Source organism: Triturus cristatus, chromosome 2_2, assembly GCF_964204655.1.
Source record: "Triturus cristatus chromosome 2_2, aTriCri1.1, whole genome shotgun sequence".
NCBI lineage: Eukaryota > Metazoa > Chordata > Amphibia > Caudata > Salamandridae > Triturus > Triturus cristatus.
Genome location: NC_140582.1, coordinates 993,406,657 through 993,550,835, shown reverse-complemented (window position 1 = coordinate 993,550,835; position 144,179 = coordinate 993,406,657).

Genomic DNA, 144,179 nt, shown 5'->3' with positions numbered 1-144,179 from the left:
ATCTATCTATCTATCTATCTATCTATCTATCTGTCTATCTATCTATCTATCTATCTGTCTATCTATCTATCTATCTATCCATATATTCACTGAAAAAACCATAGGTTTCAGGGACGTTATAGTTAGAAATTAGCATTTAAAAAACCTTAAAAATTAACTGAAAAAAACACAGGTTTCAGGAATGTTATAGTTAGTTGGACATTTCACTTGTACAAAACCAGAGAAATTCGGCCGTTATAGTTAGTTCAGCTAACTATAACTCGCGCTCCCGCAATGCACTGCTGATGACGTCACATATTACATCATTCATGACACGGTCAGTGACATCACTGATGACATCACTGATGCCATCTCAAATTACATCACTGATGACCTCACTGATGACATCATCCAGTGACTGTGTGTTTCTATAAAGTTTAAATATGTTTTATATATATATGCCAAGGTGTATTGAAGAATGAGTGGGTGTATAAGTGTCTGGATGGATGATTTAGTAGGTGTGTGAATGACAGTATAAGTGAGTGATTAAATGTGTCTTACTGAATGCATGGGTTAGTGACTGATGCAGACATTCACACAGTTTAGTTTGTGAGCTGGTGTGTAAGTGGTTGCATTGGTTGGTGAGTAGCTAAATGAGGATCTGTATGGGTTATTGATTGGTTGTCTGAGTATCTGCATAGGCAGTACCAGGGAGATTACTGGACTGCATAGGTTGTCCACAAGGGATTGCAGCAGTGCATGTGTTAGTGACTGAGTCATTGCATGAGTACATGGTTTAGTGACTGGATGATTAGAGTGCGGCAAGGAGAGTGCATGGTGAATTTATAAGTGCTTGGGTTTTGGCAGAGTGATTGGATAAGTACACACATATCACATCAGACCCGCCCCCTCCCTTCACCACTGTGCAAATGCACCCCCTGGCGGGTTTTAAGTTGGGGGATTAATTCCCCTTGAATCCTGAGGGTGCCTGGGGGCCAACTAGCCAACCAGGTACCTCCAGTAAGCGCCACAGAGCTGCATTGCAGAGAGGTATAAAAAGGGAAGGGGCCTTGGACCACCTCTCTGCAAGCAGCTCTGTGGCGCTTACTGGAGGTACCTGGTGGGCTATTTGGCCCCTAGGGACCCTCAGGATTCAAGGGGAATTAATCCCCCAATTTACAACACACCAGAGGGCCCATTTGCGCAGTGGTGAAGGGAGGGGGTGGGACCTGGTGTGACAAGCGTGCAAACGCTCCCCGTTGCGTGTTTTAAATTGGGGGATTAAGTGCCCTTGAATCCTGAGGGTCCCTGGGGGCCAACTAGCCCACCAGGTACCTCCAGTAAGTGCCACAGAGCTGCCTTGCAGAGAGGTGGTCCAAGGCCATGCCCCTTTTTATACCTCTCTGCAACGCAACTCTGTGGCGCTTACTGAAGGTACCTGATGGGCTAGTTGGCCACCAGGCACCCTCAGGATACAAGGGGACTTAATCTCCAACTTAAAACATGCCACGGAGCGTGTTTTCACACTTGTTACATCAGGCCCAGCCCCCTGCCTTCACCACTGTGCAAACGGGCCGCATGGCTCGTTTTAAGTTGGGGGATGAAGTCCCCTTAAGTCCTGAGGCTCCCCGGGGTCCAACTAGCCCAGCAGGTATTTCCAGTAAGCTCCACAGAGCTGCGTTGCAGAGAGGTGTAAAAAGGGGCATGGCCTCGGACCACCTCTCTGCAACACAGCCCTGTGGTGCTTACTGGAGGTACCTGGCTGGCTAGTTGGCTCCCAGGGACCCTCAGGATTGAAGAGGAATTAGTACCCCAATTTAAAATGCGCCACAGGGCGTGTTTGCACAGTGGTGCAGGGAGGGGGCGGGGCCTGATGTGACAAGTATGCAAACAAGCCCTATGGCACGTTTTAAGTTAGGGGATTAAGTCCCCTTGAATCCTGAGGGCCCCTGGGAGCCAACTAGCCCACCAGGAACTTCCAATAAGCGCCACAGGACTGAGTTGCAGAGAGGTGGTCCAGGGCCACGCCCCTTTTTACACCTCTCTGCAACGCAACTTTGTGGCGCTTACTGGAGATGCTTGGTGGGTTAGTTGGCCCCCAGGGACCCACAGAATTCAAGGGGACTTAATCCCCCGTCTTAAAATGTGCCACAGAGCGCATTTGCACACTTGTCACATGAGGTCCAGCCCGCTGCCTTCACCACTGTGCAAACGCGCCACGTGGCTCGTTTTAAAATGGGGGATTAAGTCCCCTTCAATCCTGAGGGTCCAGGGGAGCCAACTAGCCCACCAGGTACCTCCAGTAAGCACCACAGGGCTGTGTTGCAGAAAAGTGATCTGAGGCCACGCCCCTTTTTACACCTTTCAGCAACGCACCTCTGTGGTGCTTACTGGAGGTACCTGGTGGGCAGGTTGGCCCCTAGAGACCCCCAGGATTCAAGGGGAATTAATCCCCCAACTTAAAATGCGCTACGGGAGACCACTCTTCGTTTTTTAAATTTTTCGGATGCATTCGCGCACCGGCGCTTTTGTTGGACCTGGGGGTCTCTATGGGACCCCCTGTGCAGACCTGGGGGGACAGGGTGTTTTTTACCGTTGATGAATACAGGCCCCAGCTAGGCCCGCAAGGCACAAGGGTTCGCTCTCCTGTAACGGAATCTATAAGGAAGTTGGCACGGAAACTGCAAAGTACAAAAACAGCATTTATTAACCCTTAAGGGTGGTCCTACAATCCACACAACACTCTTCAGTATTGCATGGAGTAGCATAAAGAACATTCGTACACAGTCCCCTTTTATACACAACAGAGGGGCTCATAGTGGGTGGATACAACGTAAGGCCGAAGAACATTACCATTTATGGTCATTCTCGATACTGAATCAATACATGGGCGGAGCCAACACACTCCTTGAGCCCGCGAAACACATGGTCAAGCAAGGCTAATTATAACAGATGTGGTCAAGTCTGGGCATGCGCCAGATGGACAAGAGGGAGCTATTTATAAACTGTTGCTAGGCAGATTACAAGAGCAACTAACACAGAGGTCGGACTCTCCTCGTGGTGAACACATGGCAGCATGTCAATACAAAATGGAGTCCGGACTTCGGTCAACATAACGAAGAAAACATGATCTAAAGGGAAAGCATTAATGTTTTCAGTAAATGCTTAATCACATTCTGCCTTAATTTACAACAGACGACCCTTTCAGCATTTACTGAAGACATCCGGTTTCCAAGAATAATCATCATATATATCAATTATCATCATTCCCTTAACCTCTTTAGCTAGACCCTTCTGTCGAGCAACATCGGCAATAGCTTTCTTATCTGGAATGCAGAATGAAATGCATACGGAACAGCACAATGGTCCACATTGAATACACATACAGAAAAGGAACAGAACTGCTATAATAATGCAGAGACCAGTTAAGACCTTCCATCCCCAGGCAGTAACCAACGCCCAAAACCATTCAGAAAAGGACCAAGTGCCGTTTTCTGTGTGGATTTCAGCTGCTATTTTATGCAGCTTGTTAATGGCGTTATAAACGGATGGCGTATGATCAGGGATGAACACACAGCAGCTACTTCCAATAATTTTACAGGCTCCACCTCGATCAGCTAGCATTACATCTAATACCATACGATTCTGCAATGCAACAATCCTAGTTATTTGTAATTCTTCCGTAAGATTCCCAAGAGCAGCGGCAGTCTGATTGGTCACAGCTTCTACCACTCTTGTTAATCTTCGGATCTTCCTACTATTCAAAGCGGCTCCAACAAAGAAAAACAGTCCTAAGTTAAAATCAATATACTGTTGCAAGCTGGTATCGGTTTGATCCACATCATCAATTGATAGAGTACGTTTGTATCTATTTACAGTCACATTATTCAAAAGTTTCAAATCCTTATGATATGACGCGGGTGCTAGGAATACAGGAGGTAATAGGAATGATACATAGCATACCCCAGACCACCCAGCCGGCAAACGGTAATAACCTTTATTTCCACACACAAAGTAGGTATTATGGGACGCTAGGAAGGTACTGTCATTCAACCCGTCAATGTTCAATACGGTTATGCAATCACTGACACCAACAGGGATAAAACCCACACTCTGGACACACAGGTCCGCTTGAGCTTGTGCTACTTGGATTACGAATTTGTCCTTCCCCACAGTGTCTCTTGTGTTCGTGAAGATATAGGGAATGGATTCATTGTCCGGTCGGTACTCTTCCCATTCCCAAATTGTCCCATTCGCTTGTGGATACCCATTCTTGTCTTGATGGCATTCTCTATTAAGTCTAAAAAGCAATCGTCCCACTGTCGGTTTCCGAGTGGCAAACAGCAAAGTGTACCATGCTCTACAAGAGCCATTATGAGAGAAAGGAAGTGGTATGAATGGCGTACCTCCTTTCTTCTGATGGGCTGGCATCATCCCACATATCCAACAGTTCGTAGCGTTCGTAGCAACGTGGGTGTGATGCAGCATCTGAATGAAAGTGTTATTCAAATAGGATTGTCGATGCTTCAACTCTTGATATGGCAGTGTATAAAAGTAGTGCTCCGCAGGCACTGGAGTCGTCAACACAAGTGTCTTTCGAGCAGGAGTTGCCTCCTCCACAAACCATGTGGTTATCCCAACAATAGCTACTGTTAGCATGAACCCCAACGCACAAAGGATTTTCTTCTTCTCCATGTCAAAAGAAACAATACCCTGATATCTTCCTGAAACTAAAAAGTCTGTCAGAACTCTTCCCCTTGGGCAGCGGTTGATTTCTTCACCAGCGGGCCAAGACGGGTGTCGCTACACTAATGCAGGGCTGATCCCCCCCCTTGCCTCATCGGCTCTCCGTTTCACTAACCCAAGGGCCGTTCTGACAGTATGTCCCGGTACTGGAAACCTCACTTCCTTGGTCGCAGATGATATCGCCTTCCTCCAGAAGTCGTGTGGTCCGGAAAGAGCTCCTCAGTGTCGTTTGGCTCCGCAGCACGGCCTGTCTCTGCTGCTAGGATTTCTCGTTGATCGGTCAGCACGGCAGACTCCACCAATCCGGGCGGTACCTTTCGACAGTGTAAGGAATGGATCCAATTCTTCCTGTTCGAGACTCGCACTGCCGTCCTTGTTGCAAGGAGAACTTGCTCAGGTCCGACCCATCTCGGCTCCAAACTGTTCGTTCTGTCGAAGACCTTCACCATGACATGATCCCCAGGCCGGAGACCATGTCCTTCGCCGGTAGACCGATCAGGGAGCGCTTCTCGGACCTGTTGATGAATAGAAACCAAGTTATCCGTTAACTGTGCCAGATAATCGCTCATCATTACACAAGGTACATCATACACAGCCTTAGGCCTTGGTGGACCCCAAATGTTTATTGGGCGTCCGAATACTATTTCGTATGGCGTAAGGCCGGTTCGAGAATGTGGCACTGACCTAATTGACAATAACGCCAGCGGCAGGGCGTCTGGCCAAGTCAAAGACGTTGAAGCTTGGATTTTGGCGATCTTAAGCTTCAGTGTACCATTATATTTCTCGACTAGTCCTGCAGACTGGGGGTGGAATACGGCGTGGAACTTCTGGGTGATGCCTAGGCCCTTCAAGACATACTTTATAACATCCGCTACAAAGTGAGGGCCATTATCACTCCACAGAAGTCTACAGACGCCGTATCGAGGGAAAAACTCTTTTAGCAGTAGCTTCGCCGTGGTCATTGCAGTATTGTCTTTCGTAGGGTACGCCTCAACCCATTTACTGAAGGCGCAGACCACTACTAGAACATACTTCAAATTGTTACAGCGCTCAAGCTGGATGTAATCCATCTGCAGAACCTCAAAGGGTGCAGTGGGTGTCGCAAATCCTCCTGCTGGAGTTCGAGTGCCTTTCCCTGGATTATACTTCAGACAGATCATACAGGTCTGCACCACCCTCTTTGCTGTGCTAGCAATCTCTGGATGCTCCCAGACTTGGGTAAGCAATTTCACAATTGCGGAAGCTCCAACATGTGCTAGCCCATGTGCCATCTGAACCATAGGTTGTACAAAAGCCGTGGGTAACTTCCATCTATCCATCTGCTTATTTCTCCAACAACCCTCATCATCCAACTCTCCCTCGCTAGCCCATTTCTCCCGCTCTTTATCAGAAGCGGTCCTTTGCATTTCTCGCACTTCCTCCTTCGCATCACGCCATCTTTCCACCTGTGACTTTACTACATACATGGCAGTAGCGCCGGGCTGCATCGCAGTCTCCCGTGCTACCCGGTCTGCTAACGCATTCCCTTCTCCAACTTTATCAACTACTTTCCTATGGGCGCTACACTTAACGATAGAAATTTTCTTTGGGTATGTCAATGCAGTTAAAAGATTATGAACTAACTCTCCATGCATTATCTGTACTCCATGTGACGTTAAAAACCCTCTCTCCTTCCAGAGTAGGCCGAAGTCATGCGCTACTCCGAAGGCATAGCGGCTATCTGTATAAACATTCACACATAATCCTGTACTGAGCTCACATGCTCGTGTTAATGCTATCAGTTCCGCTGCTTGAGCTGATTTCTGTGGTATGCGTGCTGTCTCCACTATCGTGTGTAATGTGGTAATTGCATACGCTGCTGAAGTCGTACCATCTGGTAGCTTCAGGCATGATCCGTCTACCCACAATTCTCCATCTACATCTGAAAAGGGCGTATCCTGGAGATCAATACGACCCTTTGTTTGTTCCTCAGTCACAAGAATACAATCATGCGCTTTCTGCGCCTCAGGCTGGGTCTCGGGGTATGGCAACAATGTGGCCGGGTTTAACGTTACGCACCTTTTCAGCGTAATATGAGGAGCCAAAAGCGTCAGCTCATATCCCGTTAGACGGGCACTGGTCAAATGCTGCGTCTTTGTTTGATTAAGCAGGGCATCCACAGCATGGGGAACTAACACCAACAATTTATGGGACAACACAATTCCTTCACTTTGGCGTATTGACACAGCTGTCGCCGCTACCGAGCGAAAACACCCTGGTAATGCTCGGGCGACAGGATCAAGCACAGCCGAAAAGTATGCACAAGGGCGCTGCTTGTCGCCGTGCATCTGTACTAAGACTGACAATGCACATCCATCTTTCTCATGCACATACAACGAAAAGGGTTTTGTATAATCAGGGGTCCCTAACACTGGTGCTGAACAAAGGGCCTGTCGCAGTTGCTGAAAAGAAGCATCACACTCATCTGACCAAGGGATTGGGATAGGCGTGTCTTTTGTCAAAAGAGCTAGTAATGGCTTAGCTATGTGTGAAAACCCCAATATCCACTGTCTACAAAAAGAAACAAGGCCCAAAAATGCACGCACATCCTTCTGCGTGGATGGTCTCGGTGTGTCCAAAATTACTTGGATACGATCTGGTGTGAGTGCACGCCCCTCCTTAGACAAAAGGTGACCTAAATAAGTCACCTTTGGTCTACAGAATTGCAATTTCTTCCTAGACACTTTATGATTGTGGGATGCTAAAAAGGAAAGGAGGGATAACGTGCTCTTTTCACACAACTCCAGGGTGTCAGCCGCCAACAAGATGTCGTCGACATATTGAATGAGGGCGACCCCCTCGAGTAAAACAAAGGAATCCAACTGTCGTTTCAAAGCCTGACTGTAAATACTAGGGCTTTCTGTATAGCCTTGGGGAATTCTACAAAAACGATAAGATCTATTGTTTAATGTGAACCCAAAAAGAAATCGGCTATCAGGGTGAATGGGAATGGAAAAGAAGGCATTTTTCAAATCAATCACTGAGAACATGGTTGCCGTAGGCGGGACCAAGGTAAGCAACGTCGTGATATCAGAAACCACCGGGTACTGAGGTATCACGATCTTGTTTACCTCCCTCAAATCAATTATGAACCGATAGACCTTCGCATCCGTGTCCTTTTTCAAAATTGGGAGAATCGGACTGTTACAGATATTATAGGGAACTTCTTCCACTACCCCTACTGCTATCAAGTCTTGCACAATCTGTATGAGAGCCTCCTCGCCCTCCTGGGAAATACGATACTGCGGGAGGCGTGGTAGCACCGCCCCCTCCTGGACACTAATGTGGACCGGAGGAATCACCATTTGTCCCACATCTGTGTCCGAAGTCGCCCATAAAGCTCGGGGGAGGGTAGCCAACAACGCATCCTCTGATATCGTACACATCCGCCCAGACCGGGGGTAGTTGTCATTCAAGATCACCCTCACACCCTCAGGGGAGCAGCGGATTGTAGCCCTAAAGTACTTTAACATATCAAGGCCCATAATGTTATCCGGTGTATACGGAGCAAGCAGAAACGGACAGGGCGCAGAAAAACAATCAACTTTAAATGCAAGGGGCTGTGAAAGAGGGCTTCGGGAGAGTGTACCGTCAAACCCTACCGATGTAACTATTGAGCCGGATGGGGGAGCCCCCGGAACCAAGTACCTAGACAATGCACTACGTGTCGCTCCTGTATCCACTAGGAACTGATCAGTAGAACCTAAAACCTCAGCCGATACATAAGGACCCGTCTGATCGACCGGCACCTCAACTGATTCGGACCCCCATCCAACGCATTCCTATGCATGCTGAGAATCATGATATCCCGATTGATCGATGTCCGATACATGATACTGGTGCTGGCGATCAAAAACATTTGAGCCATCTCGGTGCCGCCCGGCAGTATCGAAACGGACATTATCGTTAGAATTCCCTCTAAAGTTCGAGAAGCCCCCTCTACCTCTCGGGCCACCCGGAGTGTGCCCCTGACGCGAAGCACGCAACGCTGGGCAATCCCTGGCCCAATGGCCCAACTGCTTGCAGTACGCACACTGGTTCCTATTCAAATCAGATCGGCCCGAAGGGGGACCATAAGATCCGCCCCTTCCTCTATTATTATTACCCCGTCGGGGCGGGCCATATACTTGTGCTAACATCACCTTGGTTTTGAGATCTTTCGATTTCTTCTCCTCCTGGCCCTTCGCCTCGTGCTCCTGACGCTCATAATACTGAGCGATAGTCAGAAGGGCCGTCGGTGTCGCGGAGGACCAAGAACTTTCACTCGCTTTTAACCGGGCCGCAACTGCCGGTAGCAGATTAGCCACATATTTGTCCGCGAAAAGGTGGCGGCCCGTGTCGTCAGTAAGCGACTGGCCACTAAAATCATGAAACGTCTCCTCAAAGCGCGTAAAGAAGTCCGCAACTGACTCGTCAACTTTCTGCTTACATGCAGCTAACATATTCCAGTCAATCTTTTTAGGGGGGATAATCGTCTTCAACTTAGCCACAATAGCCGCAGGGAGATCTAAAATATTCTGGGGTGGTTTCTGTGCAGGCTTCCGTTCCCTATCCTCATCCTCAAGGTCAGACCACCGGGCCTTAAAGGCAACCGCATCATCTACCTTTCGGACAGAGCGCCACGTATCCGGCGGTAGGATAAGGCCAAAGAACAGGTCTATATCCGCTAAAGTCATAATGCAAGAATTCAAGGCCCCCTCGACTTCTTCATAGAAGGCCGCTGGATTCTTGCGGGGGTCAGGCAACGCATTCTTTAGTGCCATAACATCGGCCCTATGCCATGGAGTGTAAACCCAATTATATACGAAATATCCCCTTGCATCGGCGGAGTTAATATCCGAGCTAGTCCCTGCTCCCTTAGGAGGAACATACAAAGGCGCCGCCTCTCGCATTGGTTTAGCATGCACTATGTCATCCTTATCTGACTGGGAGGCGGATGGGTGGCCCCCTGCTGCAGACGAATCCGACTGCTTCTCCTCCTCCGTTTGTTGACGTGCTTTCTCTCTAAGGGCCAGCACCTCGTCCCGCAAAGCGAACAGCCGCCGAGCCGCCTCAGGAGCCCGAAGCCGGGCCAGAATCTTGCGGCCGCGGAGCGGATGCGCCAACATAAGGGGGCGGAGAGCGATCTAGTAAATAAAAATCATCATCAGGATTATTAAGGACAGGATAAAGTGGCTGGCGAACAACATATTGACCCGAAACCTGTAGCCTACGCTCTTTCTCTTGTCTGTCCGTTTGCTCTTTGTCCTCCCGACGCTTCGCTTCCTGCGCTCGCACATGATCATTCTTCCGTTGTTCTTTATCAAACAGCGCTTTCTCACGCTTCTCTCGCTCACGCACTTCCTTCGCCCATAATCGCACACACTCAAACATATCCTGACGAGCACGCCGCTTACACATACACTGTTCCACATACTCAATCTTACGTATATCAAACGATCCATACAAAGGCCATCGCAACTCAGGATCCTTCCTCGTGTATTTCCTCCATAACGTGCTGTACATTATGGAAGAAAGACCATGCTTCACATACATATCCCTATTAGGAGTCCCCTCTGGGGGAGCTGGAGCAGATTCCTCGAGGTTCAACCGATTTCCAAAACAGCAGCACCACTTACGGAGTGCGCTAAAAGCAGGCATGCTAGAAATAATGCAAAATATGCAATATTATAAGGAAAAATGGCACTTAATCGTTGCGCCGTTCAAAGTTTACACAGCTCCTGGAGAAATCTCTCCACATTACCTGCCTATATGTGTTGCAACGCATATATTTTCACAAAGACAAATTCAAAATATGACTAGTCATCATCAATCAAACTCAAATAGCCAACCCAGGCTTCAAAAACTCGGAGCAAGTACCGTACAACGGTTCTTACCAATCAAGAGTCCAGGTTCCAACTGCCAAGCTCCACAATCGCCCAAACGGCTCTCACGGCAAGACCGACAGAAGAGGTCTCAGTCGATGACCGGCGCCACCCAGACGGTCAGCTCGGAAGGGAAGGAAGAAAAACCTCGGGATGCCAGGGCTAAGACGCCGCTGGCAGTGATCACGTCCCCGGCCAAACTCCTCACCTTCGTCGCGACCAGTCCTTCGAGCATCCGAGTCGCCGATGAGCCCCACGTGACGGGCGCCAATTGATGAATACAGGCCCCAGCTAGGCCCGCAAGGCACAAGGGTTCGCTCTCCTGTAACGGAATCTATAAGGAAGTTGGCACGGAAACTGCAAAGTACAAAAACAGCATTTATTAACCCTTAAGGGTGGTCCTACAATCCACACAACACTCTTCAGTATTGCATGGAGTAGCACAAAGAACATTCGTACACAGTCCCCTTTTATAACTACCTACTGGCGACCGCCAGTAGGTAATATATATATATATATATATATATATAAATATATATATATATATATATATATATAATCTACTGGCAGTCGCCAGTAGTTGGTTATAGTTAGGACCGTGTTTCCATAGGAAATCCGCAACATTCTATTTGGAATAACTTTGGCGCCGGTTGACGAATCCTCGCGAATTTTTCAAAACTAATGGGGCGCTACGCTCCGCTCCTACCTTGAAAGTCTCGGGGGGATTCGTCAAGCGGGGGCTGAGAAAAAAGGGGGGTCCCAAAACGCGTTTTCCCCATGCATTTTCCCATAGGACCTTTAGTCCGAGCTACAGCCCGAACGGCTGAACAGAATTACTTGAAATTGGGCAGAGAGGTAGTCCTCAGGTCAGGGATGTGCCTTTTGCAGGTCTGGTGTAAATCTGTTCAGTAGGTCCTGAGAAAATAGCATTTAAATCAATATATATATCTGTAAGCGCGCTCCGTGAGCTTACGGTAAGCTTACCGTATGCGTACGGTGCCGTCGCGAGCTCAATTCTGATTGGTGGTTACATGACTGTAAACATTCGAATCGGTCGAAATCAGAAAGTATCGGCCGCCATTTTCTGTCTCTCGCACTGAAAAACAAAGGTTGATAACATGAAAAGGGGGCAACGAAGAGAGTTGCAGACCCCCTAGCGTTCGTCAGGGGGTTCACGAAGGACCAAAAAGTATGAAAAATAAATTTAATAATTTAAAAAAAAAATCGCGGAGTGCGCGTACGTTAAGCTTAAAAAAAAAAAGAAGAAATTAACAATCACATTTAATATATAAATCTAAGGACCACCAAGGGAGAAAAAAACAATTGATATTTTGTAAAAAATGGCGAGGCGTGCACGGCACGAAATGCGCAACGTGAGCGCTCGGTGCGCGAAGCGCACCGAGTGCCCACAGCGTGCGCACGGTGCGCGAAGCACACCGTGCGCGCATAAATTAAAAATAAATACATAACTTAGCATTTAAAAAAACGTACAAATTCACTGAAAAAACCATAGGTTTCAAACACGTTATAGTTAGGAATTAGCATTTAAAAAACCTTGCAAATTCACTTAAAAAACCATAGGTTTCACACAAGTTATAGTTAGCTGTACATTTCACTCGTAAAAAAACAATGAAATTCCATGTTATAGTTAGATCAGGTAACTATAACTTGCGCGACCGCAATGCACAATGTGTCATTTCACATGTCATCATTGATGTCATGAGTGATGTCACTGACCATGTCATAAGTGATGTAATATGTGACGTCATCAGCAGTTTATTGTGGGCGCGCAAGTTATAGTTACCTGATCTAACTATAACGTGGAATATATATATATATATGTATATATATATATATATATATATGTGTATATATATAGCAGAACGACCTGTACAATTTAAAAGCGGATTGGCAGCAATAACTCTGTTGCAAGCATTTGATAAAGACATTCATGTCGAAACGCGCCATGCCATATTCTGCTGCAAAAAAACACCTTTCCTGGAAACCCCGCTGTCTCCCTCCGGTTCTTCATTATAGGAATCCTGTTCTTCATATATTGTGCGCTAGCTCCGGGCGCGCTGGAGGAGACCCGCCTTTCAAGTGGCCAGAGGCACAAGGGCAGCTTTGTCACGTAAAACAGGATCCAAGGTATTGGAAGCACTCTGGCCCACTGCATCCTCATACAGCAAGACACCACTGCAACCCAGCAGTCTGTGACTTCACTGAGGAGCCAGGATCGCTGCATTCATGGCTTCAGGGCATGCGGGAAGAGTCACTTGCGGTTTGGGCATCTTGTGGTCCCGGGAAGGGAACTTGTTCCAGAAGCAACATAACCATTTGTCTACCTGCGTTTGTATCAATCCAGCACTCAAGATGAGATACAGTGGAGCCAGGGGGAGCAACTTACCCGACTTTCCAGGAGTGGTGCTTGTTGGGAGTTGTAGTTTGCCTACGCAGCTGCAGCGAGGTTCCTCACACTAACCCGGCCCCCCTGGATTGCCACCAATGGCAGAACGACTTGTACAATTTAAAAGCGGATTGGCAGCAACAACTCTGTTACAGGCATTTGATAAAGACATTCATGTCTGTTAGAAGGCGACCTCAGAGGAGACAGGGAGGGTACCTGAACACCCTGAGACCTACCCTCGGGGTATCGTAGCCGGGCACCGGCGGGAGACTCCTCAGGGGAAGAGTCTTGTGTCTAGGATCGTACACGCTGCACCACACGACAAAGAGACACCACACTGTATGTTCTTGGGAACAGATCTTTATCTAATCAGCTTCGTAGGATCTTTATGATCAACAAGGTGGATATGTACAAAGTAGAGCACGGGCTCAAAGAGTCTCGGTAGGGATAGGGGTAGCGGGACAGTCTTTGGGGATCCAGATCAATGCAGGGACGTACCCGGCACACAGCTCACAATCCTCGAGCTGGGGGATACGCGGTGGTCATTGGGGTCCAGCCGGACCGAGGGAGTCTTTAGGAGCCGCGAGTCACTCAGGAGGGCTCGAGCACAAGGTCGGAGGTTTTACGATCTTCAGGGGAGCCGCGAGTCACTCAGCAAGGCTCAAGCACAAGGTCAGAGGTCTTACGATCTTCAGGGGAGCCGCGAGTCACTCAGCAGGGCTCAAGCACAAGGTCGGAGGTCGTACGATCTTCAGGGGAGCCGCGAGTCACTCAGCAGGGCTCAAGCACAAGGTCGGAGGTCTTACGATCTTCAGGGGATCCGCGAGTCACTCAGCAGGGCTCAGGTGTTCCAAGGTTGCAAGGGAGCCGCGACCACGTCAGCAGGGCTCTCGTTGTTCCAGAGTCGAATCTGCCAGATAGTCCCAGAGCACCCCTTGTTATAGGTCAACTCCTCTTTGATGTCCGGAGTCTGTGTAGGCAGGGGTCTTAGCACCTGGGGGCCGCTTGTTGGAGCTTCCTGCCATGTCGTCCTTTGATCCTTTCAGGGCCGGGTCGGGAGGAGTCCCAGACACCCAGCAGGCATGGAGCCAGCCCTCAGGGAGGCCGGAGGGCTGATCGAAACCCATCTCCCAAGGGGAGGTGCGATGGAAACTGCTCCTCCCTCTCTCACTCTGTGGGAGCGCAAAGTCCTCCAGCCGGGGCGGCGCCTCTAGGCCTGGGTTGCGCTGGAGCCGGGCGGCCATCGTAGGTGCATGAAGTGGGCACGCGGGCCCTGTGGTGCTGGGAAGATGGAGGGCACGGACGGGGAAGTCCGGGTCGGGTGTGTGTGGGTCCTGGCGGGAAGGACCGGCTAGGCTGTGTACTCGGGGGCTGAATGAGGTGCATGGGTCAGGGGGTGTGGCTAGGGGTCAGGGATGGCCATGCCACGAGGCCGGGTCTAACACGCGTCCCCCCCAGCTGAAAGCCGGAGAGAACTACCCATCCTCTTGGGGTTTCTCTTCGCTGAGGCAGAAGAACCGGGAGAGGCCGTCAGCGTTGGCGTGGTCAGTACCAGGGCGATGTTCTACGGTGAAATCTATCCCGTGGAGGGAGATTGACCACCGCAGTAGTTTGGGATTTTCCCCTCGCATCTGCATGAGCCATCGCAAGGGGTGATGGTCGGTTTGGACTTTGAAATGGGTGCCGAACAGATAGGGTCGTAATTTCTTGAGGGCCCAGACTACGGCAAATGCCTCGCGCTCAATGGTGCTCCATTTCTGTTCTCTGGGTAACAGCCTTCGGCTGAGGAAGGCTACGGGCTGGTGTAGGCCTTGGTCATTCACCTGTGACAGGACTGCCCCACTGCCATGCTCGGAGGCATCAGTTTGTACCACAAACTCCTTGGAGTAGTCGGGGGCCTGGAGCACGGGGGCAGTACACATGGCCGCTTTCAGGGCATCGAACGCCTCCTGGCAGGCAGAGGCCCACTGCACTTTCTTGGGCTGTTTCTTGGACGTGAGTTCCGTGAGAGACCGACAAGGCTGCCGTACCCCCGGATGAATCTCCGGTAGTAGCCGGTGAGGCCCAGAAAGGCTCGGACCTCCGTTTGGGTAGTGGGTGGTTCCCAGGCTAGGATGGCGTTGATCTTAGGCTGCAGAGGGGTGACCTGCCCGCTCCCGACCCGGTGCCCTAGGTAGACCACCGAACCTTGCCCAATCTGACACTTGCTGGCTTTTACTGTGAGGCCTGCCTGGCGCAGGGCCGTTAGCACCCTCCGGAGGTGCTGGAGATGCTCACTCCGTTCGGAACTGAAAACCGCGATATCGTCTAGATATGCGGCGCTAAACTTTTCCAGCCCGTCCAGGACTCTATTTACCAGTCGCTGGAAGGTAGCCGGGGCATTTTTCATCCCGAAGGGCATCACGCAAAAGCGATAGTGCTCCTGGAGAAGGCGGACCGCTCCTTGGCTCCTTCTGTGAGCGCAATTTGCCAGTACCCGCAGGTCAGATCGAATGTGCTGAGGAAATGAGCAGACCCGAGACGGTCAATGAGCTCGTCTGATCGGGGAATGGGGTGAGCGTCGGCTCGGGTGACTTCATTGAGTCCCCGGTAGTCCACACAGAATCGGAGTTCTGGGGCGACACCGGGGGCAACTGCTTTCGGGACCAGTACCACGGGGCTGGCCCAGGGGCTGTCTGAGGGTTCGATCACCCCCAAGGTCAACATCTTCGAGACCTCGGCCAGAATGCAGGACCGGACTCGATCAGGGACTCGGTAGGCTCGTTGCTTCACCGGCGGGCTGTCTCCGGTGTCCACGTCATGGACACACCAGTCGGTGACTTGGGGGACAAGAGAGAATAAGTCGGGGAACTGCCCTAAGAGCTGGCGGCAGTCCTCGCGTTGCTGGGAAGTGAGGATGGAGAGAGGTTCACTCCTTCCACGGAGCCATCCTTCTCCTTGGTACACAGGAGGTCAGGGAGGGGATCTGACTCCTCTTCGGCCCCGTCATCGGTGGCCAGCAGCAGATTCAGCTCCGTCTGCACGAAGTGAGGATTGAGGCGGTTCACGTGAAGGACCCGAAGTGGGTCTCGAGGTGACTGGACGTCCACCAAGTACGTGACCTGGCTCTTCCGCTCAACGACCTTGAAGGGCCCGGTCCATTTATCCTGGAGGGCGCAAGGTTTCACTGGGGCCATGACCCATACCTGCTGGCCCGGCTGGAACTCGACCAGAGTGGCATTCTGGTCGTACCAGCGCCTCATTTCTTCCTGGCTTGCCTCCAGGTTGGCCTCGGCCAGTTCTCGAAACTTCCTAGTCTGGTTTCAGAGGGTCAGAACGTATCGGAACACATCCCGGGGGGGCCTCGGGGCACCGCCTCCCACCCTTCCTTGACCAGGCTGAGGGGCCCCCGGACGGGATGCCCGTAGAGTAACGCGAACGGGCTGAACCCCAAGGATTTCTGGGGAACTTCCCGGTAGGCGAACAAAAGGCAGGGGAGCAGGACGTCCCACTTGCGCCGGAGGGGCTCTTCCAGGCCCGCGATCATCCCCTTCAGAGTCCGGTTAAACCGCTCTACTAGGCCATTTCCTTGGGGATGGTACGTGGTGGTGAACTTATAGGACACTCCACATTGTTGCCACAGGGACGTCATGTATTTGGAGATAAATTTCGTCCCGCGGTCGCTCACGACCTCGTGGGGAAAACCCAAACGGGAAAAGATCCCCATCAACGCCTGGCCCACCACGGGGGCAGTGATGGTGCGTAGGGGAATGGCCTCAGGATATCGGGTGGCATGGTCCACTAGGACGAGGATGAAGCGGTGACCTTGTGAGGTTGGGGGGTCGAGGGGCCCCACGATTTCGATCCCGACCCGTTCAAAAGGGGTACTGATGACAGGGAAGGGTTGGAGGGGGGCCTTGTGCTTTCCTCCACTCTTCCCACTAGCCTGGCACGTGGGACAGGACTTGCAGTGGGTTTCTATGTCTGCTTTCATTTTAGGCCAGTAAAAGTGAGTCACTAGGCGGCTGTAGGTTTTGTCTTGGCCCAAGTGGCCTGCGAGGGGGACATCGTGGGCCAAGCCCAGGAGGAAGTCTCGGAAGCGTAGGGATACCACCAGCACCCGGGCTGATCCTAGCTCCACCGACTTCTGCTCGCTGTACAAAAGGTAGTTTTCCCAATATAACCGGTGTGTTCCAGATTGGTCGCCCGCAGCTTGGGCCTCTGCTTGCTGCCGGGGTCCGACCAGGGAAGGACAGGTAGCTTGCTCCTGGCAGAACTCCTCTCGAGAGGGGCCGCCCTCGTGGCGCCACTGGGCTAACTCGGGCAGATCGCCTAACTCTGCAATCTGTGCGGGGTCAGAAGGTAGGGGCTCGTCGCTGGCGACAGATTCTCCTCGTGGGGAGATGTGGGGGACCTCGGCCGGGACAATCCTGTCCTCATTGGCAGGTGCGTTCTCGACTTCCCCAAGGGGGGGGCAGTCGGGCCGCCATAGATCGGGTGGTGGCGCACACCCACTCGGGGAGACCCATCATCCCTAGGTGGGTCTTGCGCTCAACTTGCTTCCAGGGGGAACTTTCCAGGTCGTTCCCCAGGAGGCAGTCGACCGGCTGGGAGGTTCTTACTGCTACTTTCAATTTACCGACCACTCCTCCCCATTCAAAAGGCACCAGGGCTACCTTACAGAGGCTCTCAGTGTTGTCGGCTGCAATTACAGGGCAAAATATATTGGGGAGGATCTGGTCTTCGTGGGCCAAGTGGCTGAGGACACCGGTGATGCTCGCCCCGGTGTCACGAAGGGCCTCTACCTGTTGGCCATTGATCGTCACTAGCTGCCCGTATTTCTTCGTGTTGGAGGGCAGGAGGCTCCCAGGGACCATTTCTCTGTCTCCTAATGATACTAAGGCCATGGCGGCGGGTTCCCACTCTACGGTCTCCTCAATCTCCTCCCCTAGGGCTACATTGGCTATCTGTCTGGCTGGGGGGGCTGTAGCGGGGATGCGCAGGGCCATGGGGCATTCGGGGTCATTGGCGTAATGCCTGGCCTTCTGGCAACGGAAACAAGTGATGGTCACCCGGTGCCCCCGTCTCACGGGTGGACCGGATACAGCTGGTGGGGGTGCCGGGAAGTGCAGAGGTTGGTTTTTCGGAGGACCAGACTGGGGTTCTTTCTGCCCTCCCTGGTTCCCCCCCCTCTCTGGCGGGGTGGTCCCTGACTGGCTCGGGGGTATTCTCCTACAGGGCCCCGGGAGACCCGGGTGTTGGTCCAGCGATCCGCCTCGACATCCAGCTTCCTCGGATCCGTGAGCTTGCTGTCGAGCAGATGCTGGCGTAGTTCCACAAAGCAGTTCGCGGCCAGGTGTTCCCATAACATGAGGTCTGTTAGTTCATCCAGGGTGGTTACTTTGCTGCCCTTAATCCACCTGTCGAATGCACGGCTGAAAAAGTTCCATACTCCACCCACGTGGTGCCAGGGATCTTCGTGCAGTCCCGGAACCGCTGGCAGTACATCTCCGGGGTGAGGCCGTACCTTGTGAGGAGGGCCTCCTTCATGTGGCTGTAGGAGGTCTGCATGGAGGATGGTAGGTCGAGCAGGGTGTCGCACCCCTCGCTCAAAAATCGGCCCCACAACCCAGCCCCCCAATCCTTCTGCGGGACTCGGTGGGAGGTCATGGCGACCTCGTAGGCCTTGAACCATTGTTGGATGTCGTCATTTATGTAATATTCCTTGACCACATCTTTGGGGATGTGGACCTTCTGTACCGCCGGGGGGGGCGCCCCTCGGTTCTCCGGGGGTCGAGCTTCTTCGCTCCTGGCTTTGAGCTCGATTTCTTTCAAGCTGCGTTCGTGCTCCAGTTGAAGTCTTCTTCCTTCGTGCTCCCGTTGGAGTTTCTTCTCTTCTAGTTCGCCTTGTACTCGCATCTGTTCCACTGCTAGCTTCTTTTCAGCTAATTTCAACTCGCCCTCGATTTTCAGTTTGGCCAGTTCGAGTTCGTGATTACGACTTCTCTCTCTGTCTGCGAGTTCTTCCGGGGATAGACCCCCGTCTGGTGCGAAGCTTCGTACCTGGTTGCTGCTGCTTTCTCTTTGGGAGAGTCCAGCTTCGTCGTGGAGCTCCACCGCTCCTTCTGGGCGGGGGGCTCCGGATTCCACCCAAGCTTTCAGTGCCTTCTGCATATCTTCTTTGGTGTTGAGACCAGTGGTAGCGATTTTTAGTTCTTTGCAGAATTGCTTCAGTTCTTTGTGCGTGTACTCTTCCAGTTGTTCCGCCTGGAACACAGTACTCGCGTTGGTTTCTGTGAGACTCATGGCGTTTTCTTCTGCCGTCTTTGCCGGTAGTGCGCCAGCCGTTTACGGTACGATCTCTAGATTATGGGCCCGAATCCCGTCGATTGCCACCAATGTTAGAAGGCGACCTCAGAGGAGACAGGGAGGGTACCCGAACACCCTGAGACCTACCTTCGGGGTATCGTAGCCGGGCACTGGCGGGAGACTCCTCAGGGGAAGAGTCTTGTGTCTAGGATTGTACAAGCTGCACCACACGACAAAGAGACACCACACTGTATGTTCATGGGAACATATCTTTATCTAATCAGCTTCGTAGGATCTTTATGATCAACAAGGTGGATATGTACAAAGTAGAGCACGGGCTCAAAGAGTCTCGGTAGGGATAGGGGGTAGCTGGACAGTCTTTGGGGATCCGGATCAATGCAGGGACGTACCCGGCGCACAGCTCACAATCCTCGCGCTGGGGGATACGCGGTGGTCATTGGGGTCCAGCCGGACCGAGGGAGTCTTTTGGAGCCGCGAGTCACTCAGCAGGGCTCAAGCACAAGGTCGGAGGTTTTACGATCTTCAGGGGAGCCGCAAGTCACTCAGCAGGGCTCAAGCACAAGGTCGGAGGTCTTACGATCTTCAGGGGAGCCGCGAGTCACTCAGCAGGGCTCAAGCACAAGGTCGGAGGTCGTACGATCTTCAGGGGAGCCGCGAGTCACTCAGCAGGGCTCAAGCACAAGGTCGGAGGTCTTACGATCTTCAGGGGAGCCGCGAGTCACTCAGCAGGGCTCAGGTGTTCCAAGGTTGCAAGGGAGCCGCGACCACGTCAGCAGGGCTCTCGTCGTTCCAGAGTCGAATCTGCCAGATAGTCCCAGAGCACCCCTTGTTATAGGTCAACTCCTCTTTGATGTCCGGAGTCTGTGTAGGCAGGGGTCTTAGCACCTGGGGGCCGCTTGTTGGAGTTTCCTGCCATGTCGTCCTTTGATCCATTCAGGGCCGGGTCGGGAGGAGTCCCAGACACCCAGCAGGCGTGGAGCCAGCCCTCAGGGAAACCCATCTCCCAAGGGGAGGTCAGAGGTGCGATGGAAACTGCTCCTCCCTCTCTCACTCTGTGGGAGCGCGAAGTCCTCCAGCCGGGGCGGCGCCTCTAGGCCTGGGTTGCGCTGGAGCCGGGCGGCCATCGTAGGTGCATGAAGTGGGCACACGGGCCCTGTGGTGCTGGGAAGATGGAGGGCACAGACGGGGAAGTCCGGGTCGGGTGTGTGTGAGTCCTGGCGGGAAGGACCGGCTAGGCCGTGTACTCGGGGGCTGAATGAGGTGCACGGGTCAGGGGGTGTGGCTAGGGGTCAGGGATGGCCATGCCACGAGGCCGGGTCTAACAATGTCGAAACGCGTCATGCCATATTCTGCTGCAATAAATGCCTGTCCTGGAAACCCCGCTGTGTCTCTCCGGTTCTTCATTGTAGGAATCGTGTTCTTCATATATTGCGCGTTAGTCCCAGGCGCGCTGGAGGAAACCCGCCTTTCAAGTAGTCAGAGGCACAAGGGCAGCTATGGCATGTAAAACAGGATCCAAGGTATTGGAAGCACTCAGGCCCACCGCATCCTCGTACAGCAAGGCACCGCATCACTGCATTCATGGCTTCAGGGCATGCTGGAAGAGTCACTTGCTGTTTGGGCGTCATTGTAAGGATCGTGTTCTTCATATATATATATAGCAGCAGCCTTCCTCAATCTAACAAGCGCCATTCTGGTGTCGGCCTAAGTACCTTATTGTGATCATTGCGATAGAAGAGTTCATGTTGTCTAAAATAGTTAGTCCTTTGAAAACTATGGACAAATACATATACACTTCCATTTCATATATACTATGCACATAGTGGACATCGCTATCCTCACCAATAAAAAGCAAAATGCATCCCACTGTTGTCAATAAATGCGCAGTGCAAAGAACAAACCACTTATAGCACATAGAATAAAGAATGAATAGTACTTAAGCACTGAAAATAAAGTACCTTCATAATGTTATGAACAAAGTAATCACCATATATATATATTTATATATACATATATACACAGGTAACTCCTCCGAGGCGAAGAAGCAGAGGCCACGCAGGGATTTCCATGGAAGCTAATACTTTATTGGCGATGACACGGCATAATGCATTTCGGCCCGAATGGCCTTCCTCAGATGCCCAAATACTTAGAAATGTTGCCACATCCGCGTTTAAATACATCCTGCTTCTTTCTCAGTGGTGAAAAAGCACTCCACCCCCGGTCATATGGCCGTACACCCCTTGCCGATCATTGGAACTGCAAGTCCCAGAGTTCTATTGTCCAGGTAGGTATTACGTGGGGGATTCGTTGGTTAAAGTGCACAGTGCACTAACGGAGGGCAGGGCAACACGCGTTGTGGAAAGGAATCCATCTGATTCATTTTAACATTCCAGGGCTTCCTTGGATCCCTAAACGTTCAAGCCCCCAGGTTTACAAATCACGCGCCGGGCAGGGACAGGAAAAACAGTGCATCCTTTCCTTCATGAAGTCATGAACTGCACGGCAGCCGCCCTTGCTGTGTCTGCATCTGGAGGCGGGCCTGGGCCATTCCAACACCTTGGAAGACAAACGAAGAAACTGCCGGAGCAGACACCAGTGAAGCCCAGGCCAACTTGCTGAACGGGGCCTCTGAAGCGTGTCTCTGGTTGACACGAAAATATACACAGGTAACTCCTCCGAGGCGAAGAAGCAGAGGCCACGCAGGGATTTCCATGGAAGCTAATACTTTATTGGTGATGACACGGCATAATGCATTTCGGCCCGAATGGCCTTCCTCAGATGCCCCAATACTTAGAAATGTTGCCACATCCGTGTTTAAATACATCCTGCTTCTTTCTCATTGGTGAAAAAGCACTCCACCCCCGGTCATGTGGCCGTACACCGCTTGCCGATCATTGGAACTGCAAGTCCCAGAGTTCTATTGTCCAGGTAGGTATTACGTGGGGAATTCGTTGGTTAAAGTGCACAGTGCACTAACGGAGGGCAGGGCAACACGCGTTGTGGAAAGGAATCCATCTGATTCATTTTAACATATATATATATATTCACTGAAAAAACCAAAGGTTTCAGGGGCGTTATAGTTAGGAATTGGCATTTAAAAAACCTTTGAAATTCACTGAAAAAAACATAGGTTTCATGCATGTTACAGTTAGGAATTGGCATTTAAAAAACCTTAGAAATTCACTGAAAAAACCATAAGTTTCAGGGGCGTTATAGTTAGCTGGACATTTCCCTCATACAAAACCCTAGAAATTCCCCTGTTATAGTTAGTTCAGCTAACTATAACTCGCGCCCCCACAATGCACTGCTGATGATGTCACAAATGACATCACTCATGACATGGTCAGTGACATCACTGATGACATCACTGATGACATCTCAAATGACATCACTGATGACATCACTGATGACATAATCTATGTGATACATTAGTACACCTTCTCACACCCTAATATAACTTTTGATACACCAACTCAAAATTTCAGATGGCCATTTTGAAGACCATAGATACTCCAATACCAATAACTACATACCCACTAATTGCCTCTTAGGACTACATGCACCTCCACTCACTCACCTGTACAGTCACTCATACTTACAGTCACTCCGTACAAGACTATCATATGCATTTATACAGATATATAGACAATCACACACTGCCAATCATCCATGGAGGTACTGACACACCTAGTCAGTTGTGCAAATAATTAAACACAGTCCAATTGACTCACCTATACAGTTAACACACTCAAGTTCACTTACTCATAAAAATACTAAAAATCTTTGACACTCTTATTCAATTACTAGTACAAGCACACACTCATACATACAGCCAGTCCCGCAATCACACACTCTCACATATAGATAGTTATTTACTCTTTTACACATATACACTGTGTTTCACATATGTAGTTACTGTCACATGTACAACTGAGATATACATTCAATCACTAACACACCCTGACATACACTCACCCAACCATACAGTCCATCACAGTTGCACTCTTAAAACCATGCACCCATAGAATCACCCACTCACACATCTATGCACAGAGTCACACACACCCCACCCACACATACACTCAGGCACCCATACAGATACTCAGACAACCAATCAATAACCCATAGAGATGCTCATATTGCTATTCACAAAACCATGCAGCCGTTTATACACCAACAGATAGACAGATACAGACATTCACACAGTTTAGTCACTAGTCTGCAGTAAGATACATTTAATGACTCACTTATAGAGTCAGTTATGCACCTAGAAAATCACCCATTCACACACTTGCACACCCACTTATTCTTCAACAGGCCTTTCCCTATATATATTAAACATATTAAAACTGTTCAGAAACACATACTCAATGGATGACGTCATCAGTGATGTCATCAGTGATGTCATTTGAGATGTCATCAGTGATGTCACTGACCATGTCATGAGTGATGTAATATGTGACGTCATCAGCAGTGCATTGCGGGGGCACGAGTTATAGTTAGCTGAACTAACTATAACAGGGGAATTTCTAGGGTTTTGTACGAGGGAAATGTCCAGCTAACTATAACGCCCCTGAAACCTATGGTTCTTTCCAGTGAATTTCTAAGGTTTTTTAAATGCCAATTCCTAACTATAACATGCATGAAACCTATGGTTTTTTCAGTGAATTTCAAAGGTTTTTTAAATGCCAATTCCTAACTATAACGCCCCTGAAACCTTTGGTTTTTTCAGTGAATTTCAAAGGTTTTTTAAATGCCAATTCCTAACTATAACGTGCATGAAACCTATGGTTTTTTCAGTGAATTTCAAAGGTTTTTTAAATGCTAATTCCTATCTATAACTTATCTCTAAAGATATCATGTTTAATGATTTTGATTGGATTTCTATATTTTTCAAATTCAGTGTGTCAATTTCATAATTTTTTTTTTTTTTAAAATACTTTTTCATCACCATATTTAAAAAAATATTATTTGAACTTAATGGGTTTTTCAAACATATTTTTTTATATTTTTCAAAATATTTTTTTAACTATAAGTGCAAAACTTTATTTTAGATATTTTTTTTTTCAATGTGTTTGGATCCGCGCACCCTAAGCGCACCGTTCACGATCCATACGCGATAGCATCCGCGCATGGTATGCGTTGGGTACGTGTTTAGTGCGCGATCGCTATGCGACCGGTACGCGACTCCCAGCCTATATGCGATAAGTTCGATGTACGTAACGCGATGTCTACGCGCTTCTGCGATGCGTCATATGCGTCCGAGACGCGGTAGGTCCGCGGATCCCGCGAAGTATTTAACATCTAAAAAAACATATTTATGTATTGCATGTGAATATTAATTGAAGACAAACTCTAAACTAGTCTTAAAACTAATATATTTCGACATCTAATCCTATATTTCTTTTTAATTCAATTTCGCGGATGCGCTCTGGGTGTGTGCTTCGTAAGCGCAAGGTGCGCGGATCCCATGTGACCTGCAAAAAAAGAGATTTGATTGGTTCATTACACTTCCTCTTCTAACTATTGAAAGACCCCACCCATTTCAATCCTTCTTCTTTGAGCTTCTTTGGAGAACCATCTCTTTGGAGAGAAGAAGATTTTTTTAGACTAAGTATACACTTAGTTCTAACTTTTTGCAACCAAAAATTGCTTCGGGGCAGCAGGCATCACCTGCATCAACTCAAACCTCTGAGGATGAATTTTAGCCGGAGGAACCACAGAAAAAACTTTTTGCTTCAGTGGTGTGGACATTTTTTACTTTTCCCGAAGGACAGAATAAGACCAATGCCACCTTGGTCACAAGTAAGATTTGCAAAAGAGTCTTATCGAGAGGGGATCCTACCAAGAAATACTCTTGCGGCACGGCAAGTATGATGAAGCACATGAGGAGCCTTCATCCAAACAATCTTGCACGTGAAGAGTGCCGACGGATGAGAGACACTCCTGCTCCTGCGCCATCCACCTCATCGCAGCCGAGCACGTCAAGAGTGCATCCCTCAGACCAAACCTTGGACATCCGTCCTCAATTTCAGCGAGCGAGCAGTCAATCAACCTCATCTGCCGCCGGCAGGAAAGTCATATTTGCTATTTTTTTTACTGTTCCCTGAAGTTGATTGTTTGGTTTCTCCTGTTTTTTTTTTGTTTGTTTTTTTCAGAAAAACCAAAAAAATCACAAAATTGTTCAGAAACCCCCACAAAAAACATAAAAGAAGAAAGAAGAAAAAAAAAAGTTCTTGTAAGAACTAACTTTCCTGGTTTGAAAAAAGAGCTAAATTTCTTTGTTAGTGTGTGAAAGTTTAGATGAATGTATGTGTAGTATGTAATTGACTGAATGAATGCATTAGTAGCGTATGGTGAATGTATAAGTGCAGAACTATAAGGAAGTGCTGCAGCATCACACAGTAACCTCTTTAATTGTAGTGTGCTGTAGTACTTCCGAAGCACAGGGATGCAACATATGTACATAAATATGTTGCAAATCTATGCTTCTCTCTGCACGGCTGCTTAAACTGCAGCCATGTGGTGACACAGGCACCCTTGCACAATAGTGCAAGGATATCTGTGTCATGTGCTGTTTGTTTTTCTACAGGAAGACACACCTTCCTGTACAAAAACAATGAGAAAATGCATTTTTCTCCTTCAATGTATGCTGAACATTTCAGCATGCATTGAAGATATAAAAAATGGGGAGAAATTAAAACAACTCTCTTTGTTGTGCTTTCCTACACCAATTGTAGAATGGTGCACCATTCACACACATATCGAGATTTACAATTTCTAATAAATCTAGACATGTGTCTTGTTCTATGAGTATTAAGTGCAATGCAATCATGCACAACAACACTTATAGAACACCCTTTCAACCGAAAGTGGTCTGCATGATGAGGTTATATTTTCATGGAGTATAAAAGGTGCACAGAGTGCCTTTTCCTCTCTTTGAAAATATGAAAGAGTATCTTACACAATAACTATGTTACAAAAAGTGACATATTTCCGTTTTTAAATTTCCTTGTGAATGATAGAAGGTAAGCACAGAATTTTGACTGCAAAGATGTTCAAAGAAGAATGATTGAAATGATTGCGGTCCTTCAACAGCTAAAAAGATGAAATATTATGAACCCCCCAAATCTCTTTTTTTGCAGGTCACCTGATATCTGATTATGGTCAGATTTCAAAACTACATAAACAGAGTGTTTTAAGAAACGTGTTTCAACTTTGTAGATTCTTGCAGGCCTCTTCATTCTGCATATTGAGACTTGGTTAAACTTACCTTCACAGTAATAGGAATAAAAAATGTTATTCATTTTTGCCTATTTTTCATTAAAATATAAATTCTTAAAAATTGCTCATTTTAAAATTTGGATCTGTGAAAGAAAATAAAATAAAAATTATAACATATAATAATACATGTTTTACAACACAACATCATTTCCACAAAGTAATTTTTTTGCCTTTTTTGCTGTTCTCAGAATATATTGAATTTCACTCGAAATAGTGATTTCAATGGTACTCATCACTTAACAGTGGGCAAAAAAAACCAATCAGAAAGATTGTTAAAAAAACAGCAACATACTATTCTCAGTAAAATACCAGAAAATACAAATCATACATATATGAAATGCTTACAGATTACAAAATTTTATAACTTTCATTTATAAAAACGGTAAATGTTGCCACATTAAAATAATCACAGAATAATTGACAACAAAAAGTCCATAATTCAAAAAAATACCTTTCCTTGAGGCCAATTGGTAATTTTGCACTTCTTCTTTATGTGAACTGTCCAATGGTAGTTCTGTTAAATTATAATAATAAATTCCTCAGAGAGTGAATTAGCTTCCTAAAACTTTGGCTTCAAAAATATTAGGTAGGAATTTTGTAATTCCCTAGGCAAACGTTGTTTGAAAACCAACCGGGCATCATTACAAAGTGTCCAGCCTTTGTCACATTTTAGATAGGCAGTGTAATGTCCAGATGTGGTGGAAGGACCATCATGGAAAATTATTGCAATTGCTACAAAAGTCCTTCCTGATATTGATATTTGTGCTGCTACAAATTGTTTTATTAAAGTATCCAATTTTCTTCCATCAGCTGTACAACGTTGCATCATTAAAAGTATGTATTTTCCATATTTTGTTAACAATAATGTGGATAACATTGACCACTACATTAGCATAGCAGTTGACACCAGAACTATTTTCAAACTGATAACCAACAATCTCTTCAACAGTGTCCAATTTCTTTTTACCTGCAATCACAACATTATCTTGTTCTTTTCTTTTCTTGATACCTTCAGAACAGATATTCTCTAACCTTCTTTTTCGACCAACCACACACTTTTCAAGTACAGGATATTGACCTAAATTTGGAGCATACACCCTTCTTAACCTATCATACTCTTTTACACAGTTTGCATCTGCAGTAACCTTTGTCTCATCAAAATCAATTAAAAACAAACCAGATAATGTTCTGACTCGCGACAAAGCAACATATGCCATACCCTCTTTAAATACAGTAGATCCAATGTTCACCAATGCACTGTCTACACTTAATCCTTGAGATTTATGAATAGTCACTGCATATGCCAGAGAAAATGGAAATTGTTTCCTACGGACATATAAATCTTTAACAAGCAAAAAACAAACTGAACAATGACCAATTTATTTAACTTCATCAATCTGATCAAATTTAATTTTTAAAAATGCAATTCCTTCTTTTTTCTGATAATTCACAAAATCCACCACTTTGCCCATTGCACCATTAACTGAACCTTTCTCTACATCCAAATTACACCTTAAAATTACCCGACAGTTTACACACACATACAGTGTCTTTTCCAAACCAGCAGTTTTAGATATTTTTTTTTCTAAACAATCTAGTTTGATCTCAACTTACCCGTTAAAATAATAGTGATTCCTTCATGTAGTATGTTATCGATGGCTTCCATTTTGACAATTTCTTCATTTTCCAATTTTAATAATTCTTCGTTGAATATTGAACACTCACGCAGTGTTGGCATTAAGCAAATCACTGACTTATTTTTAGCAATTTCCACGTACACTTTTGCAGCAACTGCATTTTCATTTGGAAAGACATTGCAAAGTAATCGACTCTCCAAAGCTTGTTTGCCTTGTTTTGAAAGAATTCCAATTCTTATATCTTGAAGAATACTTCCATATTCAGCATCATTTGCCTGTCGAATATTTGTTGTCAGTTCTTTGTATTCAAAATTACTCCAAATGTTCACATTACCAACACTGCCAAGAGACTTTCTAGTATCTTCATGGGCAAGTGTTTTAAATACCGGTTGTCCTTTTACCGGTGTCAGTTGCAGTAGAACTCCAAAAACGATGACGTGTTTTCCTCCAAATAACACGTCATACTCTGTTTTAAGAATTTGCTGCATTCTTAAATGCACAAAGGCAAGCATCAAGTTTGAAACCATGCTCACCTCATCAATAATGAGAAGTTTCATTTTCTTCAGCACTCTTGAAACTTCACAACAAGCTTCTCCAGATAGCTTGTGGTATTCTAATTTGTTTTCATGCTCTACTGGCAGCATTAGTAAACGATGTAAAGTAATTCCTTTAATGTTATGTGCTGCCAACCCAGTTGGAGCAGTGACAACACAATACAAATGCGACTCAGTTGTTGTCTGCAGATAACTTGTAATTACTTTAATTAAGAAACTCTTTCCTGTTCCAGCTTGACCACTCACATACATTCGGATAGGTTGAAATGATGTACATGAGCAGTCTTTCTTTTCATGAAGTCATCCATGGTCAATCTGCTCTTTCACTTGCTGATATATTTGTTTCTGTTCAACATTTAGTTGCTCTTCCAAGTTTCCTAACTGTATTGCATCTTCTTGTGCTTGATACATTGCTGTTTCCACCTCATTCATGGCAATCGCTGCTTCATTTTCAACAATTGGTTGTCCAAGTGAATCTTGACTCAGTGCAGCAGAACTTTGACTGTCTTGAGAACTGTCTCTAGTAATCTCAGCTGCAATTGTAGCTTCTTGATCAATTTCATCATTCAACATTTTCACATAATTTGCGAAAGCACTGCATTGTATGCCATCTTTACAAGCATTAAATGAATCTTCATAGCTGGGAAAATCTCCAAGTAATTCCAGTTCAGAACGCCATGGTTTGAACATTTGCAAAAGGGCTAAATAGTAAAATTCCCTTTTGTCAGCAGTGTCGCAACTCAGTTTTCTGTGATTAATTAAATTTCCTTTCCTTTGTTTCACCAGACATCCTTCAGAACCAATCACTCCATATTTTCCATCGTTGATGTTCTCTGTAATATTCCGTTTAAAAGTGTAGTTTTGCAACACTTCATAGAGACACATGTTCTCAAGATGATGACTTCTCTTTGGATAGTATGTGTCCAACATATTGGTTTTCAAAATATCTGTACTTTCAGGGTCATTTTCTGCTAAATATTCAATTTCTTGAACAGATTTCAATACTCGATTTCGCATTCCTGCAAGACCTAGACTCACCCAAATGATTCTTCTATTTTTGGAATATAGACTTGCAGATGATAACCGATCTGAACATTCATATGCTCCAATTTCACGATGCGATAACATTTTCAAACTGAAACTGTATAATTTCTTACTTAGACTCTTCTCATGAGAAATCTCTTCCCACATTTCTTTCAATTCAGTCTTTTCTGATTTAGTAATATAAGACGTTACATATCGAGCAACAGCAATAGAATTGGATGCAGGCTCATTAATCGCATTAGCTTCATCGCATCATGATCCTATAGGGTCTGAAAGTCCACTCGAAGTACAAGTACAAGAGGATATCACAACTGCAACTACGTCTCCCGAGTCTACTGTGTCTCAGCTTAAGTCCATCATAAACTTGGAGAAAGGGGAGACAAGTGACATAAGGCAATTAGACATCAAGGACCTTCTCAATCTTATTTTGGATGAAATTCGTGAGATGAAGAGGGCCCAGAAAATCGAAACTGCTATATTGTTTCAACGTTTGGGGAAAATTGAAGAGGTGATGCATGGCTTTCCTATTGGACTCCAGGAGGTAGAAGCCAGAGCCTCGCTCCTGGAGGATCAGATGTTTACTGTGTCTAAAGACATGAAAGCAGTCACAATTAAAGAGAGACATCTTGAAAGCAAGATTGAGGATCTTGAGAATCACTCACGGAGATCCAATCTACGGATAGTCGGAGTTCCCGAGGGAATTTAAAAGTCCCAGCCACTGCAATGGGTGGAATCCTTTATTAAACAGACTGTTCTTCCCGAGTTCGAAGGAGACTTCACAATTGCAAGGGCACATCGTGTACCAGCACAACCTTTTCCGAACTCTCCAATGCCACGAACAATTTTGGTAAATTTTATGGACTTCCGAATTAAAGAAAGAATAATTACAAGAGCAATACAGCAGAGGCAGTTTTCAGTAAATACAACCACCAAATGTCGTATCTATTCTGACATGAGCGCCTCTGCTGCGCGCAAAAGAAAATAATTTGTTAAACTCTTGCAACTCTTTAAAACTCATGGCGCCCATGCATCAATTGCACAACAGTCTAAACTTAAAGTTCTAGTTAAGGGCAAGTTTTTCTTGTTTTCAGATCCGGATGAAGCCCAGGCATTATTAAAAGAAATTTCAAAGGGGGACTAAGTTTAACAGGAGTTTTTCATGAAAAAGCTGCGGCCTAGTTTGATTTTCACAAATAACTCTTAATTTTCTAGGTTTTTAGTTAATTCACAAAAGCAGGGGTGGGGTGGGGTCGAGGGTCAAGAAGGGTTTAAAGCCAAGACACCCTAGGGTGTTGTAGGGTGGGGAGTAATGTGGTTAGCATGGCTGGTAGGGGATATACCACATTCTAGGGTGGGGGGCTTTTTTTCTAGGGGTTGGAGGGGTTGGGGGGGGCTGTGGGTTCACTTATGGCAAAGGGGGAAAAAATAGAACAAGAGGTTTTTGGAATAAGGTTATTATTAGAATTTATATTAAAAGGCAAGGCAGAAAATTTATTGCGAATAGATGATAGATGGTTAGGGAATTGAATAGATGCAAGATTCTATCAGCCAACGTAAATGGTATACTGAATAAAAAGAAGTATGGCGCTTTAATTAGATGGTTAACTTCATTAAACCCACAAATCCTTTTCCTTCAAGAAACTCATCTTAAGTCTAACTCCCCCAGGCTATTTATACCCAGAATTTTCTCGAAAGTCTTTTTTGCATCCTCAGGTTCAGCAACGAGGGGTGTTGCAATCTATGTTTCAAATAAGCTTCCTTGGGAGGTTTTAGAAGTTCATAGGGATTTGCAGGGGAGATGGATATGGGTAGCAGTTAAGCTATAAGGGAAAAGGCTTAATTTAATTAATTACTATGGCCCGATAATTGATGATGAGGCCCCGTTAATACAAATATATACTTTATTATCTGGTGCCGCGGGCAGATGATACTTGGAGGAGATTTTAATTTTATATTGGATCCAAGAAAAGATACGTCAAATAAACAGAGGAGACAATTAAAACCAAGTACTAAAAAAGCTTTGGAAGCTATTATTAAGGGATTTCAATTGGTAGATGGCTGGAGGGAAAGGAATGCGGAGAAGGAATTTTTTACTTTTTATTCACATCGCTTTCAAACCGCATCAAGAATTGATTTTTTCCTTAGCTCCAGGTCCATTCAGATTTTAGAAGTAGGTATAGGATGTAACCCCTTTTCAGATCATGCCTCTGTTAAACTGGAGATTAAAATCAAGGGAGAGAATAAGGAACGGCCCAGGTGGCAGCTGGACCGTCTCCTATTGCAGAACGAGGAATGGGTAAAGGATTTTAGGGTCTGGATTGGGGAATACTTTCGGATCAACGAAAATACCGCTACCCCCTTTTCTGTTTGGGGAGGGTTTAAAACGACAGCTCGGGGTCTAATAATAGCTTTTACAACTGCTCAGCATAAGGTTCGAAGGGATAAGATAGCTCAATTACAGATAGAACTGGAGCAGGAGTATGCCCTTCAACTTCAGTTTCTACCTAATAAATATAACCAGCCAAAAATGGCATTGAAAGATTTCTTTACCATTGAAGAGGTTTGCAACTCTCAATTATTCCAACAGATGGTTTACGAGGAGAGCCAATTAATCGGCAAACTCCTGGCAAATTCTACGAGGAAGAAACAGGAATCTGCCTCCATAACAAAAATATTGGATCCCTCCACCGGTTTCGAAGTAGTTGATAGCTGCAGAATTTCCCAACTCTTCTTGGATCATTATGCCCGGCTATACTCCACCGAATATAAAATACAGGAAAATTCGATCAAAGAGTATTTTTCAAGTTTGAATCTCCCTCAACTATCCTTGGAGCCGGTCCATAATTTAGAAAGACAAGTTGAGGTAGGTGAAATTTTAGCAGCTATCAAATCAACTGTGGGTTCCAAAGCTTGTGGGCAAGATGGCTTCCCAATTGAGTTTTTTGAAGTTTTTTCTGAGGAATTACTTGTTCCTCTGAGAATTTTTTTACATTTTATTAGAGAAGGGGGCCTGGTCCCGAGCGAATTTAAAGAGGCGATTATTGTTTCATTCGTTAAAAAAGATAAGAATCCGGATGACATGAATTCGTACCGACCCATAAGTCTTTTAAATTCCGATTATAAACTATTAATGAAGGTCAGGGCTGAGCGTTTGTTACCAGCTGCTCAGGAAGTAATTCATAAGGATCAAACTGGTTTTATTGCGGGTAGATCAATGGCTGCCAATACTCAATTTTTAATACAGGCTTTAGACTATATTAATATAAATTGTATCCCTGCAAGCATTGTAATGGTCGATGCAGAAAAAGCATTCGACCTTGTAAATTGGAAAACTCTATTTATTACTTTGGCTCAATTTGGTTTTCCGTTGAATGTTGTAGGGATGCTAAATAATATTTATCAGGACGCTACAGCAAAGCTTGTAATAAATGCCAGCTGCGCAGGAACAATAAAAATTAGGCGTGGAACGAGACAAGGCTGTCCACTCTATCCTCTACTTTTTACTTTTTTTATCGAACCCTTGGTTTTAAGAATTCGAAACAATGCTGCTATTCACCCCCCTATTTCCGATATGCCTAAACTTTAATTATTTGCCGACGATATTATTCCATACCTGGCTCAATTTCGAGGAGGTCTTGGGAGAATTTTCTCAGTTCGAGAGAATAGGCGGCTATAAAATTAATGCAAATAAAACAGAAGTTCTCGCCATGAATGCTGATATTGACGCATTTCCCTGTTCTTTAAAATTACAGGCATTAAGAACTAACCCTATAAGATACCTTGGGATTTTTGTCTCCTCACTGTTTTCTCAATTATTTGAGTTAAATTATTTAAGGATGAAGACAAAAATAAGTAAACTATTGGAGCAATGGTCATTCCTTCCATTATCAATAGTAGGGCGAGTATCATTAATTAAAATGTCTATATTACCCCTATTGATTTTTTTATTTTCCAATGTTCCCATTAAAATTAATCAGGTATTTTTCAGGGAAATTGATACACTTCTCAGACAATTTATTTGGGAGAAGAAAGCCCCCAGAGTTAAATTGAATACTTTACAACTATCAATAGACCAGGGGGGGCTTGCGCTCCCACATGTAAGATCATATTACGAAGCCGCTCTTCTTGATTTAGTATCCGGGCTGTTAGGATCTAGCTCTTGTAGAGATACTTTTTTTATCGATAGAATGCTGCTAGAAATTGGTTCATCCACTCCAGTGTTTTTAAAAACTGCTAAGCTTCCCAAGAAAACTCGATATAAAATTTTAAAAGACTTCCTTTTCAGACTTCAAGCTGTCTCTAGGGAAATGAATCTGATGGGTTTTCAATATCTCAATATAAGAGAATGTGCCAGCCTCAGTTTCCGGATACAAGTCAGCCATATTAATGTTTGGGAGAATTCTGGATTAACCGAACTGAGACATTTTATAGTACAGAATAGGCTGATTTCCTGGCAGGAAATATTGGCCAGGACAGGGACTCATCGGAAACCGGCCTTTTTTGAATATCTGCGGTTAGTCTCCTGGTTGAGAAGTACCGGTGGCATAACTGAACCCCCCAATCATTTGAAAGCTGCCCTCTATGGGGCCAAACTACGAGGAATAGGCAACTGGTATAAGCTGCTACATAAAACAAAATATTCTTCGGTGATCCAGAACCATTTGGAAAAAATAAATCGGGAGACCGACTGCAGATTATCCGAAAGGGAGTGGGAGTGGATCAGCCATTCAGGAGGCAGAGCATTGCGTGCTGCCAATTATAAGAGGATGGCCTTTTTTTCAAGGTGGCTGGCTTATTTAACACCCTCTACTTTAAGTAAAAAGTTTTCAGATGTAGAAGATAAGTGCTTTCGGTGTTCTAAACCCGGGGAAGGTGGTTGGCACCATATGTTTTTTGTTTGTCCCGGTTTGAGGTCTTTCTGGGAAGCCATTTTTTTAGACATCGAGCGCGCAATCGGAAATAGAATCCTGATCGAAGCTGAGGCTGTGCTATTTGGCTACTGCAAGGGAAGTTCACAATTGTCCAAACCAGAAAGAGTTTTTATTTTTATTGCTAGTGCGGTAGCACGCTCATTAATCTTGCAAAATTGGAGATCTACAGAAGCCCCCTCTCATCTGAAATGGATTAATAAAATGAAAAGGGTAAAAAAATTTGAGGAGGCCTATGCTAGGAGGGTAGGAGCTGTAAAAAAGTTTGAGCAAAACTGGAAGTTTTTCGAAATATTGGAGAAGACTTAATAGAAAATCCAATATTGGAAGTGATATACCCAGAAGTCTTCTCCCAACGTGGTCTCTTTATGGAAGTGAACCTCCTTTTTGATTATTTTTTGTCAGAATGCATCAGCACTTTATAGCTATTACATTTTAAATACTGGAAGTGGTGAATTGTGTCGAAGTATGTTTTTTATTGATGTTTTTATGCTAATGAATTCCGTTTATCGTAACATTACCGCAATTAGTATGTCTTGCACTTGCACTTGCACTTTAGTGGTTTCGAGTATTTGTATTTTTGCTGTTTTGCATATGGCATATTGCACTTTCGATTAGTGCTTTTTCTTACACTTTTGCACTTTAATGTTATATTATCAATGATATGGTTCTGGAAGTGAACTTCCTTTTTGATTGTTTTTCGTTAAGAATGCATTAGCACCTTATAGATATTATATTTTAAATACTGAAGTGTTGAATTGTTCTGATGTATGCTTTTTATCGATGTTTATATGCTAATGAATTCCCTTTATTGCAACATTATTGCAATTATTCAAGTCTTACACTTGCACTTTAGTGGTTTTTGAGTATTTGTATTTCTGCTGTTTTGCACAAGGCACATTGCACTTTCGATTAGTGCTCTTTTTTCTTCATACTATTCTACTTTAATGCCATATTATCTATGATATGAATGTTAAATTTATTTTGTAATGTATTTTTGGAACCTCTTGCTCTGAATAAAAAAAATAAAAATAAAAAAAAAGCAATAGAATTGTCCGCAACATACTGAATATCCATATTAGCGTTACACATGGATAAAATAACTGGGTTGTAGTCATTTATGTATTTTGATTCTTCGCTTCTTCTTAAGTTGTAGGTGTTTTTCGGAGACTTTCTTGTGATGGTATGTCGTACAGCTGACATGAAACTGTTCACTCTTCCTTTGGCTAATACAGGACGTGGAAATCCAAAACGACATTTGGTATAGAACTTATCCTTTGACTTGTACTTTCGTCGACAGTATTTTCCACACCTATGGCTTTGAAATCGTCAGACTTGTTCTTTTAAGTTTTTTTCTTCTCTGCTATTTGGTACAGCACATGTAGCATAATCTTCAATGAAAGACAAAACACATTCATCTGAATCTGTTCCAAATTTGGGGGCATCCTTGACCCATAACAACATATGTTTGTGAGGAGCACCTCTTGCTTGATACTCCTTTCTCCAAAAGAAATCCACAACTTCTCCAAGAGGAGGATTCTTTTTATTGCAGATGAAAAACATCATAGCTTCAAATCTATGATTGAAATATCTGCATACATTGACAGGATCCAAAGAGCACAATTCTCCAGGTGTCTTGTATTCAATATTATTTATATTGGAATTTGCCTCTCGAAGAAATTCAAGTAAATCATCCCAAGCATACTCAGCACAGCTTAGTGTAACAAACCATGTAGGAGTTCCCAAGTTCCGAAGCATGCATTTCAGTTCTTCATGTCGACGGTACCAATATTCATTAGTCCCACGCTGACATGCCATCAGATTAATCAACTGAGATTCTAAATGATCATCTCTCTGATGCACTTTATCCATAAAATCCTTTGCAGTTACATTTTGCAGATGCATTCCAGTTTTTAAAATGTGATTTACTGCATATGAAAGTCCAGACAAGTCACTTTCAAACAGAAGATGAAACATATAAGGGATACATTGTCGAAATCTTGGATCATCTGCATATAATCTTGTTGTCCGATATTCAGATGCAGGAATCTGCACAGGACGTTCATCATATCGTCCACCTTTTCCTGTTGGAAACAACTGCAGGAAACAACGAGCTTCCAAACTCTCTTCCCATACACTCATGGGACTTCCTGTTGCTTTTTTCATTTGAAACAACTCAATTGTATTCCCCATCACCTCTTTGGAATGAAGTGGATGTACACTGTAATGTTCATAGATCTCTTCACATCTGGACATGTCCACTTTTTCAATTAGTCCACTTAATGTTTCACTATCTTCTGCTAAATATATTTCTTCTTCTCCAACAAACACATTTCTATAGTACTCGTTATTTTTTATCAGATACAATGATGCCTTTTGCACTTTTCTAACATCCACTAACTCTTGCCAGATTTTCTTATTCTTAGTAGGGACACCATTAACTAGAATGACTAGTGGCTCATTTTCTGCATGATCTACACCAATAGTTTCAACATTTTTCCTTAAGTCTAATGGTAAATACACAACTCTTCCTTTCAATCCTCTTTGCAACTCTGATGGAGGTAATTTACTTGTTTTGGGCTCCATACGAACCATAGCCTGAAATGGGTGAACACATTGTATCAGAATAGACTCATACGTATTTAAATCTATCAGCTCTGGAGGAATAGCAACCAACTCTAGATTATTATGAACAGCTCTAGCAGGCATTTTATTCTCATCTAATTTATTATAACAATATTTACAAATACGCTGCTCACATCCCAAATCAAAACAATCCTCTACCAACAAATAAGTTGCAAATTCCATCCACTTATCATTATCTTCTATTTCACTTTTTAAATACAGATTGACACCCCTAGTCTGATTTTTATAGTGACTTCGCGGACAACAAATACAAGAAACATTTGGTCTTTCACCTGAAATTACCTTAAACTTTGTCATTTCATCCTCAAATTTTTCTGTAATTACAGGTTCTACATTGACTTCAACATTTTGTTCTACTAATGTGTCAGTTTCTTCACTCTCTTGCTGAGGCCCACAGTAACAAAACTCAATATCCTCACAGACCTGCTTCACATCTGAAACTGACCCACACAAAAGAGCACTGTTCAACTCACTTAACTTTAGTGCTGGACTTTTTGCATAATACAACCTTCTCACTAACTTCCGCATTTGAGTATGATGTACTGCCAGCATTCTGAAATGGTGAAAAACACTTTCACAAACTTTCCTAGAAAGACAAGCCAGAGAATGACCTTGCAAACCAGTATGTTTTCTCACTCTGCAAGGGTCTAGTCCTTGCAACAGCTTAATCTTTTGTTTTACACTTTTTTTAGTATAGACTCGTAAAAAACTACATAATTTTTCAATAAATTCCTGTCGTACACTACAAACACTACTGCAATCCCAAGTGTACACAGGGTTTTTAGCACATCTTCCTAAAACTTCATCAGCTTTCACTTCTTCTGCATTTCTTTCAGCCATTTTCTCTTTCTCCATTGGACAACCATCACTAACCTCATAATCTCTACCACTGGTGTCAACTGCGTACAATAATTTTTCATTTAGTGAATAACTCTCTTCATTAAAACAAGGCTCTGAACTAGAACTGTGTTTCATTCTCCCAAAAAAACATCACAATTTTTTTTTTTATTAATAACTCTTTTCCTCCTACTTTTGGCCTTCATTACATATATTGATTTATCTAGTGATCGAATTCTGTTCAACACTAAAATAAACAGTTTCCTTTTTACTTCAAAAGCCTTTTCCACAATGCTTTCAATATGCTTCTTCTTTTTATAAAATAAAGCTCTCTTTTTATATTTCTTTACATCTTTCAGCAAATTATGCACTACTCTCTTGTAAAATATTTTTTTGCGTAATTCCTTATACTGATTTTGTCTTCTTTTACGATACTTTATCTCCTTTGACTGAACATTTGCTTTTTTATTTTTCCTCTTATTTTGATTTTTTTCTTACTTAAAAAATTATTTGAAGTTGCAGCATTCTCTACATTCTGTTTGCTCCTACAAACATTTTTAATAAATTGCTTCGTGATCTTACCAGAAGATTTTTTCCTTTTAGCCACATTATCTTTTTCATTCAATACTTGTGGTTGATGTTTCTTCAAATAATCCTCCTGTCTCTGTTCTTTTCTTATTCTTTTTTTTTCTGCCATACTTTCTCGATTTTAACGTTGAAAAACAGTATCTGCAAAAAAGAGTCACAAATAAATGTGTATTAATAACTTTCAAATTTACAATATTCCATTACTGTACAAACACATTTTATGTAAACACAGACTACAAAACTATAGCCCTGAACCACAAGTGTGACGATGATTAAAACACTACATACATAATGCATACTAATTTGAAGCAGTTCATGCCCTAAAGCCTACCTCACTAAATGACTTCATGCTAACTAACTGAATGATTACAGTACTAAAAAGAGACACACTGGGTGAGTAACAGGGTGTTTGCTAGAAGTGTATGAATACTAACTGGGGAATTGAAGCTGCGAAAGACAACTGTGTAGCTCATTAGAGAACCGAATGCATACTGGAAAGGCATTTAAAGCAGTCCATGTGCTAAGGCCCGGCTCACTGCATGAGTACTTGGGTACTGACTAAATGATTAGACTACAGCAAGGAGACTGCCTGGATGAATTTATAACTGGTAGACTTTTCGCACAGGGAATGAATTAGTACTTGGTACTAAAAAGGTCACTAAAAGACTGCAAAGGGAGTGACAAGATGTTTGCTGGACTATATGGATATTGACTAGGGAATTGAAAGTATAAAAGACAGATCTCTAGGTGGTTAAAAGACTGCATGCATAGTGCATAGGGGTTTGAAGCAGTCCATGTGCTAAGTCCTGGCTCAGTGCATGAATACTTAGACAGTAACTGAATCATTAGAGTACTGGAAAGAGAGTGTCTTGGTGAATTTATAAATGTTTGGGTTTTGGCACAGTGAATGAATTACTACATGGTGCTGAATGGGTCACTAGAAAACTACAAAGAGAGTGATAGGGTGTTTCCTGGAAGTGTATGGAAACTGTCTAGATAATTGAAGGTGTGAAAAACAACTATGTAGGTGGTTAGAGAACTACATGCATACTGCATGGACATTTGAAGCAGTCTATTTGGTAATGAATGGTTCACAACGTAAGTACTTAGAAACTGACTAAATCATCAGACTACTTCTAGGACAGTGCCTGGGTAAAAATATTAAATTTTCAGTTATGGGGCAGTAAAGACAATACTACATGGTACTGTACTTTAGTGTCAAAGCATGACTCATTTTATCAACGCAAAAGCAAAGACTGGTTTCTAATGCTACTAAAACTTGACAACATGACAGGTTTCAAAACAGTTTTCTGTCAGCAAATGCACGATGTTACCAAACGTTTCTCTGACAGTGGTTCCCAAATGCACACAGACTCACAGTGTGATTCTAGACAAGCACCACTATCCCTAGGAGTTTACCAAAACTCATTCACTACAGTGGAAGAGGTAAGGGAACTGCACACAATCTACATATTTCACGACTACACTTTAGTGACAATGCCTGACTCATTTAATCAACACATAAGCAAAGACTGGCTTGTAATACTACTAAAACTTGACAACATGACAGGTTTCAAAAGAGTTTTCTGTCAGCAAATGCACAATGTTACCAAACGCTTCTCTGACAGTGGTTCCCAAATGCACACAGACTCACAGTGTGATTCTAGACAAGCACCACTATCCCTAGGAGTTTACCAAAACTCATTCACTACAGTGGAAGAGGTAAGGGAACTGCACACAATCTACATATTTCACGACTACCCTTTAGTGTCAATGCCTGACTCATTTAATCAACACATAAGCAAAGATTGGCTTCTAATGCTACTAAAACTTGACAACATGACAGGTTTCAAAACAGTTTTCTATCAGCAAATGCACGATGTTACCAAACGCTTCTCTGACAGTGGTTCCCAAATGCACACAGACTCAAAATGTGATTCTAGACAAGCACCACTATCCCTAGGAGTTTACCAAAACTCATTCACTACAGTGGAAGAGGTAAGGGAACTGCACACAATCTACATATTTCACGACTACCCTTTAGTGTCAATGCCTGACTCATTTAATCAACACATAAGCAAATACTAACTTCTAATGCTACTAAAACTTGACAACATGACAGGTTTCAAAACAGTTTTCTGTCAGCAAATGCACGATGTTACCAAACGCTTCTCTGACAGTGGTTCCCAAATGCACACAGACTCACAGTGTGATTCTAGACGAACACCACTATCCATAGGAGTTTACCAAAACTCATTCACTACAGTGGAAGAGGTAAGAGAACTGCACACAATCTACATATTTCACGACTACACTTTAGTGTCAATGCCTGACTCATTTAATCAACACATAAGCAAAGACTGGCTTCTAATGCTACTAAAACTTGACAACATGACAAGTTTTAAAACAGTTATCTGTCAGTAAATAAACAATGTTACCAAATGCTTCTCTCACAATCCTTACCCAAATGCAAACAGACCCACAGTGTGATTTTAGACAATCAACACTATCCTAGGACTTTACCAAAACTCATTCACTACTGTGGAAGGGGTAAGGGGACTGCACACAATCTACATATTTAAGTACAGCACATCAGTGTCAAGGCATGACTCATTTAATCAACATATAAGCAAAGACTGGCTTCTAATGCTACTAAAACTTCACAACATGACAGATTTCAAAACAGTTTTCTGTCAGCAAAAGCACGATGTTACCAAACGCTTCTCTGACAGTGGTTCCCAAATGCACCCAGACTCACAGTGTGATTCTAGACAAGCACCACTATCCCTAGGAGTTTACTAAAACTCATTCACTACACTGGAACTGGTAAAGGAACAGCACACAATCTACATATTTCATGACTACACTTTAGTGTCAATGCCTGACTCATTTAATCAACACATAAGCAAAGACTGGCTTCTAATGCTACTAAAACTTGACAACATGACAAGTTTTAAAACATTAAAACAGTTATCTGTCAGTAAATAAACGATGTTACAAAATGCTTCTCTCACAATCCTTACCCAAATGCACACAGACTCACAGTGTGATTTTAGACAAGCAACATTATCCTAGGAGTTTACCAAAACTCATTCACTACACTGGAGGTGATAAGGGAACTGCACACAATCTACATATTTCACGACTGCACTTTAGTGTCAATGCCTGACTCATTTAGTCAACACATAAGCAAAGACTGGCTTCTAATGCTACTAAAACTTGACAACATGACATGTTTTAAAACAGTTATCTGCCAGCAAATGCACGATGTTACCAAACGCTTCTCTCACAGTGGTTCCCAAATGTACACAGACTCACAGTGTAATTCTAGACAAGCACCAGTATTTCTAGGAGTTTACCAAAACTCATTCGCTACACTGGAAGTGATAAGGGAACTGCACACAATCTACATATTTCACAATTGCTCTTTAGTGTCAATGCCTGACTCATTTAATCAACACATAAGCAAAGACAGGCTCTCTGTGTGATTCTAGACAAACAACACAATCCCTTGCACTATACCAAAACACATTTCTTCATCTACAAGGAGTACTACATTTTACTGCAGAAACATAACTAATTTCACAAATTCATAAACAATAGGGTGCCGATTAGGATCCTGGAGAAACCGGGTACGAACCGTCGGTCGGAGCGTATTCTCCGTCCGACTCGTACCCGGTTGCAAAACTTTACAAACATGCAAGTACGATTCGCACGGAAACACTATTTCCGTATGAATCGTACAAAACACCAACCGAGGAAAATAAACACACAAATGACATCCGGAAAAGCGCCGACGTGACATCGGGACGCATGCAGCCTGCATTCCATGAACCAGGAAGTACGATTCGCACTGACGTCATCCCGCGCGGAGAATATTTTCCGGCAGGGGCAGGACACAAAACCCCCACCCAAGTCACACAGCACACATGCCCTGGACATACCTGACCTCCAGGCCCTGGTCACTTCGAAGGGGTGGGGGCGTGTCCAGCAACGCCAGCGTCCGCCACAACGGAAGTGGGCGACGACACGAACCGGCAACACAACAATACAGGTACGTACCGTACCCACGCCTTAAGAGCGTGGGTACGAGTCGTACCACGCCCACACCCACGTCACCCCAACAATGACGGTATGGCCCGTACCCATGTGCCAAAGGCCTGGGTACGGGCCGCACAAGCACTCCACAGCATGGGCACGGGTACGTACGGACCGTACCCCCACCCGCATATGTATGGAGCGTACCCCCACCCCAACAGTGTATGTACGGACCGTACCCCCACCCGTGTATGTACGGACCGTACCCACGCCCGCGTATGTATGGAGCGTACCCCCACCCCAACAGTGTATGTATGGAGCGTACATGGCCAGACGCAGGAGGGGTGGGTGCAGAGTCCTCCCAGCAGTGCCCAGACACAGGAGGGGTGGGTGCAGAGTCCTCCCAGCAGTGCCCAGACACAGGAGGGGTGGGGGCCTATCACTCCCAGCAGTGCCCAGACACAGGAGGGGTGGGTGCAGAGTCCTCCTAGCAGTGCACAGACACAGGAGGGGTGGGTGCAGAGTCCTCCCAGCAGTGCACAGACACAGGAGGGGTGGGTGCAGAGTCCTCCCAGCAGTGCCCAGACACAGGAGGGGTGGGTGCAGAGTCCTCCCAGCAGTGCCCAGACACAGGAGGGGTGGGTGCAGAGTCCTCCCAGCAGTGCCCAGACACAGGAGGGGTGGGGGCCTATCACTCCCAGCAGTGCCCAGACACAGGAGGGGTGGGTGCAGAGTCCTCCCAGCAGTGCCCAGATACAGTAGGGGTGGGTGCAGAGTCCTCCCAGCAGTGCCCAGACACAGGAGGGGTGGGTGCAGAGTCCTCCCAGCAGTGCCCAGACACAGGAGGGGTGGGTGCAGAGTCCTCCCAGCAGTGCACAGACACAGGAGGGGTGGGTGCAGAGTCCTCCCAGCAGTGCACAGACGCAGGAGGGGTGGGTGTAGAGTCCTCCCAGCAGTGCCCATGGAACGCAAAGGGTAGAGTGCCCACAGATACAATGCCCACAAATGTCAGTCAGGTGCACAAAGACCCTGCAGTACATGTACCACATGTGTGCGAGGCTGGGAGTACACACATGCATAGCGCCTAAAAGAGAACATATCCACATGAAGTCTTGTCAACAGTCTACATACACAAGTACAGTGACCACCAAGGATGCCACGAATGATGCAGGTGGAGACATCGCTCAGCAAGCATGTGCAAAGTTGAAGGAGTCCGTCACACCCCCAGCTGATGTAGACACAGCTCAGCACCACATAGTGGAAACACCCTGCAGGGAAGATGTCAGGTTACACAGAGGAAGGAACACACCTTGGGACGATGTCACCATGCAGTAACTGCTTACATGAACAAAGTAATTTAGCCAACAGCTTGTGATGGCACACAGATACCAGGGTCCACCCTATGACCAGCACAAGACTACATTTCCCACACACCCAACACATTATCACCACCCAAAATCCTGGAGCAGGTCCACCAACAGCAACACCAGATAAACAGTAGTGTTCAAAGGAAAAAACTAATTGCTTTATTCAGCAGGATGTAAGTAAAAATCATCATAAATGTAAATATATACAAGGCCCATAGGGCAGTCCATGACTCCAATCCGGATGGGGGACACAGTGGTACGTATGTCCCCTAGCTTGCCTGCACAGTCAGACTCCTTTGTCTTCCACAGGGGGGGAGCATCAAGTTGGGGGGAAGGACCAGGCACCGCAGGGACAGGAGGGGCAAGGGGAGGTGTTGTGGGTGCAGGGACGGACGACTCCAACACAGGGGGTGGGGCAGCGCCAAAGGTGGATTCGAGCATGGAGCTGCACACTACTGCCAGGTCGCTCAGCGTCTCCCCTGCACCCGAAGGAACCACAGGCCCCAAGGAGGGGGGGGTCACAGGGATGGGTCACAGCGCTACTGGGGAGGGACAGGGGGGGACTCAACTCCCCTGCCGGTGTCCTGCCTCCACCGCTTGTGGGGTGGTGCCACACTGGGGCTGATGGACAGACTGGGCAGGACTGACCCTGTTTCCGACTCTTGGCCAGGAGAGCTGAGGGGAGTGGATTTGGAGGGTGGTGGTCGTGAGGAATGTGGACTCCCACTCTGGCTGCGTTTTCCCCCCGACCCAGTGGGTGTGCCTACTTCACCCTGTGTGTGCGTGCCAGGAGGTGTGCGCTTTGCCTTCCCTGCTGGTGTGGTGCCTGTGTCTGGTGGGGTGTGTGCATGCTGACGTCTGGGTGTACGTGGGACAGGCATGGGAGTGGGAAGTGTAGATGGGGCATGGGTAGGGGGTGGGACGAAGTGCTGCAGGAGACCCACTGCTGCAGACAGTGTCGAGTCAATAGACCGCAGCAAGTTGCGTTGGTCAGCCTGCGATGCTGAAATGCCCTCCAAGTATGCCTCCATGTTGGTGAGCACTTGGCTGTGGCCATGGAGGACATTAAGCATCGCAGCCTGACCAACCTGCAACTGCCGCAGGATGTCCACAGACTCGGCATTGGTGGCAGCAGTGGAGACAGGGGCAGGGGGTGCGGTGCCTGGCAGGAAGGAGACACGTGGTGACCTAGCACGCCAGGAAGGGACACGAGCAAGTGGGAGGCCGGTGATGGCAATGGAGGGGGCGGGGAGAGATGTTGTGCTGCTGTCAGCTGTTGGAGCAGCCTCCGCCCCCTCGGAGTGCTCAGCCTCGGACCCGTCAGCTTCATAATCTGTGGTGGCAGTGGACAGGTCCTCCGGCTCACTCCCCTCGGCCTCAGTTCCACTCGATGTGCCAGCTAAGGTGTCACTGCTGGCACTGGTGCCCGGTCCCTCCGCACGGTCCGTGCCGGTGTCTCCATCCGTGTCCCCCGACGATGCTGTGGGCAAGGTGAATAAACAGGAATTAATCAGACACCTGTATACATATGTCACATGAGTCAAATCAACATAGGTTACAGTGCATAGCCTGAAATGAAAGATGAGTAACATCTACAATACAAGGTACATATATAGGCCCTGCAACACACAGTTGGTTCACCCATCATGCCACTGAGAAACTATGGAGAGCATGACACATTTGCAAATGACATGATATGGAATTGGACAGAGGAGCCAGGCTCTGGGGCCAATCCAGCACTGCATCTGCACCACACAGCATAGCCCTAACTAGGGATGAGCAGGGACCATCTCCATGAACTTGAGGCACATGCTGCAAAGGTAATACTTAAAGACATGCCCAACATGAATGGGACATTGCACCTTGAGTGTATGTCCAGACAAACATCACACACTGGCCAGACCGAGCAATGAGATTTCAGGTGTCGACATGTAGGCCTTGCCCGCACCAACCACCCCCTACATGAGACAATGTGATGAGACACAGGAAGCACTTGCATCTCTTAGTCTGGGAGAAATACACATGGGCTGCCAGAAAACCATATTGGACCCAAAATACCCCATGTGCGCCTGTACAACGATCACATTTACAAATGGCCATCATCAGTAATTGTAACAAGACACACAGGCACTGGCCACCATGAGTATGAACGAGGAAAATTAGGTCAGGCTGTACAGTGGACACTTGTAGAACACGTTACGTAAATATACATGGTGCCAGGGCACAATGGCACAGAGCACATCCTATGCTGTAGACACTGAGAGTGTCCACATATTGTGATGACACACATGATACCTAGCAAAGTATGCCCCAGGGGACAGTAGTGGCCACAATATTCCATGGTCCTGAATGGTAATGACTGCAACACAGGCCACCATCCCTGCACTCTGCGTATCGCACACTCATGCACATCATGTCACAGGCCAAAACATAGGACATGCTTGCTGTAAGGCATTACACTTCAGAGACATACTCTATGTCTGGACTCAGCATCAGTGCCAATTGACATGGACCCCACAAGTACTGTACTGGACAGGGCACAGTCAAGGTGCCAAAACCTGTTACACATCACCCCCACACATGATGCTGCAAGCATTGGTCACGTGGATTAACTGCCAGCCCAGATGACCTTGTGAAAGAGTGACTACACACAGACCAGGGAACACATGGCAAGGAGGGGAAGGGAGGAAGGACAGCACCGCTATACTGTGGGTGACAGGACCTGCACCGCACATTTAAACACTGGCAGTGTATCCATGCAACTGCGCACTTGCAAATGCTGGTGACACACAACAAACACACATGTACCTACCCCCTTCCTGCTGCTGATTCTCCCGTAAGCGCCTGTCCATGTCTGGAAAGACCACCGCCAGCACACGCTTGTGGATGTGGGTCAGACGGCGACGCCCATGGTTCTTAGGGCCCACAGGTGAATCCCCCAGCAGGACCCGTGCGATCCTCTGCGTCCAGCACCGGATATCCTGCCAGCGTTTTCTCACCTGGGCCAGGCGCCGCTTGCGACCCTCCGTCCTCCTCACGGCACTGACGGCATCCCTCCACATCTGCTCCTTGGCAGAGGCGCCTACCTGTGGGGTTGAAAAAGTGAGACTAAATCAATACACCTGCCACATGTCACAGAGACACACATTAGAACAATTTTGCTGGTTTCAACAAGGCATGGTATGCAGCCAAAGCATTGCACCTTTGTCATTGGGACTTTTTTCTCTGTGTAAGGGCAAATGCACCACGTGCCATAGAAAGTACACAGGTGGCATGAGGGGTACGACACAATAAATGATCCAGACTCACACTGTGCATCAGAAGGTACACCAGGATTATGTGCAGCACCTCAAAGCAGTCACATGCCACAGGCCACTGACGCTACCTCAGCAGAGTACACAGACACACACAGGCACAGGACATACACCTGCCATTGCCAAATGCAGTTACAAACCTCACTCTTCACATGTGCCACTAGACTGGGGGGGGGCTCACAGGTGTGGGGCTGGCTCTGGACGTCAGACACACAGCACTGCTCCCTGCTCGCATCAGATGGGCAGGGTATATCCATCCCTCATGCAGCTGGGGTGCTACACTCCACATATGCACCCACCCACATGACAGGGGACTTACACACACACCGATGTCCAGGGTACCCCACATCATGTGGACACTCTCAGCACAGGTACACTGAACAAACACACATCTGCGGGGGCAAGCACCTGTCACACTGGGGTGACCACAGAATCACATGAGGACTGTAGAAGCAACATTCCCAGGAGGATTAGACAGGCAGAATGTGGCATGCACCAGGCAGTGAATGTCACAGTAAACACAATGCAAGTGAGGACGGCAGACATGCACCACAGCATGCTCTTGCTGGGAGACATCCGGCATTCCCCCCCCTGGGACCCACTCTACAGTACAATGCATTTGTGTCACACCTGGACACAATGCCAGAACTCCCAGTCACTAAAAAGGGACACAGTCTGTGCTAGTGGACTCTCCACTCACCTGAAACCCTGGTCGCCCATACAGCATGGGGTACTGTGGGAGGATCACATCCAGCAATGCCAGATTCTCCTCCAGTGTGAAAGGCTGGGCCCTCTCCACAGACCTTGACATGGTGCCAGGGAATCACGAGCAGCAGCAGTGTTGTAAAATCAAAAGATGTGCAGGCAAGTGCTCTCTCATGGGACCTGGCTGCCTTATATCTACCTTGCTGCCCTGTTTCATGCACAGGAGTGCAGAGTGATTGGTCACTCACATTTGCATCCTATGTTTCCTCCAATCCCTTTAAACCTAGCACAGTCAGTGGCTTAGCTCTTTTTTTTTCTTGAGCATGATGTCAACTCCACAACCACTTTGCAACAAAGTAGATTATTCCAAACCGACATTTGCTGGGCACCTGATGAAAAAAATTCAAACTTTAAACTTGGTCTCCATGACAACCAGCATGCATGTAGGGCTTTATACTTGTCCCTCATGTGTCCCCTATGTAATTTGGAGCTTCACACACAGGTACGGTACGTTCTGGGGCCCTAGGGCACCCCATTTGCGTAACAGTGTGCCATGTCCATCTACACACAGACGCATGTTGGTTGCAGCAACAGCAGATGCTTTTGAGGGAACACCAACATCAAGCTAATGTGAACACACCACACATACATGACATAGTCACATCGTGCACCGTGGGTAGTCACATGTCTGGTGTGGTAACCCCTGTAGCGGGAATCAGGGGACACTTGCGTGTGTTGTTGACTGTGCCATGCCAGTGATGTTCATCTCAAGTGTGCTGTACGACATGCACACATGTCAAAGTAGTGAAGGGCATGTCTGGCACATATAGCACCGTCACACATAACATCTGTACACATCTCATCATACATCTATTGCCTTCACAACTCAGGAGTAATGTGCCACCTCACAGCCTTTCACACCTGTGCCCCACACATGTAGTACTGGCCAGACAATGCCTTGATGTCCATCCATGGACAAGTATGTCAGCTCTATTCCTTTCTGTGTGCTGCCTGTCACCACTGTTATGTGTGAAAGGCACCGTACATTGGCTCTGAGTGCGTGTGTACGTTCCCTATCACTATGGGAGTGCTGCTGTAGGCCTACCCATAGTTATAGTGAGCGTACAGGCTTGTGTACGGTCCGTATCACTATGGGTACGCATACGCGAGCACACCCATAGTGATAGTGAGCGTACAGGCGTGTGTACGGTCTGTATCACTATGGGTGTTCTCGTGTATGCGTACCCATAGCGATACGGACCGTACACAAGCCTGCACGCTCACTATCACTATGGGTGTGCTCGCGTATGCGTACCCATAGTGATACGGACCGTACACAAGCCTGTACGCTCACTATAACTATGGGTAGGCCTACAGCACCACTCCCATAGTGATAGGGAACGTACACACGCACTCAGAGCCAATGTACGGTGCCTTTCACACATAACAGTGGTGACAGGCAGCACACAGAAAGGAATAGAGCTGACATACTTGTCCATGGATGGACATCAAGGCATTGTCTGGCCAGTACTACATGTGTGGGGCACAGGTGTGAAAGGCTGTGAGGTGGCACATTACTCCTGAGTTGTGAAGGCAATAGATGTATGATGAGATGTGTACAGATGTTATGTGTGACGGTGCTATATGTGCCAGACATGCCCTTCACTACTTTGACATGTGTGCATGTCGTACAGCACACTTGAGATGAACATCACTGGCATGGCACAGTCAACAACACACGCAAGTGTCCCCTGATTCCCGCTACAGGGGTTACCACACCAGACATGTGACTACCCACGGTGCACGATGTGACTATGTCATGTATGTGTGGTGTGTTCACATTAGCTTGATGTTGGTGTTCCCTCAAAAGCACCTGCTGTTGCTGCAACCAACATGTGTCTGTGTGTAGATGGACATGGCACACTGTTACGCACACCAGGCCACATGTGGTATCGGATGTAAGGTGTGTATGTATGCATGGGACACAGAGTAGCGTAACAAGGACCTGTCTGCATCCTCTCAATGTATGTGTGGTCAGTCATGACATGTACACCTTCATGGCAAGGTGTGTGGGCTGTCCTAGTGTGATGGCATGTGACCTGTGGCTCTAGTGTTCCGCTACCTGTCTCTGCAATCAACATCCTACTTCTGCTGATATGTTGATGTATGTCACTCCTGTATTGCGTCTGGCTGTTCACTTACACTGGGACACAGCGAGTCCCATGCCATGGGATGTGGAGGTTCACAATCTCCGTGTGTAGCTGGGTCTTGGTAGGAGTGTCACCTGGCAGCCATACGTGTCCAGGGCATGTAGCACATACCTGACTCCCTATGTAGCATATGTGTATTGACAGATTAACATGTGCTCAGTACATATAAATTGTTGTTGTAGTGCACTCGCTCTTCCTTGTCACTTCCAAATTACTGCAGAGCGCTGCCTCTTCCCTGACCAATTCCGGACTTGGCTGACATGCGGGAGAATGACTGTATATGCTGCTACCGCTTCCCCCAACCGTTGATTGAGGAGTTGACGGCAAGGCTGGCACCACACCTGCAACCGCTGCACAGGTATCCTACGGCACTGACACCCAAGCTGAAGGTAATGGCAGCCCTACATTTTCTTGCCATGGGTACCTTTCAATATACCATAGCTCATGTTGGTGGCATGTCCCAGAGCATGTTCAGCCGTGTGCTGCATGATTTTTTAGAGGCCATGTTGCTACACCTGGATGAGTTCATCCATTTCCCAACTCCTGAACAGTTGACTGGTGTCAAGCGTGGATTCTATGCCCTGGGAGGGATGCCCCATGTCATTGGGTCCATAGATGGGACACATGTGGCTTTGGTACCACCACAGGCACAGGAGGTAGCGTACAGGAATCGCAAGCACTACCACTCCATCAATGCCCTTGTGGTGTGTCTGTCCAGCATGGTGATTTCACATGTCTGTGCTCGTTTTCCAGGATCAGCACACGATGCCTACATAATGAGGCGTAGCAGGGTGCCTGAAATGATGACGCAGCTGCGCAACGAACGAGCATGTGTTGTTGGTGGGTACACTCTGTCTGTCCTGTATTTTGCGTAGACTTCCAGCACGACCGCTTCTCCTGTCCTACTTATGTCCATGTGGTTTCCATGTAGGGGACGCTGGCTATCCCAACATGCCATGGCTGATCACACCTCTCCGCAACCCCAGCACGCCGGCCCAGCTCCGCTACAACACCGCCCATGGCCGGACAAGGCGAGTGATAGAGAGGACATTTGGCCTCCTGAAGAGCCGATTCAGGTGCCTACACAAGACCGGCGCCGCCCTCCCATATGCCCCGTTGAAGGTCTGCAAAATCTTCATGGTCTGCTGCATGCTGCACAACATGGCAGTTGAGAAAGCTGTGCCACTCATCCTGGATCAAGATGATCAGGACCATCCACCCGTGGAGGACGAAGGGCTTGGCAATGGGGCTAGTGATGTGGAGGATGTGGTTCCGCAAGAGGACATCCGGAGTCGGCTCATACACGACTTCTTTGCTTAGTGGTGAGTACCAGTGTCTGAGTGTGCACGCATTGGTCCCCGTGTGGCATGTGTTGCGATGTGTGTGTCCATCTGCATGTATGCCACCTGAGTCAGAGGTGTGTGTGGATGTGTCACTCGAGTGATGGTGCCAGTGATGAGTGTATTTCCCCAGTCATAATTGTGACCTAGCATGTTGTCATCCTTACATGTGTCGAGTACATGCACATGCAAGTGGCTGTGCTTTTTGTGGCTGACTTCTTGTGTGTCTCTCATCCCCAGGTACTTGCGCATGCCGTCTGCTGGTTGCATTGTTGTGGCACTGCTATTCCTCATGGACACGTCATCGTGTGCTGACTCAGCGTTACACGCACGGACAAGTTTGGAAGTCTCCTTAGGGTAAGGGACGCATGAGGGGTATATTGGGTGTGGCAGTTGTTTACGATGTGTGCACACTGCCCCTGTCGATGTTTGGTTCCTCTGCAGACATGTCGCATCACCATGGGACACATTACATGTAGCTGGATACACCTGAATAGATGGTCAGACTTGTTGACAGTCATCTGTAATGGGATAGTGGATTGTGATGATGGCATCAATGTGTGTAACACTGCCCTCGGACACATACAGTTTGCATTGGCTTGACATATTGTGGGACTTCCACATCAGAGGATCAATGGTGTATGGCAGCCTCTCCGTGAGCAGCAGGGGGTGTTTAGCTGTTACCGACACTTGTGTGCCAGTTCCATGGATATCACGCATTTGTGGTGCAGAAGGGGGTTGCCAGTGTTGGACCCACATGTTAATCCACATGACCTGTGTATGTGCACTCCGAGTTGCCTCTGCATTCCGGAATACATGACTAATAAAGGTGTCCCTATGCCTCCAAGGTGCCTCTTCTCAGTCAATGCTGGTGTGTTGCCACGGTGCATACGGCATGTCTGGCATGGTTTTCAGTGATAGTGGCTATGTGTCTATGTGTAGAGTAGCAAGATGCAAGCTGTTTGTGTGGGATTAGACTCTGTATTGTGCATGATGTCCATGACTGTGTGGGTATTGTGACATGTGCCATCCCCATGCATCCAACGTTGGCCAGGCCACCATTCTCTGCATCCACCTGACTCAAGCTTGCAGGACATGGTTCTGCCACCTGTCTACACTTACCTGGGTGCCCCCCAGGACACTCCACATGATCCCTGACCTCTGCGCATGACTGTTGCTGTACTCAATATGTCTGTCGGCACGGTTGTGCGGCCACCCCCTCAGCTGGTTGGGCCCATCACGGGTGTGTATGGTGCTCCATGTCTGTCTTGCCTAATACATTGTGACCCATGTGTGTCCTGTGCCAGACTCAGGCCCCAGGGTATGGATGGTTGAAGTCATATGAGAACTCATGCATGGTTAGACTTTACAAGACACATGTAAGGTAATAATGCAAAATGTAGGCATCATCTCTTTATCGTGTAAGTTTTTATTTGTGTTGGGGTACGTGTTGGGGGGGTATGACAAGAGGGGCTTTCCAGGTGTGTGGAATCCAAAGTTCACTGGGGGAGTTGGTGTCCCTGCCATTGGAAATCATCAGAGTCCATGCCACAGTCTTTGTCAACATTGGTCAGACAGTGACCAGCAAGTCCATGTGGCAGAGAATGTCATTTGCTGATGTGCTGCTGTTGGTCCAGTGGGCCAGGTGCCAGGCCAGGTGTCCTGGGAGATGGTGCTGTTGCGCCGACCCTCACGGTCTTTTCCGTGGATGACCCGCCCTCCTGCGGGAACCCTCAGAAGCAGGCCGTGACGATGTTTGGGATGCTCCGTCGGATGTATCCTCCTCCTCCTGTCCCTCCCTGTGGGTGGTGATGTTCTTCGCCTGGTGGCACAGGGAGGGTTGCCCATGTTGTCGGCTATCCGACGGAGTGAACGGTTAATTCCCGTGAGCACCTTCACGAGCTCAGCCTGTCTGTCCTCCATCCGCCCTTGGTGTCGCAGTTGACAGGCATGTTGCTCCGCATGTTGCTGGGCCTGCTGGGTCTTGATCTCCTCGAGGGTCCCCTTCATCTCGTTGAGGGTGGACACAACCTGGCTCATGCCCGTGGTGTCCTGCCGGTATGTGTCCAGGATGTTTCTGACATGGGAATATACCGGTTCCGCATCCAACTGGTCAGGCTCGTGCCTCCGCCGTCCTCCACTCCCACCACCCCTGCCCACTTGCACCTGGCCTGCCCTTGTGGGCACATCGGGTCTCCGGGACCACTGAGGGGTGGCATTTGCGTTGTCGCCTGCCTCCTCCTGGGTGCCCGGTACACCGTGTTCCTCCTGGTCAGCCTGGCTGCATTGTGGTGGTGGGGCAGGGATCCTGGGTGTCTCCTGGGATGTGGCAGGAGTGGGGGTGGTGGTTGGCCCAGTTGTACCTGACGCAGGTGCTGCAGGTGTTTGGACACCAGAGGGGCCAGGTTGGTCGGGGTCGTCCACAGAGTGGTGAGAGTTGTCGCTGGCGGTGGGATCGTCATCCCGCAGAGCCGGGTCCTGTGAGTCTTCCCCCCCAGTGTTGGGGGGTGATCCACGACGTTGACCTGTGTGTGTGAGAGACAATGTTATTATTGTTCCATGCAACATCCATGTTTCATTAGTTTCAAAGTTGGCACATTTCCTCTGGGTATTTGGATATGTCTTGCATTCCACTAACAGTGCACTTGTGCATGAGTATGTCCCTTGGCCACAGCTTTTGAGACTTTACCTATGTGTGACACAGTCTTACTTGCTGCGTCAATTGTGACTGCAGTCAGCAGTGGAGTGAGCAGGTGTGGCGAGCCATGCATTGGCGCCTTCAATGTTGCACTGTACGTGGGCACATGGAGTTGTTCCACACACTTATATAATGCAGGTAGCTGTCGTTGTGCTCGTGCACAGGTTGAGACATGGCCCAGTGTTTTGCCATGGAGAAGAGAGGGGGATTCAGGCACTGGCCACCCTTGTCTACATGCACGCAGTCCACCTGCTGATGAGCAGACATTCCTACACCACCCAAGGCTGAATTGGTCTCCCTGTGTATCCCTTTCTCATTCCCTCTCTGTCCCCCTCTCCCTCCCTCCCTGTGTCAGCCTCTTCCCTCTGTCCGTCTCCCTGTGTCTCCCTCCCTCTCTCTCCCCCTCTCCCTCCCTCTGTGTGTCACCCTCTGTCACCTCAGCCCAGCTTCCTAGGCACACACTTTTTGCAGATCTTTGAATGGCCCTTGGCTTGTTCATGTGAGTTTGTTTCTGATCTCCAGGCACCCATTGGGTGTAGTGTCTGTGTCTGCGCTGCTGCTGTGATGGTGTGTGCTGCCACTCTTTCACAGTGTTGGCTGTTCATTGGCTGCTGTCATGTGCAAAAAGGTGCCTTCACCCCCATGTCTTCATGCAAGGTGTCCGCCATTTGCAGGCAAGTCTTTCCTGTGTGGGGACACACTGTTTGTCTGGCTGTGACCTAGGCCATATGGGCAGAGGGCATTGTTGTCTGCTTCTGAGTTGCACTATGTGATTTTTGAGGCCCACACTCCCGCCATCCGGGTTACCGTGTCTTGTGTTGGTGTTTTCTGTGGCCTGTGACTTGGCATTGTCCAGCTGGGTGCATGGGGCATGGTGGCGCTAGTGGCATGTGTGTTTTTATGGAGTGTGGTTGAGTCATGCGATAGCTTGGGGTGGTTGCGTGCATGATTGTGAGTTTGGTTGTGGATGACGTTCCCCCATGTGAGGTGAGTTGTTTGTGTACTCACCAGGCTCTCGGAGTCCTTCTACTCCGTCCTCTGCCACCACCGGCAGTATGGCCATCACCTTCTCCTCCCAGGGATGGTATTGTACGTGTCTGCGGGCCGGCCCTCCTCCAGTGATGTTGGCCTGGTTGTGGTCGTCGGTCATTTTGCGGTGGACCGTCCTCCGCAGATCGTACCACCTGGCTTGGCATTCATGCCTGGTCCTTCTGGTGGACGCAACAGCATTCACAGCATTGACAATCGTCTGCCACATGGCTGTTTTTTCGGAAATGCTTGTCTGTCTGACCAATGTTCCAAAGAGGTGTTGCTCGACTCTGAGGATTTCGTCGACAAGGACCTCCAACTCTTGGCTAGTGAACTTTGGATTCTTGTTAGTGGGCATGGTGAGGGGTGTGGGTGTGGATGGTTGTGGGGGGTGTGGGTGTGGATGGTTGTGGGTGTGTGGGTGTGGTTGTGCAGGTGTGTGAATGTGATGAGGGGGTGTTTGTGAAGGTGGTTGTGTGAAGGTGTGCAGGTGTAAGGTGTAGTGGAGGTTGTAGTATGGTGCAGTTGTTTCTCGGTGTGGTCTGGAACCAGTGGGTCTGTTGCAAAGGATGATGGTCTGTGTGTGTTGGGCCTTTTTATTGGTCCATTGGTGGGTGTGGCTGTGTTTGAACTTTGGGTGGGTGTGTTATAATGAGTGGTTGTGTTTTGGGCCTCTGTTTGGGAGTTTGGCAGTTGCAGGTCAGTGAATGTGTTGTATTTGTGCTTGTTGGACATGTTTTGTGGCTTTGTGCGATTCGAATGGAGTCTTCTTGTGTTGTTTTGCTTTGTCCTGGTTGTGTATGTGTGTTTTTAGCGTCTGTACGGTGTGTACATCGGCCATTTTGTTGTACAGTGCTGTCCTTGTCTCTGGCTTGGTACGACTCGTACATGCGCGATGTTGGGTGAGGGTGCTGGTGTTGGGGCCTGGGGTGCGCTCCGTACTTAGACTGTTGGGGTGGGGGTACGCTCCATACATACGTGGGTGAGGGTACAGTCCGTACATACACTGTTGGGGTGGGGGTACGCTTCATACATACGCGGGTGTGGGTATGGTCCATTCATACACGGGTGGGGGTACGGTCTGTACATACACTGTTGGGGTGGGGGTATGCTCCATACATATGCGGGTGAGGGTACGGTCCGTACATACACTGTTGGGGCGGGGGTACGCTCCATACATACACGGGTGAGGGTACGGTCCGTACATACACTGTTGGGGCGGGGGTACGCTCCATACATACACGGGTGGGGGTTCGACTCGTACATACGAGGGCTGGGGGGGTGGTTGGGCGCGTACATACGGGGGCTGGGGGGGTGTTGGGCACGTATGCGGGCACATGTCTCCATGGTTGCTATAGGAGTTCAGTGCGGACGGTGTTTTTTCCATCCGGTTGTAACATCTGGCGCACGGGATGGATCGTACTTGCGCGGTCGTAATTCACTTTTCACATTTGTACGGTAAATCGTCCGGGGACGTGTCGGACACATTTTCCGACCCGAGGACGTGTGGGGAATTATTCCCAATGCGATTCGTATGGACTTTTTCCCATGCGAATCGTAGTTGGCAGTTTGTACGGCACTTGTACGATTCGTACGGTAAAAAGACCGGATACGAGTCGTACGGGGAATTTTTTTCCAGGATCCTAATCGGCACCTAAGTGGTTTCTAAATCTACCAAAATATAAGAACTGCATAGTTATATGTCTACAAACACATGAAAAAACACAAATCCTTATCACAAAAAAAATACTCCCTACACGTTAGCAGAAAAAATACATTAGTCTGATTGAAATAAAAATAGTCTACATACATCCCCTCACAATTAAATAACTCACCTTTCAAGATGTTTTGTAGATTAAGAAGTATATCAGTCACACACCAGATATCAGTCACACACCAGATTTTCTTATACAGAATCTCTGCACTGTGCACCTGTCAGCAGAACCAAAGAATGGCAAAGTTTCCCTCTCATTTTCCACACATGTACATGTAAACATCAAATCACATTCCTTCCCACATAAATTCAAAAGCAAACACACATTTCTGTTGGTTAAACATTCCAACCCTTTCCAAATGACATAAACTTCAACCCTTCCCCCAATCTGCCTTCTGCCCGTTACCATAGAAACAGGTCATGGAACACTGTACTGAGCACACAGGTCACAGGTTCAGCACACACAATGTTGCTAATGAAAACAGCAAGTGTGCTTGACTTCTCAACATATCAGCTTATCATATATAATGTTCCTTTCACGCACTTTTTGTTAACCAATATGAATCATGCGTTTAAAAAACAGAAATATGCACCCTACCTTTCAGTGTAGAAGGTTGTCAAACAACCAATGATTTCTTGTCTTTTTTCAAAATTGCATCTTAGCCACCATTTTAGAAACATCTTACTTTCCAAACTGCCATTTCATTTACAGAGACCATCTGAGTGCACCCAGACCTCCTTACAAGATGCTTACAGTGTGGATTGTGGGACACAGCTACATTTTCTGGAGCCAAAGGTATGCAGAAAACAAAGGCATTCACAAAGACCTAGGTTTGCCAAATGTAGACATTAAATGGATTGGACAGAGAGGGTTAAAGTGGCATCAATTGATGCCATTGGTGAAATCCTTCATGCAAATCCAAAACCCTGACCTCATAATAGTGCACTGTGGTGGCAATGACCTAGGCACTTTGACTGGGGTAGGTCTGGAAATGCTTATGAAGGACACCTTTGCACAACTGATTTCACTTTTCCCTAAAACTGCCTTTGTGTATTCTAACATATGCCAAAGGCAGAAATGGAACTGGTCCGATCATTTTTGTCCACAGATTGAGAAAGCTAGGAAACATGTGAATAAATCTATTTCTGCTTTTCTCCGAGACTACAGAATGGGGTCCATTTACAATAACAATCTGCGCATTCATATGCAAGAGATGTATAGGAGAGATGGAGTACACTTTACTGATGAAGGAAACAGAGTCTTCCTCAACAACTTTAGACTCTGTATAGGTACTTACTTATAAGTACCAAAAACTCTCAATGAACACAACAGCTCTTTTTAGAGCCACTCAAGAACAAAACACTTAAGCTTAATCTTTATCTCCCAACAATTTCATTCTTTTTTTCCTTGGATTCGCAAACCCACCGCAAGAGAATCCGTGCATCCAACGCGATAGAATGCGTGAGTGCAGCGTGTTTTCTTTTGGAAACGTGAGCGTGAATTTAAATGTGGACCCACTTCCACAGAGTTGCACCCGTCAGAAAGAGTGCACATATTGCCTGCAAGTGGACTTTGGAGCTGTGATATATGAAGGCAAGTTGCACCACCAATAGGGATTACTGGGCACCGCCGCCGACTACTGTCGACAGTCATCATTACTGGTGGGGCTATGACCATTTGACCTGCTCCTGCGCCGAGTGCTTCGGAACCCTGGGGTATGACGAGGGGCCCCCCCGAGGAGACTTTGAAAACAGCGCGACACATTATGATTCTTGGAAACTGAACTGTGCATCAGAGCGGGATGGTAAATATGTACCCAGAACTGTGAAACATCGTTCTCGTGGGGGACATGTCTATGTGGAGACCGGTGGGAACGCGATGATCAACTCTCCCCCCCCCACCCGAACACCCTTGGACTTCCAATCCCACAATGCATCTCAGGGGGAGGGAACGTTTTTTCCGAGGAAATGAGTCCCTCTTTGATGCCTAGCAGCAAGGACCAATGAAATAACTTCTACCTGTTCAAATGACCAGCAGGACAGGTTGCGCTGTCTTTAAACAAGCAGATGAAGGCAGAACGCCGAAACGCATCCTTGTAATTAAAGAATCTTCCAAGTGTCCCGTGAGTGCAGCGTGTTTTCTTTTGGAAACGTGAGCGTGAATTTAAATGTGGACCCACTTTCACAGAGTTGCACCCTTCAGAAAGAGTGCACATATTGCCTGCAAGTGGACTTTGGAGCTGTGATATATATATATATATATATATATATATATATATATATATATATATATATATATATATATATATATATATATATATATATATATATATATATATAAAGTCGAGGCACTGGTAGCATGTGACAGGCATTTATAATACCATTGGGCGGCAACATAGTGATTGTTCTGACGCGTTTCAGCTGGAATAGCCTTAATCATAGAACACTGATGCAGCTTGCCAACAGGTCTCATAGTCCCACAATCCATCACTTTGGTAAGTACCAGTTCAGGCAAAGTGCTTGTGATTTAAAATACATTGCTGCTACATGATGTTGCCGCTATGCCGCAGTAAATGTCTCATAACATGTTTACAAGGGGTGATGAAATACCCCCCCTGCATCCCTTGCTCCTTATCTTTATGTCGAGTGACTTGCGGGAAATCCTGAAGTCGGAGCGGGTCAGTCTCCCCACATTAACATCCACACACGAGTCTTCGTACGTAGGAGCTCATGACCCTGCAGGGCAGCCTCTGACAACGACGGAAACAAAGCATTCCGCTCAATTGCATCCAGCAAAGTAACAAAGAAAAGTCGAGGCACTGGTAGCATGTGACAGGCATTTATAATACGTACGAAGAATCGTGTGTGGATGTTAATGTGGGGAGACTGACCCGCTCCGACTTCAGGATTTCCCGCAAGTCACTCGACATAAAGATAAGGAGCAAGGGATGCAGGGGGGGTATTTCATCGCCCCTTGTAAACATGTTATGAGACATTTACTGCGGCATAGCGGCAACATCATGTAGCAGCAATGTATTTTAAATCACAAGCACTTTGCCTGAACTGGTACTTACCAAAGTGATGGATTGTGGGACTATGAGACCTGCTGGCAAGCTGCATCAGTCTTCTATGATTAAGGCTATTCCAGCTGAAACGCGTCAGAACAATCACTATGTTGCCGCCCAATGGTATTATAAATGCCTGTCACATGCTACCAGTGCCTCGACTTTTCTTTGTTACTTTGCTGGATGCAATTGAGCGGAATGCTTCGTTTCCGTCGTTGTCAGAGGCTGCCCTGCAGGGTCATGAGCTCCTACGTACGAAGACTCGTGTGTGGATATATATATATATATATATATATATATATATATCAGCACTACCAACAAAGTCCACACTTTCGGACAAAGTACAGCACTCCGGGGAGATTCCGTATGTTTGTTTATTCAGCAACAAGCAATAAGACATTGTTTGTTGCTGAATAAACAAACATACGGAATCTCCCCGGAGTGCTGTACTTTGTCCGAAAGTGTGGACTTTGTTGGTAGCGCTGATTCTGAACGCGGGGCACCTCCGCGTCACAGCACCCGCCTACGAGTGCCTTGGTTCTTGGTGCAATTTGGTAGCGGTATATATATATATATATATATATATATATTCACAGAAAAAACCATAGGTTTCAGGCACGTTATAGTTAGGAATTAACATTTAAAAAACCTCAGAAATTCACTGAAAAAACCATAGGTTTCAGGGGTGTTATAGTTAGCTGGACTTTTCACTTGTACAAAACCATTGAAATGCCCCCGTTATAGTTAGTTCAGCTAACTATAACTCGCGCGCCCGCAATGCACTGCTGATGATGTCACATATTACATCAATCATGACATGGTCAGTGACATCACTCATGACATCACTGATGACATCTCAAATGCTTTTCCCACAGAGGTTTGGAAGGTGATCTATAAGATAAACTGAGAGCTTATTTTCTGTAAATTCCCATTATCTTTCTCAGTCATGTGAGACTGAAGTATGACATTCTCAGTAAAACATGTACATCCAACAAGGGCAGAGACTGTCAGTTGATTCCTTTGTGTTCTACTGCAGCTTCCCAGAGTGTTCCAAAGAACAGAGCGCTAACAGTCCTACTTATGATAAACATATGGCACACCTGAAGCCATCTTGCTTGGATTAAAGTGGTAACTCTTAAAACATTTAATTTAAAAAGGAACAAAATGAGGGAGTTCATTTTTCCATAAAAAGTATGATTAGTGCTGCAGAAAGAAAAATTAGGGCACATTTTGAGTGACTCTCAAATCCTCTTCTATTTCATTAAAAAATTCTGACATGCAGACTGAAACATGCACTTTCAATACCAGCAGCAGTTTTCCCTGGTGAGCAGTAGCTTTACTACAGTGATCTAATCAGCAAAAAGAGTGCTAACATTCTGAATTTATGGCAAATGTGTGACACATCTCAATGCCTTCTTGATGGAATCAAAGTAAAAAACTGAAAGTATTTCCTACTGAGGAGACTGCAGTAAATGAGGAAATTAGGAAACTTCATAACAAATAAGTCTCCCAAGATGGCCACCAGAGACAAAAGAGCCCAAATGTAGCCCAAATATCACCCAGATGTAGCCCAAGTATAGCCCAATGACAAAATGTCCCAGAGTGTTCTTAAAAACAACTAGAGCGCTTACTGTCTTCATTATGACAAAAGTATGGCACACCTGAAGCCATCTTGATTGGAATAAACTGGTAACACTTAAAACATTTAATTTAAAAAGGAACACAATGAGGGGGTTCATTTTGCCATAGAAATTATGATTAATGCTGAAGAAAGAAAATGAGGGCACATTTTGAGTGACTTCTCAAATCCTCTTCTATTTCATTAAAAAATTCTGACATGCAGACTGAAACATGCACTTTTAATACCAGGAGCAGACTTCCATGGTGAACAGTAGTTTTACTACAGTGATCTAATGAGCAACTAGAGTGCTAACATTCAGAATTTATGGCAAATGTGTGACATATCTGAATACTTTCATGATGGAATCAAAGTAAAAAACTGAAAGCATTTCCTACTGAGGAGACTGCAGTACATGTGGAAATTAGGAAACTTCTCCCAAAATGGCCACCGGAGACAAAAGAGCCCAAATGTAGCCCAAAATCACCCAGATGTAGCCCAAATATAGCCCAATGACAGAAGTGTGCAAAACACTTATTATTTTGTGTTTTTGCATTGTTATATAGTGCAGGCTTGTCAGGTATTGGAGTGCTTTACATGAGCATTGGTTACATCACACAACAACAAATTCATTTTGGTTGTAGACATGGGGAGACTAAGTGATTTGACCAGAATCACAGAATGTCGAGCTGAAGCAGAAACTCCAACCTGGTTCCCCAGTTGCAAAGTCTGCAGTTCTGGAAGCAACACCACATCCTCTCCCCTAAGTGCAACATTTAATCAAGTGGTCAACTGGATAAAAAAACATAAAGATAACAAATAATTTAAAAGTGCTTTGTCGCTATTTGAAAACTTAGAAAATATGTCCTTATTTTAGTCTTTTAGAGCACTAACCATAATTTTGATGCCAATAAGACCCTCTCATATATGTAATTTCTAAAGGAAATGCTCTAGGTATTACAGTTTTGATTACATCAAGATGACGTCAGGCGTTCCACAATTTTGTAATAAATATAGAATGTTAGCTATCTAGTTGTTCATTAGGATACTGTTGAGAGGCAGAGGCCAGGGGCACGGACTTTGAAAATTGAAGGCAGGTAGGAGGGTGCAAAGGCAACAATTCAACCACACTGAGCAGGCAGGAAGGGCCGTGGCAGCACAACAGACTATGGAGGGCAGTGGAAAGGGGGGCAGGGGCAACAAACCAACAATACAGGACTTGCAAGAGAGGCTGTGGCAATGTAATAGACCATTGTGGGCAGAAGGAAGAGGCAATGGTAGTACAACCATACATGCCAACAGACCCGATTCAGCCAGGAAACGTCCAATGTTTTTAAGCTCAAATGGGCTTTATTTGATCTGTCTCCTGTCTACAATCTCCTCTTTTTCAATGTAACTCAAAGGGGAAAATCAATACCCCAGTTTTTTTTCAAAATCTCCCTCTTACCAAGATCTGTGGGATCAATCATGATATCCCTGCAGAAGGCTTTTTCACATGGTGAAATCACCTTAGAACATACCACAATTCCTAAAATGAGTATGGTACCATCAACAAATGATTTATAATGTAACTAAAGTCTTAAAACCTTCTATTAACTGCAATGCTTTTTAATGAGGTGCTATCATGTATATTGGTCCCAAGATGGCTGCCAACACTTCTTGGATGAAGTGCTGACAGCCAATCAGATCTCAGGATGAGATGTGTGGTTAGGCTCCGCCCACATATGTATATGATTTTACTTTTGATTTTCCCAGGAACTACTGAACAGATTGACCACAGACCTGCAAAAGGCACTTCCCTGACCTGAGGACTACCTCTCTGCCAAATTTCAAGTAATTCTGTTCAGCCGTTCGGGCTGTACCTTGGACTAAAGGTCCCTATGGAAAATTGCATGGGGAAAACGCGTTTTGGGACCCCCCTTTTTTCTCAGCCCCCGCTTTACGAATCCCCCCGAGACTTTCAGGGTAGGAGCGGAGCGCCCCACCTATTTTGAAAATTTCGCGAGGATTCGTCAACCAGCGCCAAAGTTGTTCCAAATAGAATGTTGCGGATTTCCTATGGAAACACGGTCCTAACTATAACTATCTACTGGCGACCGCCAGTAGATAATATATATATATATCTCGAGTCCAATACCACTTCCAAAGAAACGGGTCCGACACATGCTCAGTGGAGAAAATTGATTTATTGCAGAAGGTTTCCCAGTGCAAAGTCCTGTTAAAATGGTGAAACGCTGGGCATACGCGTTTCAGCCTTGCAGCTGTCCTCAGTGCCCGCTTCACTTAGTGTTCTGCCTGGGGGCTTGCGTTTAAAGGTAGGTAGAACTTCCCTCATTGGAGCATACTGCTCTTGGCCCCGCCTCACTCAGCCTTTGACTCCGCCACTCCTGCTATGATCCGTTTCGGGTTTTCATGTCCCGCGCTGTGATTGCAGATACAGTGATCTGCTTTTTCATACACCAAGTGGCGTCCCATTGCTGGCTGCATGTTGCAATCATCCTCCGGCAGTCAAGGCAGGGTGCAGTGATGTCATCTCCATTTTGAACCACCTTAAAGCAGCACACTGCTGCTTCTTCTCTCCCCATACGATCTCAACCTCAGGTGAGTGTCTGAAACCAACTGGGGGGCAACGCGCTTGTGTCTTCCAAACACCTAACCAAACTGATGCAAGCCGAGCGCGGGCTCCTGACCGAGAAGGCGTGTCGGTAAAACGGTGCCTGCTACCGATACAACATCGAGTCCAATCCCACTTCCAAAGAAACGGGTCTGACACATGCTCAGTGGAGAAAATGGATTTATTGCAGAAGGTTTCCCTGTTGAAAGTCCTGTTAAAATGGTGAAACGTTGGGCAGACGTATTTCAGCCTTGTGGCTTTCCTGAGTGCCCGCTTCACTTAGATAGTGTTCTGCCTAGGGGGTTGCATTTAAAGGTAGGTAGAACTTCCTTCATTGGAGCATATATATAACCCCAAACACTATGCAGAAAAGAAATATGGGAACCTGGATAGTTACCAAGATTTAGTTGGAGCACAGCTTCTTTATATGGCTCCTTCTACAACAAAAGAGACAAAAGTACTTCTACAAGACCTACTAGTATCACCAGAGGCAGATGAAAGCTCTGTCCTCCTGCCAAGCCCTGTTGTCATCAGGCAGTTTACTTTCGAGGAAGTATGATGAGGGACTCAGTGAATGCATAGAAAAGTGCCTTGGAGAAGCAAAAAATCTTAAAAGTGATTGATTGGATTACTCACATTTCAATATAATTCAAAACTTTCAATTGAAGTTAATTAGTTTGGATTCATTTCTCTAGGAGGGTATCACACTAGAACCTACCCAAACCTCTCAGTACGTGGCTATATTTGGTTCCTTGTCCAGAGGATGACTCTCGGGTAGTTGTTGGATTGAAACATTGTTTACTAACATGACAATGAAACTAGTTAATATATGTTTAGATTAAACAACTGGAAAACAATTTAATTTAACCATTCCATTTGGTTATTTGGTCCTATGTAACTTGCATTGTACATATAGAAACCTTTTTGAGTTTCACTTATGTCATCATGTGAACACTATGAGATTATAAGACGTTTACAGCATCCTGTTAAAAACTTTGACAGTTAATTCTTCCATATATGTTGTTCATGTATCGCTATAAACAATGGAGTACAAGATACATATTTATACATCATTTTTTAACATTAAATTCATTTACATTTACCATTAGTCCACATGAGCTTTTATTTTACATACCTGACTGCATTATTTTGTATGGGAGGGTGTTGCCGTACCAATGGTTGGCCATGTATGGTGCTAGACGCACTACTGGTGTGAGCTAGAGTACATTTTCAACTAGTTTGGATCCTTTTTGGCTGTAGTAACAATTGAAGTGCATTTTGTGAATAGCATTAGGTTTCCTTTTTTGAAGTTGAGTGCATGTCTCTCCTTACACCCCTCCCTACCTCATCTTTAAACCGCCTTAGCTGTCCTTAAACTCCTCCCATTTACTCATAGGTATTCCCTATTTTCCATTCACTACCCCCATCCATCCCTCATTTACTACTAAAACATATACCTACAAGCGTATAGATCTACGAAGTCAGAGCTAAACCTGGAGGTGAAAATCTGCTCATGGAGTTTTTCCCACTCCGCATAGAATGTGGAGTTCCTGAAAACTCCGCAGAGTGGTGCAGAGTGGAGTTCACCCTCTCCCGCGGCTTGCCAACGGTAAGTTGATGAGCAAGAAAAATCTTACTCCAAACCCCCAAACCAGCGAGTTTTCTCAATGCGTGCAGTCGTGGCTGGTTGCTACCACTCATGTTGAGAAACCTTTTGCTAACGTTGATGTAGCTGCAGCTTGAACAGAACATCTACTTGAGCAGTAGAAAGAAGCAACGCCCTCTTGCATTGCTATTGATGCAAGGGAAAAACACCTGGCTCTTCAAATCAGCACGAGCTGCATGACGTATCTCACTCAGCACTTGCAGAACTCCGCGGAGTTCTACATGCCCGAACTCCATGAACTCTGCCCATGCCTAGTCAGAGCGGAGATCTCTACACACAAAAGATTGGAGAGTTGGAGGTGTGGACTTTCACATGTAGGTTAGTAAATAGCATTTTGTAGTACTTTAGTAGTACTATTGTAGTACTACTAAACATAATGACAAATGCCGTTTGTGAATGGGCCCTTGTAAAGGTAAACATTAGCGCATGTACTTTACACACCTGTAAGTTTATCTTTATGAATAGCCTACAAGAGCTATTGAGAGAATAATAACCTGTATTTTACTCTGTGTGTTCCAGCACTTGAGCCGCTCATCATTTTTTTCTGTCACTTGATTTTGCAATTTTCACCTCTATCATTTTCCTTCAAACTAATTCAGTCTATTTCAGGCTAACGAATCCTATTAAAATGTTCCATCAAAGTGGTTCCGATTTTAGCCTTGCTCCAGGCACCTTTCACTAATAGACATTTAGACTAGTGCAGTTAGTTTTTTCACCTGGAAACAAACTTTCCTCTTTTTATAGTACCCACTGGCCCTATAGAAAGAGGCTCATGGTAGGGAAACGAATTTCGAAATCAAATGATGCTTCTCTAAAACTTCTGTTTTTATTTCCTGGGTTCTAATGAGTTAACCCCTTCGCTGCGGCGCGAATTCCGTCGCAGCGCTGGGGGGGTTTGGGCCGAGCGCGGCGCCGCCATGCTCATGACTGAACCATGGCGTCATGAGTCACGGGCGAGCTGTGCTCCTGACGGCGTGGTTCCGTCATGACTCCACCCACTTGCGCTGATCGCCCGCACAGGCGGGGAAACAACGCCGCGTGGGCGGAGCAGCCGCCAACGGCCGCAGCATGACGGAGCCACTCCGTCATGAGCACACGCTGCCCGTGGCTCATGACGGAGTGATTCCGTCAGAAGCATGCAAGGGGTTAATCACAGTTTATTATGATTCCTCTGCAGTTTAGTCAAATAAACGAAAAATATCCTATTTGACACCACAGAGCTTTGTCAAATGTGTGATTTAGTTCCAATCCTATTGCATTTTGAATTCTGCTCATTGTCAGTTGTTCAATGTTACAAACACACAAGAGTACAAGTAAATACATAGATTCCATGTAGGAATACTATCCGAATTTTACAACGATTTGTCAGTTGTATGCTTTTTATGTAAAACATTGCCCTTTTTTCGATTTTATATTAAAACATTGCGCAAAATATAGTAACTAGGGGGCATATCTACAAGGCGCCGATAAAAAATTATTGCCGCTTTTGCGGCTGTTTTCGGCTATCGCGTGAAACCTTGCCTTAGCGCCTGAATTCCTAACGCCCATCTTTGCATCTCTAATGAGATGCAAAGTGGGCGTTCCACCGCAGGATAATGGGAGAAATGTCGTTAAGCGACATTTCTCCTATTATTAAGCCTCACGCAAAGCAGAATTGCGACAAGAAAAGTAGCGATAACCTCTGTTATCGCTACTTACCTTACGCCTGCTTTGAAACTGATCTAGCCATGATATCCTATGGAAGGTGAATATCATGGCTAAGTATGTGAGACCCTATCAGCAAGCTATCGCCAAACTTCGTGGGATGATCGCTGGTTTTCCAGCGATAATCTCACATTAGGCAGTTAGCACTAGGATTTTTATCGCTTTTGAGATAAGCGTTGCTAATAGCACGCTATCTCAATGATAAAAATCCACGCTAGCCGGCAATAATTATCCTAGCGCTAAGTGCGCTTAGCGATAATTATCGCCGGTTGTTGCTGATATGCCCCAGTTTTTTTAAAGACATTATAATGATATAGTTGAAAACAAAATAGTATTTCTTCGTTTCTGAAATAGATTTATCTCATTTTATTCAACACAATTGCAGTGCTGTGCTTGATATTCAGGGCATCTCTCTGTGGGTAAGGGAAATGTAAGCTTTTAGTGTTATGGGAATCTCATTCTTAGCGTCCTACAAGAATAGAATAGTGATACAAAAAATGTTAATTCAAACAAAGTCCTCTGCCTGACCTTTTGCATTTTTTTGTTCGCACATCGCCCTTAGGGTGGAAGAAAAAGATGCGATTCACTGGGAAAAAAATAACCAGGTCACAATATTTATTTATTTCAAAGCTTTTGCAGAGTAAAGAAGAATGTGCAAGATTCCAGTGACCCACATTCCTTATCTGCAAAATGCAATAATGCCAAATTCATCAGTTCACTGGAAACAACAGAAGTCATGTAAACTTAATTAATCAAATAAATTAACTTATTAGTATATTGATACAATTGTCTGTTTCACATTGATTCATTTGTTTATTTACTTGGGCTCACATTGCACAGCTGCTTGAGCTCACAGAAAATAGGGAAGGGGTATCGAGAAATATTAGATGAAGGGGAGACATAAATGGGCTCATTCGAACTTCCATTGGACGCCTGACTCAGATTCAAACAGGAGTTTGAACCCAAATAAGGATTTCACATTTTGTGCACTAAATATAGGCCCGTTGTCTCTTTCTACGCACGAGTTTCGCAACCATAAATTTGGTTGAATTCAAGCTGGTAAAATGTGCGTCAACATGAGTTGTCATGCCGTGAAATGGTCAAAACATGGGCAAAACTTGGTATTATTCGGCAATCCCCATTTGTAGGGGCAGAACCGATGCTTCAGGAAATGCTGGACCCTGCGTCACCCGTGAATCCAGGTGGTGTATTACCACAGCAGCCTACTGCAGGAGTTGTAATGATCCCCACAGTGCCTTGCAGTCACAGGCGGCAGAGTGCGGCAGGGAGTCCGTGGGGCACTCCTCAATCTCAGGTGGCCGCCGCCTGGCGTGAGTCTGGAGCAGAGAGAGGCGCCCCGGGGGAAGAAGCCTTGAAAGCCATAGCACCGCCAAGGACCGTTCAATGAGCAAAGCATCTTTAATAAACTGATAAGGCAACAGGAGTGCTCTGAGGGTGACCTTTCACTGGGCTTCCATTTCCCAGGGAAATGATAACAAATGTGTATCTTTCAATCTTCCATATCAGTAAGATTACCCTCTTGGGCACTTTCCTTTCTTAAATCAGATTCAACCACTGCACAAAAACCAGCATTCTTCGGATTGTAGATTACGAATTCTGCACACTTTTACATGTGCCCTCTGCTTTTAACGCCATTGACTATGACTCTTTCAAGACTGCATGGGATGCAAAGGCACTGTGTTAAAATGGGTTCACTCATGCCTCCCACACTGCTCCAAGCACGTGTGCATTACAAATGCAGCCTCTACTCCTATCACCTCGTCCTTTGGGGTTCCTATCGTTACCAACTAGCTCCAGCCCTCTTTAACCCATACGTCAGACCTCTGGGAGAATTGCTGCAGAAACAAGGTGTATCGTACCACCAAGGTCTACCTAAAGCTGGAATGTGCCCAAACCTCCCAGACCTAAATACAATGCCTAGAAAGTATACAAAATAGCATATTTCACATGAAACATATCGCACAGAAAAATGAATTCCTCATTCTCTCCTCTAAAGCAAACAGAAGATCACCACCACCATAACATGAAAAACTCAGAAACTATGCATTATCCCAAAGCCAACACCTAAGTAAAATCTCTAGGTGTCATTCTGGACTCTGAACGTAGAATTCACACACTTATCAAAGCTGATGTAAGGGCCTCTCTCCATTTACACTCTATAAGAAACATCAGGCTTTTCTTTACTAGATCCACTCTGAAACCCTTAGTGGAGGAACCTGTCATATCTAGAATTACATATTGCATTGCACTCTTGTTGAGCTTTTTAAATGCAGATTTGTCGCTCTAAAAGTGACCCTTCACTTTGCAGCCCATTTCATTGTTGGGAGAAGGAGATTTGATCACATCCGGGCCATCCTAAAGTCTCTCAAAGGGCTATCTCCAGAGTCAAGCAGCTTTTTCAAAACTGCCTGTATCACATACAACGTGGGAGGACAAGCAACCGTTCACCTCAACTTGAGAATATTAAAACAATTATCCACCATAGAACGAGTTTTCTCCAGTAGTCCACCTAAAATCTGGAATGGGCTCCCTTTACATGTACGCGCTGCTTCCTCCTTCCCACTGTCCAAATCTAAATTAAAGAAGCATCTAAGCCATACTGGCTAGATTCTTATGACTCTCAGCCTGGCACCTGCTTCTTTTTTGTCCTCCACTTCCATGGCTGTGCCCCTCCCAAAACAAGTTCATCATCGCTTCTCATTCGCTTTTCTAGTGACAGTTTGCCTATAAATTGCCTGTAAATTGATCTTGTTAATTAGTTTGCTTTGCTGTTTTTTCTCCCTGTATTGCACATTGTCACCCTCCTCTGGGTTGAGCTGCACTATTAGTACATTTTTAGCACCTTTGCAAAATACAGTCGAAGCTTTAAATACACTAAACCCTCTGTCAAAGCTAAGGGGGAGCCAGCTTACAAACTTGAGCCAAGGACTCTGAAGGCCTGTAACCCAGGAATTGCGCAATACTTGAGGATGGTGTATTCCGGACAACGGTTAGTCCTGTGAGACTACAGGATTATTTGTTGTAAAAGTAGTTACACAATTCTTTCAACCATGGATGGACTCGCACAAGAAATCCACACTATATATTTAAAAAATGTTAATAAATTATTGCCCTAATCTTGTGCACATAATATGTTTTTTTTAAGTTTTAAGAGAATTTTGTTTTCAATTTAAGATGGCATACAATAAAATAATATCAAGCAATTAAACAAGAATTACAGAACAGATAAGATACATAATAATAAAAACAGAAGAAGAGAAAAAAAAGAAAATTCATTACATATTAAACAAGTCATTACAGTCTGATTATTTGTCATCATGACAAACTTGTGACAATATAGGGAGATATTTAATAATAGCAGGTCTTAGAGAATTATTGTGGGAAAGTCAGTGAGGTTGTAAAAATTCCTGGAGATTAGGTGCGGGATCAAAAGTTGTAAAAGTGGAATAATCTAAAAATTGAGTGATAGGTGTCCATAAGGCTTTCTGTTTTCACACAAGAGATAAAGGATGCATGTAAGCCGTATCCAATTGGTGATTATGACAAACTGCATACAACCATGCCTTTAAAGATAATTGTGTAAAATCTTTCTGTTAGACCTGACATCCTTGGCGTGGGTTTTTCCCCTATCTTTTGCCTCTGCTACCTGGATTTTTGATGCTGTGCTGGATTTCGATTTGCTGGTTTAGATGCTTTGGACACTCTGTCACTGCTAACCAGTGCCAGAGTGTAAGTGCTCCCTGTGTAAAATATCGCATTGATTGGATATACCTGATCGGCACATCTGTATCACCATGAAGTCCCTAGTAAAGTGCACTGTGTGTGCCAGGGCTGGTGATGACGGATGCTACTAGTGGGTCTGCAGCGCAGATTGCGCCACCCACCTGTGTAGCCCTAAAACAGTGTCTCAGGCCTGCCGCCGCAGGCCTGCCTGCAGTCCCCGGACTGCCATGTCCCCCTGGCCAGTGTCCACACTGGCCGGGCCTAACCCTTCCCTTTTCATACACGTCAGTCATCCCTATGGAAGGCCCAAGGTACCCCCCTGGGCAGGATGCAGTGTATGTAGAAGGTAGAGCATGTACTAGTGCAGGTAACATGTTCTGGTAGTGAACACCGGCCATTTTGTGTGTTCACTACTGCAAGGCTATCTTGTTCCATAGGCTAACATGAGGGAGGCGGGTGCCGATGGCTATCCGCCTATCTTCTCATACGAACAAGATAAGACATGAGTGTTTGATATCCCTGAGCTCAGCATTTAATAACACATCTTTTAGGAGAGATTGTTTTTAAATCCTGAGTTGGAGAACAGTACTTTTTAGAGAATAGCTGTTCTCTTGTCTGACCCTTCTGTGTGCATGGGCGCGCTTGTGGATTGACTGTCTGGTTTGAGAGTGACAGGGGCTGGGGATCCCCCGGGAGGTTAGACGAGTCAGCCCTCTGCTGAATGGCGACAATCGCAAGGAGAGTGGAGGGAGGAGATAGCACCTGGGATTGAATAGGGCTGTGCCTGCCTGCCACTCCGCTGGCTCCACCTCCTGCTGGGCGGCTGACGACTCTGCCCCTCGCTCTGAAAAGAATGTAGAGACCAGGAAAACAAAGTGCTCCAACAACACCCAGAACTGGATCAGACCGGGCTCAGGACCCACTTGCACAAAGACTTCAAAGACTTTTAGGGGTATAAGTACAAGACCCCCGACAACAGATTTTTAGATTCGACCATCAAGAGGAACCTCTGCTGAAAGACGGACCGCTGAAGAACTAAAGGAAGATTGCCGTGCTGTGTGCTCTAAAGGCTGACCTGTTCTGCTGTGCAACTGAAGCTGAGGAGGAGAGGGGGTCTTGCTGTGTGCTGACCCTATCCACTTGACCAAACAAGACTTTGCTGTGTGCTGTGTCTTCAACTGAATCTCCAAGGGCCTGAGAAGAGCTGGCCTCCTGTTTCGCAACCCAGGGATAGAAAGGTTGCCAAGAACTCAAGACTCTGCTGTGTCCCACCTGCGCTGCTGTGTGCCGCAGGGACCGTGGACTGTTCCACCAAGCTTCTCAACATCTGCCTGTGAGGTGGGCTGGCTGCTCTCTGTCTTGCTGGAGAGTACCGCACCGAGCCGGGCCTGACACCGGTTGCCGCATCAAGGAGATCGACGTGCTCATCGGCACGTGCCTTGCCGCGACCCGGAGGCCTGACGCAGACCGAGAGTCGTATTTCCCTGCTCTACGAAGCCGCGCAGTGAGTGGCTGACTCCGGTGACGTCGACATCGTCACTGGGGGCTCGTCGAGGGAGTTGTGGAATCCTTGCATCGAACAGCCCGAGGAGCGCTCGTGCAACGAGCGCAGTGACACCGCCGGAGCAACGTAGCTGCCTAAAACATCGAGAGCCTACAAATTGATTCATTCTCAGTGAGTATCGAATCACTCAAGAGACTAGAGACTATCGTCTGACGATCCCGACCAACCAAGAAAGCGATTGTCGTGTAAACCTGTGATGCTTGATTTCAACTGCGGAAACTAGATAAAGATATATTATTTTTGATATAACTCACCTGTGTGGTCTAAGTTTGTGGTGTGCGGAGGGGGGATCATTGTGGTGTCTACGTGCAAATACCTTACACATTGCCTTGGGGATAAGCCTGACTGCTCGAGCCAAGCTACCTAGAGGGTGAGCAGGGGTTATCTACCGTGTGTGTCCCTGTACCCTGACTAGAAGCAAGGGTCCCTATTTGGTCTAAGGCGTATGCCTCTGCCAACTAGAGACCCCCAGATCTAACATTGGTGGTCAGCGGTGCGGATTAGAACCAGTATTTGCACTTGACCTACAGTGATTCTTCGTACATCACTAATCTAGTAAGCAGTTGCATCGCACGAAGTTTTTTTTTTGCGAAGACTATTCTTGGAGGATCGACGAAGCATCATGTCTCAGAATGGAGTAGGCGAGGAGTCGGAATTGCAATTTGAAGTGAAAAAGTTGCTCGAGTATAAGAAGGAGCAACTAAAGCAATTCTGCAAGCAGCTTGGATGCCCAGCGAAGGGCAGCGCCAACAAGACGGAGCTACAGAAAGCTCTAAGGGCCTGGTGGGAGGCCAAGAATGGCGCAACCGAGGAAACTACGGAAGGGGATGGCACACCGGAGGACGGATTTGGATCCGATGATCTGCCAGTGAACAGGCCAGCGTCGAGGGCTGGCAGCACCCATTCCAGTAGGAGCCTCTCTCCAGAGGAGCTGGAGGAAAACCAAAGGGTTAGAGCCCATGAGATTGAACTTTTTAAGCTCAAAGCTCAAGCGGAAGAAAGGAAACTGCGCCTTGACAGTGAGAAAGAGGCGGAGGAGAGGAGGAATGCTCTTGCTTTGGAAGAGAAGAAACTCCAGTTGGCTCATGAGTTGAGCATGAGGGAGCTGGACATTAAAGCCAAACAGGTGGCGTCCAGTCCGAATGGTGGCAGCGCACAACCAGTACAGGCGGGTAAAGTATACATACCGAAAGATTTGGTGCAGAATTATCAGAGGGGTGAGGATATCTATGCGTGGTTTAGATCCTATGAGCTTGCCTTGAAGATGAATGAAGTGCCTGAGAAAAGTTGGGGAGCGGGTTTGTGGAAGCATTTTGAGGCCTCTGGGAGGGATGTCTTAGCACCCTTAGAAGCAGCAGGGACCTTAACCTACCCCACGATGAAGGAGGCCTTATGCCTCAGGTATGGGCTTACACCAGAACAGTACCGACAGAAGTTTAGGAACTTCAAGAAACTTGATTCGAGTACGTGGGTGGAGTGTGTGAGTATGTACACGCGTGCACTGGAAGGTTGGATAAAGGGCAGCAAAGTTACTGATTATGTGGGGTTGTGTCACTTGATTAGTTGGGAGCACTTGAGTAGTCTATGTGTTCCAGAGCTGCGCCAGCATCTTTTAGACAGCAAGTTAACTGATCCCAGTGAGCTTGCTAAAGAGGCCGACCGCTGGACTAGCACCAGGGTCAACAAAGGGGTGGTAAGTATGCCAGCCAAGGGTGGACAGGGTCCCCAGCAGAAAAGTGGGGAGGACAAGGGTAACAGTAAGGAGTTCTCTAAAGGGCCCCAAAACAGTTCCCAGGAGAAGGAGTCCCGGGCCCCCAAGCCGAAGAGGTCCTGGCCCCCTAAGGGCAACAGACCACCGCCTACTTGCTATGCTTGTAGGGAAGTGGGGCACATCGCCCCTAAATGTCCCAACAAACCCCCAGCACCAGCTGCTGCTCCAGTCCCAGGGTTAGCTAGTGTAGCTTTGGGAGGGGATTTGATTTCCAGTGGGGAAGAGGGATTAGCTATGATGACCCTTGTCTCGTTAGGAGACCAAGAGATGGTCCGGGATGCCTTGATACCCGCTAACACTAAGAAATACGGGCAGAAGGTGACCATCAATGGGAGGGAGATAGAGGCTCTGAGAGACACCGGGGCTAGTGTGACATCTGTCAGGTGTCAGTGGGTGTCTGAAGAGCAAGTCATTCCCAATGTGCTCCGCCCGGTAGTGGCAGCTGACACTTCAGTTCGCCTCTGCAAGATGGCGCGTGTTCCCTTTACATGGGGGGAAGTCTCTGGTACCTTGGAAGTCTGTGTCAGTGATGCCTTACCGGTAGATTGTCTGTTGGGTAACGACCTGGAGAGTTCTCCATGGAAGGACGTAGAGCACAGAACTCACTTGGAGATGCTAGGACTGCCAGCGTGGATCTGCGTATCCACACGTGCCATGACAGCCAGTAAGGGTGAATTAGTAGAGCTGGAGCCTGGAACAATGGCCCAGGAACCTGCCAGGAGAGGAAGGGGCAGAGGGCGCGGGAAACCGGCCCCCGCTGTTCCCACGGTCCAGGAGGAAGCAGAACCTGAGGGGGATGCCCTGGAACCTACAGGGGAGCAGGTGGCCGAACTGGGGGAGTTGCCTGAGCTGACCCATTGGCAGCAAGAGGGTGGCCCCTCCAGGGAGGAATTCTGCCAGGCTCAGAAGGAGTGCCCTTCTCTCATTGGTGTGCGGCAGCAGGCTGCAGACCAGGCAGCAGGCCTAGGGTCCAAGGAACACTTGATCTACTGGGAAGATGACTTACTGTATAGTGAGCCTAAGTTCGCTGAGCCCGGTGCAGCCCGTGTGCTGGTGGTACCCGAGCGCTTCAGGAACTTCTTACTGGGTCTGGCTCACGACGTGCGGGATTCCCTCGAGAGGTGGTCTCCGACCGGGGTACCAACTTCATCTCTAGGTACATGAAGTCTCTGTGGGAGGAGTGTGGAGTAACGTATAAGTTCACCACTCCTTACCACCCTCAAGGAAATGGGTTGGTTGAAAGGTTCAACCGCACCCTGAAGGGTATGATCATGGGCCTAGCGGAGCCCATGAGACGGAAGTGGGACGTCTTGTTACCATGCCTGTTGTTTGCCTACAGGGAGGTGCCCCAGAAGTCCTTAGGGTTCAGCCCCTTTGAACTGCTGTATGGCCACCCTGTTAGAGGACCTCTCACACTGGTGAAGGAGGGGTGGGAGAAATCCCGTGGGAAGACCCCCCAGGATGTGTTCAGCTATGTGCTGGCCATCCGCAACCAAACGCAGCGCTTCAGGAAGCTCGCTCAGGAGAACCTAGAAGCCAGCCAGGAGGAGATGAAAAGATGGTACGACCAGAATACCACTCTGGTAGAATTTCATCCCGGGCAGAAAGTGTGGGTGATGGCGCCGGTGGTGCCTTGTGCGCTCCGTGACAAGTGGACCGGGCCATATGAGGTGGTAGAGCGCAAGAGTGAGGTGACCTACCTGATCAACATGAAGTCTCCTAGGCAGCCCCTTAGAGTCTTGCATGTAAACCGCCTCAAACCCCACTTCGAGAGGTCTGAAGTGACGATGCTCATGGCTACCGACGACGGTGGGGAAGAGGATAGTGATCCTCTCCCTGACCTCCTGGCAACCAAGGAGCAAGACGGGTCAGTGGATGGTGTGGTCCTCTCGCCCACCCTGACCCCAGAGCAGCAGAGCGACTGTCGCCAGGTGTTGGGTCAGTTTGCCTCCCTGTTCTCCCTGACACCAGGTGTCACCAATTGGTGCGTCCATGATGTGGACACTGGAGATAGCCTGCCTGTGAAACAGAAGTTTTACAGAGTAGCTGACAAGGTCAGGGCCAGCATCAAGGAAGAAGTTTCCAGGATGTTGGCGTTAGGGGTAATTGAGCCCTCTAGCAGTCCCTGGGCTAGCCCAGTGGTCCTCGTTCCCAAGAAATCTGCTACACCCGGTGGCCCGTCAGAACTTCGGTTTTGCGTGGACTACCGCGGGCTCAATGCGGTCACCAAGACTGACGCGCACCCCATCCCCAGAGCTGATGAGCTCGTGGATCGGTTAGGAGCTGCCCGGTACCTCAGCACCTTCGATTTGACTTCGGGGTACTGGCAGATTGCCTTAACTGACGGGGCAAAGGAGAGGTCGGCATTTTCAACGCCAGAGGGGCACTTCCAGTTTCGAGTCATGCCCTTTGGATTGAAAAATGCCCCTGCCACCTTCCAGAGACTGGTCAACCGGGTACTGACCGGGCTGGAGCAATTCAGCGCCGCATACCTGGATGACATTGCTGTGTTCAGCTCCACTTGGGAGGAACACTTGCAACACCTCTGTGAAGTGTTGAGGGCGCTGCAGAAGGCAGGCCTCACTATCAAGGCTAGTAAGTGCCAGATAGGGCAGGGATCAGTGGTGTATTTGGGACACCAGGTGGGGAGCGGCCAGGTGGCGCCCCTACAGGCGAAGATCGATACCATTCTGGCTTGGGAACCCCCCAAGACGCAGACAGAGGTGAGGGCCTTTCTAGGACTCACCGGGTATTACAGACGGTTCATCAAGGGATACGGCACCATTGTTGCCCCCTTAACGGAACTAACCTCTAGGAATCAGCCCAGGAAAGTGAATTGGACCGAGGCCTGTCAAACTGCTTTTGATGCCCTGAAAACTGCAATGTGCACAGCACCGGTGCTTAAGGCGCCTGACTTTTCGAGTGAGTTCGTAGTGCAGACAGACGCTTCAGAGCAAGGCGTGGGAGCAGTACTCTCACAGATGGACGACGAGGGCGGGGACCAACCCGTAGCTTTCATTAGTAGGAGGCTACTTCCCAGGGAACAGAGGTGGAGCGCTATTGAAAGGGAAGCATTCGCTGTGGTCTGGGCCCTGAAGAAGCTGAGGCCCTACCTGTTTGGGACTCACTTCCGTGTTCAGACCGACCACAGGCCCCTCAGATGGTTAATGCAGATGAGGGGTGAGAATCCAAAACTGTTGAGGTGGTCCATCTCCCTACAGGGAATGGACTTTACGGTGGAACACCGTCCCGGTACAGAGCACGCCAATGCTGATGGTCTGTCCAGGTTTTTCCGCCTTAGCGATGAGAACTCCCAAGAGGGTGGGTAGTTCTCCCCGCTTTCAGCTGGAGGGGACACGTGTTAGACCTGACATCCTTGGCGTGGGTTTTTCCCCTATCTTTTGCCTCTGCTACCTGGATTTTTGATGCTGTGCTGGATTTCGATTTGCTGGTTTAGATGCTTTGGACACTCTGTCACTGCTAACCAGTGCCAGAGTGTAAGTGCTCCCTGTGTAAAATATCGCATTGATTGGATATACCTGATCGGCACATCTGTATCACCATGAAGTCCCTAGTAAAGTGCACTGTGTGTGCCAGGGCTGGTGATGACGGATGCTACTAGTGGGTCTGCAGCGCAGATTGCGCCACCCACCTGTGTAGCCCTAAAACAGTGTCTCAGGCCTGCCGCCGCAGGCCTGCCTGCAGTCCCCGGACTGCCATGTCCCCCTGGCCAGTGTCCACACTGGCCGGGCCTAACCCTTCCCTTTTCATACACGTCAGTCATCCCTATGGAAGGCCCAAGGTACCCCCCTGGGCAGGATGCAGTGTATGTAGAAGGTAGAGCATGTACTAGTGCAGGTAACATGTTCTGGTAGTGAACACCGGCCATTTTGTGTGTTCACTACTGCAAGGCTATCTTGTTCCATAGGCTAACATGAGGGAGGCGGGTGCCGATGGCTATCCGCCTATCTTCTCATACGAACAAGATAAGACATGAGTGTTTGATATCCCTGAGCTCAGCATTTAATAACACATCTTTTAGGAGAGATTGTTTTTAAATCCTGAGTTGGAGAACAGTACTTTTTAGAGAATAGCTGTTCTCTTGTCTGACCCTTCTGTGTGCATGGGCGCGCTTGTGGATTGACTGTCTGGTTTGAGAGTGACAGGGGCTGGGGATCCCCCGGGAGGTTGGACGAGTCAGCCCTCTGCTGAATGGCGACAATCGCAAGGAGAGTGGAGGGAGGAGATAGCACCTGGGATTGAATAGGGCTGTGCCTGCCTGCCACTCCGCTGGCTCCACCTCCTGCTGGGCGGCTGACGACTCTGCCCCTCGCTCTGAAAAGAATGTAGAGACCAGGAAAACAAAGTGCTCCAACAACACCCAGAACTGGATCAGACCGGGCTCAGGACCCACTTGCACAAAGACTTCAAAGACTTTTAGGGGTATAAGTACAAGACCCCCGACAACAGATTTTTAGATTCGACCATCAAGAGGAACCTCTGCTGAAAGACGGACCGCTGAAGAACTAAAGGAAGATTGCCGTGCTGTGTGCTCTAAAGGCTGACCTGTTCTGCTGTGCAACTGAAGCTGAGGAGGAGAGGGGGTCTTGCTGTGTGCTGACCCTATCCACTTGACCAAACAAGACTTTGCTGTGTGCTGTGTCTTCAACTGAATCTCCAAGGGCCGGAGAAGAGCTGGCCTCCTGTTTCGCAACCCAGGGATAGAAAGGTTGCCAAGAACTCAAGACTCTGCTGTGTCCCACCTGCGCTGCTGTGTGCCGCAGGGACCGTGGACTGTTCCACCAAGCTTCTCAACATCTGCCTGTGAGGTGGGCTGGCTGCTCTCTGTCTTGCTGGAGAGTACCGCACCGAGCCGGGCCTGACACCGGTTGCCGCATCAAGGAGATCGACGTGCTCATCGGCACGTGCCTTGCCGCGACCCGGAGGCCTGACGCAGACCGAGAGTCGTATTTCCCTGCTCTACGAAGCCGCGCAGTGAGTGGCTGACTCCGGTGACGTCGACATCGTCACTGGGGGCTCGTCGAGGGAGTTGTGGAATCCTTGCATCGAACAGCCCGAGGAGCGCTCGTGCAACGAGCGCAGTGACACCGCCGGAGCAACGTAGCTGCCTAAAACATCGAGAGCCTACAAATTGATTCATTCTCAGTGAGTATCGAATCACTCAAGAGACTAGAGACTATCGTCTGACGATCCCGACCAACCAAGAAAGCGATTGTCGTGTAAACCTGTGATGCTTGATTTCAACTGCGGAAACTAGATAAAGATATATTATTTTTGATATAACTCACCTGTGTGGTCTAAGTTTGTGGTGTGCGGAGGGGGGATCATTGTGGTGTCTACGTGCAAATACCTTACACATTGCCTTGGGGATAAGCCTGACTGCTCGAGCCAAGCTACCTAGAGGGTGAGCAGGGGTTATCTACCGTGTGTGTCCCTGTACCCTGACTAGAAGCAAGGGTCCCTATTTGGTCTAAGGCGTATGCCTCTGCCAACTAGAGACCCCCAGATCTAACACTTTCCAATTATGGGTTATTTGTTGGAAAGTAAGTACTAATAACAGATCTAGCATCGACATTTGAAAAAAAGCATTCGCCCAGTCTTCAGATACACTTTCTAGGAACACCTTGGAGATGGAAAAAGAGACGTTGCTTTGAAAAATAAGATTGATTTGGTGTCAAACTTACAACCAGAAAGCATAAACTAAGGGGCATGTGAAGAGTAAAGGCATCAAGTCAGCTTGTGATGCAGAACAAGTCCAACAAGTGTGAGGGATATCCTAGTTAATCCTGTGCAAGGAATGAGGTGTAATAAAAATTCTGTTGTAAATTAAAAAAAGTGTTTGTGTAGTGTTAGCAGCACGGGATGACTTCCTAATTTTAATCCAGATTAATTTCCAGGAGGATATAGATATTGTGATGGAGAAGTCTTCCTCCCAATTGAGTTCCGTCTTGGTTTTGGATCTCAAAACGGGGGAATCAAGTAAGTGAGAATAGATAAGTGATGCCTTAGGGTACGTAGGTAGATTGTTAGGTAGTTCTGTAGGTGATGGAGATTCAATGGATGAGGTGAATTTGAAATGAATATAGACGTGAACCACAATCTCTTATAGAGGGAGAAATTTAGTTGGAAAAGAAGACGGGAGGTTAAAAAGATGCTGTACATGAGAAAAATTAAGGAGAGAATCTGGATCGAATAATTGGTAAATCCAGATCATCCCCTTAATTTTCCAGGAATGCCAAAAAATAGGATGTCCATTCAATTTAATAAGCAAATTATTCCATATCATAGAGTTAAGAAAGGAGTCAAGATCAATGGGTGAAAAATGTATTACAGAAGACAACTATTTAGAAGCGTTATTGATAATGTTAGATGCTTTCCGAGGTTTCTTTGCAAAACACATGAATTCTGGAAAAGAGTATGGTGACAAGAAAGCTTGTTCTAAATCAACCCAAAGAGTAGTATATAGCGAAGAAGGTGCAATCCAATAGAAAGATTGTCCTAAAAAGGACTTATGATAATTCGGAAAATAAGGGAAGTGTACTCCACCTTCAACTTTGGGTCGTTTCAGTTTAGCTAGAGACATACACGGTTTCTTGGTGTTCCAAAGAAAATCAGTTAATATGGAGTTAATTTTCATAAAGTATTTAAGAGGAATGTGTAATGAAACATTAGAAATGGTGAAGAGAATCACAGGAACCAACATCATCTTAATCGTGTCTAAACGTCCCCACCAAGACACATAAAGAAGATGGCATTTACTGGTTAAAGAAGTCAATGACTGAATACAATTGTCCATATTAGTTGAAATACAGTACATGACGGAGGATGAGAATTGAAGACCAAGGTACTTAAATTGTTTGGGTTGCCATGTAAATTGAGAGGAGGAAAAATCATGACTAGGTACAATTTCACACTTGTCAGCGTTTAGCTTATAGACGGAGACAGAAGAATAGGAAGCAACTTCCGACATGAAAGCGGGGAGCGAGAAATTGGGTTGAGAAATAAATAACAAAATGTCATCAGCATCTATGCAGCTAAATTAACCTGATCTGCACCGTGGATGAAATCTTGAATGTAAACATTCTGATGAATCTAAGATAAAAAAGGTTTCAGTGCTAAATTGAAAAGAAAGGGTGAGAGAGGGCAGCCTTGTCGAACTTCTCCTATGTAAGTTAAAAAAAAAAAGATATAAGTCCATTAGGACCAGGTGACACGATCAAAAGCCTTCTCGGCATCTAAGGCAATGGCCGTTAGGGAATTGGGTACGTTTGCAGATCTAGAGATTACATAAAAAAATAGATGGGTATTAGCTGAAAGAAATCTACCTTTGGCAAAGCCAGATTGTTCCTTACCTAAAAGATCCAGAAGAAGAATTTCCAGTCTCAAAGCTAAAGCCTTAGCCTTAGAACATTTTTTATAGTCTAAATTAACTAAGGAGATGGGACGATAATTCTTATAAAAATGCAGATCTTTGCCTGCCTTCGGGATTAAACATATATACGCATCTAAAAACAAGCCAGAGGAAGTATCTGAATTGAGGAAAGAGTGAATTAACAAACAAAGTTTAGGAAGGAGTAGTTTGGAAAACTATGTATAAAACTCAGCTGTAAAACCGTCCGGCCCAGGAGCCTTGTCTTTTTTAAGAGAAAATAGCGCAAGTTGAAGCTCTGTTTGAGTAATATCTGTCTCTAAGGAGGAAAAATCGATTTGAGAATTATCCAGCTTTGAAACAGAGGATAAATAATTTAAAAATTGCAGAATCAGAAGGAGAGTGCTCCGGTGTATACAGGTCTGTATAGAATTGTTGAAATTGCGTTAAAATATTTTGGTCCTGATGATGAGAGGAGTCATCATCATCAATAATTGATTCGATAATTTGTTATTTTTTTCTAATTTTCAAATAATTAGCACAGGAGTTTTCCAGCTCTATTTTGGCCTCCATAGTATTTAGCACTAGATTTGAGAAGATATGAAGCTGTGTTATCAATGGAGATAAAATTAATTTTGGCTTTAATTAGTTTATTTAGAATTTGCTGAGAATTGGATGTGTAATATGAATGTTCTAAAAGTTCTATTTCATTAAGAAGTAAATTAAATTGGGATTGTGATAGACGTTTTTTTTTTTTAAATGAAGTTCATGATAAAATCATTGGCCGAGGCCTTAAATGCATCCCAAACAACATAAAAAGACATCCATTCCATTTGATTGATAAGGAAAAAGTCCTGGGCAAAAGCACTGAAGGTGAAAGAAGAGTCTATTAAAAGGAAACTATTGAATCTTCCTCTGTTAGGGGAAGCAGATTTGGATATAATGTCTAAGTGGACAGAAAGTGGGGCATGATCGGATATCAAAATGGAGCCAATATCCTCTGAATGGATGAGTTGAGTGAGATGATGCGATACAAAGATGTAGTCAATTCGAGTTTGTATATGATATACTGGCGAAAAAAGTGTATTCCCTCAGAGTGGGGTTGCGTAGGCGCCATGTATCAGTTAGTTTACATCTCTTAATAGCATGTGCAAAAGTTTTCTGTGACTTGTTAGGAACATAATGTGATGCAGAGTGTCTGTCCAAGAAAGGATCAACAGGCAAATTGCAGTCCCCGACAAGAACTAGGCTGTCGTCCGGATACTGCAGAAGATTCTGGGAAATTAGATTCCAAACACTACAATCAGGTGTGTTGGCCCATATACATTAAATAAAACGATTGGTGTTTTATCACATTTCATTTTAAGTATTAACCACCTACCTTTTGCATCTTTCTCCTTAGAAATCAGTTGGATTTTCAAAGATTTATGACAAAAAATTGCAACTCCATGATTTTTCCCCACAGCGGGAGAATAAAAAACCTCACCCACCCATCCTCTCTTCAACGTCGCACTTTAAATATCTGATAAATGAGTCTCCTAAAAGAAAACTATATCATATTAAGTTTTGCAAAGTGTGTAAGGACATGTTGTCTTTTAACTGGAGAATTTAAGCCCCTGACTTCCAGGAAACCATTGTCAAAACCATGATGGATAGACAAAATGTAGAAAACAATCAGAACTTATTTGAAAATAACCATAAGTAAATCTGAGACGAGAAAGAGAATATTTTGGAAAGAATTAGATAAGAGAGGAACAAAAAGGTAGGAGAGAAAAAAAGGAGGAAAAAGGAGACCGAAGAACTTGTGATATACAAGAGAATGCAACACACATTAATGTAACACAAACAGGATAAACAAATAAACAATAAGGATAACATACCTAACAAAAACCATATGGCGGTAGGGAAGGGACCACACGAGGAAGACATCATGCCCGGTCCAGAGGGGGGGTGACATGACACGAGAATGAAGGCAGTGTGACAAATAATGGAGAACGAAGATATCCATGAAAAAATAGACCATCTACAGAGGAAAAAAAGGAAATTTGAAAATATTTAACAGAGAAACAACAGCCTATTGATCAATTATACTGAAACAACAGCGCAACAAAGGAAAAAATGTGCAGGAACTTCTGAAAGGCAATATTAGCAACATCGAAACTTAACAACAAAAGGCAGTCATTTTGTATATACTGAGGGAATAATATCCATAACATTAGCTTTGCAAGATGCAAGAAAGTCTTGTAAACGAGAAGGATACTGAAACAAGTCATTGTTTTATTGTTATGGGTAATTTTAAAAAAGCATGGGTGAAATACACCAAATTGAACTCCCATCGAGCGTAAGGTAGGTCTTATGCTCAGAAAGACTTCTTCTGTCTGCTGTGCTTTAGCATACTCCTGGGAGAAATACAGGGCATTGCTGGACCGAGATTTTCCTGATGCGATGGGCAGCTGAAATAACCTGCATCAACTCTGCATACTCCAAGAAGTAGAGGATGACCCCTCTTGGCCTCCTGGATGGTGAAGTGGCCGAAGAAGGGCACCCTAATCTGTGAGCTCTTTGGATGTTGAGTTGCAAGTTCTCTGGTCGTTGTAAGATCTGAGGTAAAAAGATTTGAAGAAAGAGATACTATCCGCCCCTTCCGTGCCTTCAGGATGACCATAAATGCGTAAGTTATTACGATGATTTCGATTTGCCAGGTCTTTGACTTGTCTTTGCAGGGAAGTGATTTGAACCTTCAAGGAAACTACTTTATGAGACGCATCGTTAAGCTGTGAGATTTGTTTTTCTGCCAAAGACACATGTTCTTTCAGGAGAGACCAATTGTCAGTTAGGGTTTGTAGTTTGGCACTAGTGTCCTTGATATAAGGAATCAGAGCTCTTATCTCTTCCAATAATATGTCCAGCGAGGCTGTAGGCGCAGTTTTTGTAGGTGAGGGAGGATCCTTCTTAAGCCACTTAACTTGTGATTTACTGCCCGAGATGGAGAAGAGGCCGTATTCGATCCTGCATTTGAGGTGAGGGTATCCAGTGCATTGGACACAGTCAAGACCGGCAGGTGTCTTATCAACTTCCCTGCCGAAGATTGAGTTGTGGAAAGAAGAACCTTGGACCTGCCCATGTAATAATGTCACATAAAAAAGAATGACCAAAAGTAAGGACCAAAGTGGTGAGAATAATCTTATTCCACAAATATGACAAACTCTGGTGCAACAATTAAAGAGTTCATATATAAGCATGCCAATCAGTAAAAAAGAAGAAGAAAGCATAGTATAAAATATAAGTCTCCATAAAGTTCTATCAAAAGCCAGAAACCTGTCATAAATGTCTCAATAGACTAGTTCGGGCATTACCTTAAAAAAAAAAAGTTTTACAAAAAGCATCAAGGTACATCAAATTTTGTCAAAACATCCAGGGAAAAAAAGGCAAACCTTGCAGGAAATAATGCCTTTAAGAACCAGCGATCTTTAACCCCTTGCATGCCCGCCCCTTTCCCCGCCCAGTGCCGCGCTTAACATTAGCGGGCGGAGTTCATGACGAGCTGGACTCATCATGGGCACAGCGCCACCGCAGCCCATGACGAGTCCAGCTCGTCATGGGCACTGAAGGGGTTAATATATCCATTGCCTTTAAGTAATGTGAGCAGCCTTCTCGGGAGGAGCTTGCTAGAGCCTTTCTTGATACAGCAGGTTGATTTCTCACACAGCTAAGATGGTGGCTGGCTCTGAGGAAGAAAGGAGCAGCCACTTCAAACACAGTTTATGAGCCCCCTCAGGGTCTAAAAAGTACAGAAAACACAACTGCAATGCATTCCCAAATGAAAACGGGCCACACCGCGAAAATTAGATGAGGGGGCTGTTGTCGCACCGCCGGCATCTGCGCCTACCTCCGGAGCTTCACGGAGATGCTGCCATCTTCGCTGTGAGGTAAGCCACGCCCCGTGTGCATAATATGTATATATGCAACTATGAACATGAACATGAACACAAGAGTGGCAATGAAAGTGGTTAATAAACAAAATATTCAAAAGATTTGCATCATTGTGATGGTATTTCAACAAAGTATTGCACTGATTGATGTACTCAGTCTTTGGTAACCAATCCCTGCCTTCTAGTACCTAGTTGAGCTTGCTTATAAACAAAAGTGCCTTTCTGAGTTATGACTGACCCACCTACTTTAGCCAAACAATAGACCTGTTAGTTAATGTAGGTGCTTGGAGAAGGTTACTCTCTGTCTTAGTTATGGTGTTCATGAGCTGATGACCTTCAATAGGGATTCTGAGAAGGTAACCTCAAAAAGTCACTAAATTAACCTGTATTTAACCCTCTGGTAGCTTGACACAAAAGCAGCCTTGCTTTACGTAGAGGCAATGTCTATTTATGCAGCACCCAAAAAATAATGAAGTGAAAACACAACACATAAAAATCCCAAACTAATTTAGTAACATAGGGTAAAATGTAATAAATTGACACCAAAACAACAAAAATCCAATCAGTTGGACCAAATTTATTACATTTTTAGTGCAATCTAGTGCCTCAATGTTCGAAGCCCCAATCATGGACACATATCCTCTCAAGACGGGGAGGGGAAAAATTAAAAGTTATGTCTGACCTGGATGGAGGAGCGTTCAGAGAAATTTCTGAGAAACATGTCAGAGAGGGTTATTATCAGCGGTGGAAGGCAGCCAGCGGTGTTTGAGGAGGAGGCATCATTGTTGGGAAGCCACTGGATGAAGCTGCAATAAAGATTCCTACATTCAGACTTAGTCTCGTTTTTGGGACTTAAAAATCTGCAACGGGGTGAAATGCAGGATGTATCTGAGGAGGGAGCCAGGAAGACAAATTCCCTTCCAGATGTGCGCTATTGATCAGGATTTGTTGCTGCAGAAAAGAACGTAGCAAGAGCTACCTCGAAGTCAGGCTGACTGGTAATGCACATTGGGCTGATCAGTGAGCAGGTAGGTGCCAGACTCCTTTCGGTACTTGAGGCACATACATTTTGGCAGAAAAAATCCAACGTTTTGGATTTTGGCTGGTTGGGCATATTTAGCATCACTTCCAAGGGTCCAGGACTAGGGAACTTTAAGGGTCAGGATTCGCCTCAGGCTGTGTCCAGCTGCACTTTGCAAGGTGTTGGATCTTTTGTGTACCTGTAACTCTAAAAAGGATACCAACAAACTAGTCTTTGGAGTCTGTTTTTTTTTTTACCAGTTTCAAGTTTATTTAATTTAGCAGAGTTACTTAAAACCATTGCTACAAAATGCCTAGTCAGAACAGTAATACAGCTGACAAGGAAAAGTTGGATGCTGCTAAATAACTGCTTATTATTTTAATGTACTCTAAGCACCATTTGGTTATAATGTTTTTTTAATTAGTTTTATATGTTTTATATAACTGATGATACGTACTGAGATATTTTGTAGCAATGGTTTTAAGTAACTCTGCTAAATAAAATAAACTTGAAACTTGAAACTAGTCTTTGGAATCACTTTGATGGTCCTGGGTTAAAGCAGAAAAGCAGGTCTAAGGCAGAAAGGCAGTCCTATGAGAGTCCTGCGCGAGTCCAGAAGTGAACTGAAGAGTGGGTTTGAAGGTCCTATTTTAACACCTTTTGCCAGCTTTGAAGTGGAAGAAACGCCTGAGGTTTTCATCCCACAGATGGTTCTTGAATTTCCTGCCTCCTTGTCCAGGATCCACAGGGTCTTGGGTCGCAAAAGGCTAGTGTGAAGTTCTTTGCATGTGTGCTGAGGCAGCACTTTTGAAATCTAAGTGGGGCAGTGCACCCTTCATCCTGTCAGGACGGCCATTCCTGCCAACACTTTGTGTTACTGTCTGGGAGGCCAACTACACCAAGTCATGTGACCCACGATACAGGCTGCAGGTACCAAAAAGTTAGGACAAGATAACTCCAACTTTCTAAAAGTGGAATTTTCATAATTGTGACTTAAAATCCAACTTTACAATTAAAGAGGATTTAAAATTGCAATTCTTTAGATACCAAACATTACATATCTACTGGTTCCCAAACATGTAATAAGGAAATCCAATGTTATACTGCAGGAGAGGTAGGTCACACAACAGTGAAAAACAAATTTATGAGTTTTTCACTACCATTATATGTAAAGCTTAAACATGCATGTCCAAGTTTTTAAATACAATGCACCCAGGTCTATGGGCTGTTTAGGGCCTACTGTAGGGGTAACATATGTCTTAAAAAGGGAGTTTTATGCTTGGCAAAGAGTTTATTTTGCCAAGTCGAATTGACAGTCCAAAACTGCATACAGGCCTGAGGCAATTTAAGTGGGTAGCACAATATGTGCTGCAGCCCACTAGTAGAATTTAATTTACCGGCCCTGGTTATATGGTATACCAGTTTAGTAGGGGCTTATACGTTTTTTAAATATGCAAATGAGGTGTAAGCCAATTTTACTGTGTTTCAGGGAGTGAGCACAAGCACTTTAGCACTGGTTAACGGTGGTAAAATGCACAGAGTCCTAAGGCCAACAAAAATATATCCAGCAAAACCGGAGGGGAGAAAGCAAAAGATTTTGAAGACGACCACCCCGAAGATTAACAAGGCTATTGGGATATTTTCAAATCAGCTTGAACAAACCTCCAAAAAAGGTGAAGATGCCTCCCTGCCCAACACGTCTGTATCAGGCTTTAATACACGTTTCAGATTATTTTGAAAAGATCATGCCTCATGATAAGTGATAAATGATGTAAACATGGTTTAAATGGAAGAATTTGCATTTTTAATTTGTTACACATTCAATACAATCTATCCCACATTATAAATCACATTAATAGACATGTCTGAATAAATGATGTGCTATCAAAATATAACAAAGCGAACATTATATGTTGGTCATGTGTAATCAATACAATCAAAACTAAATGCAGCATACGTTTATAAACGATAAACGTGCACTCAAAAGCATAAGTAAACTAATAAACATAATAATGCCGGTGCATAAGCAGAAAATGCACAGATTACATCACTTTGTAAGACCCTAATAAAATGAAAACTAAAAATTAATCTTATGAGGTAGTAGGAGTAGGGGACAATTCCCCAAGGACAATCATTGTTGGTAGAAGGCTGACATTATTCCAGTATTGACTCGAAAGGGCTGATGACACATCTGAATCCAGCATAGCTGTTATTTTACTATATAGGGATTGGTGGTTGTTATTCATTCACCTCTGGGCACACAGAAAGCAATCCATGACTGCTGATCATATGTGTAGCTTGAACTGGAGCTATCCTTGTACATAATGAAGGCAACCCTGTTTACTACCTATACCATATGGAAGTTAACCTTATAACTGCATACTATTGGAATCTACTTGGATATGTAAAGCTTCAAGCAGCAGGGTCACAATGCTAACTATTTCACATGTGGTATTTGTGGTCATAAACCAGCAAGATATCAGTATAGCAAATGTGAATTTGTTTTTTTTTAAAGGGGTATCATTGATATCGATTTATTGTGTGTGGCCAGGAATCAGTCAACCAAGAAAACGGAATATGAGAGACCTTCCTGTATTCCACTGAACACCTCTTTTATACCATCAATACATCAGGGAGAGTTCAAGGATGGAAACCATATAAGTAGTGACTCAGGATTTCTCACATCTTAGGATAGAGTCAAGTTTAGCCATCCATACTGACATTTTAAATAGTATGAATGAGTTAGCTATAGACCGCCACATTATTGGGGGATGTGTTGATGAACACCATTAAGAAGGGGTTGACAGCACATATTCTAAGCTTGAGCACACTATGATTGCAGATGATAATGAGGGAGGATGCCAATGATGATTTGAAAAATATTAGTACCCTCTTAAAGCCTCGTTGTGAAGTAAATGAGAAATCTGGGAGAAAGTAAATCCAAGCATAGGAGGGATAGAGGTTCTGAGTTTTCAAGGACCTGGCTTCTCAGGGAGAATTAATGCTGGCTAATGTAAAGTACTAAAATGTACTGCACTACAGGGAGTCATCCTTGCTTAGGTCTCATGGTACACTCATTTTTATGTTTAACTACCATTATGTCACCAGGTTATTGGGATTCTTCAGGGGCATTTCCGAGGCATGCTCACTCCCTCTCCTGTGAAATCTCCACCATGTGAAAAAGAGGTGGTCACTTGAAAATCATGCAACTATATAACATTTGCTGGTGGGGGGAGTGGAGAGATGTGACAGGGCCAGACCATCACTTTACCCATATTTTTTAACTGGATGAGTGGCCTTACCTGGCCATGCTGTCGGAAGATCAGCATCCAACAAACGTGCTGTAGATTTCTCAACGGGTTTCAGATGGCACCTGGTGACTGAAGTTTCAGAGCGATAATTACTTATGAATTAAACAATATAATCAGCCGCCGTTGGCAGAACTAAAAATTGTATTAACTCTTCAAGAGATATATATGATGTTAATTTATGAGCAACATTTCAGATGATCTATATTACAAGAAGGTGGATTATTAATTGTGGGTTTATGGAAGCGAACCACAGATAATAAAGTCACAAACGTATTAGGTCCAGGCAAAGGTTTAAATAATTTAAACATGAGCGCTACCCCTGTTGGCTAAGGCACAGAGCAAACAGCCTTAAAGTAGAGAAAATGTTTAAAGCATTTAGAAGTACCAAAACAGTTAAAATGTAAAAAAGCACAACCAATAAAAATAATTTCCCAATGTATAAATATAGAGAAATATATAGAAACAAAATTATATCAAAATGACAAAAATACAATTAGGTGAACCAAAGATATGAACTTTTAAAGATTTAAGAGAGCGAGAGAGTGAAAAAATGAAAGCACCAATAGATTGTACTGTTAGCGTGTTACCGCAATTGCAGGCCAAGTGCCATGGAGCAAAAGTTGCTTAGACACAGCAGGTCCGTCCTGTCAAATGTTTTACCTTGTGACTTAGGGGCTGATTTAATTCATAACAGACAGCCCTTGGACCTGCCATGGGGATGGAGTAAACTAGTCCGGCCCAATTGTGGATAGGCCACCCATCTCATTTATAAATGACCGCCAAGCAGGCGCTCATTAATGAAAGCATTGGCAGGAACCGCCTTGACAGAAGTTCTTGACAATGCATATCACTCTGTGCCGCTGGGCTGCGACAGAAGGACACAACCCTGCAGCACAGAGTAATCCTTTTTTCTTCTCATAAAGAAAATCTCAAAACAGGATTTTCTTTGTGAAAAGAAAAAATACAATGCTCCCCTCACCATGGGAGTCTTCCTGCTCCTTACCTGGCAGCAAGAAACCATGTAGAAATGGTAAAAAATTACTACATGTCCAGGGGAGGATCATTCCTGGTAAGATTTATGTCTCCATGAAAGGAAACTCCCTGATAAGTTGGTTCCACCAGCGGTATTAATTTTTTTTACTAGATCCTAATGAAAATTCACCTGCTTGCCTGTGAGAAATACCACCTGTTAGAGAAGTGACTAAAGGTAGTACTCATTGGATTGATGAGTTTCCTAATGTATTTTAAAAAAATGTGTTGTCTTCAAAACTATATGCACCAGATAAAACTGAAGACAAATGGCACTTCCAAGGCGGATAAAGTGAGAAATGTGCCATTGTTAGTGAAAGAAAGCATGAAGGTGGAATTAGACAAATTTCTGGACAATGGTATCATTCAAGATGTTGAAGTCACAGAGTGGGTCTCTCCAGTGGTTGTGGCTCGGAAGGCCGATGCTGAGGCGAAGCTTTGTGTCGATTTGATAGAACTCAAGAAGGCGGTGGTGGTCGATCACTACCCAATCCCGAATATAAATGAAATGTTGTGTTCCCTTGAGGGTGCATGGCTTCACCCTTAGTCTCATGATCTCACTTCCTTTGCAACACAATTTGGCACATTTAGATTCTTGAAAATGCATTCTGGACTAATCTCTGTTGCAGAGGGCAATGGAGTTCTTTCTTGGGGGTCTTCAGGGCATCAGGGTGTATCAAGATGATGTCTTGATTTTTGGGGTGGGTCATGAGGAGCATGATGATAGTGTGGGCTCTGTATTGAAGCGACTACAGGAGGCAGGACTCACTCTCAGGGCATACAAATGTAGATTTGACATCAAGGAGATAGAATACCTGGGACATTTGGTGTCTGCTTCAGGTATTAAGCCCCAAAGCTTCCTTGGTGAGTTCCATTTGCTATCTCCATGCTCCTCTCAACAAAGAAGAATTGGTAAAGTTTTTAGGCATGGCTGAGTTCTACAACAAATTTGTACCTAACTTTGCAGGCAAGACATGTTGTAGGAGGACTCTGCTCAGAAAGGGTTGCGAGTTTGGATGGTCAAAAGAGCGTGATTATATTAAGGAACATCTGAACAAAGTTCCGTGTTTAGGAAATTTTGATCATATGAAAACATCCTATCTCATGACTGATGGCAGCTTGAAAGGGTTAGGAGAAGTCCTCTTGCAAAAGGTTGATGGAAGAAAGAAAACTATTCTGTTTATCTCTAGGTCTTTGAGAGGGGCTGAGTGTAACTACTCTGTAGTGGAGAAGGAAGCTCTGGGTATGTTCTGGGCAGTGTGCAAGCGAAATTGTTCTTTGTGGGGCATGAGGTTCTACATCCTTCCTGATCATAAACCGTTGAGGGAGGTATTTGCCAAGAAAGGGATTGATTTTGTTTCAAACAGAATACAAATGTTGGTTATAGCCTTACAAGAATATGACTTTGGCATTTCTTACTTTCCTGGATCCAACAATATCTTAGCAGATTGTGTCTAAAGACTTAGTGATGATGGGTGTGAAGTGTCTGAGGAAGGTGAGTGGTTTGGTGGCGAAGAATTGGAGGAGGAAGTGAATGCTTAATTTCTGAAAGTGAGTGGAGGGAATGTCTGGTCAATGACTTGGTTTTACAAAAGGTTAAGTCGATGATCTTGAGTGGCTGGTGTGAGAAGGAGGAGTGTGAGGAGGATCTTGAGGGTTATTGGAAGGACAGGGATAATTTAGCTGTGGGGGAGGGTCTCCTAATTCGAGGCAGCAAGTTGATTACCTCAAAAGACCTGATAGACAAACTGATGTATAATGCTCATGCAAGTCACATGGGGATTGCTAAGACAAAAGAAAGGATGAGAGAGGCATATTGGTGGTCAGCTATGGACATGCATGTGAAAGAGTGGTTTCTGAGTGTGCTGAATGCACGTGCAGCGATAGAATTTCGAAATGTAGGACACTGCCGATAGTGATGAAGATGCAAGCTGCTGGGAAATGATCTGACATTGATTTTGATATCTTGGGTCCTATGTAGCTTAAGTCTCAGGATCGGTATGTGATTGTAGGCATGGCAATGTGTTACCGGTGGCCAGAAAATAAAGTGGTTAATTATTATAGAATCCAATGTAGTGATTGAATTTTTGGAAGAATTGTTTGAGCGGGAAGGAATTCTGCTATCACTATTGGCGGACAATGGTGTCCAATTTACCTCAAGAATGGTGGAAGAATTTTTAAGTGCTAGAGATATTAAGCATAAAAAGGGGGCACTATATCACCCACAAATTAATGGAGTGATGGAAAGATTTGAGAAGGAACTGAAGGAGACTCTACAACAAGCAGAGGCCTCTGGTGAGAATTGGGAGTTAGCCATGAGGAAGAAAGTATGTGTGTATAAGTACATGTCGCAGTCGTCTACTGGTGAGACTCTTTTTCATTTGTTTAAGGGAAGCATCGCCAACACAGAGGGTGACGGTAAAGAGAAGCTTGGTGGAAGGTCAGGTGGGTTGCACAGAAGGGTGGAAAGAGAGATTAAAGGAGAAAATGGAAAGAAGAAAGATCTGGTATGATAGGCAAAAGGCTGTGAAGATGACTGTAGTGGCATTTGGAGATTAGGTAAAGATAAAATCTCCAAGGAGAAATTGGATGCAAGTCCAAATTTAGTCACCCTATTAGACATCAAAGTCTTTAAAAATGCAGTGAAAACCAATGGCCATAGGATTTGGAATCTAAGCAGAGTGGCAAAGTGCCAAGTTCCTCTTCGCTTACAAAACTTTGTTTGTTAATACGAACAAACTAGCTATGGGCATTCTTGTTTTTTTGTGCATGCATGTTGCAACTAATTCTCTTATTTAATTCTGTATTATTATTGTGTGGGTAATGGGGGGAGGTGATGTGGTGTTCTGAATTAATAGGTTCCAGAATATGAACTAGTGGCTAGGGTGGAATGTTTTTTTTGCAGAGTTTTATATAGTGCAAACTTGACCCGAATCCAATCAGATATCAGAGCGCTCTACATAGCACCAGTTACGTTACATGAGGACACACATTCATTTTTTTGTTAGGCACGGGGAGATTACGTGATTTGCCCAGAATCACAGGATGTTTAGCGTCGTTACCGATACTCGAACCCAGTTCCCCCAGGTCCGAGGTCGAGCGCCCTAACCATTAGGCCAACTCCTCTCCCATGTTGAAGAGGGGAGGGCGAAAGTTGAACTGGACTTCGATGTAGATGGGGTCTCTGCAGGTGCTCTACTTAATAAAGAAGATTAACCCCTTTAGGGCGTATCTACACATTTATTTAAGGTCTATCCTTTACACACCTGCTCCTGAATAGAGCTGTGCCTGACTTTGACAATGCTGTCTCTGCCCCCCTGTAGTGTGTCTCGGGCCAGGGCTTGGGATGTGAATAAGGATATTATGCACTTCTGAAAAGTTTGTGAAGTGCCCTTAGAACAAAGAGTTTTGCACTATAAGAACAGGGCCTGTGATCCCATATTTCAAGACACTGCATGGGCTGGTAACCAGATGGTGGTGGTTCTACAAACTTCCCATTGCCCGAAGAAACTGTCCTGCTGCCAGGTAGGATTACTGATAGCTTGGCTGCTGGAGGCACTACAACTTTGCACTGCCTTATGTGCAGGCTTGCGGTCTGTTCCTCTGTTCCTGGGCCCCCAGTGATCTCTCAGGGTTTAGTGATCTGTTGCAGGAAAATCAGCGCACGAAGGGCACTGTCCTGCTTATTTTTACACTGCCTATAGGGTGTTTTCCTTTTATTTTTCACAGAGGGTGAAGTGCGTTTTTGCCTCTCCCAACAGCACCTGCAGCGCCGCACTGCCCAAGTCCTTGGAGGGACAGGAATAAAGAGCTGAGGAAGGAGAAGCGCTCTGCCTCTCCCTGTTCGTGACTGCCGTGTGGTGATGGGCAGGGTCTTGTGGGCCGACAAACATGCACTGTAAGGAAGCGCATGGTGAGCTGGGCACTCCAGAGCCTCAGCTGAACTCGTAGAAAGTACAGCATTATCGGCAGGTGAGAAGTGGCCGATGAGAGAGGCACTGGTGACCAGCTGCACCCCTGAAGGAACCATAGCCTTGCGGGCTCCAATTAGCCAGCGTTCCACGAAAGAGGCATGTCCCAAAGGCTGGGACCATGCTCCTCGCTTGCGGCAGCCCCAGACAGATTCCTGCGAGGTTGGACTGTGTGCACCTCCTCAGCCCTAGTTTCAGGTACGGGGCTCAGTGGGGCCAGATTGGTAGGCCGCAGAAGCTGCATTAGCCAAAGGCTGCACTGCTGCCTTGCTGACCCCATTGCATGAGAGGGCAGAACGGGTTCTCCCGCTTGATTCTTCTTTGTTGGCAGCACTAACAGCGGGTAGGTGGCTGATAGCCAGCCAGAATAAACAGAGCACGGGGAGGGATTAGTCCGACACTGCCTGGATGAGGTAGCTGCATCACATGTTCGTGGGCAACCGCCTTTCCATGGGTGCTAGGCGGGGGACTATGTGAGGTTTCCCACCCAAATTTGGCAATATAGATGGCCTCCTCTTCATGTCTTCACCTACTTGGGGGCCCTGTGTTGGGCTTGAGGATGGGGTGAGACCTCGTTGGAGGGCCCGATCATGTACTGCAGCATAAAGACTCTGCTAAATTACCATACACCCCGTAGTCGGGGCTCAGGTGCTTCTGGGCCCACACTGGTGGGTCCATTACCCCATTGACAGTAGTAGAGGAGCAAAGACACTCTCCTTGTTATGTTATGTTATGTTAACTGAAATTTGTAGAGCGCACTGACACCATGGTATCCTGGCGCTAAAAGGCAGAGGTGAGTGTGGGGTGTAAGGAGGCGGTGATTAGCCCGGGGGGGAAATTGGAAGTTTTTTAACAGTTTTCTGAAGTGAAGGAGGGAACTGCTGGATTTGATGGGCAGGGGGAGAGGGTTCCAAAGTTTGGGAGCTAGGTGGGCAAAGCGGCGGCCGCCGAATTTGTTGGTTTTAGTTTTAAGGACAACAAGCAGGTGTAGGTGGGCTGAGCGGAGATTACGGGTGGGGTGGTATGGAGTGATTTCAAGAACGCTGGGTTCCTTGCCAGTGTAGGCTCATGACATATGTTGATTTATGGACATGATGTTGTCGATGTATGTGTTATGCCTAACCTAACTACTGCTTTTGTGCCCTGATTTATGATGTATGTCATTAATCCTTGCATGTGTCAGGATAACAGGCATTACTTCAGAAGTTGCATATATGTGCTCAGTGATAGTGGTTTTATAACAGGTGCAATCTACAAGTATGTACGTGATTGCGCTATCTATACTGTTATGAACATTGCCTGGTTGGCAAAGTGATTTATGCAATCCAAGTGACATCATGACAATTGCCTAGTGGCACAGTGATTTATGTGATTATGGACTAATGTGTTTTATGACCAATACAAAGGATATTTTTTATATAACCTTGTGTGGAGTCTCTTTTTGTGGCGTGCCTAGTGTCACTGGTGTGTGTGTGTGCATGTGTGTGTGTGTGTGTGTGTGTGTCTGTTGCGCAAATGCTTTACACATTGCCTCTGGAATAAGCCTGACTGCTCTGCCAAACTACCAAGTGGGTGAGCAGGGGTTATCTTGTGTGTGTGACTCCCTGACTAGAGTGGTGGGTTCTGCCTGGATTAGGTGCATACCCTATCCAACTTAATACCTCATAACATTGCTCCAGCCGGTCTAGGTTGCACATGGTATCTGTGGAAGTCCTCTCGAAGTCAGATAGCTGGTGGATGAGGCCCCTCTGAAGTTGTTGGTTTTGGCAGGAAAATCTCTGAGTGGGAAACGTTCAAAATTCACTCCAGGGAAGTAATTTCATGGATTGTATACTTTTGGTGCCTTCGCTCAATCAAGGTTTTTAACTGTGGACTTAGTCTTGCTTTTAGACCTCAGAATACTCCAGCAATGCAAGACTGCAGGCTGTATCCAGTAAGTTACATCAAAGTCAGATAGGCTCACAGTGAGGTTCAGCTAAACAGAGCTTAAGTGACATAAAACTGGTTCTAGGGCTAACTCTAAACTAAGGTATGAATAGGAAGGCTTCACCTCTGTCCACTGCAAGTTAATGAAGTTCCTGAAATCTCCTCAGCTGTTCCTCCTGAGGTGATATATATATCACCGCCCTACACCCATACCACCCTGTCACCAGGCCTAAGACATTGTTTGCTCATAGAGCAATTTTCACACCTCCTTAAAGTCACCCACTAGCAGACTAATGCAAATTAGCCTCCAGGCAGGGTAAATGTAACTTTCTAAAAGTCACTTTCCCTAACTATTTAGTAAAAATCCAGCTCATGATTGATTAAGATGTTTAATAAATATTAGAAATAGTGGTTTTAATCTATACCCTAGTTTTCGCATACGACTGCCAGGACCTACAAAAGTGAAAACGGCTTTTGGGGTTTGACACATCAGGGTCATATTAACATTATATTTCTAAATATGCCACTTTTCAATACCATCCACCTTGTCTTCTGGGCTATAAGGTCTACATATAAGTGACTAAAAAATAATTAAAAGGAAGGTTTTTCCCCTTTCAAAAGAGTAATTTTGACACGTCAAGGTGGAGATGTAAACTGCAGAGCAGTACACAAAAAAGAGAGGGATTGAATGCTTGAAGTAATCTCAGTCAATGTTAATTACTATGGGCTGCATCTCAGCCCATTGTTATTTTGCACACTATGCCACCTCAGTTTAGACAGAGCCATATGCAATCAATCTTGATGCTGCTCCCAAATGAGCAGTCCATCCCAAACTGTGAAGCCAGTTCCTTCCAGTACAGGAAAACAAGCAACCCAAAATTGGTTTTGCCCTTATTAGGGCTCATCAATCCGGTATACCATGGTTCCAGTGGCACAGTGTACATGGGACCAACATCCAGGCATACACATCCCACTTAGGGTGTAGCACTAAAGTATTCAAAAAACACTGAGGGATGAAATGCTCAAAATAATCCAAGCCACTGATAATTACTCTGGCCGTATCCCAGTCCATCATTATTTTGCACACCATGCCACCTCAGTTTGGATCCCGCCATATGCAAATCTGCTCTGACCTTGATCGACTAGCAACAGTCCGGCCCAATCTGACAGTTAGGCAACATTAGTAGACCTAAAGCTATATTTTCCCTGTCACACCAATTGATGGCACAATAAGTGTTGTAGTCCACAGATGACATTTAACTTCTCATGCCATTCATGTAGTTTCTACAACATATGATGTGACCTTCCAGCAGGAGAGTTTAATATACCAATCATGAATTAGCCAATTTTAATATGTTTTAGGGCGTCAGAGCACATCCACTGGGCACTGGGAGACAGTTCCCCAGTGTGCAAAGTCTATAAAACAGAAACACATTTCTGAAAAAAATTGGGGTTGACCGTGCAAGATGGGCATTTTCTCACAACGATCAAATATGAATGCATAATGGATGGTGCAGGCGTCAGACATGATTGTCTTTGTTCTCAAATCTGGTTAGGAAAACAGTATGTCAGCAAAGTGACCTTCTTTCTAGTATTGGCAGTACGATGTCTGGATGCCTATAATCTTGACATGTACTCTTTCATCTTTCACTAGCACTCATTGAGATTTTTAGTGACCACTCCACCCACTCTAAAGCACGCTCTTTAATGAGTTTGCAATATATCACTGGGACAGGATTGTATTCCAATCAGGTCATATAGTACCAATTTTCCTTTGTTATATGTAAATTATTGTTGCTTCTAATGCAGCATCCGACACAGTCATGTCAGAATGAAGCAAGTCGTAACAGAAATATAAGGTAGAGAGTTGCAGGCCATGTAGTTAAGTATTAAACTTTTTAGCACTACCTGCCAACATTCTCAGTAGAACTGCATCCAATAATTAAGTAAGAGCACGACTGACTAAATCTATATTACTCTACCTTTGGCCCTTGTCAGAAATTGGGTTTCTGGTTGGCAGGCGTTTGCACCTAGTCCAAGCAGGAACCATGGGCCACCTGCATCAACCTAAAAACCAGTCGCAAATGGACAGATTCGCAGAATCTGCCCATTTGCAACATGTATTTTTGCATTTGGGATGCATCATCCAAAATGCAAAAATTGCACTTTAAGTAATTGCAAAAATTGCGATTTCTTAAATTGCGATTGCATTTAAGGAATCGCAAATTGCAATTCCTTAAATGCAATGCATTAACCTAAAAGAAATTAAGATTTTGCAAATAGGAATCGCAAATTACCGCAATCTCAAGTAGATGATAATTTGCGAGTCCCATGTTACACACACACATGCCCTTGGGGCATGTATGTGCGTAACATGTGGTAAAATGGAAATTTCAGAGGAGTAACAGGGTGTCCTTTTGGTACCCTTGCACCCTTGAAATTGCATGCGCAATTTGCGAGTACCTATTGGGTAATCGCAAATTGCGCATTCAATTCCCATTCATTCTTATGGGCCTCTAGGTCTATAGGAATTAATAGGAAGCCATTCCTTAATTGCGACACGCAATTTGCGAGTCACAATTAAGGAATGTCTAGGAATCACAATTTTTTTCGATTCCTACAAGCATAGACAATTGCGATTCTATAATTTTGATTTCTTAAAAAACGCAATTTTTGAATCGCAATTGCCTATTTTGATGCATGTTCACCCACAATCCTAATCTGGCTAGGTACAGAAGATATGCAAGGCCCACTAAACAAAAGTAGCATGATCCTGGTCACAACAGCGAGATGTGGAGTGCAGCCGAGCGATGCGTCGGTCCCGCAGTAGAGGTGATGCATCGATTTTCTCCACGCAACGATGGTGATGAGCTGTTTCTGAAGTTGAAGCATCGGTTTCGAGTGCGATGCCTTGGGTTCTACACACTGTTGATAGGATGCACCAATCATCTTTCCTGCAGCGGTGGCGAAGCACCAGTTCCAATGGTGATGCTCTGACTCTAAGTGTGATACACCAGTTCTGTTCCCGCAACAGCTTTGATGTGTCAATTTTGCCTCATGCAGTAGAAGATGGGTCAATTCCATTGGAGAAAGCACCTGTATCCACTTCCAAGGGACCAGGCACAGGAGCAGTGTTTACAACTTTGATGTCCCTGAGTCTTTGAAAAACAGGAGGCTAGTCAGCTTGCTCTTGGAGTCACTCTGGGTCGTGATGGAGGTCCAGACAGAGAGAGAGCAACAGGCAGCAGAGAGCACAGCTAGATAGGAGTCTAGCAGTGTGGCAATCCTTAGCACAGCAGTTCTTCTATTTGACAAGCTGGTTTCAGGTCCAGAAGTGCACTGAGTTGGTAGGGTCAGAGGTCCAGTACTTATACCCAGTTGTGCCTTTTAAGTGAGGGTGACTTCAAAGAAGGATCTTTGAAGTGCACACGGGCCCTTTCTTCCTGCCCTGGCTCTAGACTCACTACAGGGTGGGTATGCAAACTTTCATGTGTGTACAGAGCACCGCTTATCCAGGTGAAAGTGTGAGGTTGTGCCAAGCTCCCAGGAAGATGCATGAAGTCACACCCAGCCTGCCTCACTGTGGGACTGTCTAGAGGGAATGCACAAAGTGAATTGTCAGCCAGCTCCGCCAGTGATCAGAAATAGGTAGCAGACACCAAATGACTAAGAGCAGGAAAATGTCCAACTTTCTAAAAGAGGCATTTTCAGAATGGTAACTACAAATCCATCTTAACCATTAAAGAGTATTTGTCATTAGCATTCCAGAGGTACTAAACATGACAAATCCATCTTCTCTCAATTAGGAATTACAGTTTAAAAAATGTAATAAGGAATCCCCAATGTTAACCTATGAGACGGGTAGGCCTCTCAGTAGTGAAAATCGAGTTTTTGAGTTTTTCACTACTAGGACAGTCAAAGCCTAAAAGTATATGTTCTACCTTTTGATTACACAGCACCTTGCCATACGGGCCTACCTTAGGGGTGAATTCAGTGTAATAAAAGGGGAGTCTAAGGCTTGGCAATGGGTTTTAAATGCTAAGTTGAGATGGCAGTGTAAACTGCACACACAGGTTCTGCAGTGGCAGGCCTGAGACATGTTTAAGGGCTACTTGAGTGGGTGGTATAAGCAGTGCTGCAGTCCCAGTAGTGGCATTCCATTTACAGGCCCTGGATACATGCAGTGCACTGTACGAGGGACTTGCAAGTAAATTAAATGTGCCAGTTGTGGATAAGTCAAACAAACCATGTTTTGGGGGAGAAGCAAATGCACTTTACTAATTCTAACCTTCAGCGGGTACTGGTTACTTTAAAATCAGAACATACTGAATCAAACTTAGAAGCAAAAGGTAAAATGTATCCATCATCATAGTTCCTTTTTGTTTCAAAGGAACTTGCACCTCTTTTTTGTTTTGATTTTCTTCCTTGAATTTTGTCAGTCTACACTCTACTAGGACAACTAGGAACTCTCTACCATTTAATCATCCTTGTGCTTGTCAATTTTGTCTCTGAGTTTACTAATGTCTTTCTAAGTCGACTCTAAATCCATTCTGGCATAGTTGAAGAGGATTTCAATCATTCCTTTATATGTCTCAGGGCCTTAATAGGAGTCTGGCGGTCCACAGATTGCCAGACTCATGGGGCGCAGCAGTGGCGATCTTCCTACTGCCCTATTACAACCAGGGCGGTCAAAGATCCGTGGTGATGGCGCGGCAGTCTTCAATATGCAATATGCTTTGCGGGGCCGCTGCGGCCCCACCGAGCGCATTGCAAATTTCATGGCGGTGCGACCAATATGAAAACTTTGCCAGTGAGGAAATGCACCCTTGAACCTCTGCACCAAAGGGTGCATGATAGGGGACACATGTTGTGCCCTACTGTGTGCATGCACCCTGGTACCTGCACAACATGGACCACAGCAGTCTATGCCGTGCAGGGTCCGGATTTTGACATTTCCATTGTGGTGCCTATTTCATAGGTACCTCTGTGAGAAAACCAAAGAACAGCCCAACAGACAGGAGAAAACTCCTAATTCGGTGGGCGGTTCAGACATGGGTTTGGCGGTGCAGGAACGGGGTGGTCCTGCACCACCAAAGTCATAATAAGGCCCTTAGCCATTCTTATAACAATTCAGGTTGTGAGTTCTCAAATGTGGGAACAATGAATATATGTAGGCCTCTGGGAACTCGACCCATGTCCACTTAATTTGTCAGAGAAATGACTTCTCACCACTTATTTAGTTGACGTTTTTCAAGCTTCTCCAGCAGATACAGTTTGTGTTTCAGTGGTGAGTCTGTTACACTTAAATCCCCTTTTTGTGGGGGAGTCAATGTCTCATGTGTCATATCCTTGCTTTTCCCTTTCATTTAACCTTCTGGGTATGTACTCCAAATGTCGTGTCTGCACACTAGACAAAAGTTTTGTGAACACTGAAACATGTTCTTATGGTTTTGCACAATAAACATGGTGCTGCTTCCTCCTTTGTTTCAAAGGAACTTTGATTAATATCATAGGAGTTGCCATCAAAAGCACCGGCGCCATTAGCAGGATGTGATCAAAGAAGAATGGTGAATTGCTACATATTGAAATAAATATATATATACACACACACACGCATGCGCACACACACACACACACACACACACACACACACACACACACACACACACATATATCTGAGCCTTCACAGCCTTGGTGTGGCGTGAGTGTAGTTTTAAACTGCCAATTCAACCCGGCAAACTGAACCTTTTGCGAGGCTCAAACCCTCATTTTTAATACATATGTCACCTCAAATGTAGGCTCTAAGCAGTCAATAGAGCAGGGTGCATAGTATTTAAAAAGTAGAATATGTGTTTTTAAGTTTTACATGTCCTGTTCATGAAAAACTCCTTAATTAATGTATCGCTACTGTAAAGCCTAGCTCTCCTATTGGATAATATTGGGTTACCTTATTGCTTTTAACAAGTGCTAATTTTTTATTAGGAACAAGTAGAAATTTCATGTTTGGACTAAAATGAATTGGAATTTAAAACCCTCTTTAGTAGTAAAGTTGGATTTCAAGTCACAATTCTGAAAATGCCAGTTTTAGAAAGTTGCCATTTTCTGTCTTATCCATTTAATGTCTGCTCCCACGGCCTGGGTCAACTAACTGTGAATGGCTTAGCTGGTAGGCTTTGTATATCCTCCCAGGCATTGAAACAAAGGAGGCTAGGTGTTGGCAGGGTGCGACATCCTGCAAGGATGGCTGGAGCAAAGCTATTCCCTGCCTCACTTACACTTCAAAGGACTAACTCCAGCACACACACAGAAAGGAACCTCACACTAGCCTTTTGTGACCTCAAATGTCATGGAGGCTTGGCAGGGGAAGGGTAGAACTTTTTGGAACCAGATGTGGGGTAGCATTGAATACTCTCCCACTTCAAAGGCTGGCACCAGGTATAAATATTGGACTTTCAAAACCCCTTGCACAACCGGATACCCGCATTTGGCACTTCAATCTTTTTGGTGCTATATTTCTCTAAACATTTGGATTTAATTAGGTTTGATGTCATTTTATATATTAAAATGTATCCTATTTCACTAAATTTGTTTGGGATTTTTTTAATGTTGTGTTTTCACGTTATTACTGTTTCTGTACTGCATACATTATTGACACATTGCCTCTGAGGTGAGCCTGACTGCTTTTTTGCCAATCTGCCACAGAGTTAAGCACAGTTTAATGAAGTGACTTTTGTGGTTCACCCTAATGATGAGTGTTGCTTTTACTTGACTGAGGTTTTCACCCCCCTCAACCATTTACCCAATTTCTTACAATAATGTATAAAGATTGATTATTTTTTACATTTATTAACTCAATTTAAAATATAGCATAAACATGTTTAACAAACTAAAGCACCCAAATGATTAAATGCACAACCTTGTAGAAACATTATACGTTTTAAATAAAAATAAACATTTTTGTTTTTCTTTCATTACTGTTTAAAAGGACATTTTTTTATAAATTAAAATAATATGTTTAAAATATAATTTTTTTAACACACATACAATTTTCTCAGTTAATGTCCTCTGACATTTTTTTAATTAGCTCCAGGTATCATACATTCAAACATATTTTTTAATAATGAACATTAATAAATTATTTTCCTATACTTTCCCATATAGGGAGTTTCTTCCTGTGGTGGAGATCTCTACCAAGAGGGGCAAATTTGCTAACACTAACTTTACAATAGTAAATCCTGTTGTATGAGCCTCCAACTACTCATTCAAGGAGACATGCAAGTAATACATTTCACCTCATTCAGCTTAATGAGTCTTAATCAACTTCCTGTCACACTGATATCTTCATGTGCGCTACTTTAGCACACTTTTAGTCACATTTATCTATTGCATTTTTACATTCCTGCATAAAACAACAATTCCTCAACATCTTCTGCACCAGCCACCCCCTAGTAGTCATGTTGTTTACTATGTTGACTACTGCTTCATTTCCAGAGCCACCTCTTTGCATGGAAAATTCAGAAGACTTGAGAGGTGCTGAACCAATCTGAACTCATATTTGTTTTACCATTCACCTCCGGGATTAACTCCTCCAAGCTTTTCTGTTGTCAGTCAGCAATTTGGACACCAGTCCTATAGAGTCTACTTCATACCTATGCAATGTCAGTGTTCCTAGAATCTCTGTACAAATGTGAAATAGAGGAGGAAGTGCAGCCTTTGATCTGACTCTGGTTTCCTTTTCCATGTGTATTGGAAAAATGTTCAAATTGTCTCAAAGACAGGCTATACATATATAGGTTAAAATCCCCAATTCACAATATGCAAATAATCCTAGTTTTTACAAAGAGCTAACAAACCCCTCTTTCTTTGGTACTTTCCAGTAAGCAAATTGGACACATGACAGGGGCATATCCCACTTGGTCCTGGAAAATGCCTCAAGATCTGTTACCATTTGATTCAAAATCTCAGTAAACCTTTGAATGAAATAAATGCGTTTAGGATTAAATGTTCTCGAACATGTGTGTTATCTTACACTCATCCCTAAAATCCAATAAGGGACAATGGAGCAAATGCCATGATGCAACAAAAACTGGCCCACTTATAAACTAAAAACCAGGCACAGAAGCATCTGCTCAACTGGTATCGACCCCCAATACCTTTTTTACAATACACCCTAATTGTTAAAGTTGTATTCCACTCTTATTAACTAACTTAGGGGCTCATTATGATGGCGGGCGGACTTGGTCCACCCACCCCCCATAGTGGTGTTTGGGACCGCCCGCCTGACATGCGGCGGTCCCACCACTGCTATTAGGATGCGCCCGCCATACTCGTGCTTTAGAGTGAGATGGACTACCTGAACACCTCGCACTAAAGCACGTGAACGTTCCTCTGAAACCATTGCTCTGGTCTGAATAAGGCATCAGCTGTTTGTGGGTTGACTTGTTGGTTGCTAGGGGACCTTGAAACCATTAAACCTACCTGTTCAGTCTCTGTGTTTACTTCAAGACAGTTTTCTGAGGTTTCATTGTTCATTTCTGAAAAGGAAGATTAGAATACAATATAAGCTCATGAATATTAAAAGGACGGCCCGAGGGGACATTGAGGTTTTGAACAATAAGCAGGAGATGGTAATTTGTGTGCTGAATATGTCCTTAATATGAGCAAGCACATCCTGGTGGGTCTATGACTGCCTTACAAATCCTGGACATAGAGAAAATTACACAGTAGAGTCAAGAGACATGTTTAATTTGTCTTCTTTTGGCTTAGAAAGCAAAGTATGAGAAACTCATATTCACCAACATATGTCTTTCTTTGATGCAGCAAATTGTGATCATTTGTTTACCTGTACCAGAGGCCCTTTTGGATTGAATTCTTACCTCGGAAACTGATTCATCAAGAAGAGTGGTCAGATTTTTGATGAAAGTAGTGTCTCCAATTATCATCACATTTTTTAAATAGTTAGATCCAATGTCCCTACTTATTGTGACAATATCCTATTCAAGTCAAATATAATTTGATTTCATTTCATTAAAAATCATAAAAGGGTGGAAGAACCACAGTGGAAAATAATACTTTAAGTATACATTTTAAAAACTTGTTATAAAAAAGGCAACTAGGACATGACCACAAGCGATAAAACAACAGTTAAAAAAGATAAAAGTATTGGCAAGTATATCAGTGCAATTGGAAAATGTGTATAAAGATTGTTGTTAAGCAACTTGAATTGAATCACTTTTTTTGTCCAGTTCTTTTGCCGCGATTTTCCTGAAATTTATGGCTCTGCAAGACAGTTGAATCGACAACCCTCCAAGACACTTTATGACTGCTGCTCTACATGTTCTTACTTGTTCCTTCCTTAAGGCCTCCCGAAGGACAGTTTTTCAAGTTTCTAATAGTGAGGGGCAGATACATAATAGATGTAATAATAACTCGTCCCCTTGTCCGCAAAAGCAGCATTCCTTGGCTGGCCATGTGAATTTCCATTTCGGGGTCAAATCCTTCGCGGGATATCACCCCATTCGCAGCAGTGTCAAATATCGCCTTTTCTGATAAGAAAAGTGTTCAGATAGGTACGGTTGGGGTTTCAGCATCTGATAAGCATGTATTACTGCCCAAGCATGGTGTTATTTTGAAAAGGCAGTTTTAATCGTTAGTAAAGAAATCCGTTTGAATGCTTTATTCACGACGGATTTAATTTTAGAGTACGTTGTATGGATAAACCAAGCCTCCTCTGACTGTAATGTCGAGAAAGATTCCTTCAAAACTGCAGTAATAGAGTTGATTAACCTTGCTTGATTTTCGATCTCTACCCAGCAATAGTGGGCTACGGTGTTGTCTTCTGCTTCCCTCATCCTCCAGTAATATTTTACTAGTGCACCTTGTATGGCAGGGATCTGATTTTTTAATCCATATTCTTGTCGGATTTGTGCTTGGGAGATATGTAACGGAAATAAAAACAATCGCTTAAAAAAGGTGGATTGTGCTGTATTTAAAATTGTGGCATCTTTAATATTCAGAATTTCTGAGCCGTATGATATGGAAGGTAGGAATTTTGCTGCAATCACTTTTAGCAGGTGGCCAATAGAACAGCCTATAAGCTTTCTTGTTAAAATTTTGAATGCAAACAGCAATTGTTTAGCTTTCATGCGTTCTTAGTCCAAATGTGGCTTAAAGTTGAAATTGCAATCCAGTTGAAAACCTAAGTATTTGTACAAATCGACCCGGGACAGTGGTTGGTCATCCAATTTCATGATTTTTTGTTGTTTTATTATGTTTGGAGAAACACATCACCTTTGTTTTTTGATAGTTGATTGTTAATTGGGCCAAGGTGGTATAAGCTCCTAATTTCAGTCACTGTGCTAGCAGAATGATGTCGGCAGCATATTGGAGACATGGGGTTGGCATTTTGCCCAATTTTGGGGGGTCGGCTTGGATTAACCGAAGATGCTTATCCAGGTCAAAGATGAAGATGTTAAATAGGCAGGGGGGTAACACACACCCCTGTTTTAACCCGTTGAGTGTTGGAATCATGTTGGTTATGCTGTGCCCATCTCCTTTCCTAATTTGGACCCACGTATGTGAGTAAAGATTTATTATGGCCTCCAGTAGTTTGGTTGGTACCCCCAGCTTTGCATTTTTGCCCATAACTTAGCTCTCGAAACTTTATTGAAAGCCGATTTAAGATTGATAAAGCATGCGTTCAAGGGCCTGAATTTTGCAAATGCTTGATTGGCTAGGAGAGTGACCGCAGAAATATTCGTGAGGATGGCCATCCCTGCCCAGATCCCGGTTTGCATACAAGGTATAAGGTTGGTTCGGCTGACCCAGTCCTCTAAATCTACCAAAAGGTTAGATGCGTATATTTTTGCCTCCACATCAATTAATGCAATCAACATGTAGTTGGATGGATCAGAGCGTGAGCCCGATTTGTGAATTGGATTTAGAATACTTCCACTCTAAGAGTTAGGGATCAAACTAGAGGCAATGGCATGAGTAAAAAAAGGAGTAAGGAGGCCAGACCAAAATGAAGGATCATGCCGAAACAGGGCGTTTGGAAAGCCGTTGGGCCCTGGAGCACCTTCAGATCTTAAATTTTTTAAAGTATTTATAACTTGTTCTTGTGAAAACTGCAAAGAGAATTCAGGTGATTCATAAGTCAACGTGTCATTGACTAGTTCTGCACCAACTGCCCCCTTCCCTATTGGTGCTCCATGATTTAGTGTACTTGAGAATGGGTTTGCGTTATATAAAAGATCGAATATCCTATTGTCACACAATGTAAATGGTTAACTCATATTTCCTGTTTTATTGTTTTTTGTCAAGGCTTTTGTAAGACAGTAGTTAATAGATTCCTCAGTATTGTAAGAAATTGGTTTGGAGCTGGCATTATATTTTCCGTCATCAAATAGTTATTTGTGTTTTGGTATCTTGCACTCTACAAACTTTAGATGTTGATTCTTGTAGTACATGTAGTGTTACATCCATGATTGACTGTTAATTTACTGTTTGCTGGATTTTGAGAAAGTTCCCAAGAATTTGCATGGAATGTTGATCCAGCTGTAGATCTCCATGATGATTCCAGGGACGTCATGTGATTTTTCAGTTGGGATCCCGTTCCTGCTGTTTGCAGTTCTCCATGGCAAAGAACACCTGTGCAAATGTACATGTTTTCTCCGTTTTTACAACATTTTTCCCAATCGGGATGCCTCTTTCACTACACTCCAGCCCTGGGAGTGTTTTATTTTACTCCCCACCCTGGGACTAAATTTACACCATCACTGTGCTGGAGGTAAAGTCCACCCCTTTCTGGGCAGGAAAGGGGAATGTGAGAACTGGAGTTTGTGAATGACCACAATGGCAGTCAATAATATATTAGTATCTCTTTGTTTTGCCTTCCAGTTAAGACAACTTCAAAATAGTGTGGCCCCTTTCAAACATTACTTAAATGAATGAGCAGTACAACAACTGCATCCAAGACATCAAACTGGCTTTCTTCAATGAAAATTATGGAGTTTAAACCACTTTTTTTTTGCCCATAAAGCCCTGTATGAGCATGCAAGTTGGTAACTCCACAAAGAGAATTGAAGCATAAGGTTGGTTTTGGTGAAAACGTGTTTCCCTGAAATTTAGAAGCAGTATTTGATAAACTGACAAATAATTAAGAATGATTCTCATATGTAAATAGTAATTTAACAACTAGCTGACTAACTGTCATTCGAACAAAATGTAAAAGGAGCATTATGGTTGTACTTAGATTGAACATATTATTACATACCATTGTTAGCAGTAATAATAATTTCTAATTCTTGGTAACATGCTCTACTATCTAGTTTGAGCCTTTGTTTGGAGCCTGCTCTTTATTTCATCTCAAACTGAGTTGTTTTGAATATTTATTTTTTTGTCATAGCCCTGGATGGTGTTATTTATGAATCACAAGAGTAAACCATCAACTCTTATTTCTAAAGGTTTGCTAGCACAGCGCTGCATGAAAATGAACAACACTGCATTTTGCAAACAGTACGAGAGAGTGAAGGATCCCATTGACTATGCATAATGCTGAGATGTTGACATTGTATGGACAGACGCTAAATAAATCAGCATGGTGTGCTCTTTGGTTTGCACTAACGATAAATAGCATTGCATAACATCGAAGCGAAGCAAACAATGGCATAAGATTGCCCGAGATCTGGTCATGAATGAGAAGACGGCTACAAATGGCAGGTTCTGGCAGACTGGAGCAGAAGGAGACCCGAGAGAGTTTGGAGACATAACAGAGCACCAACGTGTTGGAGCACAAGTTATAATTTGCAGATCGGAAGGAGGTTGAAATCCTCATGACAGAGGACACAAACTACCAGGGCCAACTGTTTAAATCTCCCTGAAAAAAGTGACCTTGTGAAACGTAGCCCTGGACAAGGTGAAGCGAGGTGGCATTAAAAAAGAGCTGCACTGAGGAACAATTGGTGCAAAAATGCAGGACGGCCACAGCAGCAGGGCGCGATCCTGAGAGCCGGGAAGAGCTCACTGTCGCTCATCGTCAGCAATGAATGTCCTTCTCGGTCGTGTGTGACACTGACCTCTCCCATCTGCAACTGCATAGGACATGTCCTTCAAAACTTAGATTCATTCCCTACACATGTGCCTTGTACCATGGTGAAAGCCGGAGGAGGAGAGGTGCAATAAGCCCTTTTCAAATTGCCCATAGGCTTGTGAGTTGTGACATGCATCACATTTACATCTCACACAATTCAAATTCATATGCATGCCAAGGTATTAGCACCACAGCTGCCTGTGCGTGACGAAGCACTTGCAGAATGTGTGACAGAATGAAGGGCCCTCTCACAAATCAGCATGTTAATTCTATGTATCACAAAATGAAAATAATATTGCCAGTTCATAAATGGTGTAACCCCCCACTCCCCCCACCCCGCACTGCATGTTGAAGTCTTTGTTGCATTTGCAGCCGATTTTGTAGAATAGGATGCTTAAAGCATTATTTTCAATAGACAATAGGGTAGCTGTTTTTGACTGTGTCAGAGGTACAAACGAAAGGGCAGTGTCTTGGTTATATCCCCAGACATTCCTAACGAACCTGGGGGCATATTATCAAGAAACGGCGTTAAAATTATCGCCGCTTTAGCGGCAGAAAACTAAAGCTAAAGCAGCGATAATGGGCTTGATAATATGCTCTATGGAATTCCAATTGAAGCTCAGGTTAGACGTCCTTCACATCTAACATGGGCTTCAATTGGAATTCCATAGAGCATATTATCAAGCCCATTATCGCCGCTTTAGCGGCAGTTTTCTGCCGCTAAAGCGGCGATAATTTTATCGCCTGGCTTGATAATATGTCCCCAGGATCCCTGTTCTTGTCCATTTGATAATATTTCAGACCCGTTTAAATCCATCCAAGTGACATCTACCTACCTGGGAGTGGAGAGAGCACCGATGATGAAGCATGCCATGACCAGCAGTGGGCAGGGGACTTTGGCTAAAAATATCATTTTATAGGATAACCTTGTGACAGTAAATACCTGTCCGTACAAAATACCTAACGCACCTTGTGTGTATGATTTGTAATTGTTAGTGAGGATGGCGTAGGCTATTGTATCCTGTGTCTCTTCCTGTAATCGATGGAATTGATAATGTTATGTGATCATTGAAATTCTCACCAGGTCCATACCTGCATTCTAACAATCTCCATCTGTATGTAACAACCTTCGTTCTGACTTTCCTGTGTAAGGAGAGCGCGTCTCTGCTGTCTTTTATGTTGGGGAAAAATAGCAGGAAGCAGAGGCATTTGCTGTAATTTGTGCTATGGCATCGCACCATTTCATCTTATTTTGCTTTACTTTAGTTTTCGAACACTTGGACATGGCTATATCTGGCAGGCATCTTTTAAAGAGATATTTGCTACACCGTGATACATGCCATACATGTGTCAGAGTTTATTTTTTATAAGTAAATTAAAGAGGCATATCTACAAGGCAGCGATAATTTTATCGCTATATCAGCAAGGTCACGCTATCGCGTGAATCCTTGCCTTAGCGCCTGTTTACTGACCGCCCAGCTTTGCATCTCTAATGAGATGCAAAGTGGCCGTTCCTTCCCGAGATAACTGGAGAAATGTCGCTAACCGACATTTCTCCAATTATCAAGGGAATCGCTAACAAGCATAGCGATAAGGAGCGCTAACCATGGTTATCGCTACTTTCCTTACGCCTGCTTTAGTTCTGACCTAGCCATGTAATCCAATGGGAGGTGGATTACATGGCTAAGACCACCCTGCCCTATCAGCAAGGTATCGCCGGTCACAGTGTGATTATCACTGGATTTCCAGCGATAATCACACTGTTTTCCAGCTAACGCTTGAATTTTTATCGCTTTGGAGATACGCGTTGCTGATAGCACGCTATCTCCGCGATAGAAAGCAGCGATAGCCGGCGATAATTATCCTAGCGCTAAGTGCACTTAGCGATAATAATCGCCTGCCCTTGCTGATATGCCCCTACCTGTTTTCTCTTACCTCCATTGTGTGAACCAGTTTTGTGCTTATTTCTGGTTTTTGTCCTCATGTGATTGCTTATTGTTTTCAGGAGTGTCCATAACAGGCATGGTAGCACACAGAGATAGATTGTGTTGAGCCCAAGGGGTAGTTACATTGTTCTCTCCCGAACTGCCCACTCTGCACACATTTCAATGGTTTTCGTGTTAGGTGAACCAAAGCTTGTTTCAGCTTTCAATGCTACTAAACAGGTTGGTGAGATAAGGTTGATCAGTGCTGCTATTAGAGACGCTTTATGTTGCAAAGAGCTGCTTAGTGCTAAGCAAGCACCCTTGTTAATCAAAAGCACATCTCAATCCGAGATACTTAAATGCAATGAATAAAGCTCGTTCTGTTGCATTCCTAATTAACTTCAGGCAGGGTTAATGCAGGTTTGTGCTTTAATTTTTTTTGCAGAATGCCTTTGTCGAACATGTGAGTGGAAATGTGTTCACTCCAAGCTCATTTAAATAATAATAATAATTGCAATTCTGCGATTATCAGGGCGGGATTACATTTGTTTATATTGCAGAAGAAGCTGTTGCTGGTCACCAATGACCCTCGCTTTTATTTTTATTTTTTATTGGTATCCATCTTACAATTGGCAGCTGCTGCCTCCTATTCCAGTAACAACTTAGCACTTAGAAATGTCAGCAACTTGGAATAGTATTACATGAAGGGCATGGTATTATAACGATTCTGTGATAATTTGGGCAATGTGGTTATTTGCAGCTCTACGTACTGTTTGAAAAAGGAGTTTTGTGACCCAGAAATGTCCTGTGAAAACTACTGAAGGCTGTGAAAACCATTTCGCAGTGGGAAGTTTTGTAACGATGGAGAAGAACTCAGTTGTAAATGTCATTACTTCGGGCCTGATTATGGTGAGAAGAAATGGTCTGACCTCTGTACAACCCCCTGTACGGGTGTTCTATAAATACGACCCCATGGGTCGTATTTATTTATTTTTAGTCGTAGTTTTCTAAAGCGTGAATTTAACAAGGAATGAGAGCGCTTTACATAAACACGAGTTACGATACACATACATTTTTGCTAGGTATGGGGAGATTAAGGGGCATATCTACAAGGCGACGATAAAAAATTATTGCCGCTTTTGCCGAAAAGCGGCAATAATTTTATCGCTATAACAGCAAGGTCACGCTATCGCGTGAATCCTTGCCTTAGCGCCTGTTTACTGAACGCCCAGCTTTGCATCTCTAATGAGATGCAAAGCGGCGTTCCTTCCCGAAATAACTGGAGAAATGTCACTAACCGACATTTCTCCAATTATCAAGGGAATCGATAAGAAGCATAGCGATAAGAAAAGTAGCACTAACCATGGTTATCGCTACATTCCTTACGCCTGCTTTAGTTCTGACTTAGCCATATAATCCAATGGGAGGTGGATTACATGGCTAGGACCACCCTGCCCTATCAGCAAGGTATCGCCGGTCACAGTGCGATTATCGCTGGATTTCCAGAGATAATCACACTGTTTTCCATCTAACGCTTGCATTTCTATTGCTTTGGAGATAAGCGTTGCTGTTAGCACGCTATCTCCGCGATAAAAAGCAGCGATAGCCGGTGATAATTATCCTAGCGCTAAGTGCACTTAGCAATATGCCCCTAAGTGATTTGCCCAGAATTACAGGATGTTGAGTCATCGCTGAGACTCTAACCCGGTTCCCCTGATTTGAATTGACGGCCCTAGCTATTAGGCCTCATCCGCTCCCCTAATTTCAAGTTGTGTTGAGTTTACCACACTTCCAGCTGCAATAAAGACTTCGCTCGTCATTAAATTATGCCAAGTCACTCTTAACAAAATTTACCAAAGGAAAATAATATGCTATATACTGTGTCATGTTGATTTCGGGCAGTAAGCATTACAATTCTGCGTGTTATTATCAAAAAAGACTTGTGATAGGTGTAATGTATCACACCAAATAAGTCCTCAATCCTGGAGAAATTGATTTTTTTATCTGGTACAATAAATAGCAGCTACCACACAATTATCACAACAAATTTTACAATTAACATTTCAGCCTTCAAATATCGTCCATGCGTTTAAAGAATCGGTCCCAGGTCCATTTTTTACAATAATAAAAGTTGCAAACGTCTTAGTTTTGTAACACAGGTAAGACTGTGAATTATCGTCGTCTTAGTAATACTTTAGTATTGCTAAATTTCTAAAGAAAATATAATTCTTTACGATGGTAAATTTATTAGACTGCCTGCTAAGTGGCACGATACCACATCCCATCCTGTGCATCTTGCACATCAAAGGGTTCAGAAAGCATTTGAATGCTTTCGGTTGCTGTGGGCATTGACAAAGACTATTTCTTGCTTCTAAAACTGAAAGGTGACCCACTTCTTGACTCAAAATTAAAAGTCACTGGTTCTGATTTATTGAGGTCAGATCTTATTGCGAATGTTTTTGTTTGACTATTCGTGCGGTGAGTGTGTTGTGTTTTCAAATTAAATGATGTGTAATAAGGCAGTATGTAGAGAGAGGAAAGTCAGTTGAATATCTATTTAGGAATTACAATAACCTGTTTTTATGATGATTATTATAAAAATAATATATTTTTGATGTCATTTGTATTGCTATGCAATGGCGAAAAGTATTCTGCTGACCGTCACAGGAAGCTTCTTTCGTTGGCAGCATAAATGTCGTTTTGGGAGTTTTATTTCTCTCCAATTGGGCTCTGTACATCAGTGACATCACTTTGTTCAAATTTATCACAATGGGAATAATGGAGGTTGCCTAAGAACAACTAACGAAAAAAGTACACTATTTAAACTGTGGCGTCCTCAATGTATGCCTCTTATGAGAAATTGTGTTGTTGGTTGAGGGTTGAAACATTACTCACACAACAGCCCAGTCCTCATCAGGGTGAACCATAAAAAGTCACTAAGTTAACCTGTTGTGAACCCTCAGGTTGCTTGGCACAAAGCAGACAGGCTTAACTTAGAGGCAAGGTGTAAAGTTTTTTAGGTAGAACTTCAAACAGGAATAAACTGAAAACACTACAGAAGAAAAATCCCACACGACTTTAGAAAAATATAGTAAAATGTAATAAATTATTTGAAACCAAACTGACAAAAATCTAACCATTAGAACAGGAGATATGAAATTTCAAATTTTAAGTAAACTGGTGCTTTGAAGCACAAATTGCCAATTGTAGTTATCTGGTCACTCTGGACCAAGTTAAGCCTGCTGAACAAAGCACCTTAAATCCTGGTTTGAGGAACATTGCGAGATCCCACATTGATGATTTGTCGCTCAGTGGCAGTTCCGCGGATGCTGTGGTGCTTCGATGTGGCGGCCTGTGTCATTATCAAGGATGCCATCGATGAGGGGCTTGCGATGCGAAATCTGGTGCCGGGAATGCATCATGCAGCAGCGGTTCTGAGGATGCTGCAGACTGCGCTATAAGGTCCTTCTTTTGGGATGCTTCACACAGTGGCAGTTCTGACACGGCTATGAGGCAATGCATCACGCTGCATTGATTCTGCTCACAGGACCACAGCTGGTTTGGCATAGCACCTTCAGGCCCACTTCCAAGGGCCCAGGACAGCGATGGCCAATCTTGGGGGGCAAGACTCACAACTGGTAGACTTCAGGTGTTGGTTTCAAGGTGGTTGGAGCCTTTTCTCTCCTTGAGGCTTTGAATAGGAGGCCAGCCAACTATCCCTTGGAATTACACGTGTGGCCCTTGACTCAATATGTAGGTACAGTCCTTCTCACTCAGACAGGGCAGAAGGTCTACAGAGTAGCCATTGCCATTGTTAAACTTTATTTCGGCCCCAAAGGCCATAAAAGCAACATAAGATATTACAATTCACAGTTAAAAATAACCACATCAATTCACAATTGTAAGATATTGCATAAAAACATTCATACAACACAGGAGGAAAATATTTAGGCTTTCGTGTTAATTACAAAAATTTCCTACGTTTTATCCACATAACATTGAGAAACCGGGAAACTGCAAAGACTATTGGAGGTTGGGTGTCATACTTCAGAACTCTCAGAGCTTTTTCGCACTCTCTGAATCCCAGGTTGTTACATATAGGCTTGACCCAACGTTTTCTTTGTAGATGGTATATAGGGCAAAAAAAGAAAACGTGTTTTTCATCCTCCAGTCTATAGCCACAAGCCGGGCAGGCAGTAGTGTTATTTACATCCCACCTGGAGGTGAAAGACCTGAGCGGATGACTGCCCGTTCTCAGTTGGCAGTAAAGCTTCCTAGCAGCCAGGGGGCAAATCAAGTCTAAAAATTCCTCTCTCCTGTAATTATCTTTGATTTGAAGGAACTCGACCGTCAGCCTACCGATATCAGAACACTCATGCAGACGCATGAGGTGATAATTTCTGAACTGTTCGGCCAGTTTTATTTTTGATAAGGCCGAGCATGAAGCCTCCGGAGAGGCCCATAAGTCAGGTAGGCCAATCTTGGTACAAGTATCCCTAACAAATCTCAACCAAGGAATATTCTTGCTTTTAATTAGGGGCCAAACCCCCTTGAATTCCTCCCGATAGGAACCCAACTCTGCGTTGGACCAGAGTCTCTTCCAGTATATCAGTGGACGCAGTGTTACCACTTCTTCCATGGGTATCAACCCACAATCCAACCTGATAGGAACCAACGGGGAGCTAGGGGGCAGACCCAACAGACTCCTCACAAAGAAATTTTCGGTCCCGATCAGGCTATGTATTCTAGAATGACCCCACAATTCTGCTCCATAAGTGGAGGCTGCTCTTACTTGGGTCCTGAAGATTTCTATTGCTGGTGCCACTGGTTTGGAAACCGAACCTCTAAAGAGTTGGGAAATTCCCCCGGTGGTTTGGGCAAGTTTTAGCACGGAGTTAGCAATTTGTCCCCCCCATCCAAAGTTTTCTTGGAGTATAATCCCCAGATATTCGAACGTTGTTACCCGCTCAAGGTAAACACCATTCAGTACTGGGTTTGGCCGTGTGTGCTTGGGGGGGTTAAGAATCATAAATTTAGTTTTAGCTAAATTAATCTCCAGGCCTCTTTCGGCACAAAAGTCCACAAAGCCATCCAAGATGCGCTGGATACCAGTTGATGTTCGCGACAACAACAAAGTGTCGTCAGCGAACATCAATGCTGGCACCGTACCCGTAGCAAGTCTTGGCACATCTGTGTCCCTGATACCTTCCAGATGTTTAATGAGCCCGTTAATGTATAAACAGAATAACATGGGTGCCAACACGCATCCTTGACGGACTCCACGGTTAACAGGGAAGTGGTCGGACAACTCTCCATGTTTCCCGCATCTGACCTGGGCGAAGTTTTCCGTGTGGAGTCTACTCAAAACATCCAAAAGATATAAAGGGACATTGAGAGCCCGGAGAACCCTCCACAGGTTTTCTCGCGGTACCAGGTCAAATGCCGACCTCAGGTCAACAAAGATGAGATAGAGGCTGCCACCCTCTAAACTCACGGTCTTCCAATGCATAACCTGAAGTCGGAAAATCTGGTCAACAGTAGAGATTCCCTTTCTAAAACCCGCTTGCAAAAAACTTAGGATGTTGTTATCTGTCTCCCAGGTCTGTAATCTGTCCAATATTATACGTCCAAACAGCTTCTGTGTGGTATCAATTAGGCTGATGGGCCTATAATTTGAGGGTTGTAGGGGGCAACCTTTCTTGAATATCGGCACGATCTCTGCACCGAGCCAAGACTCTGGGAGTTCCGCACCCATCAGAATAGAATTAAATAGAGAACAGAGATACGGCGCCCATATCTTTGGTTCCGAACGATAAAGATCGCCAGGGATTTTGTCCAGTCCCGGCGCTTTGTTAGGTATCAGCAGATGTATAGCGATTTCCACCTCCTTTATCGTTATCGCCATAGCAGCCTCAGCTCGACATACAAGTCTGGGGGGAAAGGTAGCTATGGGTAATGTGTTGTCGTTTAAGCTTGAATAAAGGCCTCCATAATGAGCTTCCCATACTGCTGGGGCTATATTAGGGAATGAGGTAGTTCCTGATTCTTTTCTGCCATTGCTAACAATGGACCAGAAGCCCTTAAAATCCTTAGCCTGCAAAGTTAGTCTTAGCTCCTCCCACGTGTCAACCTCCCAGGCCTTTCTTGCCCTTTCTAATGTTTGTTTATACTGTGCCCTCAATATTTTAGTCCTGACTTTATCCAAGGCCTTAATAGCCATGAGCAGGTCGCTCTTCGACTTCCTGCACTCAGCAGAATACCACAATTGCCTTTAGAGCAAATGGGGCCTCGCGTTCCCAATCGGACAGAACACTTCCGAGAGTTTGTTTACTAACTGTAGATGAATGCCTGTAGGCCCGGTCACCCCTTCTATGGGGATACGGTTAGGCCCAGCCTCGGCCATTCCAATGAGATGGGGTAAAACAAGACTATACATTTCTGACAATTTATTTGGACTGGCAACAATACGGGGCCATCTTACTCTGCGTCTGTTATTATGCAGGATAAGAGGTTGTACTATGGGAGATACTGATATGTCGTAGCTACTCATACCCCAACTACCTGGTTTAAGTGTCATAACCAGGGCGTTATGATCACTATCGTCCCGTTCTGACACCCTGAAATTGAGCACCTTATCCCACGATCTAGTTTCAATAAGAATGTAGTCTAGGATAGACGTTTGTCCAACTCTGTTAAAGGTAGCTCGTCCTGGTCTATCAGAATCAAATCTGCCATTACATGCCCTCAAGGATAGAGAGAGAGTGAGTGCGAAAATCTGAAGAACCAAAGGAGTCCAGGCTTTGACCTTAGGAATCATAGGATCAGGAATATTCCAGTGTTAATTTTCGGCAGTTGGATCGTCTAAGGCCGACACACTAAGTGGTTCATATTGGCAATTAAAATCGCCTCCCACTATCACGGAATATCCAGGGTCCAAGGACAGGATGAATTTATTTAGCTGTTCTATGACCTTAGATTCCCGGCCACCCTGGGAGGGTCTAGAATAGACATTCAGGAGAGCCAAGTGGATGTTTTAGGCAGCTTAAGTAAAATACACTGAATGTCATCTGAATTAGTGTGGAGCTGCCTTGCTGAAGCACCCAGGTGGAGAGCCACCCAGGTGGTAAGGCCCCCTGATGGTCTCCCCCTACCACTAGTTACTGCTAGTGTGTTAAAAGATACAAAGCCAACCCTTTGGAAGTTTTCTAAAGCCCATGTCTCTTGCATTAAACAGACATCGAAATTATCTATGAAAGTGCCCCAATCTTCACATATCAATTTGCTCTTGAGGCCTGCCACATTTCATGAGAGCAGACTGGTACTCGACTTTAATTTGCTTGTGGCCGGAGTCTGGTCAGCAGCAGAACTGGTAGTAAATGGTGAGATAGTTGCCCTATCCGGGATTTCCTGCACAAGCCCATTTGCCGACCCTTCCGTTGCTATCAGCCCCCCCAACACTGGAGATGAGTATGGCTCACTAGATGGACTCTTAGTGTTTTTCCAAGATGGAACCTCTTCCGCAGCCAAGCTGTGTGAAGTTTCTGATAGCCCCAGAAGGAAAGGGTTCAATTTCCAAACCAGAGAACCTGTATCGGTGACCAATAGCCCTTTCTTTTCCCCAGTATGAGCAGTCGGGACACTATAGTTTGGGCGTCAATCCACCTGGTCAAGGGTACTATATCTGTTGATATGGTGGAAAGCTTCAAGTTGGGGCGGGCAAAATCGTTCGTGGACTTGGTTTACATTAGAAGGGCAGAGAGGGAGTCCAGCCCTGCCAGTTCTCAAGCTATCCACCCCTCCCCTACGGGAAATATCAATGCCAAAATTCTGGGGTCCCGGATAAAAATAGGTAAGTGGGAGAGCTTTTATAGCTGAATGGGGACTACTGTAGCTACCAGACTGGAATGTACAAATGTGCCTAACAGTACTAGGGTCTCTAAAATTGATTACAACACAATCCCCCGGAACATCCTTGACTATTTGACCTACCCAGTTTATCCTCCTTGCGAATAATATCTCTCTTCTGCACTGATTCGGGAGGGGTTTATTACAGTTTAACCAGTGCATCCATTTGTTTGGGAACGAGGGGATACCCTGACTGCTTGTGTAGAGTAAAGTCAGGTTCTCTTAACTCATGCGGTGGATTATCAATGGCATGACTCGCCCCACTCCTTGAATTCCCTGCGGAGGTTGATGGACTAGGGTCAGTGGAGACTGCTTGGATGTCGTTGGCCAGACCCTTGCCCTGCAAAGTAAGTTGTTCCGTTGTATCTGTCAATGCATTAAGTAGATTAGGAGCAGAGCAAGTAGACTCGGCTACAATTTCTTTAGTTCCCCCCCTATCCCATGTCCCCTTAGCCCCGGACAAAACAGCAACCAATGATTCTAAATTAGAAAGTCTATTTTCCATAGAGTCAAGTCTGTTGCAAATGGGGCGACAGGTCGCAATAAGTAGCTGTTCCATTCTTAGCCAATAATCTTTATTCGGTGCTGGTCCCGTCAGGCCCTCGGAACCTCCAACCGTCAGGTCTACGTTAACCACGGGGTCAGATTTTCCAGTGTTTGCCCGTTTTTGAATTTTAGATCTTTTATTGGGCAACACTGTTCCGCCCCGCTTACATTTCACGACCTGTTCTGTCAATTTGCCATGGGTAGCATCAATACGTATAGGTAGGCCGGATCTGGTTGTTCCTGCAGAATTCATAGGTGTGGGAGAATCAGGACCAGTAGAGTCACCTCGTTCAGATAAATTACAGACATTACTATTTGCCATTACAGCAAGATTCTCGTTTTCTCTCAAAAACAATGAATTAGTGTCGAAGGCTGGAGTAGCCAAGTTTGTAACTACAGGTGACTTTGCTAGAGCAATATTGCCCAGTGAGGAGCGTTTAGTAAACACTTGGTCGAGGGAGAGTCTTTTCTCAGTAAGCTCAATTTCCTTCTGTAAGACTGACGCAGCCCTCGTGATAAAATTGTCCAGGGTTCCAGCCACTCCAGGCACGTGGAGAGACTTCCGGCCCTTCTTCGTGCCAGCAGTGGCCATTGCCTGCTTTTGTGAAATACTGTAGGGGTGATCAGATAAAAGTGTGCCTGATAAGCCTCCAACACACTAGGACTTGGGGGTCAGTCCAAAACGGAACAAACAATAACTTCACTCACATAGTGCTCACCTGGGGAACCAAGAGATGTGCCCCGTCCCGGCCTCTGTCGGTCTCAGACGGGCTCAGACGGGCCCGCCCTTGGCCCGGGGTTCACCCGCGCTGCGTTCCGCGCTGCGAAACTACGCACACGGAAGTAATACAATACACAGGGGGTGGAGTCTGGAGGAAGAGGCAGCAGCAGGAAGGTGGAGGGCTGCTGGACCTCGCAGTCCTCGAGTCAGGGATCCGTTTCCAGCAAATGCAGGCTCACGAGCGGCTCCCGTGAAGCGGGGGCAGCGAGGATTAAAATAGTGTCCAGGGGCGGAGTCTGGAGGAAGAGGCAGCAGCAGGAAGGTGGAGGGCTGCTGGACCTCGCAGTCCTCGAGTCAGGGATCCGTTTCCAGCGTAGCAGTCTTCCTTGCAGGGCAGCACAACAGTCCTTCTGAGTCTTCCACATGCCCAGAGTTGTACTCAGGTGTACTGTGGATTGAATATTTAAATCTAGTGGCCTCTTTGAAGTAGGGGGAGGTTCTTGACCTCCACCCCTCCAAGGTTTTTGGAATTTCCTGTCTCCTTGCACAGGCCCCAGCTTGTCTGGGTATTCAAACGTGGCAATCCCATTGTGAGTGTGCTCAGGCAGAGGCTTTGTGATGTGTGGTAGGTGACAGATCCCCCTGTTCTTCTAGTTAGAGATGGACCATCCTGCCAACATCTTTCCCCTCTCTGTCTCACTATCAGGGGGCAATAAACAAAGACCAACTGCCAGCTACACCTAGTCATCTGACCCAGGCCAGAGGCTGCAGGTACCAAACAATTAGGAGAAGAAAAATGTAATCCTCCTAAAAGTAGCATTTTCAGAATTGTGACTCGAAATCCAACTTTACCATTAAAGAGGGTTTTAAATACAATTCTTAAGACCCCAAACTCGATATTCCAATCTGTTCTCAATTGAAAGTTATCACTTTCTAAATGTAAGAAGGTAACCAAATGTTAACCTACAGAAGAGGTAGGCTTTGCAGTAGTGAAAAACGAATTTCAGAGTTTTTCACTACCAGGACATGTAAAACTTAACAGTACATGCCCAACTTCTTAAATACACTTCACCCTGCACCATGGGCATTTTAGGGCCTACCCCAGGGGTGACTTGTATGTATTTAAAAGGAAGATCTAGGTCTGGCAAAAGGTATATTTTGCTAGGTTGAAATTGTAGCTTACAACTGCAGACATAGGCTGCAACGGCAGGATTGATACTTTTTAAAGGCTACTTAGGTGGGTGGCACAATAAGTGCTGCAGGCCCACTAGTAGCATTTAAGTTACTGACCCTGGGTACAATGGTACTACTTAACTAGGGACTTACAAGTAAATTAAAATTGCCAATTGGGTGTTAGCCAATCATGTTTAGAGGAGAGAGCACACGCGCTTTAGCACTGTTTAGCAGTGGTAACGTGCACTGAATCTTAAGCCCATCAAAAATAAGATCATCAAAAATGGAGGTGGAATCGAAAAATTTGGTGAAGACTATTCTTAGACTTTCAGGCCTAACACCTTTGCACTAATTAGGCAACAATTTATGATCCCCTATTATTGGCTGCTATCACAGGGATGATGTATTACAAAGGACAACATATCACCAGCCCATTGAATTTGCTCCAAAACTGTTTGTTTTATACAGCACACTATCACTCCAGATCAGTAGCACAGGATCTGGGGAGATGTACCTAGATACAACCATTAAATGAGGCTGAGAGAGGCACATTATAAAGTGCTTTCTGATTGGTATATATAGGAAGTGGTCCCATGATCCCCTAAAATGCCCCATTTCTCCCCCACAGGGCTGCCACATGATTCACAATGGTGAACGGGTCCTCTCTGCAAATCAATTACCACTTCAGCTCGGAGTCGAAAATCCATCAATTGCTTGCATCCACAATTGCTGTATTAAAGCATTGATGTGTTCCCTTCTGAATCAGAAATGGGAAGAGCAAGCCATTTTCACACCCTCTTCTATTTGTGATTCAGAAAGGATTGTAAAAGTCGTTTTGCAAGTAAGAAAGAGGGCTTTTCTACATAAGAAAATAATTTTGAGGTCATAAACCCTGTTATTTTTCAATCATAGGGATTGAGATGTGAATAGGGGTTTATACATGAGGCTCTACTTTAATCATGTTATACTGGTTAAGGGTGTGCTATGTTTGGTTGCCTCTGGGTGTAGCAGAGATGGAAGTGTGCAAGCAGTGTCAAAGCAGACTGAAGTTGGAAATAGGAAGATTAAAGAAATATGCAACAGAATTGCTGAAAGGCAACAAAGCCCTCAGGCATGTACATGGCTTAAATGGAGATGCTGAAGATTTATTTATTGATAATGTGCTCATTTCAGTGAAGAACGGTATAGAGACACAGACTTCGCAGAAGGGGGTCGGATTATAAAGCTTGGAGCGACAAGTATGTCTTCAGTTGCATTGCAAAACATAAAGGAAGGAATTCCAGAGGGAAGATCCTTGATGGTGCAACAATTTGTCCACAAACTGTTTGGGGATAAATGGTGGATGTTCAACATGTTTGAGGGAGGTCAGATAATGAATATTCAGTGAGTTAAGATGGCACTTATACTTGGAAATGAAAGCTAGCCATTCCGACCAGGCCAACATGCAGACTGGGAGAGGGGAAAAACTGACAAAGTACCTGGAAATTTGTTACAGTTAAAGAGAGGGGTGCACCTGAATCTGATCGAGGGGATCGCCTCAATCAGTTCGCACCACAGGTCACTTTCCTGAAGCAACAGACATGGTAACTGGACAGAGAGGAGTAGCGATAACAGCATAATGCACATTGATACTGAGGCCATTTGGGTTCAGCGGTTAATTGAGGATATAACAGTTCCAATCTGAGAAGTTCTTTGTAGGCTACTGGCTGGGGTATAATGAGTGTACAGGACCATTGTTCCAGTATGTCTTATAATGATTAAAGCCAGATGTAGATTTCATCTATCCAGGGAGTGCTATAAGTGCTGAATTTGTGCGATCACATTTCTGATGGTAAAACCATAGACTGGGAGCTTGATTTTGTGATCTGTTAAGCATGCAGATAGACTGGTCTGGGAGTCTTGTATAAGCACACAGACACAATTCTAGCAAAATTCTAGACAAAGTCATACAACAAGCAGGCACAGACACATTTAAGGTGGGAGAGAAGCACTGATTTACTAATCACAACAAGAAGACAATGTAGATTCAGGTACGGGAAAGACATGACTTGGGATAATGATACACACAGTTGGTGGCTATGCCGCCAAAAATCACACATCTGTGAACGTAAGACAGGGATATAGTAATCACTCAGTGATTAGTAGTATCAGCTGGAGGTGCTATCGTGGTATGGGCAACCCGACCACCTGGGGTGTATAGCTGCCCAGGGCAAAGCCCTTGGCAGAAACTAATAAAAAAGATAGGCACCAAAGTGCTCACAAGAAGTCTGTGTAGTTAGGATACATTAACACAGATAATATGAGGTGAATAAAATTGCAAGTTCCATACCATTCTTTTTTTCTCGTAAGTGATTTTATTCCTTGAAATTTTCAAGTCTTGGTATGTACTCACATGCTCCTGCTCATGTTTTGCTGCTGGGGTATTTAGCCAATAATGGGGAATTTCGCCTAGATCCTTCAATTGACTTGGAGAATATTCAGTGGATATTGATAGGCAGTCAAGGTGCGTAGTGTCTACTTTTTCTTGGTATGTAGATTGGTGTGTCTGATGATTGCGGGGTTCCCCTCGGGGGGGTCTAACGATGTAGCAATAGTCAACAGTGCCAAAAAACCCAGTTGGGTGGTCTACACAATATAAATGCAGTCATTCAATCAATCATAAAGGAGTGTGTGATCAGGGTATCTCGCACTTCTGACAAAATACGAATACCAAGGTATATCTTTTATAATAGGCAGACCATTCTACGCTAATCTTGGGTGTTTCACAGTGACAGTCACTTTTGGAGGGTCAGTTTAGGAACCTAACCATGTCAGCATGATCAGTGGATCTTCTGTTTCAGAGAGAATGAGAGAAAGAGAGAGAGTGAGAGGGTGGGAATCGTGGTAGAGGGAATGTTTTAGTTCCATTTCACATTCCATGCACATGTTTGAGACGCTTGATACACTGCTGCCTCACTGGCTTCCAGCCACACACTATGAACTGCCTCTGCTTACTCTTTGGACGCACATACGCTTTCAGGTAGGCGGAGGCCTGGGCCAAGCTTTAAGTTTTTTCACTTCTCTCCTTTTTGGGGATGCCCCCTTTCTGACGGCTAAGAGAGTGCCTTTGACTTTCAGGCTTACCAAGGCCTTTCTCTGCTTTTTTGAAGTGACTGACTGTGTCATACAGTTTTGGGCATAGACTGTTCCTAGATAAACCCTTGTTTCTTTCCACTCCTGTTGTTTTGGACTCAGTATTCGGACGCATTACCTGCAACAGCTCAGGTAAGGTCCGGAACATTACAGGACACTATTTCCAGCAGGGTGCTTTTGGACTATTTAGTGCGATTGGGTATGAGGGCTCACAGCTCAGTGCACAGACGTCTCAAATGGCAACAGCCTTTTTGACAATCTTTGCAGGGCGTGTATGGACAACTATGTGGTTAACTGTTATCAACATACTCTGTTCTTTTAGAGGGACTGTACGCTCATAAGTATACGCCTCACGTGGCAACTGCTTTTTTGCTAATATTCACAGGGAGTCATGAACGACTATGTGGTTAACTGTTATCAACACACTCTGTTCTGGTAGAGTGACTGTTCTGTTAAACCCAGTTTTTTATTTTTTATCTTTACATTCAGTTTTGACACACAGCACTTTTTCCTCATAACTTTACTTTCTATTCGCAGTGGTGTCATTCTAGAGATGCACTTGTCTCTATGACCAGCTCAATTCTCTCCTCTCTTTTGGTTTGCAACATGAATAGTGCTCCCAAGATTGTTTCTGCGCTCATTTGACGAGACGTTTAGGTATTGTTGACTCTCTCCTCAACTTCCCTTTTAACATTATTCCTCCTGCATGGGACGTTTGTTTGGTAACTTGGTGCACAAAACTAGTATGCTCACAGTTCTTAACACTCTTTTTGGCTTCCTACGGTTTTCATAATTTTTTGGGCTTTGATTTTCATCCAAAATCTTGGCTGCACACGTGTAACCCACACGTTCACCCACATTCGTCTATTCTATTACTAATTTTCATCTTGCTACTCTTTAAACACACTTCCGTCCAAACTCTTTTCACTATGTACTCTAGAGGTTGCCCTCTAATATTAGTATCTTTGTTTCTTTGAATCTGTACATATCTGCAGCCTTGAAAAAGACCAAAGGACGAAACGCGTGTCTGCTGCTTCTGTCTTTGTACATAACAGGACTTGAAAATTTGAAGGAATAAAGTCACTTATGAGAAAAGAAGAATGCTATGGACCTTACAAGTTAATTCACTTCAGATTACCTGTGTTAATTTATTTCAACTATACAGACTTCTTCTGTGTGCTTCAGTACCTATTTTTTTTTACTTGGGATAATGATAAGTGGAGGCAATTCTTAGGGCAGAGACACCATCACGCTGTGATAGAGAGAAACTCATACACTCGGGGACACGCACACACACTCTTCTCCTCTCTCTCTCTCTCTTTCTCTCTCTCTTCGATTCACTGATCATGCTGACATGGTTAGGTTCTAAAAGTGACCCTCTAAAAGAGACTGAAGCTATGACACACTGTAGAGTAGCATAGAATAGTCTCTATACTATGAAAAATGATACCTTGGTATTCGTATTTTACCAGAAGTACACGATTCCCTGATCACGCACTCCATTAGGATTGATTGACTGACAGAATTTATATTGTGTAGGTCACTCAACTGGGTCTTGATTATTGCTACATCATTGCCCCCCCACCCCACTGGGAAAACCCACAATCATCAGACACTCCAACCTACATAACAATAAAAAATATTCACTAGCAGATGCACCCACCTGGCTGCCTATTAATATCCACTGACTATTCTCCAAGTCAATTTAAGGATCAAGGAGAAATCCCCAATCATTGGCTAAATCCCCCATCAGCAAAATGTGAATGCAGGCATGAGAAATGGCTGAGATTTACAAGAATGTATTATCTTCAGAGGTCATGCCATTGGGAAAAGTCACACCATGACACATTGTCTACTTTCCCACTGGTTAGTGGAAAGTTGCAAAAGCCCGTCCCTCCATTGAGCACCTGGCACTCTGATAATATATAATAGCAATCACAGAAACATCATACATCAGTTATTAATTGTTTGCTACACTCATCACCACTTCAAAGTTGCCAACATTGGGCGTGTAAGTCTGGCTGTGAAGTCTTGCTCTGGAGGACAATAGAAACTGTCACTGGAACACTGTTAAGAACATACGCTTAGAGCACAACTAAGTCACACATTCAAATACTTTTTATTGTGACCTTTTGAATGACCTGGTTATTAAAAAGTGAGTATTGAATGTTAAACCTGGCATCCGTGGTATGATTTCCCATGTCATTTTGCCTCTACCTCCTCTATATTTGACTGTTCTGCTGGACTTCATATTTGCTGGTTAGGTACTTTGGGCACTTTACCACTGCTGATCAGTGCTAAAGTACAAGTGCTCCCTGTGTAATGTGTAATTCCGATGTTCCCCATGATTGGTATATTTGATTTACTGGTATGTCCCTAGTAAAGTGCAGTGGGTGTACCCTGGGCCTGTAAACCAAATGCTACTATTGGGCCTGCAGCACTGGCTGTGCCACCCACAGAATAGCCCTGTAAACCTGTTTCAGGCCTGCCATTGCAGTGTCTGTGAGTGCTGTTTTAGACTGCCATATCCACCTGGCAAGTGCACCCACCTGCCAGGCCCTAACCTAAACTTATAATACATAAAAGATTCCCCTAAGGTGGGCCCGAGGTTCCCTCATTGGCAGGGTGCAGTGTAAGTGAAAGGTAGGACATGTACTGCTGTGTTGTGCAAGTACTGATAGGGAAATACTGCAAATTTCTTTTTCACTATTGCAAGGACTAGCTCTCCCATAGGCTATCATTGGAGCTGCCTTGTAATCAATTGGGAACAGCTAGAGATTTGGAGTTTGGAGCTCAGAATTTAAAAAAACACATCTTTTAGTGAAGGTAGTTTTTAAATTGTGCATTTGAAAATGGCACTTTTAGGAAGTGGGCATTTTTTTGTTTAACAATCTTGTGCCTCTGCCTGCCTGTGGAATCAATGTCTGGTTTGGACTGACAGGGGCCTATATGTGCATTCACTCTAGAAAGTCCCACAAAGGGAGTTGAGGTGTGCCTTGCATATCCTGATGGCCCATCACCAGGCTGATGTGCCTCCCTGAGCTAGAGTGGTAGGAGGACCTGCACCTGAATAGAGCTGTGCCTGGCCTCTCACAATGTTCTCTCCACCCCCTTGGAGTGTGTTTTGAGCCAAGACCAGGCAGGACAAGAACCTGTGCATTACAAAGGCAATCCTATGGCAAAAGAAATCAACAAAGCACCTGTCAGCAGCCGAAGAAACCACTGCAGCCCAGGTTCAGCACACAGTGTCTCCAAAGTTCTAGACCTCCGCACTGACTGTGAAGCAGGCCTTGCTGTGCGGCTAAAGAATTGACGAATTGTGGGACCACGGTGAAAGAAATTGACGCAGCACCTGTTTGCCACTCCCCATCTACATCCAGCACGTCCAGATTTCCATGAATCGCACCAGTGCAACAATTTTTCCCGACGTATAACCCGCAGACCAGAACCATCTTGAATTTCCACGCATCGCTTCTCCCTATGGTCTCGATTGGACGCTACACTTCTCCTGCGTGCTGCAGAATTGGTGCATTGCCTACCCAAGGACTCAGGAACCAATGCATTGCTGTTTTTTTCAATGATTCCCTCCTCTGCGGTTGTTTTGCCTTGTGGATTTGGATGCATCTGTGGTACTTTTTGTAAAATCACTGTATCCATTGGGTTCTATAAACAGAATTGCTTGAAACATTTTTAAACTCATATTTTGCGTTCTGTCTGTTGGATTTTTGTCGTTTTGTTCTTCTTTGGTTCAGATAAAGATACTTTATTCTTCTAAACTGGGGTGGTGTACGTTTCGAGGGTTTTCACTATGTTGCTGTGTGTGTCGTGGACAAAAACTTTACACATTGTTTTTGAGATAATCCTGACAGCTCATTTCAAACTACCTTGGGGGTGAGCAGGGGTTATCTGGCTATGTAACTCCATTATTCTGACTAAACGGAAGGGTCCCTACTTGGACAGGGTGCAATCCACTGCCAACTAGAGACCCTCATTCCTAATATTGAAAAGTATGTTTTCTATTTTAACGTTCATAGGAAACTATGCTCTCTGCTACAGCAGAAAAAAAGCTCGCCAGGTTACACATGGGGCCAGATGTATGTCCATGACAATTTGCAAGTCGCAAATTGCCATGTAGAACAGTGTCTGAGACACTGATTGGGATTCCCAATGGGGTTGCAAATTGCATGCTTCATGAATATTCATGAGGCACTCACAATTTACAACCCCATTGGGAATGGCTGGCCCTCCCAGGGATGGTGGCCTGCTGGGCTCAGCAGACCTCCATGTCTGGGACTGCTTTTAAATAAATCCATGTTTTTTAAATGCAGCCAATTTTCCTTAAAGGAAAACAGGATGCATTAAAAATGTTTTAAATAAAAACGTTTTCGTTTAATTTTGTAAGGTCAGGCAGTGGTCCCAGCTCTTAAAAAATGTTTGCATATGCATTCCCAAAGGGGAAGGGGTCCCCTGGGAACCCCTTCCCATTTGCAAGTGCTTTACTACCCTCTTGAAGAGGGTGATAAACTGCGATTGTTTTGCAACCGCAATTGCGGTCGCAAAACTTTCTTACATGGCTTGTGAGGTCGCTTTAGGAAGGGAACGCCCCTTCCTAATAGCGAGTCGCAAAACACTATTTTGCGAGTCGCAAATTATTTGCGAGTCGCAAAATAGTGTTAGTACATGGCCCAGAGGATTTTTGCATGCGCAAACGGGTCGCAAACCCATTTGCGCATGCAGTTTTCCATCGTACATCTGGCCCTAAAAGTGGAATGAAGCTAGAACCTTACTCAAATCAGTGACTTTTCTTGGCTTTGCATACATGCACCCAGTAGTTTTGAGATATTTGGGTTACAAATGGTGCCTGGTGCAATCTAGAGTGTAACTTTTAGAGATATTTGGCCAGCAGCAACTGAAAACTTTTGATGTGAAGGTCCTTGATAGAAGTCAGGCACTGCCGTCTGAGTACTGAAATAAATAAGGGGGAATGGAAATTTGGGAGCATCTACTGACTCCAGGAAAAAAGTGTGGGTCCACTCTCAAGAGTAAAAAAACAAAAGGATCCAATTTTCACATGAGTTTTATAGATCCTAATATAGGCCCACGGAACCTCAAATTTTCCACAAAACGTTTTAGAAATTCAATACTTTTTGCAAACCATAAAAAAGAATCAAATAAAATGTTGAGTACAATTAGGAATTGCATGACTTGTGCACCACCAGCGTGACATTATCGGGCGTATTTACAAGCTCCTTACGCCACCGGTGCTTCACTTTTTGTTTGCTGCCACATATTTACAAGGACAGGAAAAGCCACCCTGCGTGGTTTTCCCTGTCCTTGTAAATACGGCTAGCTTTATACGCAGCACTTTGCGTGAAAGGGGCATTCCATGGTTTTTACTGTGGGTGTTCCAATGCAATACCCATGGAACCTGACACATTTCCAGACTTAAGAGGAATCGTAAACCTAGTAATGCATCTGAATGCTACGCCTCCGCAGGGGAGTCACAACAAGGAGAAATGTATTCACTTTTCCTCTTTCTATGCGTGCTGCATTCTGCAGCACACATAGAATGAGGAAGTCACCTCTGGTGATTGATTATGTGTAGGAAGGGACACCTTCCTGCACTTAAACAATCATCCTCATGATGCCGGCATCCTTGCACCATGGTGCAAGAGTGCCTGCATTGGCGCATGGCAGCTAATTGTGCGCCAGCGCAGGAGAGAACAGAGGGATCCATCAATCCTTGTTGATATGACACATCCCTGTGCTTTGAAAGTGCCACAGCATGGTACAGCCAAAAGGCTTGCGGTGCCACGACGGGGTACTTTCTTGTAAATGAGGCCCTATATGTGTACACAGCGCTATTGTACTCTACATGATGTAGCCATTGACAAGGAGGCACATGACTTGATATGTGGGAAAGTGAAACTGTCAACGAAAGCTGCGGCCAGAACTGTTATTCCCAGGATGGTGTCAAGAGGAGAAATAGTAGATAAATGGTAAGGATGCCGACGACACCTAGCTAAGACTTGAATTGCTAATGAAAAGTTAAAGAGCAAAATAAAGTTGAATGTGACTACTAAATGCCAAATAAATAAATAATTATTCTTTGCAAAGGATGGTGCTGCATTGCCAGCTGCTCCCTAATGTAATACATACGTTTTAAGATAAGGTGAGTTAAGCAGCTGGCAGAGCCATTCAAAGGAATCAGAAGGATATATTTAATTTATTTTATTTTTTTAGGCCAGACTCGAGGGTATCAGAGCACTTTAGATGTTATGAGATTACATTTACATGTACATGATGGGATTCATATGAGTCAAAGAAAAGAGCAATACATCATTAGGTGGTTATAAATTCTCACCAGTATAATACAAGGATGCATTGAGGAATGCCACCAGGTACAATAAAGGAGATTGAAAGGATCAGGGGGCCGTCTTGAATGAGCCAGTAAATGAGGAAAACATAAAGCAGCTTTTGCACGTGTTGAAGTAGCTGTTGAGAAGTAGAATTTTAAGGTCCCATTTAAAGGAAGAAAAAGAGGAGTTGCAGTGGAGATTCTTGAGGAGTAAGTTCCAAATCTTAGGAGCATTTCCTGAGAAGAAGCGCATCTGTGATGGTTTCTTTTTTAGGTTAGGAGGGATGAGAAGAAGAGCGTTGGAGCTTCTCAGCGCCCAGACTCTTCCTACTCTTGAGATTTTGGTTTATAAGTATTTGGAGTTTTTTTGTATGAAGGGCTCTGTGGGTGATACAGGTTGTTTTGAAGATGCATCTTCCTTCAATGGGAAGCCAGTTCAAAGTCTTGAGGGCAGGAGAGATGTGATCAAATATTTTGATTCCTGTGATGAGTCTGGCAGCCATATTGAGAACTGCTGTAAGGGGCACAAGGGACATTTAGAAGGGCATTACCGTAGTCACGTTTTGGGATGATTATAGATTGCCCTACCATTTTAAGATTGTCCCGCTTCGCCTTGTCAGCTGCTGTTACAACTCGCTACATTGTTGCTAGCGGTGTAGCTTTTGAAGGCCACCCAGCTCCCGTGATTGGATTTTTACCGGCGCCTCGACTGAATACGGAAGGGAGGAACAAGGAGGCGAACTACTTCTCCCAGGCGCCCTCTGCTGTCTCCACCTGTGCTCAGGGCCGCCCATTTGCTCTCCCGCCCATTGCCTCTTTAAATTGCAGCCTCGGTTTCCGCAGCGCGGAACGCGCGCGGGAACGAGCCCGGGCGAAGCCCGGGCAAAGGGCGGGCCGTCTGAGGCCGTCCGAGGACGACAGAGGACGGGACGGACCCAGACTACCATGACCGTGTCTGAGTGAGTGTTTTATCGAACCTTGTCACATTGGGCACTACTGTCAATTGCTCTAACACAGCTGATATCAAGCAGCAGTGAACTTGAAGTAGATCTGTTATAGCTGTGTGGTGAAAATGCCGAAATCGAAAAAAACTACAAGTGCGAACATTATGGACAATTATATGGTGCAGATCGTTAGTAAAATTAATAACGACAGAAGGGCTTCACTGGGGTTAAATTGTTCTCAAAATCCTTCTGAAAAATCTCCTGTGCCAGCACCTTTGTCTGATTCACTTTTGGCTTCCCCTTTAATGGCTAATACTAGTACCCCAACTGAAATTGATGAGTTAGAGAGTGACTTTATTGAACTAAGCACTTATCCAACAGTCACCTCACAACCCATTTCTGATGTAGATTTGCACATGGCCGTCGAATTAGCTGATACCGATCCTTCCATCCCTCCCCCCAGAGTCAGGCAAGTTAGAACCTGTAGGAAAAATCAGGCTAAAAGTAATGGTTCCCGCCCAGGGAAAAAAAAGGCTACCTCTGCACCCAAAATTGTGAAGAAAGCTGAGACATCAGAGTCCCATTTTGCTAAATATTCTGAGAATGAATTGTCCAAGAAAATAGCAAACATGATTGATATTAAAATTGAGAGTGTTATTACTCCTCTGGTAGCCAGAATTGATGAATTAATGACAGAGGTAGTCAGATTAAACTCCCTGATAAATAGACTTGTGGAAGAAGTACCTAGAACTGAGTCTCCGGCACCGAGTCACAGTAGTCTGACAGCACCACCTGATAGAGGGGAGCGAAGGGCTACACAAAATGAGATTGTGAATCCTCCACTCTTGCAATTTACAACTGAGGGGAATACCCAGAAAACATCTAAACCAGGCCTTCCTATTGACCGACTTGCTCAACGTCCAGCGAATGACCAGTTCCAATGTATTGTTGAGGCATTTCCTACCACATTGGTTCTTGCCAATGTACCTAACTTACCTTCTGACAAAATAGAAACTACATCTTCCCTCATTAGTAAATCATTACATTGGTTAACAAAAAATATGAGAATGACTCCTTGGGGAGAGAGACAACTAGCTGGCGAAATCATCATGGCAAGAAGGGTCTCATGGTTAGGCCATGATCCTAAAAAGTATGCCGGGGATTGTGTGATTATTAATTTTTCCAACCTGGCAGTCCTCCCTAATATCCTGCATAACATACTTCCCCCACAACGGAGACATGGCACTATCATTCCCTTAACACTGCACTTTTTCTATTGCAGAAAGAAAGGGGTGGTAAATCAAGCGATGGCGAGGAAAGGGCGGACCCTATTATCTAGTACAGGGGGTGGGAGTGACCTTAATAGGATGCGGAATATCAACATAGAAAACAGATTTGAGGTCCTGTCAAATCTGAATGACTGCGATTGACTTGATGGGAATGCTAGATTTGAGGCTGTTGCATCTACTCTGCACGATACCTTATCTATCCCTATAGGATCAGCCAGTTGCAATGACAGTATTGTAAAAGGCAACCCCAGCTCTACCCAGTTGGCTGTACAGGAACTTTGTAGATCTGCATTACCCACCCAACTAGGAACTGGAGATATTGAATTACAGGCACTAATAAACGAATCATTAAGTAATCCAAGTAGCAGGACTGATTATACGAATAGGATTGAAGATGATATCCAAAGCTCACTAATGTTAAATGAGCTTACTAGTCCTATTAAACCTAAGCTTCATTTGTCCGTTTTATCCTGGAACCTTGCAGGAATTGGCAACAAAATGCACTGTCCTGAGTGGTGCATCTTTGTTGACCAGTTCGATATAATATTATTTCAAGAGTCGTGGTCAATGGACCCGGTTTATCGCTTGGGTTTCCTTAATTTCGACGTACCTGCTACCAAAAAAGCTAAAGGTCGTCCCTCAGGAGGCTTGATAATTTGGATCCGCCAATCCCTTCGCTGTAAAATTGACCAACTTAGTTCCCAATCTAGCGACATTTTGTCATTAAATATCACCTGGCCTAATGACCAGGGATTGGCTATAGCAAATGTTTATGCTAGAGGGACGGTTGGAGGCTCCTCATCAGACGTAATATCTGTCTTAGACCAACATCTCTCTGTATTACCATCGGAGAAGCCTATTTTAGTAGGTGGGGATTTTAATACGACGTTCGAACCTCTTGGTTCGGAGGATCAGTTCCTAGCAGAAGAAGAAGATAGTAAGTGGGGGGTTCCCCAGCTGGAACTACCCCCGGTCAAGAGGTGGACCGCCATGGCCATTCAATTGAAAGCACTTTGCCTAGAGAGAGGGCTTAGGGCTGCTAATGGACGTACTCGGTCAGATCGCCAGGGGGCAAATACGTTCGACAATGGCAGATCCACTAGTCGTATTGATTATTTCCTAGTGGATATAAGGATTTGGCCTAAACTGAACGATATGACCATAATCAAACGAGATGACAGTGATCATAATGCCCTTCACTTGGAATTACAAACCTTTAATGAGCCCACAGAACCAGGAAATAAAGATGGGAAAATTAGCCTGGATGTTGTTGTATCAAACAACATGAGGCATGTTAAATGGGACAGATTTATAGAGAAGCCCGAAGAACTAGAAGATCTTAAAAAAGTGGTAACTGATGAAGTGGATAAATTGTTTACACAAGCATCTGGAAACACATCTTTATCATCAATGGATGAGGTCCATACCACTTTTTTTCTAAATCTCCCAAAAAATTTTAAAAAGCCCCTAGTGGGTGAAAAATCCAATAAGGACAAACAACCTATGGCGGGATGGTTCAATAAATCTTGTAGAACAGCTCGCCAGAGTTTAAGTTTGGCCCTTAGATCAAAAAATATGGATAGTGTGAGATCTGCTAGAAAACTATATAAGTATACACAGCTAAAGGCTAAGAAGGAATGGGACGAGGATCATTGGCAGGATCTGAAAGCAGCTTGCATGTCGAAGGACCAAAAGAAGTTTTGGGCGATAGTAAAATGGGACAGAGGCGGGGTTGCACCATCTCCCCAAAATAATGTGGCAATAAACCAATGGGTTGATTTTTTCAAACCACAATATGCTTCAGTCTCACAAGAAGGAGAGTACTCACCCCCTCCGGTCATTTATTTTCAAACGCAGGTGTTCACGATTAAAGATATAAATTTAGCATTAGATTGTATAACCAGGGGCCGTGCCCCCGGGATGGACGGAATACCTGTGGATGTATTTTTAACTGATAGATTGTCCTGGTGTCAGTATTTCCAATATCTAGCAAATTCTATTGCTATGGGGGCGCCTGTACCCCCCTCATGGAAAGGGGCTGAAATAATCCCAGTTTTTAAGAAAGGGGACAAATCATTACCCAGTAACTATAGACCTATCAGTCTCATAGATTCTGCCCAGAAACTGATAGGTCGATTAGTACAAAATAGATTACATACCTGGATTGAAGAAAATAACATTCTGTCTCCCTTTCAGGCTGGGTTTAGACCATGTACTAGTTCGGTTGACCAGGTATTCTATTTTTTAGCACTCTATTGGAGGAATGTAAAGCTAACCAATGGGACCCTTTATGCGGTTTTTATAGATTTAAAATCCGCATTTGATCTGGTGCCTCGCTCCAAACTATGGAGGGTTCTCGACGAAGCAGGGATTGCTCCAGAATTACTAACACTACTCGTCCGCTTGCATGAAAACAATTATGCACGAATTAGGTGGGGAACGCAGGGGGAGGTTACTGACACATTCCCTGTAGAGCGTGGTGTTCGGCAGGGATGTGTCCTGGCGCCCACGTTGTTCTCCCTGTTTATTAATGGTATTGTAGAACATCTGAGCCGTTCGCCCACAGACGCTCCCGTATTGGCTGGAACCCACGTACCTGTTCTCATGTTCGCGGATGACACACTGATAGTTTCACCGACACCTAGTGGCCTGCAGAAGGCGCTAAATGCATTCGGTGAGTTTTGTCGAGAACGTGGTCTTGAAATAAACACCTCCAAAACAAAGTTCATGTGCTTAAATAAGAGGAAAAATTTTAGAGGCGTTATTAAATTCAATGACACTCCGTTGGAACAAGTAGAGGCATTTACATATTTAGGGATATCCCTCCAGAACAATATGAAGTGGACAAACCATATTGATATGGCTGCCCTAAAATTCCATCAGTTAGCGGGGGCAATTGTCTCAAAATATAAAACATCCCTGACCAAACCTATCACTCCAGCCTTAGAGATTTATAATATGAAGGCTATTAGTGCCGTATTATATGGTTCAGAATTATGGGGTTTTGGCAACCTGAAACAACTAAGTCTAGCTGAAAACAAGTTCTTACGTTGCCTAACGGGAGTTCCCCGAAGTACCCCAATGATTCCATTAGCCTATGATCTTGGCAGGAAAAGAATCGAGGATTTGGCACGATTGCGCCCACTCCTTTATTGGAGACGTATCATGGTCACACCGGAATTGGCCCACTATTCTACCGCCCTAAAAGACATTATTAGGGCCGACCAATTTCATTCTATAGCATGGCTTAAAGAAATCAGAGACTTATTAATAAAACTAGATCTGGGGCATCTATGGGATGATTCAAATGGGTTAAAATTTCCTCCTCAGTCTGCACTCAAAAAAATGTACTGGGATATGATTACAACATCTGTTATTATCACTGGCCAGAATACCAATCTAACAGGACGATATCTCGACACCAAAAGTATTCCATCTTGTGAGGCTTTTTGGGATTACATTGAGAGGCCTTTTGATAGAAAACTGTATTTTCAGTTTCGAATTGGGACTCTCCCTGTTAAAGCATTTACTCAGAATTGGCTACCCAACCATGATAATTGTTGTCCTCACTGTCGAGATTTGATTGAAGATGCTGGTCATTTATTATTTGCTTGTCCATTGTATGTCATCCCACGTCGCAGATGGATAAAACCAGTATGTTTAAATTTGGGAATACGTAGATACAAGGATGCCTTGAGGATACTTGAATCTGATTGCACTCCATACTTGGTTATTGCCGTAGCAAAATTCTTGGGGTGGGCCTGGGTTATACGTTTACGCACCCTAAAAATGTTAGAAGAAGGATAAAGAACATCTGACACCAAGGACATTGTTCTATTTTTAACAAAAGCTTGTTTTTAATTGATGTTATTAATTCATCGGAACTATTCGCCAGCATCATGGTTTAATGTATTTTTAAGATTGTATATTGTTTTAAAAATAGTATTTATATTTATTGTTAGGATGTAAATATGCTTTTATGACAATGCTGTCGAATAAAGCTTTGAATTTGATTTGATTGTATGGGGGATAATCGGTTTTATGTTTTTTGAGTTGTCTGAGTGTGCTCCTTCATTGACATGTTGTTGTCCAGGGTGATGACCAGGGACTTAACGGAGTTAGAAAGAGCAAAAGAGCAGCTAAGTACATCAAAATTCTTGATCCATTATTGGATAAGTAAGGAATTGTATGATCTGGCCTGTAGCTGACAAACGTATAATGGAAAGCTGATACAGTGAGTGAAATACACTGGAACACACTGAAAACCATTGCATAGTGCAGCAAATTAAAAGTATACATTCAAAATGCACAAATCTTTATAAATAATAATATGTAAAGCAGAGAGTATGAAATGGCATTAAACAATACTTAAAGTTCGATCAAGCTCATGCTGACAATTGATCACTGGGTCTACGCATGAGATGACCATTCAAAGGTATTACCAATACAAGGGGAGAGGGTGGGAAGGCAGAAAGGGGGATGTCTAGGAAAGATAGGGATGGATAGAGGTGAAGCACTGGCAGGAAAGTTTAAGGGGCATATTATCAAGAAACAGCGTTAAAATTATCGCAGCTTTAGAGGCAGAAAACTGCAACTAAAGCGGCGATAATGGGCTTGATAATATGCCCTTGAGAATTCCCATAGAAGCCCATGTTCTGGTGTCAACATGGGCTTCTATGGGAATTCTCTGTGGCATATTATCAAGCCCATTATCGCCGCTTTAGCGGCAGTTTTCTGCCACTAAAGCGGCGATAATTTTAACGCCATGCTTGATAATATGCCCCTAAGTTCTTTGGGTATTCTTCGTAAAGTTTACAAATCTAGGTCTTGGTACTGACTAAATAGAAATTCATTTCAGGTTTATTTTCATGTTTGATGCCTAATAGGACCTGGCATCCTTGGTGTGGGTTTCCCCACTTTTTTCCTTCCAGCCTACAGTTTTTTGCTAATTTCATTTATTCTGGCTTTAGGAGTCTCTGCAGTTTACCACTGCTTGCCAGTGCTAAGGTGCTTGTGATCTGTCATTTAATCATGGTAAAAATGACTTACACCCAATTGGCACTTTTATTTTACTTGTAAGTCCCTTGTAAAGTGGTACTGCATGTACCCAGGGCCTCTAAATTAAATGCTACTTGTGGGCCTACAGCACTGAGTGACCCACCAACTCAAGTAGCTATTTAAAGATGTCTCAGGCCTGCTATTGAGGCCTCTGAGTTCAGTTTGTCTTTATTGATTTTCCAGGCTCAAAAGTATACAGTGACCACATTCCAAATGTAGGATACATTTAGTACATTTCAAGTATGCAAATTAAAGAAGAAACAGTTTTTATAATTCCCGTCACACAAGTAAGAGAAAAACAAGCAGATGCAATGTCACCGTTAGTGCAATAAGAAAACGTACACAAGCCAATAACCCATTTAACACCCCCTTCCTCCCATACCCCCCAACAAATTTGCTTGAGTGTAGGTGTGGGTGTTTCAAAGGATGCTTGTGGTGGTGGAGATAGCAGGCCACAGGATACAGTGGGGCAGATTTACAAGCCCCTTGCAACACTTTTGCATCGCCCTTGCAACACTTTTTGTGACACAGCAGCGGCATCAACAATGCGCCAGGTTGTGACCCATTTACAATGTGATACATCAGCAGAGATGCATCACCTTGTAAAGCCCTGTGCCACATCTACAAGATTTAACAGCACCACTTCTAGGACGCCACTGTGTCAAAACCCTACACCTGCTTGGATCTGGCATAAGGAGCGATGCAGTGTATTAGGAATAGGCCTCCCCATGCAATGCTGGAGTTGTGTCCTGCTTGTGACAAAACTCTAGCAATGCGTGACTTTTGCACCGACAAATGCGTCAACATTTCTGACGCACCTGTCCAACCTTGCGCCATGGGGCGCCGTATTGTAAATATGGTGCACCCATGGTGGCGCAAGGGTTTCGCACGCAGGTGCAGTGAAACTGACACATCTATACAGATGCCTCAGTTTCTTGTAAAAAAGCCCTAGTATGTCAAGATCCCTGTGCTCATAAGTTGGACAGCATTTCCATTGGATATCAGGTCTGGAAAACGTGATGAAATCTAGTGTGTGTAGGTCAGGCAAATAACGGTTGATCAGTGAAAAGAAACAGAATCAAAATATTTGTAATTTTCCTGAGCACCTGCCAGAGGTGGACATACCACTGTGACATCAATGGGGACTCAAGTTTCTTCCACCCTGTAGCCAGGGTGGTTTTAGCCATACCCAAAAGGTGCCATAGAATGGAGTGACTGCTAGAGATCTGGTGCTTGAGGGTCTCACTACGAAGCCGCAGGAGAGCAAGCTCTGGAGTGTTCAGAAGGGTGTTACCCAAGATTTCTTTAATCTGGGATAGTATCTCAGACTAGTATGGTGTGATGATGGTACAATTTCACCACATATGTTTAAAGTCCCCAAGTAACCCATATCCCCTCCAGCACAGATCAGATGTGTTTCAATAAATCTTTTTAAGTTTTGTAGGATGTAAGTACCAATCCAAAAGGACTCTATAATGTATGTCTCCCAGCCCCATTTAGTGGTTAAATCTAGGTATACCTCCCCAGATCCTGTGCCACTGCTTTGGAGTGATAGTCACCATAGATTCAGTTTATTAAAGTCTACATGATGAAGTCTTGTTGTACGAGTGGTGGAGATCCGAAGTGAATAGAGTAAAGAGATGCTACCCTGTGACCCAACCACTCTCTATACAAATGTGTCTATGGGGTAGAGGTCTCTAGTAGTAGCAAGTCTATTGTCCGGCTGAAGTGCTCAATGTTTCAGTTGAGTATACTGATACCTTTCCATGGCTGGGAGATGGAAATCTCATTGGCACTGTTCAAAAGAAAGGATGTCCCACCCGTGCGATATTTCAGAGGCACCCTCCTTCGCACCACAAGTCAAAAGGTCCTGAAAGCATCCCCGGTGTAAAAGCTGTGTTAAAGTGTATAGGGGTATAAGGAGAGCGGAGCATTGCTCACCCATCAGAATGATTTACCAGGTCCCATACTTTAAGAGTAGTCTTGAGTCTTGGTTGGGGTGCTTCAGTAAGCTTTAGGTGGCCTGTCTGTTTGGGGTTTCTATAGGATGTCTCAAATATATCTGCCAACCCCTCCGCTGTTCATGTGGAACCAGTGTTTGTCTGACTCCTTCATAGACCATTCTGTTATGATCCCCAACTGATAATCTTTATATTATAGTGCAAATTCTGGTGAGGCCAGACCCCTTGCCCACCTATCTTGGCATTGTCAACACCTTGTTTGGAAGTGGAGCCAGCTAAAGCAAGTGATCAGGGATGGCAGGGAAGAGAAAAAGTAAATTTCTATTTCAATGGGAAGACCCTGAAAGAGGTACAAGGGTCAAAGTAGAATCATCATTTTCACATCAATAATGCCACCTATCCAAGATAAATAAAGAGGGTCTCAGCATTTAAGATTGACTTTTAGTTGTTGCATGAGATAGGGATTGTTAGCTTTCTAAAGATCAGCTACTTTCAGAGTGATTTTGATCCCTAGATATGTCAGGTCTTTTTTGGCCCATTGAAAGGGGGTAGATCTTGCTATCACCTCCATTTCATTCCTGGAGAGAGTTAAGTTAGGTATGGAGGACCTGTACAGATTTATCCAAATTCAGCCACTGTCTCGTAAATATTGAGCTCAGCTAGTAGGGCTGCCAGAAAAGTCTAAGGGGATGTGAGGGACAGCAATACCTCATCTGCAAACATAGATATTTTGTGGTCTACCAAGATAAAATATGGACCATGTATGGAGGGGTCTGCTCTCACTCTAGCTGCCAAGGTTTCAATACTCATGGCATAGAAGAGTGAGGATAACGGACACCCCTATCTCTTACCACGCTCCAGGCCGAAAAGTACAGAGGCAGTTCCATTCACCAGAAAATCATGGATGAGCATAGCTAGCCTTGACCATGTTTATAAACCATTCCCGGCAGCCAAATTGACGCAATGTGTGGAAAAGGAAGGACCAGTCCACCCAGTCAAACGCCTTCTCGGTGTCCAAGAGAACAGCCGGAATACGTTTTTTAATGACTTTCTTGACCAGATGGACCACTCTCTGCAAATTGTCATGTGTCTGTCATCCTTTAATGAAACTAAACTGATCTGAATGGATCAATTATGTCATTATATCTTCCAGCCTATTGGCCAAGATCTTAGCTAGATTGAGCAGTGCAATTGGGCAATAAGATGCACAGAAACAGGGATCTTTACCAGCTGTTGTCCTGTGAGCAGATCCAATGCAGCACAACACATCTCTTCACATGTGCTTCAGAACCATGATTGCACAAAGCAGGTCTGATGCAGGACCTCACATAGCAGACCCTACCAAACTGCAGCTGCGTGACACATCCTTGACACTGGAATTCTCATCACAAGCCCATCATCAATAACATTCTTGAAGATGATGCAGGACTCTGCAACACAGTCTCCTCAGAAGTGCCTCTGTGCAAAGTATCCTCAATGCAGGGTCTCGCAACGTTTTGCAAACCAGGATTTAAGGCACTTTATTCAGTGGGGCTAACTTGGTCTCTGAATCCACCCCATCTCCATCATGGTAGGCCTGAACTTGGGACTTTTTCCCGGTCCATTCGCAACCAGATAAGCAGAGTTGGAGCTTTGTGCCTCCAAGCAATATTTTCAATTACATTTTCACTATTGCATATCTCTGATTCTACTGATTGGAATTTTGTCATTTTTGTCTCAAATAATTTATTAAATTTGATTCTATGTTTCTAATCCGGTGTGGAATTTTTATTGTGTTTTGTTTTCACTTCATTAGTTTTTGAAGTGCTGCATAAATACTTTGCACATTGCCTCTAAGTTAAGCCTGACAGCTTTGGTGCCAAGCTCCCAGATTGCTCAGCACAGATTAATTTGTGGTTTGCTTGTGTTTCACCCTGTCAGAGTTTGTGGTTTCTGAATGAATATTGGTCCTCCCCCACCAGCCAGAAACCCAATTTCCAACAGATGTTTTGCAAAATGATGATCCAAATGTTGAGAGCCATACTGAGGATAGTGGTAATGTTTGTAGATTCTTGAAGTCAGATATTTCTAATGTAATGTTCTTTGGGCAGAAGCAAGTGGTCTTCAGAGATGAATAGTTTTTCTGGTTGCTACTTGGAAGGAGTAGACTATGTTATGTAAAATGTAGGGCATTTTTTTGCTCATTTGGGTGTGAATTTGAGACTGTAGGATTGAATACTTTCTTTTACCAACTTCTCTGAGTAGGTGGGAAATGTATGCCTGAACTTCTGGGAGAGGTGTAGGTGATGGATGCGGTTAGTTGGTAGCTGAGTGTTTAATGTAGGGCATTTTGTTGCTCATTTGAGTGTGAATGGGAGACTGCTGTAAGGTGAAGATGACACTAGTTTTGTGTTCAAATTGCATGGTGACAGACAGGGGTTGGTCTGCAGCATGAAGGACACTTTCAGTGGGGTTCGGTAGATTTTGAGGAGATT